Source organism: Oreochromis niloticus, linkage group LG10 (genome assembly GCF_001858045.2).
Source record: "Oreochromis niloticus isolate F11D_XX linkage group LG10, O_niloticus_UMD_NMBU, whole genome shotgun sequence".
NCBI lineage: Eukaryota > Metazoa > Chordata > Actinopteri > Cichliformes > Cichlidae > Oreochromis > Oreochromis niloticus.
Window position 1 is genome coordinate 19,725,174 of NC_031975.2, and position 130,142 is coordinate 19,855,315.

Below are 130,142 nucleotides of genomic sequence, written 5' to 3' on the forward strand. Positions count from 1 at the left end.
ATGCCATCCAGAGTAAGAATCTGCTTAGATACCATATTTCTAAGATTTTCAGGGCCGAGTACAATAACCTCAGTTTTATCTGAATTAAGAAGCAGAAAGTTAGCGGCCATCCAGGTCTTTATGTCTTTAAGACATTCCTGCAGTTTAACTAATTGGTCTGTGATACCTGGCTTCATGGATAGATAGAGCTGCGTGTCATCTGCATAGCAGTGAAAATTTATGTCTTCTAATGATGCTGCCTAAGGGAAGCATGTATAATGTAAATAGAATTGGTCCTAGCACTGAACCCTGTGGAACACCATAATTGACCTTAGTGTCTGAAGAGGACTCTCCATTTACATGTACAAATTGGAGTCTATTAGATAGATATGATACAAACCACTGCAGTGCAGTACCTGTAATACCTACAGCATGTTCTAATCGCTCTAATAGGATATTATGGTCAACAGTATCGAATGCAGCACTGAGGTCTAGCAGGACAAGCACAGAGATGAGTCCACTGTCAGAGGCCATAAGAAGATCATTTGTAACCTTCACTAAAGCTGTTTCTGTGCTGTGATGAGCTCTGAAACCTGACTGAAACTCTTCAAATAAGCCATTCCTCTGCAGATGATCTGTTAGCTGTTTGACAACTACTCTTTCAAGGATTTTTGATATGAAAGGAAGGTTGGAGATTGGCCTATAATTAGCTAAGACAGCTGGGTCTAGAGATGGCTTTTTAAGTAAAGGTTTAACTGCAGCCACCTTGAAGGCCTGTGGTACATAGCCGATTATTAGAGATAGGTTGATCATATTTAGATATAGAAATCTCTAAAGGCCTCATTCACTTCAGTGGGTTTTGACACCATAGTGCCATCCTGTGCTCTAATTGCTGCTATGATAGTCTGAGCTTCTTTTTGTTTAATATATCTTGCAAGCAGTTTGCCAGGTTTATCTCCATCTTCGAAGTATTTCTGCCTAGCCCAAAATAGGGAAAACTCCATTTTCTGAGTCAAAATTGAGTTAAACTCATATTTAAGTCTAGTTAGGTGGGTCAGATTTGCTGAGCTCATGTCTGCCTTAAAAGCGGCTTCAGCTATGGCAATCTTCCTCTCCGGATCTATCTGCTTGGTCAGAGCAGTTCTTTTCTTGTATGAGGCATGCTGGATGATGAACCCTCAGATATAAGCTTTTAAAGCTTCCCATGCGCACTGGGAACTGTAAAGAGGTTAATTTCTATATAAGAATTGATCTGCTCTCTTAAGGAGTGGAAAAAGTTGGGGTCATGCAAAAGGCTTGAGTTTAGCCTCCATATGGGAGACTTGGGGTGGCTACCAAATGAGCTCAGATGCAGGAGCACCGAGGCGTGGTCAGAAATGTGTATACTACCAATAGAGCAAGACATTGCTGAGGGCATGATAGAATTTGACACAAGAAAATAATCTATTCTTGAAAGAGCGTTGTGGGGGGCAGAATAAAAGGTGTAATCTCTTGTGGATGGGTTGAATACTCTACATACGTCTACCAAACCCATGGTCCTACACATTTTTATAGCGACCAAAGCTGATCTAGAGTGTCGCTGTGAAGGAGTGCTTTGATCCAGTATATCATCCATGACCAAACTGAAGTCCCCTGCCATCAGGATTGGGTAGTCGCCCATATCACTAATTTTGTTTCCAAAAAAGGTAGGGTCATCGATGTTTGGTGCATAGATATTGCTTAAAATCATCCTATGGCCTTGAATCTCAGCCAAGAGTAGCAATGTCCGCCCATCTTCATCCTTAACCATCCGGGTGCATTTAAACTGTAACTGCTTATGAATTAAAATTGCTACACCCCTACTCTGACTGCTGCTACACGAAAAAAAATACCTGACCCACTCAGTCACGGCAAAGTTTATCTGACTCTTGGGGAGACAGGTGAGTCTCTTGAAGAAAGACAATGTCAACTTTTTTGATTTGATAAATGTCATGATTTTATTTTTTAATTGGATGGTTAAGGCCCTTTACATTCCAGGCCATTAAGGTAAGGGCCCTTTGGTACTTATTTGCCATCATGCAGTATGTATCAGACGTATAACAGTGGGGTAACTTATTATTAGAACCAGGAGTTCAGTACCGAATGGACAATACAGGGAGTGCAGAATTATTAGGCAAGTTGTATTTTTGAGGAATAATTTTATTATTGAACAACAACCATGTTCTCAATGAACCCAAAAAACTCATTAATATCAAAGCTGAATGTTTTTGGAAGTAGTTTTTAGTTTGTTTTTAGTTTTAGCTATTTTAGGGGGATATCTGTGTGTGCAGGTGACTATTACTGTGCATAATTATTAGGCAACTTAACAAAAAACAAATATATACCCATTTCAATTATTTATTTTTACCAGTGAAACCAATATAACATCTCCACATTCACAAATATACATTTCTGACATTCAAAAACAAAACAAAAACAAATCAGCGACCAATATAGCCACCTTTCTTTGCAAGGACACTCAAAAGCCTGCCATCCATGGATTCTGTCAGTGTTTTGATCTGTTCACCATCAACATTGCGTGCAGCAGCAACCACAGCCTCCCAGACACTGTTCAGAGAGGTGTACCGTTTTCCCTCCTTGTAAATCTCACATTTGATGATGGACCACAGGTTCTCAATGGGGTTCAGATCAGGTGAACAAGGAGGCCATGTAATTAGTTTTTCTTCTTTTATACCCTTTCTTGCCAGCCACGCTGTGGAGTACTTGGACGCGTGTGATGGAGCATTGTCCTGCATGAAAATCACGTTTTTCTTGAAGGATGCAGACTTCTTCCTGTACCACTGCTTGAAGAAGGTGTCTTCCAGAAACTGGCAGTAGGACTGGGAGTTGAGCTTGACTCCATCCTCAACCCGAAAAGGCCCCACAAGCTCATCTTTGATGATACCAGCCCAAACCAGTACTCCACCTCCACCTTGCTGGCGTCTGAGTCGGACTGGAGCTCTCTGCCCTTTACCAATCCAGCCACGGGCCCATCCATCTGGCCCATCAAGACTCACTCTCATTTCATCAGTCCATAAAACCTTAGAAAAATCAGTCTTGAGATATTTCTTGGCCCAGTCTTGACGTTTCAGCTTGTGTGTCTTATTCAGTGGTGGTCGTCTTTCAGCCTTTCTTACCTTGGCCATGTCTCTGAGTATTGCACACCTTGTGCTTTTGGGCACTCCAGTGATGCTGCAGCTCTGAAATATGGCCAAACTGGTGGCAAGTGGCATCTTGGCAGCTGCACGCTTGACTTTTCTCAGTTCATGGGCAGTTATTTTGCACCTTGGTTTTTCCACATGCTTCTTGCGACCCTGTTGACTATTTTGAATGAAACACTTGATTGTTCGATGATCACGCTTCAGAAGCTTTGCAATTTTAAGACTGCTGCATCCCTCTGCAAGATATCTCACTATTTTTGACTTTTCTGAGCCTGTCAAGTCCTTCTTTTGACCCATTTTGCCAAAGGAAAGGAAGTTGCCTACTAATTATGCACACCTGATATAGGGTGTTGATGTCATTAGACCACACCCCTTCTCATTACAGAGATGCACATCACCTAATATGCTTAATTGGTAGTAGGCTTTCGAGCCTATACAGCTTGGAGTAAGACAACATGCATGAAGAGGATGATGTGGACAAAATACTCATTTGCCTAATAATTCTGCACTCCCTGTATTTGGAAGGCTGGCTGTAAGTAAAATAGGGGGGTATGGAAATAAATAAAAATAACAACTGATAAACATTTTAAAAGATACGTCTGGGGCAACCGAGAACACTAGTCACCCTCAGGTGGGCTATGAGCCCCAAAAAGTAAAACATAAACTTTATGGTCCGTGACTCTAACCAGTCGAACAGTCATAAACAGGACCCGTCACCAGCAGCAGCAGCAGCATAACAAGTCAATGTAATATGAGGAGAGCAGTCATTCCGGGACTTAGCTACCTGAACACACACCTATGCAGGTTGGTTAGAACTGTCCCTTGACAAACTGGGAAGGGCTTCATAACAACTGAATTACTAAAAGAGGAATTTAATAGTCTTAGTGAGCTTCTCTACCAAGCAGATTGTGTCGTATTCTCAAAAGTAGCACAACTGAATAAATGAAATCAAACCACGAAGCCCTATAACATTGAAACTAAACAATTAGGAGGTGCAAAGTATATCGTGTATAGCGTGTTAATTAACACTAGGGCAAAAAAAGGTAGTGTTTAAAACCAAGCCCTTGACTGTAAATAACTCCCTTAAGGTAAAGACAGAATGTAGTCCTGGGCTTTTTTGGGTCGGTAAACTCATGTCTGCCCTCCGTCATTTTCAGCACCAGCACTGCTGAGAACAGTAGGGAGAACTTGATCTTCCTTTCGTGCAGCAACCGTTTACAGGGATTAAATGGTGCTCGTTTGTCCGTGACAAGTTTGGAGTAGTCAGGGAAGATCATGATGTGGTGGCCGTTCCAGCTCAGCTGTCCCAGCCTCGGCGCAGCTTCCACGATCCGTTCCCTGTCCTGGAACTGTAGAAATCAGGCGATGATGACCCTCGGGGATGACCGTCAGCTCACTAGGCTGCAGTGTGCGCGGTCAATCTCCAGCCCGCCCAGGAAATCGACCTTCAGGAGTTGTGGGATCGTGTTGTGCACGAATGTCAGAGCGTCCGAACCCTCACAGCCCTCGGGAAAGTCAGGTTGTTTCTCCGTCCTCTGTTTTCGTAGAGCATTCACCTCGTCACTAGTAGCAGGAGGATTTTCCTTTAGCGCTCTGCTAGCATCCTCAAGGAAATCCAGGCGAGGCTCAGCGTTGTTTATTCGAGTAGCTATATCCGCTAGCTTAGCCTCCACTGCCCTCGTAGCAGTTTGGATACCATCGAGTTTGCTCTCTTGTGTCTCAGAGGTTTCCTTAAGTAGTGCGTAAATACTTGCAATGTCCTTGGCCATTTGTTCAGTTGTAGCAGTCTGGATAGTATCCGACATTGAAGGTGAGGGCGGGCGCACATCAGTAGCTTTCGCCGAGGTTTCCTTGCTAGCGCCTTCTTGCTGTCGACGCGTAAGTTTTTGTTGGTGACTCGGCATTATGAGCTTTCACAAAGAGTCTTCAAGCTTCCCACAGTCCTGAGGTGATATTTCGTAAGTGTTGTGTAGCGTAATGTTCTAAGTCTAATGCAAATTAACTGCCACTGCGACGGAGCTTCCCCATTCAAGCTGCCATCTTGACCGCCTAGGTTACCGGACTCCCCCCCTTTGGCCAGATTTAAAATCACACCGCAAATCAAAGATAAGATTGTTTGAGTCTTCCCCCATTTTTTTTCAGCAGTATACTTCCAAGAAATCACTTTGCGTGGATCACAGTCTGTAATGAAGTTTCTTTTGAAAGTACCATTTATTTTTTCCTCGTTTCTGTAATATGGAAACTAAACAGTTAGGAGGTAATGCAGTAATGCAACCAAGTCTATAGGTTATTATTCTCAGAAAAATAGTTTCTTTTCTGCTCATTGACCACAAACTAATCATGGATCTTATCGCCAAGGCGCTGCAGACTGCTTTTTGGTTTTTTGTAAATGGCGAACGTGATGAAGGCGTAGACAGAGCAGGTATAAATAATCTGCTCTCAGCCAGCACTTCACAACAACTTCAAGGACTTCTGCTTTTCAGCCAACGAACAACAAGTATGGAGATGATGATGTTTGTGCTGGTGTCTGCTGTGGCCATGCTGATCAATCCATATGCTGCAAATCCTGTTTCTAACCACAACCTAAACCGTATCGTTGAACTCGTTGAGGAATACAAGAAAGATCTGAATGAGGTAAGGGTTCATCGCATAAGCACAATTGTTTAAGTGACACTTAGTTTGAAATTTTTGTAACATTTTTTGGTGCCCTAACTTGTTAAAACCTTTAAAAAATGTTTGCAATGTTCAGTTACAAATATTTTTTCTATTAAATTCTATTACATTTTTTGGTGCCTTATCTAGACAAATGATTCAATATGTTAAAAGTGTTAGCTGACAAAAGTAATTTTTTCTTGGATCTTACAGAGGTTCTTTGTGGAGGATGTGACACACTTGGTTGAATCTGGATGTGGGGTGAGGAGACGTTTTCCATGTCTTTGAAACAGTTTGCAAGTTTTCCATTCAGGTTTCTTTTTTGAGAGACTGCAGTAAGAACAGTGATCTCTTTTTTACATTTTAATTGTGTTTATTTGTAACGCTAATGGTTTCTTGTTTATGTTTCATACAGAATAACTTCTTCTGCAAAGTGCATGACATCCTACAAAAGCATGCCAAAAATGAAAACGAGAGAGATATTGTGAGAAACCTGGGAATATTCATTAAGGAATCAGATGTAAGTTATCTTTTTTGACACATTTTCAACTTAAGAACAACAAATCTATGTAGTCTGTGAAGGTTCTCAGTCATCCAGGTCATCATAGTCTAAGGAGCTTGGAAAGAAATGCGTCAATCTGTGTTTTAAATATTTAGAGACAATGTGCTAACCTCACTTTAGGTAGACAAATACATCTGCAAAACTGTGAGAGATATACTGAACACAGATTCCTGTCTTTCAGATGAACTGCAAAGAAGTACTAAAGAAAGTACGGCCGTCAGAAAAAGAACAGCCACTACCTGGTTTGCTGGAAAACCTCACCAGATGTATCAGGTATCGACCTAAAATGGATTCCACAGACAAGTCTTTTTCAGACTTTTACTTTTGTTTCAAGAAAATACCATGTTAGAGAGAGATTTGAACTGTCTGATATGTGATAACTTGAATGTTTTTCATAATTCATAGTGTACTGATTAGCCTATTTATTTGCCAAGCAAGTTTCTGATTCAATTCTGGCCAGAAATACAACTTCCTTTTTGGAAAACAACAAAAAGAACAATGGTTGTGAAACTGGATATTTGTTTTAGCTTATAGTATAGTTTGGTAAGCTATTAGTGTTTTTCTTTTCTTTTTTATGCCATTATCATCCTTTTAGACAAGTGACCTGTCCAAGATGTACCCTGCCTCTTGCCCTATGGCAGCTGGGATAGGCTCCAGCCCCCTATGACCCTTAAGCTAAAGAGATAAATGGATCGATATATTCAATTAATTTACAAAGATTTATTTTGGCTTAACTATGTCTAAACTGGAAAAGCAGAATTATATCTTAGTTGTCTTTGATGATTACAACAGTTATGAAAGCAATTTCATATGTTATTGTACAAATACATATTTACTTAAGAAAAAAAGGTAATACGTTCTGGTTGTTTCAATATATTTGCATGATATGTTTACTGTAATGCTTTCTTGCCACATTGAAACAAGTCTTTAGAACAATAAATCACAGTTGCCCAAAAGTGGAGATAATTCTGTCCTTTCAGCATCTTAATGGGGAGATATTATGTTCATTCACAGCAGTTCTTTGCACGACTCCCCCATCCACCTACTCTCTGAAATGAGCCTTTGGCTTTGAGGCTGGTTGCATGATTTTTAAGTCAGCTTCCTTGTGATTGTCAGTCCAATCAAAACAATACCAAGCCCCACACAGAGCATGTGGGTGGAGCTGCTACACTATCACACAGCTCTGTAAATAGAAAAAACTTGAAAACTGAGCATTCATAGTGGTTTGAAGCTTTGAGTATCACATGTATATAAACCTTCCTAGTAATTTGAAAATTTGGCTAGGTTAAATATAAGAATCCACCATTATAACATTACGTATATACAATTGCCAGCTATTTCATTAGGTACACAACTGCAACAAGATGTTGAACCTTGAATCAGACGAGCTAGAGCCGCAGAAGACTACACCAGGTCATACTCATGGTAGCCAAGAATAGTAAACTGAGGCTACAATTCACACAGGGTCACTACTATTGGACAATAGAGGATATGAAAAATGCTGTTTGGTCCATCCTGTCTTGAATCAACACTCTAGACTGCTGGTGGTGGTGAAATGTGAGTGATATTTTTTTGACACACATTGGCCTCCTTTGTCCTGCCTGAGCAACATTAAACCATAGCCTTATTGAGTATTGTTGCTGATCATGTATGTTCCTCACTGTAGGACCACAGTGTATTATTTTAGATTTTTTTTAATGAGATATATACTCTAAAATTAAATTTAAAAATAATAAAATATTCCCCTCTCGCTCCTGCAGGCGGTCAATCCTTCAAGCTCGGGTCCTCTACCAGAGGCCTGGGAGCTTGAGGGTCCTGCGCAGTATCTTAGCTAATCCAAGTCCTCACCTCACTTGGGAGTCACTGCACCTAGTGCTCCGATTACCACTGGGACCACTGTTATCTTCACCATCCACATCTTCTCCAGTTCTTCTCTGAGCCCTTGGTACTTCTCCATCTTCTCGTGTTCCTTTTTCCTGATGTTGCTGTCAATCGGTATCGCTACTTCTATCACTACATCCGTCGTCTTCTGTTTGTCTACCACCACTGTGTCCGGTTGGTTAGTCATCACCATTTTGTCCGTCTGTATCTGGAAGTCCCACAGGATCTTAGCTCGGTCATTCTCGACCACCCTAGGGGTCGTCTCCCATTTTGACCTCGGGACTGCCAGGCCATACTCGGCACAGATGTTTCTGTATACTACGCCGGTGTTCTGGGAATCCATCCTACCTCACAAACCATCCTACCCGTTGTTTCTGCGCACAACACAAAACCCAAATTTACTTCATTTTTTTAACCCCAATGTGAATATTTGTTATGGTTATGGTTAGAGTTAGGGTTAGAACTCACTGTCAAATTATAATACGGGTAGGACAATTTGCCAAACTAGGATGGTTTCTCAGAACACCGGCCACTTGATTATGGCGTTCCTTGTATGCCCTGCCTGCAAGCATCTTGCACCCTGCTGTTATGTGCTGAATAGTCTCAGGGGCATCTTTACACAGCCTGCACCTTGGGTCTTGTCTAGTGTGATAGACCCCAGCCTCTATGGATCTTGTGCTCAGAGCTTGTTCCTGTGCTGCCATGATTAGTGCCTCTGTGCTGTTTTTACAGCTAAACACACACAAACACATATATATGTGTGTACAGGGTTGTGACATGTGGTGGGTAGAAAATTGGTTATTTTTGAAAAATGGGTCGCTTTGATAGCACAAACTGTCCAAAGTTGTAGAATTCCATAACTGGTGAAATTTATAGCCTATATTTGCCAGTACAACCTGGTTTACAGTTATAGAAATGCTAACCTGAGCCATATACCTCTCAAACTAACTGTAAAAATGTCTGGGAAGAATTGCCCAGAAGGTAATGCAATACAAGTTTTGAATATCATAGAGAGGTCCCAATTGTGTAAACTGACACATTGATTCAAGTAAGACATTAATAAATTAGGGCTGTCAACATTAACGCATATCAATCCATCATCACGATTAACACGATTAAAGCAATTAACCCATCTGGAGCGCAGAATGACTCAAAATCCCTGAAATGTCTCAAGTAAAGCTCAAGTAATCTCAAAGTGGTTTATTCAACATGATAATGAGGGGGGACAAATGTAATGCAAACAAACATATACGTTCATTTCAGAGAAACAGTTCCTTTTCTGCTTATTGACCGCAACTTCATCATAAGCCTTATCTCACAGTCACCTCAGATTGCATTTGGGGTGTTTTTTGTAACCGACAAACATGCCAAAGACGTAGGAAAAGCAAGTATAAGTAATCTGATCTGAAACAACATCTCACAACAACCTGCCAACTGAGCAAAACAACCACTTTAAGGGCTTCTGCTTGAAGAAATGTTCTGCATAGTATATTACTACTTTGTGGATTACGTGTCTGTTATTAACTTTCTTCTGAAAGTACCACATTTTTTTCTTCTCTACTGTCTATAGGTTGTTCTTTGGAGAAACATTGATTCTACTTATTGATCACAAATTAATTACACATTTTGTCTTACTGTCTGCATTTGGATTTTTTTGTAACTGGTGAATGTGATGAAGGCATGGGCAAAGAAATCTGCTCTCAGCCAAGACGTCGCAACAACTTACAAACTGAGCAGCACAACAGAAACAAGGTCTTCAAGGCCAGTTTCTTGAAATAGTGTTTTCCAAAGGTTTCCAACAAGCCAACGACAATTATAGAGATGATGATGTTCATGCTGGTGTCTGCTGCCGTGGCGATCCGTCCTTGTAGTGGAAATTCTGTCTGTCACGACAATCTAAAACATATCTTTGAACAATATAATGAAACTCTCACTAAAGTAAGGGCTCATCTTATGAGCACAAATGTTTTCTCAACTGTTAACTATTAACATTCATACACAGTTTTTTTTTGTTTTATATACTTTGTTCAAGCCTCCATTTTCAGCTCATATTTGTACTCCCTTTAAGCCAACATTCTTCTGATTGGCTGCCCATCCCTAAAAGAAGGTTTGAATTGCAGGTGGGTGGAAGTGCAATACTGACAGTCAGAGCTGTGTACTTGAGATAACCATGACATCACACAGCAGCAAAAGTAAGAAAAAATAAATAAATAAAAATGACAAACTGAGCATAATTTATATGTGATTTTTGCTGATAGTAAATGATGCTTAATACTTACCAGAATATAATCAAATATTTTATAAAATAAGTACATTTAAGTTTAACAAATGTAACAAATATGGAAGAAATGCAGTGACGTGATTTTGCAATTTAAGTTTAAATCCTGTATTAAATCATGTATGTGGAAAGGTCAGATGGATAGAGAGAGGATGTTGCGGTGTGGCTGGACATTGGGTGATTAGATATTAATAATGTGATTGGATGTCCCTATGTGTGAAAAGAGAGTATGTTGAGAAGATCTGGTTGCCATTTAAGCACGCTGTGACTATACTGCCTTTCAGCAGAGATTCAAGTAATGGTTAAGAGGACAGCAAGCATATCAGTGAGTTGAAGGACAGGCTGAAAGCGTGGTAGTGTCACTGTTTTGTTTTCTTTCCTCTTGTCATTTTTTTCTTCCCTGGTTGATTTTAAATTAAGGGCCGTATTTTAAACAGCATTTTTCTTTACTGGGTTTGTCTTTATGTCAACTGGGACAGGTGCAATATTATAGTCTGGCAATGTGCAGTCCTCAAGGCTTAAAGTAGGTGACAGGAAGGGAGTTCAGACAAGAAGTTCACTTAAATATAAACTAATTTATTAAACATGATCTAACCAAGACATTATCAGTGGAGGCAGTGAAGACGTCTAGACTTTGAGGTAGTTAGAGCTGGGCAAGTCCCCTCACTTATCTGGCTTCATCAGCTTTGCACTGCCTAGTGGGTAAGATCCATAGGATCAGATGTTAGAATTTTTTTTAGCAGAAGGCCAATCCAGGCTTCCTGTGTTGGGGTGCTGTTCCCTGATGATCTACACGCAGCAGACCACACCAGGTCTCACTCCTGACACCCAAGGAGAGGAAACTGAGGCTACAAGTCACACAGTTTCACCAAAGTTAGAGACTGGAAAGTTTGAAAAATGTTGTGTGGTCTGATGACTTTAGTTCTGCTACAACATTCACACAGGCAGGTTCAGAATTTGACATAAATAACATAAAAGCATGGACCCATCCTACATTGTATCAGCAGTCTAAGCTAGTGGTGGTGGTGGCACAATGATAACTGATATCTTCTTGGCACACTTTGGGTTCCTTTGTACCTACTGAGCATCATTAAACTGTAAAAGCCTTAGTACTGTTGCTGATCATGTCTATCCTTCTGATGACCACAGTGTACCCATTTTCTGATGGCTTCTGGTTGTATTTTCATAATGCTGAACTTTTGGCATGCCATCTTTTCTCATTCTGTCCTTTTAAGGGAACATATTAATTTCATTTTCAGCAGTTCTTGGTTTTGGTCTAATTCTTGTTCTTTATCAGAGTAACTTTGCAGGATTCCCTCATACCAGAACATGATACAGACCCTGAGGTCATCCACTATCTGAAATGTCTCCCTTTAAGCCAACTTTCTTCTGATTGGCTGCCCCTCCCAAAGCAGGTGGTTGAAGCTGCCGAACTCACAGTCACAGCGGTGTACTGAAACTGATTAATATCCCCTTTTCTCAATATTCCTCAATATTCTCAATATTCCCTCTATCACACAGTGCCAGAAAATGGGAAAACAGAACAAAAGCAGTTTCAAATTCAAATACTCTTAAATTTTCATATATTTGTTAATCTGTAGAGCAGTTAATTAGACAAGGTATTTGTAATGAGTTTTAAAAGTGAGAATGCAAGATGATTGAGTTAGCAGAGTAGTGGCATCAGGTGTGGTCCATCTGTTGCTATAGCCCACCTGCTTCAACATCTAATGTGTGTCTTCTGCATGCCTTTGTTGTAATATAGTTATTTGAGTTACTGTTGCCTTCTTATTAGCTTAAAGCAGTATGGGCATTCTACTCTGACCTCTGCTAAATATATATATATTTTAGCAGGTCATCTTTAAAATGTCTACACAACATAATGCATTGAGTTAAACCATGCCATGTGTTAAATCCCTGACTAAAAATTAGCTATCACATAGCAAATATGAACAGGTGTACCTAACAACAATGGTTTGCCAATCTCTATTTGATTCAGTTTCTTTTCTTGTGCTTCACACTGAATGGCTTAGAAAGTCTAGAGGTGCTAATTCAAAATAAGATCAAGAAAACTTTCAACTGCACTTTAAAATGTGAAACTACATTATTTACTTTTTTAATAGGAGGAACTATAATGAGTCTACATGTCATTTATTTGTGTGCAGTAGCCGTGATGGGTCTTGAAGAAGCGTTGCAGAAGCGTTTAGAAGTTCAAATGATTGCTCAAATATTAATAATTCTGTAAATCATTCAGCCCACAGAACTTCTAAAGAACCCTCTTTTTTAGTAGAATGCACTCAACTAATCGGGGCACCCCAGAAATACATTTGTGCAAATGCTGGTACCCTCTCTGAAAGAAACACGTTTCACCACTCTTTTCCCTCTTGCCTTACACAATGTACCCATCACTCAGTGACTTGATGCAATGTGAGAGCTATGGGGAGGCTTGCTGTTGGTGGTGGTTGGGTCTCTTTGTGGCGTTCAGCTGTGTGTATGTGCGCTACTGAACCATGGCTCCCTCATTACTTAATTATAAAGAGACTCTTCTTTTCCACAGTGCTTTTTATAGAACTGTCGAAATATTCCCAAAACTATGTGTAACCCATTTTTTCTTGAAGGACAGATCAGCTCTAATATTCATTTAACATTGTGTAAAGAGAATAAACTAGTGCAATACACTGCGTGATAACTTTCTTATAAGATATAAACTAACCCAACTAACCTTCAGTGGAATAAATACCATTTTTGATTAAGTAAAAGACGCATAAGCACAAGTCCAGCAATCGCAGTGTTACATAAATAACAAAAACATGTTTGACAAAGTGCTGTGAGAAACCAGTTAATTTACTGCTTTCCATTATAAAGCAAAAAACAAGAAAAAAAACATTATGGGTGTACTTCAGTATTTTACTAGAAACAGAATACAATCCTTTCTACACTATTTTACCATTTTAATGCGACACAGTATGTTGGGGTCAGAAGTTGACTTTTTTTTATCTCTTACTATTATATACTTAAAATTACTAAATTTTGAAAGCATTATATTATTTAAATATTATTTCATGTTTTTGCAGGTCAAGAGGAGCCCAGTTTAAGTATTTGTGTAAAGCAAGAAAAGGCTAAATTCACTCAACTACATTCTGGACAATTCTGTTGGTGATTTATTCTCTTTTATGTTAAATGTTTTTGTAAAGTAGTGGATTTTTTTTTCTATCTAGACTGCCCCTTGACCAAAAGGTAAAGTTTCAAATCCATGTGAGATGCAGAACTTGAGTAGGAAATTAGTATATTTTATGCACATTCAAGAGGTGTTGATTCGTAAGTATTAACCAGGATTTGCTTTATGAGTTATATAATTGTCTTTAAAAATCAATGCATACATTGTTTAATATTAGTGCTATTTTTTAAACATGTGTATGTACATGTAAGTATATATGTTAGAGCAAGCTTTAAAAATATTTTTGAATGTGTTTGATTTCATTTGCATTAATTCCCTTCAACATCCATTGTGTAATGTGTTCTATATTTTATGTTAGATTCGGATACTACAAACAAACTAACCAAAAAACTTAAAACATATGTAGCCACAGAGCTGAGGTTTGTATGTGGCCATTAATATATATATTGCCTTTTTTTAACCAACTCTGGTTATTAGTCTTAAGACTATTCATCTTTATTAATGGCTTATCTATTTACTTACTCTCTCTCCAGATTTATCATGTTTCTGTAGAAGCTTTACATAAATCTTTATTACAATATTTCATACTGTAAAAAATCACAATAAAAAAGGTTCAGAAATATTGGAAAATCCATATTTTAAAGCAATCTGTGATACTGCTATTATATAGTCATCAAAGGATAAAATAAGATTTCTAAGCCTATTGACTATTATTAGTTTGGGTTAAGGAAAACATTATCAGGACTACAAATTAAAAACTCCACGTGGGAATCATTGCAGGCATGCAAATAAGCTTGATTTAGCCTAAGGCAACATAACCTGTTATTCTGCTACGATACAAACCAGCTTTTTTCCTGGCAGATCTGATGGGATATAGGAGATACCGTGCTGTCATTCAAAGAATCCTCTGTTTCATAGCGAACAATAGGACTTCTTTGTTCATTGACCAGGCTCGTGTAAACATAAAACTCTTTAAGTGTGCGACAACCGTGCTGATTCTGGATCATTACTTGTCTTTAGAGGGGCTTGATGGATGTCGTGTTATGTTCTTCCCCTTCATCTGTACACACACAGACATACATGCTCAGCACTGCCTGCCTCTGCTGCTTCTTTATTGTGTTCCTGGTCGATTAGCCTCGGGGCTGTCTTCAGGGCCTGGGGCCGGTGGGAGCAGACAGGGGGAGGGCGGGTGGCTGCATCTGCTAGGGGACCTCCTTCAGGGGCCCCACAGTGGCCTGGCTCGGTTTTCATGTCTGTCTTCAAAGGCACAGCCCTGTGGTGAGAGACAGAGAGAAGACAGTATATCGGCAGTGGCACTGCCATTGTTAGTTTCCCATGTGCCCTCTGTTAATACACAATATGTGGATGATGGAGCATGTCAACTCTGAGCTGCTTTTCACTTGTCTCTGTCTATCTATGGCATGCATACTTTAATTGTGGCATGATTATTATTCATACACTGCAAATGATTCATTTCGGTTTCACAGTTATAAACCATAAAACACACTTTTGCAGCATTTAAGAGGGTGTACATCTGAGGAATATTAATTAGCTGCATCATTAATAAAAATAAATCGATAATATAGTGCATGCTTCTACTCATTTCTTCTTTTTTATAGCTCTAGGTCAGTCACATACTATAGCTTCCCCCTAGCTTTATTTTTGCATTTACAGTACTCTCCTCTGTTGGCTGGTATACGCTCCTCATGCCCCGCCTCCCGTCCTCCTGTTCATAGTGGACCCTCTTGGTGCTCCTGCTGTCACAGGTGTTTAGTGTCAAACTGTCCGTGGCCAGCAGGGACGCGCTTACCTTGACGTGATCAACCTTGAAATGAAAAGAACTAAATCCAGACAGTCAGGGTAACAGACATGTCAGCCATTAGGGATTTTTTCCTTCCTTCTCTCAGATTTTTGCTCGTTCCTGACTTTTCACTCTTGCTCTTCCTCATTTTCGCTTTACATTATTTCTCTTTACATTCCTTTTTCATTTGCACATTGCCCACTTTCCTTTACTCTCTCTGCTGATTCCATGTTTATTTTTTTTCTGCCTCATTTTCCTCTTACAGCCGTTCATTTTATCCTAATTTCATTTTCTCTGAGTATGTTCTGTCTGTTGTTCCTCCATCTTCTCTTTCCTTATTCTGTTTCTTAACTTATGCCTCCCACAAGTCCTTTTCTCCTCGTTCCTTTCCTTTGCCTTGCCACACTACAGCCACATGTGAGTGGAGTTATGGAGTTTGATTATGTTCAGAAGACCTTATTGTGATTATGCGTTCTTACACTCTAATCTGGGTTTGTGTGTAGCTCATCTCCTGACCAGCTAAGTGCTTTGTAGAGAAAAAAATCACGCCACAGTGAATTATTTCTGGCTGGGTTAGTTTTATTTCTCTGGGCACTTTGATAATGGAGAGGATTTGAATAATGAATGGGGTATATAATACTGTTCTTCAGACCCGCTGAATGAATTAAGCTAGTGCATATAAGTGAGTTTCTGTGAGTGCCTCTAATATACACCCCTACTTCATCCTTTCAATTTCACATTTCTATTTATATTTTTGGAGCTGGAACATAAATGTGCTCTTCTGTGAAAGAAATGAAATTGCTATTTGCTATTTCTTTTTTTTAATTACTTCTCATCTGTTATCAAGAAGGAAGGATCTCTCGCCTGCAGCCTCCAGTGTTGCCATTTCTACACAGACTATTCAGACATGTTTCCACAACTGAATTGTATCTGCATACGATTGGCCTCAAGCACAGGGTGTGAGAGTCTAAATGTTTTTCTGTCCTACATTTCTGATTTTCTCTGTGGAAGTAATGACAGATTACTGATGCTTCAGAATATTTGTATTTTAAAGTCAAATTACTGACTTGAGTAGATGCTTGAGAGCAAGAAACTACTATAATTACAGAAGGTGCTATAAGCAAGTTCATTTTAGTTTTGACACTTCATTGTAACAGTATCACTCCTTCTTTCAGTTGCTCCCTTCAGGGGTCACCACAGCAGATCATCTGCCTCCATCTCACCCAATCCCAAGCATCCTCCTCTGTCACGTCAACCCTCTGCACGTCCTGCTTCACTACATCCATAATCTTCTTCTGTTCTTCTTGGCAGATCCATAATTAGCATCCTTTGCCCAGTGTATACACTATTCTACCTCTTCACATGTCCAAATCAACCTTATCCATTTCAGCCTACCCTCTCTAACTTTGTCTCCATTAATATTATTATTCTGTTATATTGGAAACCTGTCAACCATTGTTACAAACTGCCTGACCAGCAGTACAAAACATTCTCAAAAAAGAGAAAACAAAGCCATCAGACAGTCACACATCACATCAGACAGTGGAATTAAAAGATTATCCCCACTATTAATGATTTATTTTCTGTTTATTTATCTATTACTTTTATATGAAGTACAGTAAACACACACATACACACACACAACATGAGTGCCACGTGTCTGTGGATTTACATCACTTCAGTGTCTTGTCTCTTTATATGATGTCAGACTGACTCCTTTATGTTGTGATAAGGTCTCTGTGGAGGACATTACATCTGTTGCAGGACTCTTATTCTTGTTGCTAAAAATACTGCAGTTCTACATGACTGTCAGTTGTGTCCCTAATGGAATGAATAAGAATCTAAATCTGAAGTGCCAAAAAACCTTTACACAGTACTGCAGGAATGTGAATACTTTAATTTGCTTTATAACAATAAAGCTGGGACTTTAGTATATTATACTGTAAAATCTGTAGATTTTTCTTACCCTGTAAATAAACAAATTACAAAAGGACTTCAGAACTGCACTAATGCAACGAGTTATTTGAAAGAATGTACCATTAACTAAACAGAAAGAATGTGGATTCACACATCCAACCATGGAAAAAGCGACAGAAACTGCAGAGAGCATCACCTGCTGTACCTTTAAAAGACATTCATCCATCATCTTGGCTTCAAGTTTCTAGAGAGTAACACAATCTCATTGTGTGCCTGTGAGCATGTGTATCCAGGTTTGTGCTGCACACAGGTGTGTGTATATTTGTGTGTGTAGCAGCAGTGTGGGTAAGTCCTGCGCCGGTTTGGCTTCTGATGATAATAGAAGGTGACTGATAGAGAGCCCAGAGGTAGCTGTCTTCCCTCGCTCTGGTCACATTCTCATTTGTTGCTACTGGCATGGGATGAATTATTGAGTTTGGGGTGTCTTGGCTTTACCCTCCCCTCACATTCCCTTAGTGTGCTCCCACGGATGACAGCCACCCTGTGAGAGTGCGTATTTTAAAGCAAACTGAGAGACAAAGAGAGAGGGGATACATATATGTGCACCTATTCTTGAGGAATTAAACAGAGCTTTCATCCTCATTCTGTCAAAAATAGTCAGACAGTTTGTACTTAAGTAGAAATACAGATACTAATGTTAAAAAATACTCCAGTAAAAGTTCAAGTTTCTACCACCTGTTTTTGTGCAAAGTTAACTGAACCTATATATATTATATTAATGTAATAATTAATTTATATTAGTAGATGGAATTACAAACTTTATTTGAGTCTAAATTTTAATTCTCGTAAATATACTCACCTTGAATAACTTAAATATAACATGAGCAAAGAAAAAGAAACAATAAAAAAAAATATATCTATTTTCTGTTCCCTACATTGTAGAGGGTGGCTTTGCCTCTAAACAGGAAGATGTGCACAGTCAGGGGTTAAATTGGGATTCAGCAGGTGGGGGAACCCTAAAAATCAGTTGTAATGGCTCAGTGTGGGAAAAAGAATCACAGCTCATAATCATTTCTATTTTCTTAGTGTACAGGCTGTGATCACCTGACCTGCTGCTCTTTGTGGATTTACACAGCTGAATTCAACCAGATGTCAGCAGATGTTTCATGAGTTGTCCTGGCTGAGTTCCATCCTCTACACTGACAGTAAACTGTACTATATGCTGTCTTTATATTAGACAGTATACAGTTGGTATGAAGGTGGAATTCAGTCAATGAATCTAATCATCAACTTCAAACTCATCTCTGAGGCACTTAAAGTAACGTTTCTCTGAACATTAAACCACAGCAGCTGTGCACCAGTCACACGCTGTTCTTTACTTTAAATCCATCACAGTACAGCAAACTAACCTGTTTATCCTGCACTAAACCTGCAGCGGATTTTCATACAATCTGTCTCAATTTGTTTTACAGCATGTTTCACAATATGAAAAAACATAATGCCGCGTGTACACACCCAACATCTGATTTAAAATCATGAGGACTTACACGAACGCTTTAAATGTGCAGTCCTTACCTTTGAATCTAACCTCTCTTCTTCCTCTCCTGTCCTGTCTTTCTTATCTTTCTCCATCTCTGAGTGAAGTTAGCTCTCTAGTTTTCCCTCCCTGTAAAATACAGCAGCTGGACCTTTAACTAGCAACACACTGTGAGACAAACTGCACACAAACAAACAGTTTGTGTGTTTACTAATGTTTGTTAAGCTGACAGAAACGTTGGATTTGAAATGACCTGCCGCTTAAAAAATGTTAATCCCTTTATGCTGGGTGCTCTTTAGTAGGGCTGAAGTGCTGAAGATGCTGAAGTATCGCGATAATGCAACTTATGTACACCTGCAGTCCTTCCGGTGCCAAAAAACAAAACGAAAACGAACTTTAACCCCTTTAACTATGGTACACGGCTTTGCACCTTTCATTCCGTGGTAACTCACACACACACGGGACTGCCTTTCATGTGTTACTGTTTAGGCCCAGATCAGTTTGATGTTTGAAGGCCCACAGTGACGTGAACTAATAACTCCACTCAAATGTGTTAAACCAAAAGTAACGAGCCTGTTTTGAACATGTAAGCAGTAGAAACGACATATATTTGTTTAGAAATGCAGTGAGTAAAAGTAAAGAGCTGTCGGAAAAATAAATACACAAGTAAAGTACAAATACCTGAAAATTTTACTTAAGTACAGCCACCTCTAGAAATAGTCATCCCAGCATGAAAACATCTTCACTATATCCTCACAGAGACCTGCTCCCTTTATCGCAGTGTTAGCCCTGTTTCTTTTTACCACTTTTATTATTATTATTATTATTATTATTATTATTATTATTATTATTATTATTATTATTATTATTATCATTATTATTATTACCAGTCTCAGCTCCTTCATCCGTCACTATTTTAGCTGTGAATCATTTGCGGTTTGGCCCCTGATCACGTCTCTATTATTGCACGAGAAAACGCAATATACCTTTCAGCTGCTGCTGAATAATTGAAGTGCCCTCAGTCGCCACATGTCGCTAACGCACAAGCCTTCAGCTCAACTTACGGCATAGGGACGACGTTATGATATCAATACTGGTATTCCAAAAATCAATTATTCACACCGCCAAGCTCTTGTTTTATCTCCATTTTTATGCCACAAACATGCCGGCCGTTAGAGAGAAATTTGGCTCTGGTCTTGAAAAGAGTTTCACGCTAATGGGCTATTTTTAATAACAATTAAAGTGAAATGTTTTCTTACACATAGGCCATTAAAATAACACTTAATTAAATGAAATTAACGTTGCAGGTCAAAAATCAACTAGGTGAGACTTTGCATTTTATTTTACCGTCCCCATCTCAAATTCTTTTTATTCCCCATAAATTACACTGTGAGTATTCACTTCTCATCAACAAACCCAAAAACGTTTCTGTGTATTTGTAAATTGATCCGAAACTATTAACAAATGTATTTTATTTTAATTTAATTGAATAATACTATTGTTAAAACTAAAATAAACTGGTGGTGCCTATTTTTAAAAGCACTGGGCTATTTTCCATATAGAAATATGACAACAACAACAACAATAATAATAATAATACTAGTAATAATAATAATAATAATGATAATAATGATAATAATAACTGGGTGCGATAGGCTATTCCGCGCTTCACCCAAATAATTAAATCAAAATATTAAAATACATTTTTTAAAAACTACACAAAATATGTAAATAGCAAAAAATAAAATTACATACTTACTTAGATAAACAGAAAAAAATTCATAAAAACCATTCCCATCTTTCCTGCGTTAACCTGTGGTGCAGCCAGTGTCTCCCTAGAGTTCCCAGAGTTCCCAGTCAGGCTTCTACTTCCAACTCTTCCACATTACTTCGTTTTATACCAATATATAATTAATATTGCATCGTCATTACTTAATAATTTCAAAGCCCATGCACGGTGACATGAGGGCATCCATAATTAAAACTGTGCTAATTAGAGAAAGGGGCCATAAGTAGCGTGTAGAGGGCACACACAGTCAGCGCTCTGCGGTGTGAAAATCGCTGTAGAAACGGAGGCCCGTCTCTTTCTTTGGTCCTTGTCGGCTATCATATACGACGATACATATTTAATTCCAGCAGAGGTCTGGGGATTTATAAATAAAACAGTCTGGCGAGATCCCATAAAAACAAACTGTTTACAATGAAGTTATGGCCCATTGGTGAGTCTCGGGATGTCGGCCTGCGATTTGTGCATCACGGTAATGGCTCTTGCGCTGTAACTTCAAGATTAAAATGAATGCAGTTTCATAAGTCACAGAAAAAAAGTCGCTCCAGTGGGATTTTAAAAAATAACCAATAATTTATTAAGTTTAAAATTCACACATGTTCTTTTCCAAGTGAAATCAAGAGTGAGGAAAAATAAATACTTGGATCAGGTGATGGAGGCCTGTATACTGGATATAGCTCACCAATATGATAAATATACAGCTCACCTGTAATGGTCCAAAACACGTTCACATCAAAATATTAAAATATAGCAGCAGCCAAAGCCACACGTCTGTGCCTCATATATATATATAAGACGGTGTCATTTTCATTTCTAAATAATTAAAGATAGCCAGACTCACAGTGTCATATACCTTGTGAAAGAGTCACTGTTGCTTGTGCGTAAATTACCTTCACACAGTTCACGAAGAGAGCTGATTAGTTCGCGAAAAAGAAAAATAACAAGAAAAAATTGTGATTTAAAAAGGTGAACACTTTAAGTTTGAGGACACATTCCACTGAAGTCTTCAAAAAGAAAAGAGGTGAAAAAGAAAGCGGTGAAAACGACATATAGTTCAATATATATGAGCCAGTGATGTGGAGTACAAACTCAGGTCTCAACCAATTATCTTACAAAATCTTATTTTTTCTTTTCTTCTCGAATTCCTGAAGACTCTGTCTGTCTCTTCAGATAACATCAGTTTAACATTTAAACAGCCCATAAATTCAGCCTCCATGAACTCCAAGTAATGGTTTATAAAAAGTGAGTTAATAATCCCTGAATGTGACAAATTGTCAGGGTGAATTTCCTAAAAATCCACATTTAGAGTGTGCAAGATACAAGACAAACAACATCAAAGTCATCCTCCTTACAGATCTATAACACATTTATCAGTCCCGTATTAATAACAAAATCGAAAAAGTGCAACAATGAAGAGTGCGTGACACGAAATGGGGAGGGGGGGGATGAAGTAAAAGTCTTTCTGGGGACAATCCAAAATGAGACACGTTGCAAAATCCCTGTTAGTTAGGTTACTTAGGCTATTATTAATCACTCGATCAAAAATGTAGTAGGCTATTTTATTCATGATCTGTGAAACTCAGTGCACCGCAGAGTATTTCATTCGTTTCTGTTTTTGCCGCTGGTTGCAAAACCACACTCGAACCACGTTCTTTTTCAGGTCCAGTTTTTCGGCGATCGCCGCAATTTTTTCCGAGGAGGGTCGGGGCTGAATGGCAAAGTACGCTTCCAAAGAGCGCTTCTCCGGCGCGGCGATGGACGTGCGCTTTCTTTTCCTCTCGTTCCCGTTGAAAAGGTCCGGCTTGCTGCTTTTCTCCCGGTAGGCAGCCTCGGCTTCCTCCAGCCAGGCCTGGAGAACCGGCTTGAGCGCGATCATGTTGTTGTGGGACAAGGTGAGGGACTCGAACCTGCAGATGGTGCTCTGGCTCAAAGACCCCACTCCTGGGATCTTGAGGTTGGCCAGAGCTGACCCGACGTCCGCCTGGGTCACCCCGAGTTTGATCCTCCTCTGTTTGAACCGCTCGGCGAAGGCTTCCAGCTCCCTGGGATCCGACTCTACGTCGTTGACGCAAGCCATACCGCCGTGCACGGACAGGGAGTGAGGGTGGGCCATAGTGGCCATCGCCTGCTGCAGCTGCCCCATAGTCTGCAGGTGGTGATGAGGGTGCTGGTGGTGGTGCGCCGGCGTGGTCATCCCTGGAGGCTCTGGGGCACCCATCCCGGTCACAGCCAGGCTGGTGGAGAGGTGGTCCAGGAGGTCTCCGGCCTCCAGGGTCTGTCCGAGGTGGTGGTGGTGGTGATGAGAGGCGATGGTGGAAGGAACGTGGGAGATGGGCACGGTAGTAGAGGAAGAAGAGGAAGCTGAGGTGCAGGGGACACTGCTCATGGTATGGTAAGTCACGTCTGGTTTGAACGGGTGACTCTTGCCGTGAGAGACAATGCTGTCAGCAGCCGCCAGAGCCTCTGCCCGTGCCAGCAGGCTCTCATCAAAGCCTCCGAATATATTGCCCTGCAGCTGCAAGCAAGAGTGCGCATACTGGAGTCAGTGGGGAATTCTGTCAGGCAGCTCTCAGGATCTAAAAAACATTTTCCAAAGGCAAGCAGCGCCGAGGAGAGAAGAGAACCCTCCTCAAAGCGCAGGTCATAAAAATTAATATGAAAGCAAGAGCATTGCTTGAATAGACATGTGGATGAGATGGGGAGGATGGGGTTGGGAGGGGGAGGGGGGTACAGACAGAAGAGAGAGGGAGAGATAGCGGATAGAACAAAGTCCTGTCAAATCAACTTTACAGACATTTCCAGTGTGATATTTTCCCCCCTTCCTCTCACCCAGTATACTCCAGCCATTCTCCCCTGACCTGAACGTACCTGTGGGGCGGGCAGACAGACTCTGCGCATGCCCTCCGAGCCTGAGTGCAGGCCGGGATACTTGGGCTCGTGCAGAGCCGGGTGCATGGAGAAGTGCTGCTTGCCGTTCATGGTCATCATCATCCTCCCTGCAAGCACCTCGCAAGTAGTGTGGCCCCTGACATGAAAGTCGGGGCGCGGACAGCTACACGGCTCCTTTGCTCTCCTTCACCAGACTGAACAGTTAACATCAGTAGCGCCTCCCGGCATTCCCCTCTCCCGCTTCCTCCCCCTCCCCTCCTCCTCTTTCAGTCTCCCTCCTCCCACCCACCCAGCCTCTTTTCTGCTCAACTTACAGGTTGCAGAATCGTGGACTTTGTGCGCAAGCGTCTAAGAATAAGCAAAACCAAAAAGCCCCACAATTCTTTAATTAAAAGGCTGTTTATTGACGACAGCCTTGATATTTGGGGTCGTGTAATTTCCTTTCCCTTGAGATATAGATGTGTATTATCACACCGACATTTACAGTCTATGTTATTTCTATAAATCCAGTGTTAAGTTCATGCAGGATACCCTCGAGCCCCCCACCATTGCCAACGATGAGGTCTTAGGTGGCAAGCAGAGTGAAAGGCTTACAGCAGGCTGCATTATCGCATTTATTATGCAGCACAAAGACCGTTTCAATCGTTTCAGCACCGAGGACAGCGCAGCATTTTGAGCAGCAGTACTGAGTGTGTATTAAACCGTGAATGGATATGTTTGGATGACTTTACGGACTGATTTGGTGCTGCGTGCTCCAAACTGTGTCTAAGGCCTGCTGGTTGACCGGTCGACCCAACGGCCTTGGCTTTGTCCCCTCTAATGTGAACGCCAGTCCTCGGGCTGTTTTACGGTCTTCTCATGTGGCTGCCTGGATAAAACTCACGAAGCCGGCCTGGACGGCCCGAAAGAGGAGCCAGGTTGGCAGAGGCTCCCGATGACACAGCCTAGTCTATCCGATCCTGCTGCCTCTCTGGTTCCCCAGACTGTTAATAATTTAGCACCACCGTGGCAGGCATCCATTACCACACTGGCAGGTTCTTATACATTACACAGATTAAAACAGCCAAGGACTTCTCGATCCGGGCAAACCTGTTGCAGTCAAACTTTGACTTTCAGACTTGGTTGCGAAGAGCATGTGGCCTTAACTCATATTTGCGAGTGTTGCGTTCAAATAACACAGACTCATAGAGATACCTTTAATGATCTTCTCCTGGCGTAATTCAAACGCAGATAAACGTCATTTGAATGATAATTTGTTGTATATTCTGGTATTACATTGCATGTATGCCTCTAAAATATTAAACTAAATATTATTTAATTTCGAAAATGTAACTATAATCTTCTGCATCATTGACAGACTATCCACACTGTATGTGAATACAGGCTTCAAGTTTCCACATAGCTCTGCAAGTCGCCTTTTCAACCTGGATTGGCCTCTGGCTGAAGCGTGACGTCACAAAGCACACCTCTCAGACTTTTTGAGAAACTTTTCACTTTCAGCAGAAGAAAACACCCTCCAAGTTTCTTCCTTTTAAATGCATTAAAGAGATTGACCCCTGATTGACTTTTTTGAGTCTGATCGCTCGTGGGATACTTTTAATTACCCAACATGTTATTTAAACTGAGTTGTGAACACGTGAGATCTCACCAGAAGATATCATTTTTCATCAGCGTGAGAACAAAAATCAGATACAAGAACCTGAATCTCCGCATTAGTCTGTAGAAAGCATGAAACCCCTGCTTGCTGTTACACTGCTGGGGCTATTCATAATTTAGTGGTCATTGTACTATGTCATCTTTGCACTCTTCATATTCTGAAGATGGCCCTGACGTGTTTTATAAAGAGCTTTGTCATATTTGCAGCACAATCTCTCCAACCTGTTCCCACACCACGCCATCAGCACCGCCCATCCATCTGGCCAGCCTACATCTGGAGCTCAGTTCCACCAGACGATCTAAATACTGTCACAGCCTTCATTACACACCGTGATGAATAATTTCAGGAAAGAAACAATAAATAAACAAGCGCGCTACCAATCAGCAGCTTACTTTTGATGATATAATTAAATACACAAGCACAGTCAATTCTCCCAGTGCGTGTTCCCTCACCTCCCAGTAACCAGGTCAGAATGGAATCTGGTAGGAATGTTGAACTGTCAAGCCCTTCAAGTCCCTTCCCCTGGGACGAGCTGGAAGTTCTTGCATTAAGCTAAACAGATTCTGAGTGTTTTCACTTGACTTCCTAAAGTAAGAAATGGTCATGCATTATTCAGTGATATTTTAATATGTCGCAGCTGCTCTGTGGTGTCTTCACTCAGATGCGTTGGGATTTGCTTGGGAACGTATCAAAGTGGACGCCCATGACCATAACGGCTTGTCTTATTGGCTAATTATTAAGCCATAAATCAGCCATAAATCAGCTTTGACCCTACTTTTGTGTAACTCGATCTCCTTTACAAATTTTCTTTTTAATATTTCAGGCTGATCAGAAATGGAAAAAAAATATTATTATCCATAATTATGTAATATTACAAAAATAATAATGCAAAAGTTGTTTTCATGTGTTCTAGAAATTCATGAAAAAATCCCATCTACTTATTCACATTATCATTATCACATAGTGACACGCTGGCCCATCTTACTTTAATTAATGGTCTTTAGGATGCTTCTCAAACTTGACTGTTCCTTAAATGAATTAGTTTACTCTGAGGTCTCACAGTTAATTGTCTGTCAGAATCAAACTACTTTTGCAATTAATAACTTGAAGTAATCATTTTCCGTATGACTTTAGTCTCTCATGTCATTTTGGAGGAATTTTAGGCCCATTCTACTTTACAGTGCTGCTTCAGTTCATTGAGGGTTCTCGTTTGTTTATGCACGACAGTACAGTTGAGCTGACGTCTGGACTTTGACTGGGCCACTGCAGAACCTCACTTCTATTTTTTTCTCAGCTGTTGGGCAGAGCGTTATCTGTTGGGCAGATGGCTTCACATTCTACTCTAGAATACTTTGGGATACAGAGAAGTGACAGCTGGTATGCTGTTAATATGCTGTGCTTAATTTTTTTGCTAAATGTGGAGCTGTGCATTATAGGCACACACTCCACTTTTGTTTCCCCTGGTCAGAGGACTTTTTTCCCCCAGAAATCTTGTGGTTTGTTCAGATCCAATTTCTTGCAAACCTAAGCCATGCTGCCATCTTCTTTTCAGAGAGAAGAGGCTTTCCCCTGGCAACCCTTCCAAACAAGCCACACTTGTTCAGTCTTATTCTTAATTGTACTGTCATGAACTTTATTATTTAACATGCTGACTGAGGCCTGTAGAGTCTGAGATGTAGCTCGTGTTTTTTGCAGCTATTTCAGTCTGACCTTGGGATAAACTTGCTGGGACCTCCACTCCCGAGATTAGCAGCTATCTTGAATGTTTTCCACTTGTGAATAATCCTGTTGATGGAATGATGGACTTCAAAATGCTTGGAAATGACCCTATAACACTTCCCAGACTAGCATGGTGGCACGCACTGTTGCCTTACAGGAAGAAGGTCGGGAGTTCGACCCCACAATCCGGCTGGGGTCTCCCTGTGTTTGTATGGGTTCTCTTCTGGCTTCCTCCCACAGTCCAAAGACATGCAGTGGGGATAGGTTAACTGATGATTCTAAATAGCCCATCGGTGTGAATTGTTGTCCATGTTTCTGTGTTAGCCCTGTGTCAGGCTGATGACCTGTCCAGGTTGCATCCTGCCTCTCACCCTATGATAGCTAGGATAGGCTCGAGCTCCCCCACTCCCAACAAAAAGAATTTTGACCTAATAACACTTGGATAACTGTGAATACACATGTAGAGGAGAATTTCAAAGTAGGTTCTACCATAAGGAAATTCATTGTTATAAAGGGTTTAAGTGTCATATGTGATGTGGTTTTCTGACACTTGTATGTCATCAGTGCCTGCACCCTCCACCCTGAACTTCAAGCATAAATTGCAAAAAATGCCAGATGTAGCAAATATGTAAATTAAAACTCATACATGCAAAATAAAATTGTCAGGTTTGATAAACATGCAATTTAAAAAAGGTTTATGCACTCTTGCATCAAAGTACTTAAAGTATAAGGAAAAATAATCAAATGGCTTTCAGTAATTCCACTGTTTAGTCATAATATCTGATGTGTTTTAAGCACAGGTTTAATACTAATCAAGTAATCTTTAATGCTATGCTTACTTGTGAGTACTAATACTGCAGTGTGAATTATTTAATTACTGAGCACATGCAAACAGAAGGAGACCACACAAGAGAATAGGTTTATATTTTCTGGAATGCTTTTGCCTAGAAATTTTTTTTCCCCCCTTGCCAATGCCGACATGTTTTCATTTTCTTTAACTTTTCTTTTTCCTCCAAGATCCAATTTATATTCATGGTATGTTTTCTGTTTTTTTCCCCTCTTCTTTTTTTATGGCCTTATAAGCACCCAATTCCTCCATCTTTATTGGCAAAAGCAAACATGCTAGTAAATTAGAAATCCATTTTTACAAACAAAATACATGAAGAAAATACATCCACATCCTGCAAATATAAACAGTAACAAATCCAAAACTATTATCCAATAAACACTTTACATTTTTTACACCATTGTGTGATAGTACAAAAAGTGGGAGACCTTCTCTGAATCCTCACTTGCACAAAGCAAGAACCTCGCCAGTATAGGTTTATCCCTTCAACCTGCCAGTGACCTCATTAAATTAAAATAATTAAAAAAAAACCCATCACATGAGAAAATCATAATGAAGTACAAAGGGAAAAGCAACAGCCTCTCATCTCTCACACACACATCATTCTGACGCTAATGCTGGAGGTAAAAACATCAGCTTTGGGACAATGAGGTCGCTGGCAGGAGGCTTCTGAGTATCAGTCAACAGTCAGATATGCAAGCCACACAAGAGCACTACCAACGTTGTAGGTGGGAGGAAGATCTGCACCCTTTTAGATGCGGTGCCAGCGTGCATTAGGGAGCAAAGAAAACCAATTGTAATCACTGACAATATATGACCATGCAGGCCAAAATGTGCATATTACTATATATATGTGCACATTTCTACACGCATGTCTTGTGTAAAGTCTGCACAGTAATAAGTTAAAGTCTTTCTTCTCCTATGCTGCTTCATTCAAACTGGATATGATCAGTTTAGCTGAGTTACGAAAAGCACAAATCAAACAAAACTTCATTAAGCTGCATGTAAACGTATCTGGTGGAAGGGAAGCAACAGGATTAATTCTTTAACCAAATACATTTGTATGTGAGTTTTAATGGTTTTGATTCCTCCCACCTTGAGGATTCTAAAATACAGTATATGGGAAAAAAAAAAAGGCAAAACAGAAAATAAAAATATTTATCATGAACTCACACACTGTGGTTTTACTCACAGAGTGGCTTCGGAGCACAGTTTGACAATATTCAGATAGAGGCAAAGCTGCACTTAAGCTAAATCAATGTTGTTACGGGCATGACTCAGTGTCTTTCAGAGTGTTTTCCACAGCTCGGAGCAGCTCTTATATTTCTTAAAGAAACAAACAAACAAAAACCTACTTAAATGACAAGTTTAGTCAAATAACAATTTGAACTGGTTGAACTGAAAATACAAAATTCGTGCGACTAAAGCAGAGATGCTAAGCTCTCTTGCTCAACATTTTCTACCTGATACAACCTCATCATTCGTTAAAACCAAAAAAAAAGTATTAAACTTAGAGAAAAAAAAGAAAAAAAAAAAAGAACAGTAATTTCTCTTTCAAGCATTTACAAAATTTACAAAAGTAAATCACATGTCCTGTAAAAACTCAGCAATCCGCTGACTGTGTAAGGCAAAGAAATTATTTATATATTCTTTTTTTTTTTTTCTTTTGAAGCATTACATTCAAACACCTGTCTATGGATCTCACATTTTTGAAATGGGTGATCTGATCTTTGTCCCGTCAGGGCCTCTCAATGACCAAGTGACAGAAGAAAACAAGTGAAAATGTTACGCACTCTTAGCAGATGAACATGACAACATGTGTTTGGGTGTGTATTTACACAGAGTGGCACTAGACAACTGAGTGAGCAACAAAATACAAGTGTGGGGGGGCGATTTCTTTTCCGAACATGACTACATGACTGTATGTGAAGTGCATGGAAGTTTGTAAACATTGATTGTGTTTTTCTATTGCACTGGTATCCTACTGTACCTGCACTGGCTGTATGGCCATGGTACAGCATCTCTATGGGTCTGTCTGTTTATTAGGAACACCAACATGCATGTGCACTGGCAAATATTCATACCAGCACACATTTAGGGAAAAAGAAAGATGCAATCCTTTAACACGTTGGGCTTTACCACATCAAAAGGAACTGAAAACTGTACTATACTTTGCCAATATCGGTACGGCACAGTGCATTTATGCAGTGGGGAAAAAGAATAAATAAATTTCTCTGTGGTAGCGGCAGAGAACGTTCTGTTGGTGATGGAATGGCTGTCCCTGAACAGAGGACAAGATTCTACAAAAACTGGTGAGAAAAAGAGCTTAAATACAGTATGTATAAAAATACCTATTCACAGTCGACACAAATGTTGTGCATTACTGATATTGTTCATCTGGTAAGCACACAGAAACTTACATAAGTTTTTCTAGCTATAAGAACAACTAAACATGTATCTTTCTCAGCAAAAGTGAGATGTTTTAAACAACTGTTTAGTTGAGGGATACAAAAAACTGTTGACCATCTACACTTCTTTTCATGTACAATAAAGTAAAGACGTTTTTTTTCTTTTACTTTGATTAGAGTCTAAAATTACTTTGAAAATACTGGAAAGGGAAAAAAAAAATGTGAGTTCCTTTACATCAGTTTTAATCTGCATGGGAGTGGGAGTGGGGGGCCACTGATTCTGCTGGAGAGCGGTTAATGATAATGACCAATGTCATTATCGCCTCCAAGATCGACTCTCGTACTCATCGTCTTCATCGTCATCTTCTTCCTCCTCCTCTTCTTCCTCTTCCTCCCCAGGTAAATAAGAGCTAGCTTCCTTCTGTGGAAATAAAGACCATGTTAGCATTTATATTTATGCTTTTCCTGGAAACTTTAAGTCAGCTTTCCTGCTGGCAACATGCATGTTTAGAACACAGTAAACAGAAAGTGATTCAAAGTGTAGCCGAGGGAAGTTATTTAGGCTGATATAAGCCATTTTTAATAATATTGTAACAAATAAAAAATGTGAGGTAACTGTTTAAAGAAAAATAAAACAATCCAAAAATGTACTGGAATATCAGATTTTAAAATCACCAAATATTGGTACTGGTCTTAAAAATCCTATAGTGGTCAGACTCGCCCTACTGCCTGCTTCTGATATTTCTTATGCTTTAGATTTAGACATCCTCCATTCTGTTGGTTAGCCGTCAGTGAATCCACCATGACGGGTGACCTGCTGATCAGTCTCAGGAAATGAATTCTAATCTCTGCCAGTCAAACTAGTCTGCAGACCTGTCCACAAATCTGTCCGTTTCAGCTCCTGTGATAAAACGTGATGAGCATGAAGTGGCTATAAGTAGATCTGCAGTCAGAGGAAATCTGACAACAAATCTAAGCACCAGAAATTTCTACCTGTGCACAGACACATTTTCAGAATGGCAACCATACCTTTAAAAAAAAATAAAAATTACATATAAGAAATGGGACAACCTCAGAGGGGGAAACTTACCCCTTAAATAAATACAGTATAAGGATTTCACCTGACAGTAATGCAGTTTTACTCATGGGGCCAAGATGCTCTTAGTACTGAGAGGCTAGCACTCATTTTCCTTTGGGAGCTGCTGTTAAAAATTAACAAGCAGCAGAAAAAAAATATCCAAGTAAAATCTTGTGAATGTAACTAAAACTTCAAAAGTTTCCCCAACTCAGATTTTCAAGTTGTGTCGTACACGACGCCCTTTCCTTACTTTGAGTTAGTTACTGGGAAAACATGAAGCTGTGTGTGTATTTGTCATACCGCATTGTCCTCATCTTTAGCCTCCTCTTCCTCTGGCTCTGTTGTAACAGAGGGTGTCTTGGGCTTATACCAGGAAATCTGCAGAACACGACCTTTGAACTTAGCTCCCTGGTTTGCTGCCTAGAACACCAAAGAGAGGTACAGCTCATTTAGATATTTTACTGGAGTATTTTAATTATTTGAATTCATTCATTTATTCTATTACTATTAGAAGAAGATTAGAGGAAAAGCAGTAAGATAATGAGAACATGTAGCCCATACACATTTGGAATCATGTGACTTACATTCTCTGCTTCACTCCGTGTCTTAAAGGTCATGACGACACTGTTGGCGTCTTGGTCACGGAGATCCTCGATTTCGCCAAATTTCTAGGTTTAAAAATATCAGTTGACCAATCAGGATATAGTTATACATATCAAAACATATATGACTTATCACAGGGAAAATTATTCACTTAACATATCTAAAAGATACAGTTAAGCCCAAAATTATTCATACCCCTGGCAAATTTTGACTTAAAGTTACTTTTATTCAACTAGCAAGTTATTTTTTGACTGGAAATGACACAGGCGTCTCACAAAAGATAATAAGATGATGTACAAGACGCATCATTGTGGAAAAAAAATATTTCTCAGCTTTTATTTACATTTGAGCAAAAAGTATCATGTCCAGAATTATTCATACCCTTTACAAACTGTCACAGTCTCTGGGAAAATCCAAAGTTCCATACCATTCCAAATAGTCAAAGCTGTTCTAAAGCATCCTAATTACCCTGATTAATTGGAAATAGCTGTTTTAATCAACTCAACAGGTGAAAAACAGCAGCTCTCTGCAGGTGGTCTGTGGACATTCATGGCTAAGACAAAGGAACTCAGTGAGGACCTGCAGCTGTGCATTGTGGCTGCTCACAAGTGAGGAATGGGCTACAAGGCCATATCCAAATGTTTTCAAGTTCCAGTGGCCACAGTGCAAAGTATTATTAAAAAATACAAGATGTTCCGCACTGTGGAAAATCTCAGAGGACGTTGTCGGAAGCCAAAAGTGACACCTGTGCTGGCCAGGAGAATAGTGAGAGAGGTGAAAAAGAATCCAAGGATCACCACCAAGGCCATTCTGGTGAATCTGGGCTCTGCTGGTGGCAATGTCTCAAGCCAGACAGTCCAATGGACACTGTTGGGTTCCACGGATGCAGACCAAGGAAAACGCCACTTCTCCAGTCACTTCTAAGGCATGCAAAAGCTCATTTGGCCTTTGCAAATGCTCATCTGGACAAAGAAGAAGGTTTCTGGTCTTCAGTGTTATGGTCAGATGAAACAAAAATTGAATTATTTGGTCACAATGATGTTGGCATCATTGTGATCATTTGGCATAAAAATGGAGAAGCCTTCAACCCAAAGAACACCATCCCCACTGTCAAACATGGTGGTGGGAACCTAATGCTTTGGGGGTGTTTTTTAGCCAATGGACCAGGGAACCTAATCACAGTAAACAGCACCATGAAAAAAGAGCAATACATGAAGATTCTCAACAACAACATCAGGCAGTCTGCAGAAAAACTTGGCCTTGGGAACCAGTGGACATTTTAGCATGACAATAACCCAAAACATACAGCAAACATGGTGAAGAAATGGTTAGCAGACAACACCAGTAACGTTTTGCAGTGGCCTAGCCAGAGTCCTGACTTGAATCCAATTGAGAATCTGTGGAGGGAGCTAAAGATCAGGGTGATGGCAAGAAGACCCTCCAACCTGAAAGATTTGGAGCTCATTGCTAAAGATGAATGGGCAAAAATGCCTGTGGAGACATGCAGAAAGCTGGTCTGCAATTATAGGAAGCGTTTGATTGCTGTAATAGCCAATAAAGGCTTTTTTCTATTGATTATTGAGAAGGGTATGAATAATTCTGGACATGATACTTTTTGCTAAAATATAAATAAAACCTGAGAAATATTTTTTTCCACAATGATGCCTCTTGTACATCGTCTTATTATCTTTGGGGAGACACCTGTGTCATTTCTGCTCAAAAAAGAACTAGCTTGTTGAACAAAAGTAACTTTAAGTCAATATTTGGCAGGGGTATGAATAATTATGGGCTTAACTGTATAAGAGGGAATAAAGTGGTATTTATTATGACAGTTTTTATTACTTGGCAATAACATCGTGGTGTATTATTTGAGGGAGAGATCCTGCCATATTCTTACCACAAAGTGCGGCATTAGCTCTTCTTTTTCCTCCTGAGTGACCCCTAAAATAGCCAGGGCTCTGGGTCTGTGATCAACCACCATACGGTTCACAGTCCCGCCGCGCGCCATCATTTCCCGGTTTCGACTCCGGCCGCGGCCCACGTGCATCGCACCAGGATCTGGGCCCAGCTTTCCTCGGCCGCGACCTCGACCTGCTGGAGGCCGGATCAAACCCAAACGTGTTGCCTAAAGGAGGACAGAATGGGCGGTTGACTGGACGCTGTTTGATTTCAGTACACAATTACACATCACTGTGTGTCTAATATATATTTTGAATAACTTTAAAAAAAAAAGTTTATGCAAAAGTACAAAACATAAAACAACAACAAAAAGGAGCAGGCCATCACAATCAATCAGAGCTGAAACATTTTCTACACACCCTTACTCTCTCTCACTTTCTGCCCTTTACCATTAGTTGTCACTCCTCCATTTTTAGAAACATCTCCTTCCTTCTCAGACACGCCACAAGCTCACAACCACTCTCCCTTTAATTGTCATCCTGCGATTTTCTTACAAGGACCAGTGTCTCAAACTTTAATGAGGCGCAGCTCCATCAGTGTAGGACGTGTGTCTGATTTGGCTTCGTTAGCGGATGTTCCTCTGGGCTTGCTTAAGTGGCTGCAGTTTAATGTGCAGAAGGCGGGTTGAGTTTAGATGGATGAGGGATGCATATCCATTTTTAAACAACTAGCCAATTTAAGACCCTGGGGTTAAAGGAAAAAAAATGCAAAGCAGGTTGTTGCTAACAAAAGCTATGTTGTTGTTAGCCTGATCTTAAGCCACAGCCGTCTGTGTGCACAGCAAATTTAGAGGATAAAGAAGAAGAAGAAAAAAAACAAACAAACTTTGTGTATGACACCAAAAAATAAAAATAAATAAATGTATGGGCTGCATGACCTAACCTGAAACCTAATTAATAACTTTTGGCAGAATCACTGGGTAGATGTGTTATTTATGTGTCATTGCTCATTTAACCAGGAAACCACACTAACTTACAAGAGACCTGATCCAGAATGAATGCAACCAAGATGAGCATGAAATATAATGTACAAATACTCCAAACAAAACTGCAATACTAGTTACCTCAAGAAAAGCCACCAATTCAGTAGATAAGTGTGTGTAAGTGTGTGTAAGTCTACCTCCTTACATGTTGATGGAGTGTAGTAATAAAATGCTGTTTAATCTGATGTGTCAAAACCCCGAGGGCACTACAAAGCAAGCATCTGGAGGAGTGCGTCTGGCAACTACTGGAGCCGACTAAGATAACAGTACAGAGGTAAACTGAAAATTTGCCATGAACCTCTTTTTTTTTTTTTTTTTTTTTTTTTTAAATTACTGAATATAATTCAAGTTTATTTATATAAGGCCAGTTCACAAAAACAGTCACCTCAAGGCATTTATGCTGCAAGGTAAAGACCTTGCGACGATAGTGTGCAAACCACAACAGTCAGTTGGTCCCCTATGAGTAGCGATTGGGGTTAGCGGGAAAGAGAAACTCCCTTTTAACAGGAAGAAAGCACAGGTCATTTACATCTTGTGTAGGTGTCTTGTGGTATCACCAAGACGTTCATTAGGACTCTTACGAAGCTTCGAGCAGAGCGAATAACACTAAACACAGCGGATCTGAAGCTTGTGCAGAAACTGCAGGTTCAGGTTCCAGTTATCACAGAGTCAAATAAAACAAACAGAACATAGACGGTTTAAAAAACTCTTTCTGCCTGACACGTCTGACAGAACACAAATAAACTAATGAATTAAATATATTGTTTGATTGATTTTATTGGTGGACAGATACCATCTCTTTCCACCCCTTGCAGAACAGGTTGCGACTATAATCTCATCTGCACACTTCCTCTAAGGCATTTCTTGGTATCACATCCTCTAATTCGGTTCTCAACGAAAGTGTTGATGATGCAAGATGCTGTCAATGATTAACTTTGTGTCGGTTTCTATCCATGTGTATTTTCTGTGCGTGTGTGTGTGTGTGTGTGTGTGTGTGTGTGTGTGTGTGTGAGTGAGAGAGTGTGAGAGAGTGTGAGAGAGAGTGAATGTGTATTACCTCCACCTGTAGCTGCCCCAGTTTTCTTTTGAGGTCTGTTGTATCCTCTCCAGAGCTCATCTTCTTGTGAAAGTCCAGCTCAGCATCTAGCAGCTCCTTCTGGGCCTGATCGCATGTCATAGAAAAGAAATTTGTTTACTTAATCCAGAGAAGCAATTAAATACACAAATATCAACTTGTGTTTACAAATAAAGGAGGGGGGCGGGGTGTGCTGTTGGTCTAACAAGGTCAATCAAGACAAAAACTGTGTGAATTGAAATTGTGATTAAAAAAACAAACAAAACAACAACAACTTTATTCCTATGCACCCAATATTCAAACAGACCCCCTACTTCTGTCCTGTACAGAACCAACATTTACCTTTTGATCTTTTTTCAGTTTTTTCAAACTTAAGATTAGCCTAAGAACCGTTTCTTTCAATATGGATTAAAAGATTTGTATAAGCATTCCTTGGAATTTCCAGGAAAAATAACAAAAAACCAAAAAGAACCACTTTTTTCATTGCATTCAGACTAAAAAGGACCCATTCCCTGATATAGGAACTCATGTAGGAACTCAACATCACACAGCTGAAATTTGAAAAGGGCCTAGGACTAGGACACAACTAAATGCAAAGAGGAGAAAACAAATGTGAAAACAGCAAAGATTTGTCGAGGCTAAGCAGTTATTCACTTGGTATATAGGACAGCCTGTATGCACATATCCTGTATATACGTAAATGTCTATACCTTGTGGTCAAGTAGTTTTAGAGCCTTTAGAGAATGTTTTTTTACATTTTGGTTTAACATCAGGGGAATCCTATGCACTCTCACCCCCCCCCCCCATTTTTAAGATATTATAAATTGAGACCTGGAGGTTCTTTCTTTCTACTGCTTAATAAAGACCCCATAAATGCCTTAATACAGCAGCATCTAAGGTTTAGAGTACACAAAATGTATATAAAAAAATTAAAACTCAAACATCTACCTACTCAATGTATGCAGTTTTATTCTTCACATAAAAATGTTTTTGTTTTTTTTTTTATTTATTTTTTTAAATTCACATACTAGAAACACCTTTTTAAAAAGGACCTGTGAAGTGTGAAAAAAGGTAAATAAACAACTCTACTAAGTGTGTGATATAATTTGTGACCTAAATTTCTCACCCCTACTCTCAGTTATGTACAAAGACAAAAAGGAAGCCAAACTTACATCAGTCTTGGTTTTGGGCTGGCTGTGGTTAGTTTTGGCGCTTGAGACCTGGAAGGCAGGGTTCATTTCATTCTGGAGCTGGGTGATCTTTCCCGTTAGTTCTTTCAGCGTTTTCATGATGTTGGCCCTCTCTTCAGGTTTCATGCCTCGGTTTTTCTCCAGCCGACTTATCAACGCCTGGAAGGGCAAGACAAATGGTATCAGAAAGAACGTTGACAGTACACTGGAGAAAAAGAGGAAGCAATACAGATAAGAATAGTTTCAATGTTAAATGACTTACTTTCTGACACTCAATCTGTGTCTCTAACATCTCCTGCTTCTTCTTTCTCATGTCTTGCTGGAGTTTTAGTGCCTCCTAAAGGAGGGAAAAAAGAAAAAGGAAATCAAAAACATCCACCGAGATGAAAAACCCCCAAACAGTTTTCTCTCAGTGGAAGCCTTCTTAGCTGTGGCTCCTGAGAGAAGGAAATGGCTTAGGTCAGCTATTCTTTTAATGGTCAAAATATGTAAGCAAATTAAGCAACATGCCTGCTTTTTCTTGAGAGCTTCCTGTGCTTCCAGTGCTTTTCCCGTTTTCCCAAGGCTCTTTGAGGAAGACTTGGTGGCTGTGGAAGTGTAGGGGCCCTTCTGGGTGTTTGTAGGAGCAGGCACCACCTAAGTGTCACACAGAGGAGAAAGGTGGGGGGGGCGAAAAAGGAAATTAATATACAATTAATTTCTTTACAAATACAATTTTAGCTAACAAACACACATAAATCACTGTGAAAGTGGTGTAACACACATGTGCCATCATAATATTATACTTTTGTATATTATATAATATCCACTTTGCCTGATATTGTCTGCAAGATAAACTTAAAACATACAGCAGCCGTGTCCGTGTTTGGATTCAGGTTGTCCGACTTGGCATTAGCCGTGGCCCCAGTTGCTGCAGACAGGTGATGCTTGGGTACAGTCTTGTTCAACACATAAGCAGCTGGATTGTGCTGCTTGATCCCCTGCAGATAAAAACAGTGAGGGGTAAATCAATGGATATTTAAAAAAAAAATATATATAAAATTGGTATCAAAGGATTCTCTATGTCTCCGCTGTTAATACCAACTTTATGCATGTTGCTGTGCTGCAGCCCCTGGTTGGGTGCTGACCCGGCCACCTGGCTCCCTGAGCTCTGCTCCTGCTGCTGAAGGCCTGTGGCATTGGCACCAAGCTCGCGGTGCCAGTACACGCGGATAAAGCGGTTGTTGAGGACCGCTTCTGTGCTGGATATGGCTCGTCTGGCTTCTTCATTCTTTGTGTACTGGATCAATGCCGCCTCTGGGTCTCCGCCAAACACAACCTGGATTGAGAGTGCACGTGCAAGTCCGTAAACGTGTTGAATCAATTCTCCTGCAGGCCTAATCTCTATGAACTTTGTGGGGAGCATTCATTAAAAAACAAAACAACAAGAAACAAAAATGGATGCATTTTACCTGTATATTGACGATGGTTCCAAACTTGCTGAAATGCTCGTTGAGTTTGGTGATGTTGTTGAGTTCGCGCGGGATCTTGCGCACCTCCAACTTTGTGTTCACATAATGATTCCTCTTGGGAAAAGCACCCTTATGCTGGTTGTTGAAGCTCGGCCTAAAAAGAACATTTCAGGGCTAACATCACTAATTTGGCAGTTTTGTTTTCATAAAAAAAAAGAATAAATGAAGGAAAAAAGCAGATAAGTTAATCAAAATTTAGGGATGATTGATGATCTGGGATTCAAGTTTCAGCCATATTATGGTTTTATTTACAGAAGACTACTACCAACCTACAACCTGCATGACAGTTTAAATGTACTCCAAGTAGAGGTGGTGCAAAGAAATCCTAATGACTGGGATGCTTGTATCTACCTGCTTACAACTGAGACAACACTTGCTGCTGACCTGACTCACCTCACCTTAAAACAAAGCTCCTTAGCAGTAATAGGAAATGGGGTGAGGCACCAACTTGATTACATTTCAGCTGGCTACTGTACTCCAATTTCTTCACAGAAAACAAAACACTGTGCAGAATACATGACATCCTAAATCAAATATGTAAATGTTTTTTTCTTTAATCTCTTACTTTTCCATCCAGGGTTTTTTAGGTGCTGGCCCTTCAGCTGTACTGGGTCCCATGGTCCTCTTCCTGCTGTCCTGCTCTGTGTTGAAACGGGACACGTTACTTCCAGGAGTGCTGGGTGCAGTAGCTGGCTCTGTCTGGATCACTATGTTGGCAGCTAGAAGATACGCAAGAAGTCAAATCAGTCTGAGAAGGTCAATTTCCCAGGATCAGGTTGAAGACAAAAAAAAAAAAAGATGGTAAAAGAGGTCGTTACCTCTGGAGCCTTGACCTTCACTGGAGGTGAGGCCGATGAGGTTGGAGCGTTGAGTCTGCACCCGAGGAATAAACTGACGATATGGGTTACGTCCTGCTACAGTCAGGCCTGGAGATTCTGGGTTGTAGCCTTCTGGATCGTAGTTGTCTAATGTGTAAAAATGAACAGACACACATGCCGTTAGAGGGGAATATGAAAAAATGTAAAAATATGAAAAAGTGAATACAAGCAAACATAAATAAAAAAGAAACTTAAGTGACTTTAAAAGTAACCACTGAATATGTAGCAACCTGTGACATGAGTTTAACATGTAGTCCAGGATAAAGACACATTTTAAAATTTAACATTTATGAACAAAACCTACAAAATATGAGAAATTAAAATTACAGTTATTGTAAGTGCACAAAATAACCCAGCAAGAAACAAACAATCAGAAAAATTAACAACCAAGATGATCCTTTTCATTCTTATCTACATTTGTGACACACAAGTGCAAAATTATCAGAAAGAGGCCCTTCATGGCAGTTGTGGTAACAGCTCACAAACCCAAAGTTTGCAATTACCAAATAGACCAATTTCTTTTTAGTTCTTTAAAATCTTTTAAAGAGTCTGTAACTGAAACCCTCATGTGCGTAATCATACTCAACTAAATGAGTCATGACAAAATTTCCCAGAGATGCTGTTTTTTTTGTTTTTTAGGTTAATACACAGCGCTACCTTCTGGTCCACAACTGTTACTGCAGGCTCAAGAAATACATCCCAATTGTGCACACAAACACGCAAGCATGCCATACAACAACTACTTTACAGTGACAGGAAACAGAAACAGAAACAAAAGTGTTTTTGTTTTAAATAACTCTTACCACCTTAGTTATTTTAGATATTTAGTAAACTAACCTTTATTCTACTGTAACTATTAAAGCACACAGAAATAAGAAGTAAAAAACAACAACTCAACAACATAAACAAACTAAAAGGAACACCCAAATAAAAAGCAACACAGCAAAATCTCTTCCAAATACACAGTCCCAATCTGAAAAGCAAAAGCAGCCCTGCTTACATTCAGACTGGACATATTGGGGACGAAGAGACACAGATGAGGTCGAGGAAGGAGGTGGAGGAGGAGGAGGAAGTGTAGGAGGTAGGCCCACACCAGGCGGTCCGACGGGAGGAGAAGAAGTGATTGCAGATTGGTGGTTGGGGGTATCAATCCCACTGGTTGCTATCAGTGGGGGTCCTGAGGGAGACACAAGCCCAAGCTGATGTCTCAGGTATACAAGGTCATTGTGGTTAACTACAACTTAAAGCTAAAACTAGATGTGAAAGAAAAAAAAAATTTGTCAATTAAATAAAAAATAAAAACTAGATTTAAAAAAAAAGAAAAAGAAAGAAAGTTAAAACCAACTAAAATTATTTTGTAAACTGGGAAAAATAAAATGAAAAAAAAATGGAGACAATATAACAACAAAAACTAAATGTAGCGATAAAAATAATAAAAACTAAACTAAGAAAACTAAATAGGAAAAATCAACTCTGGAAACTAAATGAAACTCAAAACCAAATCAAAACCAAAAAATCAAAATGAAATAAAAATTACCAAAAAAAAAAGTAAGAAAATGACAAAATGCAAAATTGCAATGACTCTGGAGTATATTACAAGTATAATATTAAATAAGTATTTCAGTGAAAATCTGGCTGCTTTAATATAAAAGCAGACGCACCGGGAAACTGCGCCGTCTTCTCGATAGATTTGCTCAAACTTTATGACATACTATTCATTTATCAAGTGGAAGATAGAAATCTCATAACTTTAACATCCTTAAAAAGTAGCTGAAACAATAAAAGCCTATCAGGTCAAATGTTTCAGTCATCAGCCTCCATGTTTTAAATATATTAAAAAAAAGGCAAAATATTTTTTATGTACTGTTTATGATCAATGGGCAGCTATCTACTGTGTAGCACGTCTGCTCTAAACGTATGTAGCTACATAAGATTTTTGAGCTTTGGATTTAAATAGAGCTTTTTAAATCATCATGATGATTTGCAAAAACAAAACACAGCCAGTGTGAAACGGATCTGGAATAGTGCAACTTAAAGGCAGGAAGATTGCACAGGTCGATTTCTTTTCCTGAGAAATTAAACAAAAAATCTTTACAACTGAGCACGCAGTCAAGTCGAGCAAGTGTTTTCACACACATATATATTGCTAAATGTAATATTGAAGACAACTGCTTTTCTACACACCAGAGTGGTGACATCATCTCATTTCAATATACCATTCATTTCAATCTTTACATATTTAAAACCTCTGGTGTCTTCAAAGTTAGAGTTAGGAGTTAGGAGTACAGTGTCACAATACGGAGCCCAGGATGTCTTACATGTGACCTGCTACACTTTCAACAGAATGGGGAAATCACATATGTAACATTTATGGACCTCTGATTAACTGGTTTGGTACAAGTTGCCCAGTTTGCGTAGGTAATGACTCGCCACTTTTTCACAACTTGGTTCATGTGACAAATCATATGATTAATAGTGAGTGGTATCGACAATTACATTAATGGTATCATGACATCCCAGTCCTGACAGCAGGTAAACATCGCCATATTAGTTAGCTGGATCTTGTTGTGAGTGGAGACAAAATTGTTCCTAAATGAAAATGATTTATGATTTAATTCTATTTCTATTATATTAAAGAGATGTTTGTCATCTCTCTAAAATTGGGGCAACTCATGCAAAAATATCTTCATAAATCAATGATACTACAGGCCAAAGGAAAGGTATGTATATTGTGACTAGACTGAAAAAGCGAAGTGGAAGAACAATGCCTCTCACACAAAACCAAATGCTTAAGAGAAGAACACCGTTCTTCTGGCTTTACTAGTTTGTAGACGCAAATTGTAAAACTTTGCAATATGATGAAGCTCAGACTGATGGATTAGAGGAGCATTAATACTCACCTGTCATAGGGAAAACCCCGGGTGGTGGTGGCTGGCCATAGGGTGGCATAGAAGGCATCCTGAGGGAGGGAGGTGGTTCAGTGATGGGGGGCATGGGCAGCCCGGCGGGTGGCAGAATAGGTGGGGGTGGGAACGGAATAATATTTGGTAGATTGACATCGTCGACTATGAGGGGGTCACTGCCGTGATCATAGAGACAATGGTCACCACGGACACAAAATCCTTTTTCTGTGTGAGGGAGAGAAGCAATTATTCATAAATATCATACACAACATGGAGTTTATATAAACTGCTGCTTTACAGTCACAAGACACACATGCACACACACGCATTAATAAAGCCAAACAAACAAAAAGACCCCACACACAATAACAAAAAATTCATGGGAATTAAACAAAATGAACAAACATCTGAGTTTAAAGCAGCTAAGTCACACAGTTCATGTATTTACACCAAAGCCTCATTAAGGAACTGGGTCCCAAGTGGCTGTGTTTGAGCACTGTGACAGAAAGCAGTGTGCTTCAGGGACAGTGGGTAAGTTTAAACTCTCCTGAGCCTCAATGTAGAGGGGAGTGAGAGGGAACCAGCTTGCTTTTCTGCCTTTCACTGGGGACAAGAGGATGAGTGCTAAACAGTGGTCATTAGTGAAGAGACCAAACAAGGCACAGAAGCCTCAGGGGAAGAAAAAGGTAGTGTTTAAACTAGAGACTTGAGCAAACTGTACAACAACCGTCATAAACTTGGAATAAGCACTTAACATTTCCTTTAAATCTCATCAAAAAGCTCCAGTGTTACTGTGATCCCCTTTGAAATGCACAGAAAACATCTCTCTAACGCTACTGCGCTGTAGCAGATAAAAGGCTCTCAGATGGAAGAAGAAAAAATAAAATAAAAGACACACAGACACACGAAATGACAGAAAGAAGGAATCAAAGGAATTGAGAACAGGATGATTAACTCTGCTCCTACCATCGTAATCCCTGCAGCGCTGTTTGAGTGAAGCAGTCTTGCTGAAAGGTTTGCAAACACCATCTTGCCTCGTTCCGTAGTAGCCAGACCAGCTGTCTGTAGTGCTGTCGGGCAAGTGAGCCAGTGTTGCTACCGGTACACCCCCAGCTCCTGAAGATGAGGAAGAAGAGGAAAAGGGATGCAGAGGTGGGTGTAAGGGCAGGAGAGGCGGCGGGTGCTGCTGCTGCTGCTGCTGCTGCTGCTGAGAGCCGGATGTGGTGGAAGAGTTGTATCCGTCAGTGTCCTTCCTTTCTGCCTCGAACTTTGACTTGAAGTCTGTTGAAAACAAGTAAAATCACATAAATCATTGTGTACTGTCTCATAGCTGACTTTTAAAAGCACTATATTAATTAAATGATATATTACAAAAAAGACAGAGTTGTAATGACAAAGATAAGCAGATTAACCTTGGTGGTAAGAAGACCAATCCCAACCCATGTTGTTGAACCCCCAGTGATAGGACTGCAAAGCTGTCCACATTCTCCCTTCCTTTCTACCAACTCCCAGCAACACTGTCCAGCAATCCGACGGGAATAAAAACGAGAGTCGGCTACATCCGTAATTTCTACAAGTCTTCTCATCTAAAGCACCTCACACCAGCACGTCTCCAACAGCAAGTCACCGTCACTAATGCACCGTTTAGCAGTGCTGACGAGAGATTCAGGAGCTTCTTCACTCCTCAATCTTTGTTCCCCTGTGCTGTTGTTGTTATTGGTTGTGGGAGGGGGGACTTTCTCACCTCTGCCTCCTCTGTGCTCCCTATCCCTGCTCTTTCCACGACTGCCACTCCTGCTCCGGCTGCGGCTCCTGCTCCGGCTGTAGCTTCTCCCGCGGGGGCTGCCCCTGCGACGCTCGTGGCGCTCACGCTCCCGGTGGGAGTCGCTGCCGCTTTTCCCGTGCCGATCAAAGTCACGGCGCTTGCGCTCGTCTCGCCTCCTATCATCGCGGTTCCTGTGTGGATGAGAAGTTAGAGGCGTTGCTGATTTTAAATGTAAAATCACACAGGAATACTTGACATGTTTTCAGACACACAAATGTGGGTCTTCTTATAACAAATGAAGACAAGGATCATTTCCTTCTGTATGTCTTTAACATAACATGAACCCTGAAATAATGACCTTTGTTTGAGAGAAGTTCGCTTTTATCTGAAACAAGTTATTAAGGAAAGCCTTAATTAGGAGGGTTGGAAACGAACTGTACAAATATAGCTTCTTGGTAAGATCGCTATACAACTACACAACATCATTATGTACTAAACAGTTCAACAAGTGCGTCCTACCTGCAAATGTTTCAGCTGCTTATAAAGACAAAGTTAAATGCAAGCCATATACCTGGACTCATTGAAGTCAGGGCGATTTCTCAGAGGACTTCTCCTTCGCCTGTTCTCTCTCTCTTCCTCGGGTGTTTCAGCCTTGAGGGGAAAACAAAATAAACAAAACAAAAAACATCAGCTATAATATAACTTTAAAACTTAGGCTATGTCCACACGTACACGGGTATTTTTGAAAACGCAGCTTTTTCTATGCGTTTGGGCCTTTCGACCACATGCGTTTCTTCCAGAAGAATGGCGAGATAATTTTCACAGGTCGAGGACTTCACTTTTGGCTCTTTGTGAGCTACTTCTGCGTTTACATGTGGACGGAGATATTTTTTCAAAACTGCATGTGTGGACGAGATATTTTTTATTTTTTTAAAAGAAAATGGAAAATCTCAGTTTACAAAACTACCCATGTACGTGTGGACGTAGCCTTAATAAACAAAAAGGCATTCAAAATAAATGATTTTATGAAAAGCTTTGATTTCAAATTGAAACGCCCATTCCAACAAAACCACTGAACCAGCTTAAAAAATAGTGTGTGTGTGTGTGTGTGTGTGTGTGTGTGTGTGTGTATGTGAGCACACTCATTTTCAAAAGGCGAGCTATTCAATTTCAGGGTGTACCTCAACAACATCAGCCTTGACTGCAGGCGGTTTAATCTCCTCTTTGGGAGTTTCCTTGGCAGCAGGATTTCCCAGGTAGTTCTTGGTCGTCAAACATTCAAAAAGTTTATCAACAAATCCCACCGTCTCTGCAAGGACAACATTAATCACGAGAACACATTAAAAACTGCATGCAGTTTTCAGTCTTCTGAAAAGGGGCCAAAAGTCTTAAAGCATAACACACACAGAATAAATAACACAAATGAACACTGCATCCATGAAACGTGGGAAAGCTGCCTGATTAAAAAAATGTAATATTAAAAAATTCTAAAGTGATCCAGGAGACGCATGTAATAACCATCAACATGTTTTCCAACTAAATTAAACCCCTAAACTAATTTTAATAGTGTAGAGCTAAAAATAACGAGACTGAATTGGACACATCACACTGGATACAGAGTCACTATCAAACAATGCAACACTCCCTCTGGTGGCCACATGTGGGGTCCACAAATGGCATCCACGAGGTGGTGATACTGCAGAGAAGATGGCATTGATAATGTTCCAATTCAAATTTAAGGTGCTATATATTTCATTGTATTCTGCCTGCCTCACTATATTTATACAGGTGATACTTCATTAACATGGCCTGTTACAGAATGCAGACTACATAAGTGCGACTATTAATGGGTAATACACATGAGTTCTGGGGGCTGAAAAGCAGTTTGTGTTGCAGAAATGTTGAGCCTGTTTATCTGACATTCTTCCAAAGCAAATCTTTCAAAAATCCTGGGTAATGGCTAACATTATCAGTTTAATTGGAAGCCAAGACGACACATCAATTGGATCAAATGCTTCTGATCGGCTTATTTCAATATTGGTCATTTTCTAGCCTCAATCAAGTTTTTTAACATTGTTAAGGCAAAGACCCTGTTTAATTTCAATATTATTTATGATAACCACATGTATTCCATGTTTGAGCTAATTAAACTATATAGTACAGTCCTGGTGGCATATGAGGGGAAAAAAAGAAAACTAAATCCTCTCTGCAGGGGTACTGCATTTTTTGTATGCAGGAAAAAGTTTCTGATCTTTCTAAACTTAGCAACTAATTTATAATAATCAGTTTAGTCATTGATCTCGACAATGCCACCAGCTCTGATTCCCAAAGGATTTGTGACCTAACTGCAAAGCCTCTATTGTCTGACATGTGCAAGGGGAGTACGAATAAATCCCTTGTTAGCTTAATGATGGAGCAAAAGCTTTTCCTCCATGTATACCTTTTTGTAGGAAGACATCAAGCTGATCAGCACAAAGTGCTTTCAGTTCCTTCTCTGGTTTGTCCTTCTTCACAAGAGCAACTACATAGTTGGCTAATGCAGAGGGGTCAGCATCACATCTGCAGATTAAAATGTATATATTAAAACATATATATATATGTACTCATTCATATGTCTAATAAGAAAAAACTGTTAAAACTGAGAGAAAATGTCTTAGTTGAACCAACTGAAATATAATACATATCAAAATCATTTACATATCTATGTATGCAAAAGCGTAAAATGCAAAGGGGGACAGATCATTGCCACAAAACTTAAACAATCCACCAAATGCATAAAGTAAAAGAAAGGTTATTATTCTTTTAGGAAGGAAAGGAGTACAGGTTTCCATGGTAGCATTTCTTAACATTGGTAATATAGCTTAACATTTAATTATGATTACAACTAAGTTTGATGACCATTCTTTGAAAACCCTGCACATGATGTGCTACAATGCATGCAATGTAGGGCTTTTTGAGCATGTGAAAGAAATGACATAGGGTAGTGACTATGTCGGAAGTGTTGTTGTGGTTTGGTTTTTACACAAGCGTTGATATTCACTGTGTTACAGCTGGTCACCCTTTCTGTGGGCATAAAGAAAATGCTCAGATGTTCCTGCAAAGTAAGCTGCAAAGTAAGCTAAATGTATGATGTCAGGACTTCAAAATGAGGGACATGTCAAGGTGTGTCTGTCTAACTTACTGCTAGCTTTTCAAATTTAAAAAAAAAATACGCTCAGTGTTATCTACACTGTTTTTAACCTTTGCTTACCCAGGAAAATGTGACTCTTGAGATTAAAAATATCTTTTACAAGAGTGTCCTGGCCAAGACAGACAGCTGTAAAATCAACTGAGTTCCATAAACTAGTAACACACAAATGAATGCAGAAAATAATACATAAATTAAGTACAGGAAAACAAAAGTGATACAAAATAAAATACAAAAACAACAAAATATATAAGCTTCAGAGCCCATAAAGCGTAAAACACAATCATTATCGTCTTATGCACACTGGTATACAGTTTTGCTGCAGTTTGCGTCATGTGCTCACAATAGTTACAGTTTAGCCATCAAACCCATTTTGTTCTTTTAAACTGAGCCAATGGTTGAGTTTGTTTGACATGTTTGAAACATTACAGTCTCATGGGGAAAAGATGTATGCATCTTAACTAGTTGGCTTCTTCTGCAGTTACCACCGGTGTCTTCTTAAGAGTAATTTGTATTTATGCAAACTGACAAGGTGAATTTGTTATACTTCACTGCAAAATGCAAGTAAAAGTCTGTGGCTGGTTTTCAGTATCAAACTTATCAGACATATAGCACTGGACCAATGCATTATGAAGCTCAATAAAGCAATTACCAGCACAGTAATCTTTGCAGTTTGAGCATGAATGCCTTTTTTTAAATTTAATATAAAGCCTGGTAAAACGATTTCAGTGTGTTTACCTGCACTTTTTCAGTTTAAATGTTCCACTTACACAACATTTGCTTTTTTAAACTTAAAAAATAGAAATCAAGCTAAAAGATCTCAAAGCCTGTCAGCTATGGGGAACCGAAAAAAACCCCCAAAAGCCTTGACAAAAACAGTCCCTAACAAGTTCAAGCAACGAGCCGCTAGTAGTTAATTAACTGCTGGCTCACTAAAGCTACAGTCAAATTTGACCCTTAACTACAGGATCATTGACCATGGAAATTCCCAATAATTAATAATTACCAACAATATAGATTTAATAACAATGTGCATGAAACTATGCCAACTTGAACTCCAGCCTTTAGTTAAAGCAGCTTAAATACGCCTCACTTTGGCTCTGTAAGGACTTTTTCTCCCCTACGCAAAAAACTCCTTGTTTTTAGAGGATGAACCTCGCTAAGGAGGACACACAACGATAATATTGTGGAGTTACTCCATTAGTTGATTAAACAGTGACTGTGTGTTGTCCCAACAGCACAAAAAAGAGAGGGAGGGGGCAACTTAAATCCTTTAATACACTCCATTACCCATTTGAGCTCGTAAACATATTTAAAACAATTTTAGCATCTCGCGTTAGCAAAACAGAGAGAAAGCGTAACGCTTACAAAGCATGTGTTACTATGGAAACTCCAAAAGCAAAGTATTTGTGTGCATTTAACTATGACAAACGTCGAGCTAATAGCTACAGTTTTAATCAGTAACTTTTCCCAGAGACAACAGCTGTTTTAGGCAAGAGGGGCTACACGTTGAAGGCTAGGAGCTTGCTACAGAACTGTGATAAAGTTACACTACCGTGCGCCAACTTAACTACCATAATGTCAGAATGCAAGAATTCTCAGTGCATCAAACGCAAGCAAACTCACTACATCATGCACAATCATTACTAATGAAAAATAAAAGTGCTTCTCTGTGCTTCGAAAAGCCAACAAGCGATGGTTAGCTACTCGTGCAAGAATCTGCCATTGATGCCAGGCTAACCCAGCGGCTAGCAGGCTAAAGCAGCTACGTAGCATGCACGCTAAATGTCATTTCATTTCAATACTCACATCGGCTCCAGGAGCTTTGCCAGCCACGATTTCAAGGCTTCAACATTTTCTATGATCATTGTGAGAAGGACTACAATACTGTCTACAAAAAGAAAGAGCGTTTTGACAACCCTACTTTCATCGTCTATAAATTTATAAGCTTTAAGGCCTTCTGTCTCTCTTCACTGGCAGGTCGTACAAAATATTTTACGGCATGGCAACATGGTCAAATTGTCGTAACGCAAGCACGACGGCGGATGTTATATTATTATGCATTTAAACAAACAAACAAACAAAACGCACATATGACGGCTTGTATTTGTTTATCAAAGTAATTAAGATGAATAAATCTTAGCTATTCTAATTAATGTGCAAATTCGACAGATAAGTTAAGATACGTCTGAAAAGTCAGATGGACTACATTTCCCAGAAAACCAAGCGAAAGGTGTCATCAGCCAGGCACCGGTGGCGTGGGTTTCTCTTGTCAAACTATACACTATTTCTTCTTTTTGAACAGTATAACTAATTACTTGCAGTTTTAGACAAAATGACGGTAGGTCCAATCTTTTAATTACTCGTAGTATGAAATGGTTAATGCTAGTTTTTTGTAAAAAAGAAAATTTCTGCCTTAGAGCATTAATTCAATGTGGCTATTAGCAAAGTTAGCTAACATGAGCTGTTGAGACAATTACAGAAATAAAAAAGTCTGACTCTGTTAAGCTGGATATTGCGGATGTTATTGTTATGACATTCAGTTTGTGATTCTTTGCTCGACGGTACATTTCAGGAGCGGAAAGGAACAGCAAAGCTGGACTTTCTGAGAAAGATTGAATTGGAAATCCAGGAGAAATGGGAGAGGGAGAGAACATTTGAGCAAGATGCACCGACAACAGTCGGGGAAAGTACAAAGTGAGTATCTTTTCAGTTTTCAAGAATAACCACGTGATCAGTTTTCTGAACAGTTTTACAGTATTTCTGTAATTGTTCCAGATAGAGAATATGCAACTGTAAGCCAATATATAAAGAAAGTTTTCCAAAGATTTGCAGCACACTGGAATGTAAAACCAGTTTCTGTAGAACTTCCTTGTAGAACTAAGTATAATACACTTATTGTTTTATATTGTAATAGATATGTAGTATGTAGTACATTTTTTTGTTGCTGAATCATGTTATCTGATGTTGTGTCATAGTTCACACTACAATCTTGGGAAAACCTATTGGGTTGCAGCTAAATTGTTTGTTTGTTTTTTTACCTTACCTTACCTTTTTTCACCTTCTAGTAAAAACAAGTACATGGTCACCTTTCCCTATCCTTACATGAATGGCCGTTTGCACCTTGGCCATACATTCAGTTTGTCAAAATGTGAGGTAAGTTTAAAGGCAGACATTGAGTTGAGTCAGCACCTGCAGCAAATAAGTTAAGATCAAAACATTTTGATATGTGGTCTCTTAGCCATTGTTGTTCATTTCTCTTCCTGCAGTTTGCTGTTGGTTACCAGTCTCTTAAGGGAAAGAAATGCCTCTTTCCATTCGGATTGCACTGTACAGGAATGCCGATCAAAGTAAGTAATGTTGGGTTTTTTTCATTATTTTTTTTTAATTCATAAATTTTTCATAAGATTTCTAGCTGTCTATAATCTGACATAATCTTATCACTTTTCACCATATAAACATGCAATTACAGTTTGTTCTTATTGTCCCTGGCCAGTTTAAGCAAGCAAAATGACATTTAACCAGTACTAATACTCTACTTTATCAGCTTTTAATGTAATTATTTTATGCTACTATCTAACTGTCATAATCCATCTCTCTTAAACAGATCTTTGTTTTTTTTCTGATATTTTTAATCAATAACTGTATCCATCAGGCCTGTGCAGACAAGCTGAAGAGAGAGATGGAGTTGTATGGAAACCCTCCACAGTTTCCAGAAGAGGAGGAAGAAGAGAAGCAACAGCAAACAACATCTGATGAAATCATTATCAAGGACAAAGCAAAGGGCAAAAAGGTTAGCATCACAGGGCAGAAATGCTATTTTCAAAATGAATTTATTACACTTATGCTATTATGATAAAAGCTTGAGCTGGGTTTTTTTTGGCCTTTATTACCCAGGACAGAATTTGCAGAGTTAAGATGAAAGCATTACCATAAAATTTGGTTTGAAGGTGTAAAAAAATTAAGTCTGTTATCTAAGTAGTGTATGGCTTCTCCATTTTTTCAGATAAAAGAAAGTTTGTTAACATTCTGCAATCTCTTTCTTGTTTCTTTGCCAGAGTAAAGCAGTGGCCAAATCTGGATCCTCCGCTTTCCAGTGGGACATCATGAGGTCTCTGGGCTTAACTGACCAGGAGATTGTCAATTTTGCTGATGCTGAACACTGGCTGGATTACTTCCCTCCTTTGGCTGTCAAAGATCTCAAACTGATGGGAGTCAAGGTGGCTTTCTCTGTTTGTTTGTTTTTTCTTTCTGTGCTTTGATTAAAATTATTTTTAAGACTAAACTGCACATACCTTTTGAACATTCATGCACTTTCATGTGGCAAAACATTGAAATCTTTAAATAATAGACACAAAAAGTACAGTGACATTGATGCATCCATGTTTTCATGGCTAAAGGAAGGCACTGAATTTATTCAGCTGTGCTGACATGCTGTTATGTCATTACCTCATAGGTGGACTGGAGGCGTTCATTCATCACCACAGACGTGAACCCCTTCTACGACTCCTTTGTCAGGTGGCAGTTTGTTACACTAAAAGAGAGGAAAAAGATTAAATTTGGTAAAAGGTGAGATGCTTTCAGGTTTTCTTGTCATGTACCACAAGGCTTTTTTAGGTTTTTTCCCAATAATATAGGGGAAAAAATCATCCTAGTTTATATATGACTGATTTTTAAAAAAAATTTTTTTAAGTGGCTTTCTTTCTCAATTCTGTTTAATTTGATGTCTTTCTTTTAGTCTTCTTTGAGTCTATTCTGAGTCTGTATATTCTGTTTATATTATTGAGTCTATATCGTGACTATTCTGAACTCCCCTGCAGGTATACCATCTACTCTCCCAAGGATGGACAACCATGCATGGACCATGACAGACAGACAGGAGAGGTAGACGTCCTCAGCTTGACAGAAAAATTTATTTATTCTGAAACTGTAGTATTGTTTAAGATTATATATCATAAATGAACCATATATACTCACTGGTTACTTTATTAGGTACACCTCACTAGTGTCGGGGTTGACCCCCCCCCCAACAAGTTTTTTGGTCCATATTGACATGAAAGCATCACACAGTTGTTGCAGATTTGTCAGAACAAGAGCTAGCAGGAGCGGGGCCCGATATGGTCTTCTGCTTCGTAGTTTCGATACAGAGATGTCCTTCTGTCTGTAACAAGGGCTTATTTCAGTTTTGTTGCCTTCCTGTCGGGTCGAAGCAGTTTTCTACTTTTTGGATCATTCTGTCTTTAGAGATGGTTGTGTCATAAAATCCAAGTAGACCAATAACAGCAGCAACAACAATGCCACATTCAAAGCGACTTAATACCTAATAAAGTGACAATGGTTAGGCGTATTTAACCACAGATTTACTGTAGGAAATGCTTAAAAAAAACTTTCTTACAATTTAAATTGTAGTGAATCGGGAACTTATATTTATCAAATTTTCTTCCTTAACATTTGTACCTCACTTATAGGGAGTTGGACCTCAGGAATACACCCTGATCAAGATGAAGGTCGTTGAACCCTACACAGCAAAATTCAAATCCAAAGTCTTTTATAGCAGGTAACAAATACTTAACACTGTACTTCCACAAAAAAAGAAAAAAAAACTTTCTTGGAGATGACAGGTTTACAAAGACTGATTTTATCCTCTTGAATATAACTGTCATCCTTTTTAAATCCTGCCACTAAGCCTTAGTTTTGGTACTTCCCCGCAGCGGCATGAAAGGCAAAAACATCTTCCTGGTGGCTGCTACACTTAGACCAGAGACCATGTTTGGTCAGACCAACTGCTGGGTGAGACCTGACATGAAGTATGTTGCTTTTGAGACAACCAATGGGGACGTCTTCATCTCCACCAGAAGGGCTGCCAGGAATATGTCTTTCCAGGGCTTCACCAAGGAAAATGGAGTGGTGCCAGTAATAATGGAAATACTGGGACAGGTACTACTTTTTTCATGTGATGCTTCCAGCTACAGCAAATAAGTTCAGATCATTTAGATGGATTTATTTAATTTCAGTGGAATAAAAAATAAAATGCTATCTAATATTAAACCAGCAGTTTGTGTATCTGATTCAGTGGCCTTTTTTCTTTTTTTTTGGTCTTTGTAGGATATCCTCGGCTGTGCCCTGAGTGCTCCTCTGACCTCCTATAAGATCATCTATGCTCTCCCTATGCTCACCATCAAGGAGGATAAAGGTATAAGCCAAAATGCTAGGATTAGATTTGTAGCTTAAATTTCAGTACATTTTTGTTTTTGAGAAATTGTGCCGTTTCTTTTGAGGCAGAAATTTCTCACATTTAAGCATCATAGTTGTAGATGGACCCTGTTGCTGATTGCACTCAAAACAGCAGGAATATTCCTGAGGAGTGGCACCCTCCTCTCTTATGTACTTGGCAATCACAAGTAGTTCTAAATAGTTCAGTTTTTCCACCTCTTGCTGTCTTCTGCACAGAATCTGACTGAAATTTGATTTATCCTCATTTTATAACACTGTCTTATTTTGCTTGAGCTATATAGAAAAATCCTTGGGGCTCAAAATAGCACGACAAGGTCAAGGTAGAATTCCGAAGCATTGTTTGCAGTGTCAAAGGATTGATGCTGTAAGTTCTTGTTTCCCTCCAGCACACAACATTTGCAATCATTTAAAATCGACCTTATTGCAGAGTGCTTCTATTCTGTTAGAAGTCAGAGTTATCTATTTTTCTTGTCTGTGTCGCTCCAGGGTAGTAGTTTGTCTCTTTGTACTCATGTGTCCTATTGATGAATCTCTGTAGAGTTAGTAATAATTGGAATTTCTCAATGACTAAATTGATATGTCACAATTTTAATAATAAATGCCCCATGTGTCATCATATTTCTGAGGGTAAGGGAAAAGAATAAAAAACTGCATTATCATTTTATAGATTTTATGCATTGTTGTGTCTTTCCTGTCTGTCTTAGGTACTGGGGTAGTTACCAGTGTACCATCTGATGCTCCTGATGACATTGCTGCTCTCAGGGACATCAAGAAAAAACAGGTGATGATATAAACCTATGAAAAGGTCTTGAGCCATCCTGTATTTCTTTATATTTTTCAGTTTTTCTTTGGATATTGACTTCTTTTGCACTCATTTTCAATCCAGTCTTTTTGTCTGATCTGATCAAAGCGTAAAAAGGCACCTAACTCGAGGGATGAATAGTTTTGTGTCTACACATGACAGTCAACATATTGAAGAACTTCGTTACTTTGTTACTTCAGGCATTTTTGTTACTAGCAGGTTGTCACAAAAATGAGTTTCTCGTGCTCTGAAAACACAAAAAATGCCAGTGATTGAACAATTTCACTTCTTCAACATATCTGGACATGGTGTGCATGTCCAGATATGAAATTTGCTTTTTGAGGAATCTGGACAAGTAGAGAACACAACAAGGAGTGACAGTCCTAAAAATTATCTACAGCAGATGAACATGATTTAAAAGTCATTTCTTTAAGAAATGTGAAAAACTACAGCAAAAACCTGACACAGGAAAGGTGGCTCTCAAGATGTAATTTTTAAAGAAAACGGGGAGAAAAGGTTGAGGTATGCCAAATTACACCACATGATGGAATCAGTGGCAGCAGGTCTTAGGAAGTGATTCATCCAAATTGGGATTTTGGTTTCAAATGTAGGGAGGTGGTCAGGAGAGAGGTACAACAGAGAGTGTGAATAACTGTAAATCTGTAAAACACGGTGGAGGCTCTGTCATGCATTCCAGCCAGTGATGTTGGTGATCTTGTAAAAACTGATGGAATGATGAACGCAAAAAAGTATCATAACATTTTAATCCACCACAAAAAAAACATAGGTTCTTTTTTCTGTGGTAATGTCGTCATGTTTTAGGATGACCATGATCCGAGACGCATTTCAGTAAATTAATCATGAATAAAACTGAGTGGAACACCATCAGTCATGGGATGGACTCCCCAGAGCCTGGAGCTCAACATTATTGAAACTGTGGGATCCTACTAACAGAGAACAAAACAAAAGGCAGGCAGCATCCAAAGAAGAGCTTTGAATGTCCTCCAAGAAGCCTGGAGAACTATTTGCGAAGGCTACTTAAAGAAACGACAAGAAAGTTTGCTTAAGAGAGTTCAAGTTGCATTGAATAGCTCATTAGAATTGTGCAGACTCTGTTTTTGCCTTATCTGCTGTATTTCCATTTATGTGTACAGATGTATCAATAAATCACTACACGTATTTACCATTTTCATAGCAGAATCAAAAGAATTATAAAGGTTCAAGACTTATGCCCAGTATTGTATAATAAAATTCTATTCTGATGCCATCCAGCAATAAGTTCAAAATTTCTGAACCTTTCACATAAGTGCGTAATATTTCAATTTGATGTTAGTTTTGTGGACAAAATGTAGTCATTTCTTCTCACATCCTCTTTGTTGATGTCACTGTTCTTTCTTGGACTTGGAATAAAAGGCACTGCGGGAGAAGTATGGAATTGAAGACAAGATGGTTCTGCCTTTTGAGCCGGTAAGCTGAACTAGTAAAGTCCATTCATTTTTACTTATGCTGCACACAATTCATGCATTCAGTGTCACCATGCAAAGTCATTGTGCTTGTATTTGTGTGCAGATCCCTATCATTGAGATCCCAGGCTATGGCAACCTGTCTGCTCCTCTGGTGTGTGATGAGCTGAAGATCCAGAGCCAGAATGACAAGGAGAAACTGGCTGAAGCCAAGGAGAAGGTTTATCTGAAGGGATTTTATGAAGGGGTGAGTGCCATTAGTCCCTAATGGGTTCAAAACATCTATGTTAGTCAACAAAATGCAGTCTGTCTGCAAAAACCCTTTTAGGTTTGAAGCTTGTATTGTTTATTTTCCAGGCACAAATCAAGTAATTTGAAGCTTAAGGCTAGCCTAAATTATTCATCAACTGTCTGTGGATTTTTAGGTACCCTCAGGTAGTTTTTTTCTGTTTACCATCGTTAAATACTGAAGCAAGAAGAAGTTCTGTAACCATTTGTGAGGCATAGCTCACTTGCTGGTAAATCTTGTAAATAGTTCAAACAGTGCATCCGTGTGTTTGACTTTCTGCTAATAATCTTCTGTCTTAGATCATGCTTGTGGAAGGCTACAAGGGCCAGAAGGTCCAGGATGTCAAGAAGCCCATCCAGAAGATGATGGTTGAAAGGGTAAAAAAAAATTATTTGCAATGTCAGAAAAAGTTGTTGTTAATTTATTTATTTCTTATTATTGACTCTATTTTCATGTATTCCAGGGAGAGGCCATGATCTACATGGAGCCAGAAAAGCAGGTCATGTCACGTTCAGCTGACGAGTGTGTGGTGGCTCTTTGTGACCAGTGGTGAGTGCTGCAGGAACTGTGGTCACATAAATCATGTAAAATAAAGTCGTAATTGTTGGTGTTTGATGCTTTGAATTACAAAGTGACAAAAAGTTAACAGCTGGTTAAGTTTAGATTCATTCCAGTCATTCTGGTCATAAAACTCTTGTAATTTTAACTTTTTAAAAACATTGTTAGTGTTTACTGTCTTCAATAAGCCTTATGCAAATATTATTTCTTCATCCCACAGGTATTTGGATTATGGGGATGCTGATTGGAAGCAGCAGGCCAATGAAGCCCTGAAGTCTTTGGAAACGTAAGATCTCTAATGCAGTTGATTTGCATTATATATCAAATTTGTCTTTTCTAGTGTTTTTGTGGCGGATCTTGTAAAGGTTCAGAACACCAATTTATTATTTGCCTATAAGCTTTATGCTGGAAATAAAACGTTTCAATCCAAAGTCTTGCCTAATTCATGTTTTGTTTTTTGTTTTTTTATGTTTCATTTTGCAACACAATACAGATTTTGTGAGGAGACCAGAAGAAACTTTGAAGCAACTTTGGACTGGCTGCAGGAGCATGCCTGCTCACGTACCTATGGCCTTGGTAGGTGGTTTCTGTGTGTGTGTGTGTGTGTGTGTGTGTGTGTGTGTGTGTGTGTGTGTTCAGTGAATATTTATAACTAACCACCACTCTTATTTATCTTTAGCTTTGCTGGCAGTTTTAAGATCATGATTGTCTAATTGGAAACAGTTTTTTTTTTATATAAAGATTTGAACTTGTATTTGAGCGATGTTCTTGGTCTATAGATGGAGACAAAGGACTAATGATTGGACACCTAGCAACACTCTATATCTGATGGTTTTTATAAGAATAGATGCAGAGTGAAGGCCAGCTGGCATTCAGCGCAGGACACTGCAGTACAGTCTAGGCTAGCTGTAAACTGTTCCTCACTGTATAAATCTCTCCGCATGTTTTAAAAATAAAAAGCACAAAGTCTCTCTAGTCATTTTACCAGACAAGCAGCCTGTAAGATGTTTAACATTGTCACCAACCTGAGTTTAGCTGATCTGAGGCTGCTTAAATAGTCGATCTTTTGTGAATTCTTGCTAAACAGGGATTCTAAATTCCTAAAAATCTAATCTGTGGAAAAAAGTGTCAAAACTATTTGTGTGAAAGCACAAGTTGCTTTGGTGTCTGGTTTGATTCGGTTTATTTGACAACAGAGTTACATTTCAGCTTGTGTACAGAAGATCACACAGTAAAGCCAAGACTTTATTCTACATTTCCTCAATATTTGGCACCAGTGTGTGTGCAGTTTGACAAGAAAACATTGTGTTAAAACAGATGAGATGTCGGTTGTCATAAAATGAATAATTTTGGTTTTCTTTCTCCTTCGTGTGTGTGCGTGTGCATGTGTGCGTGTGCGTGCATACATCCCCTGGTTACCATAGGAACGCGGCTGCCTTGGGACGAGCAGTGGCTGATTGAGTCCCTATCAGACTCCACCATCTACATGGCTTACTACACCGTAGCTCACCTTCTGCAGGGAGGTGTGCTTAACGGCCAAGGAGAGTCACCACTGGGCATCAAGTATGGATGCATCACACGCATGTGCACACAAAATATGAAGAAACCAGTAATCTGCAAATCATTGTTCATTTAAGTCGCTTCCCTTCTTTTGCACTAAAATAAATGTCAAATTAAAATGAAGCATGTACAGTCAGCTATTGAATTATATAAAACGCACACAGTCACACCAGGCATTCAATTTCTTCTTTTCTCCTCACTTGAACACAATAAGTCTCTGTTTCTAGCCTTATTTATGTCTTTTTTTTCTTCTCCTTTTTTCTCTACCACAGGCCAGAACAGATGACTAGAGAGGTGTGGGACTTCATCTTCTTTAAGACTTCTCCTTTCCCTAAGACCAACATCCCTAAAGAGCATCTGCAGAGGCTTAGGAGGGAGTTTGAGTACTGGTACCCTGTGGATGTCCGTGTATCTGGCAAAGACCTGGTGCCCAACCATTTGTCATACTACCTGTACAACCATGTGGCCATGTGGCCCAAAGACAAGTAAGTTTGCCCACTGGACTGACCAGAACAAAAAAAGAGGACAGGAATGAGGGGTGACAAACAAAAATTCGAACCTCCAGCTATCAGCTCTGAATGACACTCTATCATGCTACAAAAATGATGTTCTCTGGTCTAATTGTGACATTTTTTTTCACATCCACTTAGCTGATGTTTCATAAAAATGTGATTGACAGTTAAATGAATATTTTTGGCAAATGTGCCCAACACAACAAGCACCTCTAAAGAGCTCTAATTAACACATTATATCCCATTAGTTTAATACATGCAAAAGTAAAAGTGTAAAAACATTTCAGCAGTTCACGACTGGTACACTGGTCTAATTCTTGGCTTAGACGAGTAACTTTTTGGAGTTTCTAGTGGTTGCCATGGAAACAGTCCTTTTGAGTCTGTTTTATACCCTTATTTGATGTCACTCTTGGCTCGGACTCACTGGATTTGATCTTATTGTGTCGTAGTTTCCGCAACTCTTTCTGTATTTATGTACATAAGTTAAAAGAAGTTTTGGGGTTGTTTTTTTCATTATGTTACGGTGACACTACAGTAAGGTGAGATGACAATAATTCAGATTCAGTAATAGAATATTTATTAGGGATGCAACGATACCAATTTTTTCAAACCGATCCGATACCGATACTTGGATCTGAGTACTTGCCGATACCGAGTACAAAAACCGATACTTCTACCACACACAAGTTAAACTTAACCAGTAGTAAAGAAACGACCCCACACAACTCTTTAACACAAACGAAACGTTTACTGAACGTAAGGGCAGAGACAAATACTGTACAACACATCCCTTTTTTAAACTCAAATGATATTCCAATTCCTTAACCAAATGAAATACACTGTATAAATGACATAATTCCCTTTCAAATTATATTAAACAACCCAACTTATGTTATCACCTTTTGGTAAGTGACTCACTAATATACACTCCAAAACACGTTATATAAATCCACTAAACATACAATATTCACACCTGGGCCCCACACACACTCACATTCACACTTGTTGCAGGCCTGTTTGCTGCTCACGCTGGACGATGGAGAAAAATCCTCTTCTCCCCAGTAAGAGCACAAAAGTCTGACTTACAGTTCAGCTGATCGGTAGATCGCCGTTCACCAGTCCCACACTAAATCCACTCCCTGCGGACCCGATGCTGTCTCTGCTACAGCGCGTTAGCGAGTCACTGTCCAGCTCTCCGACAGTCCATAGCGGCTGCCTCCGAGGCGCAGCCAAGCAGTCCGGGCTAGCCTGTAGCCTCGGCAGTCGTAGCTGGAAACACAGCACGGTGGTGCGACCATTGAAACAAAAAGTCACTTCACCCACACTCTGTTGTGAAGCTCTCACACGGTCAGCTTTCTAGTCACACACTCTTTTGTGCTGGTTAACCTCAGTAAAACTAGCCGAGTCTCTCACTTTGGTTCAGCTAACCTCGTGCATCTCCCCATGCAAGGTCCCGTTTTATGCTACCTTCACAGGCCTCCAGAAAATTAGAACTCTGAAAAATATTTTAACTCCCTTCAGAGTTACATACCATAAAATAATACTTTTATGATTAACGTAACAGTTTGATTGCTCTAATTACCTGTATTTACCTTGCGACATATTACAGGGCAAATTATATTCAGGGTAGAGTTACATCACATAACATCAACTGTGAACACCTTATGTTACCGTGGCGTTTAAGTCCATGGGAATTATGAGTATCGGTTCATGGTATCGGTTAACTTTTACGAGTACGAGTACGCACACATTTTACAGTATCGGCACCGATACCCGATACCAGTATCGGTATCGGTGCATCCCTAATATTTATAATTATGTCATGTACTATATGCCTTTTTTAAGGTTTTGGTAATGTTACGTTATCAGAATGTGATAATACTGTGGTTTTTACCATTTAAGATGTAGATCAATAATCGCAATACAGTGTGATGTTATCAGTGTCATAATGATGATGATTTTTAACATAATGCCAATCTTCCTTTTGTTTTGCCGAATGGGTATGATTTTTTTTATTTTTTTTGATAAACTGAGCTCAGCTTTGCATTTGGGTAAACTTGACTATGATAATGGCAGTAATGATGAAAATAACAAGATAACACTAAAAGGAGGATTTTTTTCTCTCTCTCTTTTTTTCTTGTTTACAGCGGGAAGTGGCCACAAGCAGTGCGAGCTAACGGACATCTGCTCCTCAACTCTGAAAAGGTATGTCAAATATTAAGCTGTATGTATTACTTTAAAATCATTTAATTTGCTATTAGTTTATAACCCTGTAAGTTTGGGGCCCTGTACTGTGCCCCAAGTCTAACATACCCAGTGTATCTTTCTGTTATCGCAGTTCAGTCTGTTTAGTCAAGCAGGTCACATGAAACAGTTCATCAACTCACTAAAATAACACAGGGTTTCCCAATCTAGCTAAGTGCTTGTTGTCATGAAAGGATTGGCGTTGGGAGCCTCTGACCACTAATGCTCATCACAGAAATACAAAGATATTAGATACAATAGAAAAATTTTAGACTCTGCTACTCTCTACACACAGAGATCCAGAGATTTTCAAGGAATAGTGAACCTCTTTTCTGGAGAAGCGATCGCTTAGTAGGCATTATTTCATACCTGCTGATCTCGGCATAAGTTATCCCCCCCCCGCGTTAGAACTGCCTTCACACTCCAGGAAAGCTAGGGCTGGTCCTAAAGTTACCTGGTTAAGATGAAATCTTGCTTTGTTTCTGGTTTCATTTGATGGGATCTTTTGTGTTCCTTGACTGACCGACAGATTTTAAACATAACAGCCAGACATTTCTCAAATAAGCTTTAAGTTCTGAATGGTTTTAGGAATGCCATTTTCTGTTTTTCCTGCTGATTGTATTTTGTAGTTGGGTTTTTTTTTTTGTGGTTTTAAACACAGAAAGAGTATGTGTGGGTGGGCAGACCTGAAAGATTGCGGCTGCTAACATCTGTTTCTTTTATTGACCAGATGTCCAAATCAACTGGAAATTTCCTCACTCTCAGCCAAGCCATTGACAAGTTTTCAGCAGACGGTATAATCAGTTTCTTCTTGATTTATCTCTCCTTCTGTCTCTTTTATTTCTTTCCCTCTTCATAGTTTTCTTCTCAATGACTCTTTCATCTTACAATGAAACCTGGGAAAAACACTTCAGGTGTACATTTGGAACCGATTTCAACAGTGTTTTCCCAGTGCATGGGCTATTATGGTTGATTATATTGTTAACATCTCTTACCCCCTGGTGAAGGTGTTTAGAAAATGAACTCATTTTCATAAGATAGGTGAAGTTTTGATGTTGAGTATTATAGGCTGTTGTGTTTGTCAGGTCAGTCAGTGGACTGTAAGTAAGACATTTCTGTATAATTATGTAATATGCACACTTTAAAATAGAGAATGCATGATGTTCTCAATATCAATATGTGCTCTAAGATGAGAAGTTTGTAATTATTGTTCAACTACACATTGTTTTGTTGTTGCAAGAGAATTGCCTCTATCATTCATGTATTATGTATTCACAGATGTATTATATTCAAGGAATGCGGTTTCAAAAGATAAAAAGCAAATAAAATATTTAGAAGAGTATAAGAGGAAGATAAATTGTGTTTTTAGAAATGGCTGGAAAGTGAGAGCATTACAACTTTTATGTTTGGTATAATGTTGATTATCCACAGGGAATTCAAGACTTATGTTTTTCCTCTCTATATGTTTACTTTTTTCCTTTACGTTAGCAGTGGATAGATGGATTATTTCCACCTTCTTTTTTTGATATCTTCAGTGAGCTGAAGAGTAGATGGATAGTTCATGCTTCTATAGAAGATATCCTGCTGTGCGAGGAAACAGCTTCATGGTCTGTCAGCAGATAGACACAGAAAGTTGTTCCTGTCTTAAAGCTAGGAGGGATGTCTGCCGAATAGCTGAAGTGTTCTTAAGCTTTGGAATTTTCCACATGCCTCTGTACTTCACCTTTTGTTGAACTATTTTGCAGAATAGAAAAAAAGTGCTGTGTTCATTGTATATCTTGAATAGAGGATTCAGATAGCTGGATATTAAACTGGAGCAAATTACAAAGGCAGTTGCGTTTGTGAGAGTGACTGTATATTACTGTATATTTACATGTCTTATATTGTATCTGTACATTCTGCTGTTTTAACACGTCCTCATTTCCATTCTCAGGTATGCGTCTGGCTCTAGCGGATGCTGGAGACACAGTGGAGGATGCTAACTTTGTAGAGACCATGGCTGATGCTGGCATCCTGCGCCTCTACACCTGGGTGGAATGGGTGAAGGAGATGATCGCCAACCAGAACAACCTGAGGACGGGACCTGCAGACACCTTCAATGATCGGGTTTTTGCCAGGTAGTCTGAGGATTTAAGAGGGTGTGGAATAAAAAGGATTTACAAGTTCTGAAATTTATTGAATTTCAGCCTTGATAAAGCAAAAGAATCCACAGCTATGTCTGCATTAATAAATGTAAGGCGAAAGCCTGATTGTGGTTAAATGTTTTAAAAGTACATTTTTTTTTTCAAAATAATTTTCTTTCCTGGTTAGTGAGATGAACGCAGGCATCCTGAAGACAGAGCAGCACTATGAGAGGATGATGTACAAGGAGGCTTTGAAAAGTGGCTTTTTTGAATTTCAGGTAAATTCAGTTTATAAAATTGCATCTCTGAGAGTCCTTAATCATTTTATGAGATCATATAACAGACACTGCAGCATGATTTCAAGTACCCATAATCTACCAACAGTAGTAGAGCATTTAGATTCCGGATACTGCAGTCATCGTTAAAACGGTAGAAGAGACTGACTCAAGTTTCGCTGATGAATCTTGTGTTGTTTTATTGTGTGTATTTAGGCAGCCAAAGATAAGTATCGGGAGCTGGCCATCGAAGGCATGCACAGAGACCTTGTCTTCCAGTTCATAGAAAGGCAAACTCTGCTGCTGGCCCCCATCTGCCCGCACCTTTGTGAATACACTTGGGGTCTGCTTGGCAAGGTAAGAAACACATGGATTTAGCATCATACTCCTGTTTTCAGGCTCTGAGTTGCTCTGTGCTCTGACTTGACTCATATCTAACTTCTCCTTTTTGTCCTTAGTTCTTATCTGTCTTGTATATTTCAGAGTAAAACAGGAATACAGTCAAAAGAAACATTTTAACATCCAGTGTTTGTTTGTATTCATGAGTAGAACTGGGATCAAGGAGCTGAAAGCTACAGCTTTAGGTAGACCTGCAGTAGCTCTGGGCCCGCTGCTTATTTACCTGTGTGAAATGGTTACTGACATTCTCACTGTTGATGTACATATCCACCGGGAGCATATCTTCACACTATGGACCTTTTTCTCACTGCAGCATGAAGCAAATGCACACACAGGTGCACACTTCAAATAGCACAGGGAGACAAATATATTTTTAACACTCAAATTTATGAATATGAAGGAGTGCAGCTGTGATGGAAATGGGTTTTTTGGCTGTCGCTAAGCAACAAAAAAAGCCCCAACACCGCTATGTTCTCCAGTCACGTGTTCAGTAGCACTAACTAAAGAGCTAAGAGGCACTCGGTAGACAGAGAACTTAAACATGCCACTGTTATGATACCATTGTGACCTCTGGTTGTGTAGTTATGATAACACTAAAGTTTATTTGTGTAGCAGTTACCAAAACCAATGCTACCCAAATGCTTCACAGAAACACAGAGCAAGAGAACAAACTCGGAGAAAATTAAAAAGAAATTCCAAATCCATTTAGCATAGGCCGCGCAAGATTTAACTGCAATTTCAAAATTGGAATAAGATACAGTGTGATTCCAATTGTAAAGAATAACTTCAAATTAACATAAAAATCTAAAAGTAAAAAGAAAACGATGGAGTTAAGAATGTCAAAAGAAATCAAATCTACACTAAAATGCGTATTTAAAAAAAAAAAAAGCCTTACATATGAGCTTTTTTTTTTTCAGAAAGCTTTTTTTTTTTTTAAAGAAATGATTAATAATAAAAACACTGATGAGGCAAGCCAGATTTCCTGGGCAGGCCTAACAGCAAACACTTGATTGCCTTTTTGTCTTTAAACTTGAGGTGGGAACAGTTAACAGGTTTCTACTTGAGGATCTGAGGCTGCGTACTACTTGGTATGAGAACAGCAGTCCCAGCAGATATTCTGGAGCTGGGCCCAGCCATGAAAGGTTTTAAAAGTTTACACTGCTCACTAAGTGACCGTTTTTCTTCTCTATTTCTGCTTGACAGACTGGTTCTCTGATGAAGGCATCATGGCCTGTGGCCGGGCCCGTGGACGAGGTTCTGATTCGTTCCTCTCAGTATTTGATGGAAACTGCTCACGACCTTCGTCTTCGCCTCAAAGCCTACATGCTTCCGCCTAAAAGCAAGGTAAGATATGAAGTTGTCTGTACACATTGCCTTCATGGATATGCTGTGAGTTTTAAGTTGCAACATAAAACAGACTGACGTAACTCTACAGCAGCATCCTATATCCTTTCTGATACACTTGCGAGCTTATGTCTGTGTTCACAGCAGGAAAGCCAGTCTATTGTTTGTTAACAGTTCCGCACTTCAATAAGTGGCTGTAGGCAGCTTAGAGAAAAGCAAAACAAGTATTGACAACATCTAAGACAGGCAATATCTCAGGCTTCCAGGCCTCTGTTATTGATTTACTGGAAATGCTTTGTTGCCATTGAGGTAGGATTGGAACGATGATGGGAAAAGAGAAGAAAAAGGAGACAGGAAAGGTTTTTTTTTTTTCTTTTTTAAAAATAGTTGTTATTTTTTCATAACCTAAGTGTTCTCAGCAGTAACACCTATGTTATTAGCATGTGAGTTCTAAATCAGCCCAGAAAAGGGGATTTTTGATAATCTGTGATATGTACAAAAAATTTAAAATATAATCAAAATAAAAAAGTAATAAAACCAAAAAAAAAATTGGGAACCTGGCCAGGGTATACTCCACCTCTAGGCTCCAGGCCCCCTAAACCCCACCCCCAAGTAGAAAATATGGAATATTTTATCAAGAAACATACAGTAAAATCATTCAAACAAGAAATTCCCACAGCAGCATATATTCAGTATTTTCCCATTAAAGAATAATATCTGTGCAGCTTTTTACATACTGTGACAGTATAATATGAAGGTACATGTGTGAAAACACACATACAGTACAGTTGTCAGCTGTCATGTAATACAAGTTCACAGATCAATATGTCTGCTAAAGAACACACACACGCACACACACGCACACACACACACGCACACACACACACGCACACACACGCACACACACACGCACACACACCCAACAGTTTTTTTTATTTGGCTTTTTTCCTCGAATAATCCAAACCCAGTTGGAATCTGATTGAGGCCACCTTGTTTTGTGGACCTGATGTATGAATAAACAAGATGAATGTGAAAGGCTTCTTATAAACACAAACATTAATCCTGTTTTCCTTCCAACAGAAAGGTGACTCCAAGCCTCCAGCCAAGCCCTCCCACTGCACCATCTACGTGGCCAAGAGCTACCCTCCATGGCAGCACAGTGCCTTATCCCTGCTCGGCAAGCACTACAAGGTAGGAAACAAACACACAAAGCCCAACATTATTCACAGCATTAGGTTTGAAAATTTATTGTTTGTTAAAGAACTGCAGGTCTGCCTAGTGGTGCAATAATATGCTTATTTCTGTAAATCAATAATTTCAGAATTAAATGATTATGTAATTGAATTCTTTCAGTTTCTCTGTGTCTTCCTATCGATGCTCAGGTTTGTTTAAGTTTCGTAATTGTTTTTTTTTTTCTTTTATGTTCTTGTTTGTATGTCTAGAACAACAACGGGGTTCTTCCAGACAACAAAGTGATAGCAAGTGAACTAGGCGCTCTGCCGGAACTGAAGAAATACATGAAGAGAGTCATGCCTTTTGTAGCCATGATCAAGGTAAAAATATTGAAAGGCCAGCATTAATGTTTCACTATGAAGACATACACAGCCCACCCTCCACCAATGATCATAAACCTTTTTGTCATCTTTATACATAAATGGAATTTTCCAGAGATGTTTTTTCACTTGTGATTTCCTTTTTAATAAGCCTTTTATACAACAGACAATCCAAGAGTTGACTGTTTTTTCACACTGATCAACTTATGATTGGTGGAAAGTCTTCCCTGATAATTTGTTGGGAAGATTGGAGTTGAAAAGCTATTTTCTTTTTTTTTTTTAGTGCTTTGTGTCAAATAATAACAAAACTGTAGACAATACAATGAAAAATTTGAACGAGTGTTACACTGACATTACAGAGAAATTTCAGGAATACTTGTTCTGCACAGTTTAATGTGTTTATTGATTTAAAAGAATACAAAACACACGTTTGATGGGCTGTGTCAGCCACTTTCCATTTATTTGCAGCATCCACAAAAAATATCTTCACTGTCTTGGCCGCAGGTCTGCATGTCTTGATTTACAATTTTCATCCCCACCTTTCACGTTACAAAAACGTTTCTAAAAGCAGTAGCCACCAGATGATACAAATATCAAAAATAACATTATGCCTGCAGTTGCTGTTTCTGTTATATAAAGCTACATATTCACTCAAGATCAAGTGGTGCTAATAAATGATCAGAAGCATTGTTGCTTATTAAAATTTTAGAAGCCACATCTCTTGTGCTCTGAGCTTTGTTCAGGTGTCGCTCTTTCACTGCAGTGATCAAACAGAATGAAGCTAATAAATAGTCATGATGAGCTTTGTATTCATCCACGGTTTGTCTCTCAAGCTGGTCTTGTATCTTTCATGTTGATTTCTCTCCCTGCTTTATTTGTTTGTTTTTAACTTTTTCGGCTCATAAACATTTGTTTCTTGATAATCTTGTGGTGGTGGCATCAACATAGCAATGAACTTTGTGTGCACGCTGTATTATAAACTAAAGCACGATTGCCTCAGTAATGAGATGAATTTTTATATTTCCAAATATCTCAGCTTCTGTGTAAAATTATACCAAGGAAATCCTCTGCACCTCCTCATGGGAGTTATTATTCATTGCCTTGTTGATCATTCGTGATGATAGCTCTGATTCTTATCATGTACAATGGGATCTTTTTTTTTTCTTTAGGAGAACCTGGAGAAGAATGGACCCAGAGTTTTGGATTTGGAGCTGGAATTTGATGAGCGAGCAGTTCTCATGGAGAACCTGGTCTACTTGACTAATTCTTTGGAGGTAAGCTTTATGATCCAACCTTTACCCCACGTTGTTGGTGTCTAAAATTTGTTGGGCAACAACTGTGCAGCAAAGTGTGCAGAACTTTGGTTCAGTGTGTCTTCACATAAATGTCAAACTCGCACAGAGATGCTTTACAGCTGAGTTTTACTCCCTTTGCAGAAGTAAGTTGAGGAAATCCTGAGCTCAGTTCTCTGCAGAAAATCCCCTTAATACCACTGTCTGCACAAAAGCTTAGCCTAGGCGGGGAAAAAAGGGGGAAAAAAAGCCCAAAGTCCCCAGGATACTTCTGCGAAGCCAGCAGATTTAACCACAGAAAAGGAAAATTGCACTTAATGTACATCAAAGCAATAGCTCGGCTTAAATTCCCATGTTTCTGATAGATCATAGCTAAAGATAAGTTGATGACAAGGAAGACATAATGAAATGAAATACGCTGTATCATGTAGGACTAAAAAAGGGTGATACATTACCTTACTCACAAACCAACTCTAAGAAGTGGGTTAACTAGTGTGGCTTGAAATAGGCTTGTAGTTCATAGGACAGATGAGGAGAGAAGCGCTTTGTCTGTCGCTATTTTTGGTCTTCTTTAAAGACCCAAGTACAAACTAGTCTCTCATTACTGTAGCATGGTTAGTACGACCAGCATTTGCCGGTGTGCATACCAAACGCACCTGTAAACATACTCCCTGTGGACTACACTGCTGAGCTGATTATCTTTTTTTCCCCTCCATCGTTTCTCTTTGACAGTTGGAGCAGATTGACATCTTGTTTGCTTCTGAGGCTGATGACAAAGTGAAGGAGGACTGTTGCCCAGGGAAACCGTTCAGTGTTTTCAGATCAGAGGTAAATACTTTTCAATGCTTATTAGCTTTGGCCAGACTTTGTGCGTGTTAGAGGATCACTTTTAGCTTTTTTTCCTCACTCACGCGTTTGTCCACAGTTTTCATATATTCTTTATGGCTGTGGTCATTTTACTGACTTATTTCATTTTATGCAGCAGCCAGTGATGAACAAAGTAATTTGTTTTATACTCAAATCAAAAAGCCAGTTTTGCATTTTTCATTTCTCCTCATTTTTTAATCCCTGTAGCCTGGAGTTTCTGTGTCCTTGGTCAACCCTCAGCCGTGCAATGGCATGTTTTCTACAAAGGTTGACATCCGACAGGGGGACAGCCGAGACAGCATCGTCCGCAGGCTAGCCAAGGTCAACAGACTCATTAAAGGTTAGTAAGACAAAAATAAATAAAGCCAAAATTACTTTTAGTGACTTAATCAAAAGAGGATAAAAGTATTTGCTCAGTTTAGTTAAAGCATTTGGGAACAATTTAATCATAACACATGAACATTAATAAAACACATTAATATTGGTAATATTTGTCTTTTTTTGTGCAAAAGGTTACATCCTGGTGGTTCAGTTAACCAACATCATGTGATGCTCAACACACATTTGTCTTCTATCTTTCTGACCCATCTTTTCTACTCTTTCCCAGCCTGTTGTAATCATATAGAAGGAGTGGGGAAGGTTTGAGTGAACAACAGAAAACATCTAAAAAAAACAAAACAAAAAAAAACAGAGTGAATTGATTGGGCCAGTGTGATGGGTATGAAACCATACCTCAAGTTTTAAATGTCCCCAGGTACACAGTGGCCTTAACATTTGTGAAAAGTTTAGAATGACATGACTGAATAACTGAGCTACAAGGGCCTTTATCACAGGGGGTTAAACATACAGTGGGGAAAATAATTTCTTGGTCCCCTGCTGAATTTGTAAGTTTGCTCACTTACAAAGAAATAAACAATCTCTAATTTTATGCAAATTTCATTTTAATAAAGAGAGAGAATATCAACCCAAGTTTTACATTAATTACATAAAAGTGATAAATTGATTTGTGTGAAATAAGTATTTGATCTCCAAGCCAAACATGATTTAGTACTTAATGGACAAACCCTTGTTTGTAAGCACAGCGGTAAGATGTTTCTTGTAGTTGGTCACGAGGTTTGCACACATCTCAGGAGGGAGTTTGGCCCACTCCTCTTTACAGAAAGTCTCTAAATCATTTAGGTTACTTGGATGGTGCTTGGTAACTTGAATCTTTAGCTCACTCCATAGATTTACTATAGGACTGAGATCTGAAGTGCCTAATGTGCTTCTTCATTAGCCACTCCTTAGTTGCCTTGGTGGTATGCTTTGGGTCTCTGTCATGCTGGAAGACCCAGCGTGGGGGAAGGAGGTTTGCATCCAAGATTTTACAGTACATGACCTCATGTGCCTTCTGGAGCACGGGGACTTTGCAGGCACAGCAGGATTTCAACCCATTACGCTGTGGTGTGTTGCCAATGGTATTCTTGGTAACTGTGGTCCCAACTTCCTTCATATCATTAACAACTTTGCCCAGCAAAGTAGCATTGGGATGATCCGCCACCTCTCTCTCTCTTTCTTTCACTCTCTTTCAGCTATTTAGACAGCCTCAGTGTCTCTACACAAAGACTCTTACTGTACAGCGTTCATTTACCTTTGCTTCAGTCATCTTTAATTCCAAGCTAATTTATGTGAGCTCTCTGATGACAGCTGACAGCCATATCATGCCGTTAAAACTGTGGCAAATATCTCTGCCAGTGTGTTGCTAACACAACAACCACCAGCCATCCTTCATCAAATTTGTGCGAACCGCTTGAGAAAGCTTTCCGCTGTGATTGCACCACCAGGCACTCTGCCTTTTGAGAGGTTCTGCTTCTGCTGTTTCCATATTGTCTTTTATGTTTGGCTTTAGTTTTGTGTTATGCTTTCAGATTTGAAAAGAAAAACTGAATAATGTTGGCTTAGAACAGTTCAATATATGACCCAATTTCCTTTGTAGCCTGTTTTCTTTCACTTCTCTGTTCTCTGCCTGTAATGTCTCATCTCAAGTTTTTTTTTCTGTATATCTCAGTGAATTCTCTTTCTTTTCATTTTTCCATCCTGCTTCTTCTTTTATATTCTCCAATTTCCCCAATCTCAAGCATAGCTTTCTGTTTCTTACTTGTTTATCTATCCCACCTCCAGTACTTCTGCATTTTCTCAGTTGTTTTATTTCCAATGTTTCTTGTCTGTCTTGCCTCACCTCTATCTCTGTCTACCTTCACTCCACCAGATCTGTCCAGAGTCAAGTTGATGAGGTATGAGGACCCTTTGCTCGGCCCTCGCCGGCTGCCTGTCCTGGGACAGGAGGAACAAGGCAAACTGCTCATCTCCAACAAATCTGTGTTCAACATCAATCTGGAGGAGAAAAGGGTCACTCTGGCTGACAACAGCCTCACTGTAGACATTGGCGACACTCTGGTTTATCTGGTTCATTAGAATAACATTGATCACACACACACACTGAGGTGAGGGGGCATGTTCAGTAGTGAATGCTTTGTTGAAGATTCAAACGCATCAAGAAATGTTACAGCAAAACGACTCATTTTGATTTAAAGCATCAGGACAGCAACTCAAAGCTGTATCTGTTTTATAATTGATATTTCTGTTTGTAAACTGATTAGTGTGACATCAGGAAATACTGAAACTAGCTGGTCCTGAAATGATGGCTTCTGTCTTCTTTTCTTTAAAACAAATTCTATATTTGTAGTACATCCACATCTGCCTCTGGGCTATCCCTCTGGTACAGTTTTCTCCTTAAGAAGTCAGTATTGCAAAACAGTTATCACAAAATACTGCAAACCTATCCTAAAGGTTTTGACCTTTTTTTTTTTTTTTTTTTTTCTTCATGATTGCAATCAAGGACAGCACTAGAATTTGTCATCTGTTTTGCAGGACTCAGGAACTCAGTCAGCGGTGTCCATATTAAAATCGTCTGTACAGTTTATTCTTGTCACAGAAAACCTCTGATTTGATGTATGTTTATGTTGTGAGACTGCTCCTGCATCCTCCAGAATGCCTGATGGTTTCATACAGAGGGTAACGTGCCTTGTGTTGTTTTATACATCCAAGGTGAGGCGTGTCGTTCCCTTATGTTTGCCAGCCTGTCAGACAGCTTTCCTGTTTTCTAGCTGTGGATGGTGCTTGTCTGGCTTTTCCAGATAAATAATAAAACCTATGAAACATTAAACCTCTGTGGTGTTTGTCTCCCTCTAACCTCTATGCTGGCAGTGGCGCAATAAAACGAAATACATTTACTTAAGATTTATACTTATGGGCATGTTTGAGATCTCTGTGCTTTTCACACCTCTGTTAACTTCTACTCCATCACATCTCACAGGGAACTAAAGTGTTAGTGTTAGTCAAGTGTTAAAATTAAGATTCATGAGTTAAATCTAGATGTCTATAGTGAAAGGTTAGAGGTACTTGAGGAGTAAAGCAGCCTGGATCCATCTACTGTATAGCCAATATCTCTTTTGTTGATACACCAAATCTGTGTTCTAAAACAAAATATAAAAACACTCTGTGCATGAGGTTACTCTACCTCTTTGTCAGAATCAACCAGCAATCTTGCAGCTGAAAAATGGAGTCTGAAAAACAGCAGGCACTTCAGTGGCTACATGACAGAGTCTCATGTTAAAATGTCAAACTTGCAATATTTGGGGGAAAAAAAATGTTTACAGCCTGATGGAAATATTGATTTGATTGACAGGTCTCCCAGCACACCATCCAAGGTGTTTGTCAGGCCTGAGAACTTCTCTTACTGCATTTGTGCTATTGGTCCCTTTTGCAACATTTTTAATGGAATTAACCTCCACAGGCTGCTCATATTTAATGCCTTCACAATACAGTCCAGATCAATTTTAAAGTGAAAATGGTGAGAAAATGCTCAGATTGTTGGAATTCAATATTTATCACCATTATAATCTCTATGCTCGCTGATATTTGCAACTACCTCACAACTACCAATAATGAACAAAAATTGCTTATTGCGAAAAATCTGTGTACTCAACGCAGTAACAGGACATCTTGCATGTGTGGGATTTGTAAATACATTTCCCACTCTAATCTTATGACCTCCCTCGACCGCTCTTTTGAGTTCTGCTCTCAGTAAGCTCAGAAGAAATTGACTGCAAATTGTTTCCTTTTAGATTATTCTGTTATGCTTCTGGTGTTTGTAGGTGCAAAGGTAATATAATCACATTTATCTTCATTTATTTTCTAGTCTTCCAGACCACTCAAAGAGCTTTTAACTACAAGTCACGCTTTAACTATGCAGTACTTTATTCTTTACACTTAAAAAAAAAATGTGTCCACCCTACATCCATGGCCTTTTTAGAATCACCAGTTACCCTGGCCATGTTTTTGAACTGTGGGAGAAACCAACACAGGCACAGAGAGAACATGTAAACTCCACAGAGAAACAAGTTCTGCGCCCCATCTAAGAAGTGGAATCAATTTTTTTGTTTGTTTTGTTTTTGTGTTAATCTGTGATGCAGAACTAATTGGCAGATTGTGCATGGTGCTAGCCAAGCCTGCCAGTCTTACCTTCTTGCCCAAAGATGGTACCTTCTTGTTCCAAAAAACTAAGCTGGCGTTATAGACTGACATGAAATTTGATTAAAAAAAAAGATCCAAGCTGAGATCACTGTACAGGTAAACTTAAAACCTTCCAGTGTGGACAGAAAAGCATAAGCTTCAGGCCTGTATCACTTAGAAAGGCTTTTACAGAATGACTTAATCAGGAATAACAGTGAAAATAATCATGAGAAAATGATGCATTGCTTTAATCCTGGGGACTTCAAATTAAACAGTACAATGTTTTAGGTAATTTACTATGTTCCCCTTCACTTTTCTCTTTGGGTGTACTTGTGTGTGAACCGTCTTGGCCTCCAAACCATCGTTAGTTTCACTACATGTCTTTCCACCACGTACAAAGTGCTGCTTGCTTCCCTCTTTCTCTTTTTGTTACCCGCTGTCAGACGTGAAATATGTCAGTCTAAATATAAAGGTCAATAAGAGAATACAGGAAATGAACACATTGCCTCTAAACATAAACCACAAGTAATTCATTGTATCTCTCACTTCCCAGCGCTCCACTCTATAGACTTGTATTTCTACCTTAAGGGTAAGCGTAACATTTACAGTAAGTGGTTTTAAATTCATCAGTCACAGGTCAAACAAACGAATAGGTTTGCTCTCTTGTTCGAGCTTATTCTTAACTTCCACCATTTATCAAACAATAAAATAATTCGTGCTTACTGCATTTCCCTCATTTTCTCAGTTTGTTTTTGGTAGGTTTCAGTTCTTTCTGCAAGATTTAAGGTCTTCTGGCCTGCTGGCGTGTTCGTATTAAGTGCGTGCTTGCATCCACATTATTTTATTCCAGACATTCATGTTCATGCACCCTGATGTGTATCTGCCGATTCTGCATTTGCTGTATTAGCAGGGTGCACGGCAAAGTCTCAGACAGAAGAAAACTACAAGACTTATCTCTGTCACACAGCTTCTGGCCGAGCCATCTGACTGCTGGTTTATCTGCTCTGATGCACACCCTCTCACTGGGAAAGTGTCACTCCGCCCCCTCCTCCACCTCCTCATTCCTGCTGACTCCCTGCTCGCTGTCCTCTCTCGCCTCGTCGTCTTACCCCTGTCTGGATGCCAGTAGCTGCTAGTCATGGAGGATGCAACAGTCACACACGAGTAAGTGTTTTTTTTTTTGTCCCCACCACTACACATTGTTGTCAGCGCTGAACACAATAGAATTACAGCCAACAGCTCTTTTATCTTACCCAACTTAATAATGCTGCTGTGTTTATTCTCTTCTGCCTCTATGATAAATCATAATAAAAAAGAAACAGAAGCTTTTGAATCTGTTGTTACTGCAGCTCCTGCATTTGCACTTCTTGGTTTAAAATGCCAACATCTATGTGATGTTTGCTTTTAATGCAGAATTACGAATAACATGAGGCCAGGTTGCTGATTTGAAATTGTTTCTCTTGCACTTGAGTAACAGTTGACGTTTAGATGATGGTGAACCCATCTAACGATATATTTATTCAAAATTTAATTTCAGTGCAGAACCGTTAGTAACCATACCTTTAACATCAGCATCAGAGGAAGAAGGGGAAAAAGTGGGGGTGTTCACCGCACCTTCAACATCTGTATTACAAGAGCAAGAAGGGGAAAAACTGGGGGTTTCCAGCGTACCTTCAGCATCAGCATCAGAAGAGGAAGAAGGGGAAGAAGTGGGGGTGCTCACCACAGACTCAGCAATAGCATTTCAAGCGAAGGAAGTGGGGCGGGTCACCACAGGAAATGAAGATAATTGGGGGTCAAACAAAGCCCCTGCTGCGTTGGAACCAGTAGTGACGCAGCCCGGCCTTGGCATCACCAAAACCACCATCACCACCATCACGCAGACTGGAGGGGACTGGAGCACTGGCCTGCTTGATGTCTGCAGAGACAAGACGACATGTAATGTAGACACACAGCCAGATACTGTATTCCTATGTAAGCCCATTGCTGTCATCCACAAAACAGTAAGCAAATGTGACATTTCCTTTTAACCCTAAATAATTTCGATTATTTTATAAACATAATAATATAAAAAAAAAACATAAATATTGATTGTTCTAAATAATAATGCAGAAGGAAGGCCATAACAAGTTCAACACATATTAGACTTTTGTCTAGTTTTTGGTACAAAAACTGATACACAAAAACAGCAACTCGGCTCATAAAAATATGGCACGATCTAAAAATAGTGGCCATGCTGTCCAAGGAGACCATTAAAAGGGAGACGCTATAAGGTCACAGAACTTGATGGTCACACCTCATATAAGAGCTCTTCTTTAACAGCAGCTCCTCCACCTTTTGAACTTTAACTTCTTGAACTGTAAGACCATCCTTGGTCGCTATGGTAATAAAAGCTGAAAATAAAGGCCTGATCGACACAATTCCCGGCCCTCTGCCCCACTGCAATACACTTACACTCTCTGCATTAATTCATTTAAGGAGGCTTTCTAGAGCTATACTGTTGCCCTTCTACATAGACCTCCCTTAATAACATGCTTTCAGTTGGACAGAAGGTTGGGAATTATGGTGACCAAGCCTTTATTTTCTGTTTTTATTCCCATAGCAACAGGAGTTTTATGCAGCATAGGGTGGTGCATTGCCCTGCATGAAAATATATATATTTTTAATACCATGGCTGAAAATGGTCTGTAATACATAAAATATTTCACAGAGGTCACTTTGACACCCTCAGAGATCCTAAGGGGCTTTACCATTTCACGTTGCATTATTCCAGCTCAGCTCATCACTCAGCCTCTGCTGCTGACGGTGCAGTCTCGTTGGAACTGGGTGACCATTCACCAGCTATCCAGAACTCCATTCAGCTAAACCATCAGATGTACCATAGCATACAATTCATATATGATAAAAAAGGTTTGAAACTCAAGTGCAAATAATTTCAAATAGCAGCAGTTTCAGATATCCATGTACTACCTTTTTCTTCTCCCAGTGGTTCTTTGCATACTGTCAATATATTGAGATATAATTAATACTATAATTATAATATTAATATTAATGAATATTACCCATTTATTTTATAGTTCAGTGGCATCATTTCAGTTTTAACAAACTTTTAATAACTCATCTCTTGCGAAACAATTTAGGATTTAAGCATTTTTTATCTTAAGATTATTTATTTTCAGCACAACTGCTTTAAGTAGCTTTTCTTTTAATTAAGATTACGCAGATTTTTCTAAACTGAAAATGACTGGGAACACCGTGCATTTTGCTTTTCACTTAACTTGTTTCTACAAAATGAAGAGCCAATACATCATCATTGTCTCTTTCTAAATGTACTTTTGGATCTGACAGAGACATGTAAGAAGGATTTTGTCTGGCGTAAACAAACACTCACGTACCCACATGATGTGCTGCGTTGTGCTCGCAGGTATTCTCGGGGCTCTCGTGCCGTGCTGTTTAGACCTGAGTTTAGCTCACCAATACGGGGAGTGTCTGTGCATGCCTCTACTACCAGGATCCACTTTTGCCATACGAGTTGGGATCAGAGAGCGCTACAAGATACGGGTGAGTGTGTGTCTATGTGTGTGCAGGTATACAGTATGCTGTACTGTTGTGAGAGTGTCCTCGAACACACAGGAAGGCAAATTTGTCAAAATGGACCCTGTTCATAGCACCATAATGTTTACAATGAAATAGAAATTGCACCACCGCACTCAGTTTTTAGTGCTGTGACATTTCAGCCATTTTTAAAACTCCAACTCTAGTAAATGGAAAACAGACCCTTGTACTGGTTCTTTCTAAATGGGTTTCGGTTAAATATTCATGTTATTTGTGTAAATGAAGTTCTGTGTTCGCATTTTTCATCTTATCATGTACCCATCCTGCTCCCACTGCAATTGTTGTTGTGTGTGTGCTTCTGTATGTGTTTGCATGTAGACATGCACTCATCTGTCCTGCATGCTTATCCACAGGGAAGTGTGTGTGAGGACTGGACTACAGTGTATTGCTGTTACCCTCTGGCTGTATGTCAGATGATAAGAGAAATGAAGCGGAGGATGAAGACTCAGACATATCATGTGTCTACTACACTCGAATGCTCCTAAAGAAACAGCGAATGAGATCTTTTTTTTTCTTTTTTTCAATTTATCATAAATGTGTGAAGACCAGCAGAGATTACTGGTATGAACAATAGGATGAATCATTACTCTGAGGTTTGAACTTGCCTCTGAGGGCTTCTTGAATAATAAAAAACAAGCCTGTGATACAAATACTTAAAAGTGATAGAAAAGGGAAAACTTAAAGTAATGGCATAAACTGTGTTAAAGGTACAGCTGTAAGACGTGAACCAACAGAGATGAGTTTCTTGCCTTTGTTCAATTGCAGATATTTTTAAATGTAGTTAGTTCAAAGATCATTAAAAGCTATTAAATCTGGATTAATGCATATAGAATATTGCAGAGCAGTTTTTTTATGAAGGTATTGGTCTGATTAATTATATTTGAAAGATCAGCTTAACCAACTTTTTACTGCAGCATTAAATTCCAGCACTTATAACTCTTAACTTATCTATAATTTTGGTTTTAGAAACAGCCTGGGTTAACTTATGTGACTGAGGTAACTGCGTGCCATTTTACATAATGAAAAATTAGAAAGACTCAAGTAAGTTTAGCTTATTACAATGCCTGTAACCGACACCACTGAAGCCGCTATTCTTCCTGGGGTGCAGAATAAAATGTTATATTGTGACAATACATCATGACACCTTGCATCACACAGACACATTTAAAAAAATCAATAACTAAAACACACACAGACACAAGATGAGCTCCTTACAGTTAAAAAAAAGGTTGTGTGATCGCATAAGGAATTTGTACTTAATATTGGGGAAACTTTAATAATGGAGAACAACACAACACATCAAAACAAACTAAAACACATTCATTTAAAAAAACTAAATATATTCCTTCTCTTTTCGAGTTTTACTTTTTAATTTTATATGTATATATATATATATATATATATCTAAGGGAATTTTACTGTTTACTGGTGTTGGCACTAAGTACCAGCCCTGCACAGGTTGGCACATAACAGACTGAATTTGTTTTTGACAATGTAGCGTTTCCTCATGTGGCCGGTCTGTTAGTGCATAATCATGTCTGTCTAAACTGAAAGATGATTTTATACAAGATTAATATAATGTTTGTAATCAATACATTCATTGACTATAGTAATATATTCTTACATGTAACCAGTCTAGACTTGTTCCAGTGGTTGTTCTACTCACAACAAAGCTTAACACGGTCTGCTATGTTTTGTACCTTTTGCAATTTCTTGATGTAGTTTTAAACCTTATTGCTGGGCAATAATGAAGATGAAAGCACAGACTCCATATAAAAGATGGGTTTGAACATGAAGTCACCCTCTGGTGAGTGCAGTAAAATTGTGAAGCTTCAAACTGAGTGTTTTTGTTGTTTTTTTGCTTTTACTGTCTTCGTGTTTTGAAACCAGATATGACTGGTGGTTGATGTAAGTATGTAAAATGCAATTTTACTGCATTTTAAAAAAAGAAAAGTCACAGTATAACTTAAAAAAGATGAAACGGTGTTATATATAGATCAATAGAATGAAAAAAACAGGCTTGCTGGTTATCAGCAGTGTCCACTGATCCAGTGGGAGTGAGTGGTACTACCAGGATGTAAAAGCTCACTTATCTGAACATAAGGAGTTGTGAAAGTAGTCACCAAAGTCTCGCAGGAACACTCGACCATTTGTAGGTAATCAAGAGAAGATTTGCTTGGACGAAGAAATAATTAATTTCAATAACAGAGGTATGATGGAATAAAAGCATGATCATTTCCATATCAGATGAAACACAATGTAATAAAGCTGGCAATGCTCTGCAGATGATAAAAACAGTATCATACAAGACAACCATCATGATTTATCAAACCTGAACACCTAATCAAATGTAACACCCAGGCCTCTGAGGGAGGGGAAACCTCAGGATCAGGGTCAAGGATTGTCATTCACTATGGGAACCTAATTGTTTGTTTGTTTGTTTGCATATTTAGTGGCGTAGAGTTAGGTGGCTCTGACTAAGAACCTTAAGAATACTGAAAGCTTACTGACCAGCAACTTGCTTTGTCCTCCTTTTTGAAATTTTTATTTGCATTTCAGAGCAAAACCCCCATCAGCAACCCATCAGGAGTTGCCCCTTGCTGGCCATTCATAGTTTTCACATGACATCAGAGCTACTGAGACATGACGACATTAATGTGACAAATTAATACTACTGGAATTTTCTGGCCCTACAGTGTAAGTGTCAAAGTCAACAAAACATTAGATCTTGTTTTTTACCTCCCACATGGAGCCATTATTTACCCATCCAGATTGAAAAAAACATGTAGCTGTCTGTACCTTGAAAGCTTTCTTCGTCGCAGCAGTGTAAGGTGAGAGATTCTTTTCAAGATACACGTAGATGTCGCTGAACTGGAGCTCTGAGAGAGACATCCCACTTTCACTGAGTTAAATAAAGCTGCCGGGGCAAAATATGGATCACAAGCGCCAAAATTCCTAGTTTCTCTTGATATCTTAATATTTCCTCCATGGATAGATGGTACAAGTATTCTCGGCTTGATACAGGCAAAAAAAGCCCCCCAAAACACTTTTGTCCTGCAGTACTACTGACTGTCCACTACTGGCCGTCATGATGGAGTAATTTTTGCTCTCCAAGGTAGCGAGTTGGTCAACGTGGCTGTAACACTATGAATTACAATGAATGTAAATTTAAGGCACTACATTGGCTTTAATTTTTTACCATATCCATTTTTTATATAGAGTCTATGTAGGAGAGCAGTCTAATTAATTATTTTTTGTGTACGTGCGTTTAAAATATATAGCAATTGTTTTATTGACATGTTTTGTCTAACGTAATTTACTAGGATAACAAGACGTTTGGTCTCACGGGCTTACTCAATACATTTATACACATATATTTAATATATGAATATATTTAAAGCTGAATTCTTTGTACTATAGTGCTTTGAAGTCATGTGTTTCAAGCTTCTTGTTTTAAATACATTCAGAACCAATTTATTATTCTGTATTACTTCAACTGCTTGATCGCACCTCTAAATTTAAAGCCAAATTCAAATCACTGACACTGAGCCACATAGATATTAAATACTGGCTTCAGTGGGGTGGTCATTTATAAAAATAGGATACAACAGGAGGCACGATGTCTTTCCAAAAGCAATGTCCCTCGTGTTTTGGATATTAGATGTAGCTCACTGATAACAGTTCATTATTTTTTAGCTTGAAGGTTGTTATAAATTAAGTAACTGTGAAATCTCGTATGTGATATGTGTGACTCACCCGGTTAATTGTGTCTAGAATGCCAAAGGTCACCAGACCCATTAATGTGATCAGTCCCCCTGAGATATGAAGGAAAGATGAAGTGAGGAAACATAATGCTTCCCAGACCTTGAGGCACAAACTGTGCAATGAGCACACAACTCATCATGAAGGAACCTATCTGCAAATCTCATTTTAATGTCCCATTTAAAACTAAATCCAAGTAAAGCCAGGGAAGAACAGAAAGCTGTAAGCCAATTAAGCCTGACCCAAGCAGTCATTTGGTTACTTAAGTAAACATAATTGCTTTGAAGAGTTTGAAAAATATATTTTCGTGTACAGGATGAAACAAGTGTGTGAGTCCATTTGATAAACACAGCCAACTGCCTCATTAACTGACATACTGACTACTGACTGAATAATTCCACTGAGTAGTTCTGCTTACAGTCAGTTGTTGAAGTATATGAATATCTTGGTCCTCATGTGTAACACAATGTAAAGCAAAACCAAAGACACGAGCTCAAGCAGGCATTTCAAAAAACACATTTCACTTTATAGAACAAGTCTAGACTAAACTTCTCTTTTGTGATCATTTGTGTTTGGACTATCCTGTTTGACAGTTTAAAATAATCTCCTGCTTCTAAACTGCTTTATGCAGCGTCCTTGAGTGAACTTTAAAAGAAAAAGAGTTTTCAGAAGTCGTAATTCTTTGAAACTTGCTTCCGCAGTATGAACATATACCAAGAATTACATCACAGTATTAATAAATGTCGTTTGTTGAAATATTCCTTTATGATTCTAGTATTTCATATCATTTCAGATTTTATTTTAAATCTTCATAAGGACACCACTGAGAGTGATATACAATAGAAACATTGACTTTTCATTCAGGGACTTGGGTTGCATTTTAAAAGTTCTTTTTGCTCAGCCAGGTTTCAAACTGAGTAAAATCACCTGGAAGTATCTAAGGTTATTGAAAACTGGTCAAATTATTTAAAAGAACGGATTCAAATGCTTTGTTTCTTAACCTCCCTGAGCTTGGGTTTCTTCCTGTTAAAAAGGAGTTTTTCCATCCCACTGTTGCAAAGTGCTTGCTCATAGGGGGTTGTCTGATTTTTAGAGTTTTCTCTGTAGTATTGTACGGTCTTTACCTTGCAATATAAAGTACCCTGAGGTGACTGTTATTGTGATTTGGCGCTATAAAAATGAAACCGAACTGAACTGAATTAAATTGTCGAAAAAAATAATGCCATTCCTACGCTCTCTGGCAGCAACACTCAAAATGACACTTCATCCTTCTGTTCATCAGTTTTCACAGTTACATAGTAACTTTATGTAGCCCACTCAGAGTCCATAATGGACTACATACAGTCCACGGAGTCTCTGAGCAGGTTTTTGGACCTTTTGACGTGTAATATTGGTTTCATTCAGAAAAAAAGCACACAAAAAACCCCAAGAAACCAGAGGACATAATGTTCTCTTAATTCTCAACATCAACTTCAGGTTCTGTCCAGTCTCAAAGAGGAAAAGTGCAATGTTGTTGCTTTTGTGGTTTTGTTGTATCCTTTTCCTTATAGTCGAGCTCTGTCTGGGGATGTTGTGTTTTCTGTTCTGTGGTTGTGAAATGTTGATATTTTTCGCACCTCTGGGCCGCTAATGGAATGTGATTTCCATATTGTTGTTATTCTTTTATCCATGTATTCCTGGATTCCTCCTCTGGCATTCAATCATATTATTAATCTAGTCTGATTGCAGTGGCTCCCTGAACCTGAAATGCCAACCAGAAAGAAGGGATATGAAAATTTATTTATCCGCCACACAGATGGGTCCTCAAAGGGCAAATTTGTTAAGGCTTTCCGATGTGGTCTCCCACCTGGCAGCTGCCTCGAATGAAATAGGAGAATAGAGAAACTGATTTGCTTTCTAAAGGGAGCGATGTGAATATTAAAATGTAATCATATATTACACAGAGTCCAATTCCCATTTCAATAAGTTAATTTGCTGAATGTAAATACATTTTCTTATATCACTGCTATTCTTAATCAGCCACGTCTTTCTTTTTGGATTGTATTTTGTGCATTTTTAATGTTTTTCCAATCCTTCTCCTTAACCAACACTTAATTAATCACTATTAGACTAAGAGCGGAATAGTGCCTGTTACATAGAAGAATTGCACATTCATTTTAAGGCAGGAACAAATAGATTAAACACAGTGATGTGCAAGCGTTTTCTGCCAATAATTGCTGCATATAAAACAAAATAAAACATTGCTTTGCATTTTGCTGGGGTTACCTGCCAGTGTGCATCCTACTGTGGACACTGTGATTTCACATTCTACACAGACGACCATAAAAACAGCTTGAACCTTGCTTCTGTGTACCCAAGCACATCAAAGAAACAAAAGAAAACAGATGAACGCTGGCAACAAAGCTTACAAAGTCCCATTTGAAAATAATAAAATAAATAAAACCATTTCAGCCTAAAATATATCATTCTGGTGCAGACGCAGACTCTGGTGCCATCCCTGTTTCTAAACAATACCAAGTCTGTACTATAATTGATAACACCCCACATTGTTAGTAGCTCTGTTGTTTTGTTTTTATTACAGCTGCACCATAAAATCGTTGCCACCTTAGTACAATCTTACTTGTTTTATGTCTGGATTACACGCAGAGATTGATAAATCCTCCCACGGATTCGCTGCTCAGTACCTATTGGTGAGCTGGAACTGCCTCGAGCCATCTTGCAATGAAGCACTATTGTAATATCCTTACATACTTGTGTAGTAGCCGTGCTACTGATATTTCTTCTGTTGTGCCAGATTTACTCAGTTGAGCTAATGCATTTTCTTAGAGTCCTTTAAATTTAATAAACTTTTGATAAACTTTATTATTTTGTCAGCCCCATTTGTATCAGTGAGAGGATAAATGGGCCTCACTATACTTTCATTTGAAATAACCATAAAGGACAATCAGCACCCGAGTAAAACAATTTCAAGAGAAACTGAACAAAATGACCTTCACAAAATGAAAGGTTTACTGCCGGACTGTATGATCTGACTGCATTCTTTTCACTTAGGTGCACGTAATAAAATGGCAACTCACCATATAATGAATTACTTAGTGTTGTTTTATGGAGCAGGCCACAAAATGTCAAGTGGTATCAATTAAACGTTACAGGCTTACAGTTAAACCTCAAATACATCTTTAACCCATGACTAGATCAACGAGCACAGCCTTGCCTTACGTCATCTCTACCAGATACACCTCCAGGTCTGAGCCATTAGGGGACAGTGTTGCCCCAGATCACGGTACCTCTGTCTGCTTGTGATTCCTGCAGCTTCTCAGTGGGGTGAAATCAGTCTTAAGTGCTGATTTGGGGTCACAGTTGGGATTTCCAGAGCAGTAGTAGAGGTCAAGATTTGGAACAGTGGAGCTCTATCTAAGTCAGCAGTCAGACAGGAACCATAAAATATATCTCTGCTGATGCTCTTTCCTGCTGTTTCAGCATGAAGACGACTATCCCTACAGATGCATCAGGTGCAGAGCACAGGCTGTTATTGACAACAGCCCCTCAGGGAGGTGTGTTTGTGTGCGTGTGTGGGCGGATGTGGAAATGTCTGTGTGATATATGCAGATGTATCATGAATGTGCTCTTAATGAACTGTTACAGAAACGCCACCATTATACTGACACATAAAATACAAAATGTGCTCCCAAAAACAAGAAGCTAAGGGTGGCGTGTTTGGGCTTTCATAAACCACAAATCTTACATACATTACCATACACTTCACCTCTCCCTTTGCTTCTTCTTCTCTCAAATGATCAAGCTCCTCATCTTGTACATTTTTACGTTAACATTTTCACACCAGCTAAATCCAGTGCCCCTTTCTGTCAGTAAGCTCAGTCTTCTTCCCTTCATCCCTTCATTTCTCCCTTATTGTTAATGTTTTTTCTGTTTCTTACTCCTACTGGTGTGTATCCGGGAAAAAAAGAGAAAGAAAGAGGTGTGGTGAGACCTGCTTAGTAGGAGCAGCCATCCCCCTGGTGATGCTTCTATCCAGGACAACAAGTACCACCTGGGGTTTACATAACACACACATACAAGCACTTCCTCATACCCTGTCTTTATATCACTTTCTCTGTGATACCCTTTCGCTCATCTTTGTCCTTCATCTGTCTCCCCGTGTTTTTCATTCTTTCTCTCACACGTTACCATTGTGGAAATGGGAGGCACGGGGAGGTGGAGGGCATTCAGCTGCCGTTCAGCCTAAAGCTAGAAGCTTTGGCAGTTTGAACAGCAGTCTGTGTGCTATGCTAGTCTGTGAGCATCAGTTGTCATGTTTTGGGTTGTATATTTTTTATGTATTGACTCGGAATTTCATTGGCATTTTTAAACCTAAGAGGATATGCATTTTTTATTTTCAATTTTATCAAATTTGTTTGATTTGACTTAATAAAACAACAACAAAACATTGCAATACTGAAGATTTTCTTGCTTTTTCAATATTTGTCCCTCAGCAGGAAATTGTGACAAAAAGCCAAAAGTTTCTGGACAAAGATAATCTGTTCCTCAGGTCATAATGTTAGATAAATACAATTTCAGATGAATTACAAATCATAACCATTGATAAGATTATGAAATAACTAGGTACACTATTTCTTTTTATAGGAATGAAAAGGGTAAGTATTGGCCAGGTACTGCTAATCAATGCACTCGATCCAATGATCATCAACAAGTGTGAGCATCTCTATAAAGGCAGATGTTTTGTCTGAGCATTCGGGTATGTGTTAACACAATACAAAGGATGAAAGAGATTAAAGAAGCAATTGTTGCTGGCCATCGGTTGGGGAAGGATTATACAGTAGGTCAATTTGAAGTCATACTAACTGTGAAGCACGGTTGTTGATGGGTTATGATTTGGCCTTGTTTTGGAGCCACAGGACCTGGGCACCTCACAGTCACTGAGTTGACTATGAAGTCCTATACCTAAGTCAGGGGTGCCCAATCCTAGTCCTCGAGAGCTACTGTCCTGCAGCTTTTAGATGCATCCCTACTCCAACACAGCTGAATCAAATGGTTTGATGACCTCTTCAGCATGTCATCAAGTTTGGCAAAGGCCTGATAACAAGACATTCATTTGATTCAGGTGTGTTGGAACAAGGATGAATCTAAAAGCTGCAGGAAAGTAGCTCTCGAGGACTAGGATTGGGCACCCCTGGTCTAACAGGTAAACTGGATTATGCAACAAGGCAATGATCCCAAGCACAGCAGCAAATTTACAACAGAATGGCTGAAAAAGAAAACAATCAAGGTTTTGCAATGACCCAGGAAATGCCATGGTTCTTGGTCTATGACCCAGTGTTTTGTGTTTTTTGGACTTTTTGAACGTTATATGGTCATTGTTTTGTTTTGATCTCAAGGAGTGATTTATGTTTCCTAGCCTCTGCTGGTACATGTCTTGATGCATGCTAAACCATCCAGGTAAGGAAATCACCAAAACATTGATTCTTTACGTAGTGTTTTCAGTGGGAGAAATGTTATGTCACTCATCCAAGCGACTCCTTCAGTCTGAAGAATCAACTTTTTTGGCACTCTGTTGGTATAATTCAGTCTCCTTATGCTTACGAGTTTTCTGTTATATTATGTATCTCTAGGGTAATGTAAATTAATTTAGGTAGGAAAGACTACAGTACTCCCTCACTGTAAAAAATGTATGTAAAAATTACAGTAAATAACTGTGAAATGGCAATGGTAAATGACCATTAAATCAAAAAGAGTAAATTATTGTATGTATGTTAAATTTCTGTTAATAGACAAATTGTTAATTGCTTTTATTTTTACACTGCTAATATACTGAAAAAACCATAAATTGTCAGTGATACTGCACGTTGGTATTACATGTTTCAGGGACATTCTGGCTACAACAGCTGCCAGCAATTGAATGCAAATAAGAACTTTTGAATGAAAAAAAATCGTGTATCATATTATACAGCTCTTCTTTGCTTTTTTAATAGGAGATGATAATCAAGCTTATTAAAAAATGTATTTTGACAACAGGCTTACATTATAGTAGTTTTTTATTTCAGTGTTTCTGTATTATTACTATATTTTCCACAGTAAAATTCTGGCAACCACAGCTGCCAGTAATTGACAGTAATACTGAACTTTTTAATAAAATACTGTATTATTTTATATAGTTTCACTGTATAAAATGCGAATCCGTAATCAGGTTAATGGAGTGTGTTGTTTTCATTAATTCATTAATTTTGTGTTTTGAGTCTGGGTCTATGTTTCTGTGTTTATTATGTTTCCTGTTTTATTTTGATAGTCCTTGTATTATGTCTTTTTGTTCACTTTTGCTTCCCCTGTCTCATTATATTGATTTGTTCCAGTTGTATTCCCCTGCTGTCTCCACTCACTCACCAATCACTTGTCTGTGTATTTAATGTTTTAGTTTCATCAGCTCATTTGTTCAGTGTTTCCCAGCTCCTTGAGTCTCCTAATGTTTACTTAATTCCGGTGATTTGACATTTTTAGTTTCCTTTGTATGTCATGATCTGTTTGTGTACCTGGACATTCAGCCAAATAAATATCTCACCTTTTGCTAAGACCCTGTCTCCATGCATCTGTATTTGAGTCCTCTTTTGCTAAACACAAACCAGCAGATCCAGATAGGAAAAGTCCAGATTTCATGCAAATACTGTGATAGGAGAGCATTGCAAAATCCAGTAACTTGCAAAGCACAATGAGCCAAAAAAAAAAAAGCCAGAATTCCTCCATAATGATATGAGAGACTGATAAAGTCAGAAAAGGATTACTTCAAGTTATTGCTTCTACTTTTATTAGGTCCTGATATATAAAACCTCAGAACTCAAAGAGGATATATTTTCTTCTATGACTGAATATGTACTGCTGATGCATTTATCCATTTATCATTCGCTTGGCAAGAAAGGGGAGGATCTTTTTTTTTTTCATGAAATAAGCTGTGCATCATTCGAGGTCATTTAACAGTGATGGTTGCCAGAACTTCATCCAGCATTAATTAAAATAAACAAATATGGCTATGTTTACAGTTTTGCCATGGATCATACTGAATTACATGGCTGAATTTGTTTAAAAAAATAAGGCTTTGAAAGCATTAAAACATGTGATAATGAATCTAGCAACAACAAAATATGTTGTGTACTGTGGTGAATGTATTGGTCATATGGCACGTCACCTAGAAGCTAGAAGAAATGTGGACATAAATCATTTTTATATAACTAAGCTAGGGCAGAAAAATCTAACTTCAAAGTTAAATTTCAATTAGATGTACAGTATGTGTCAACTTCAAACACGGTCTGATGTGACCAGTTTTGTGTGTGAGCTGAAGCAACATGAGGCAAGGGATTGAACTCAAAGGAGTTCAAAAAGATTGTGAGGTTTCTTGCAGGGGAAAAAAAGTTTTCTAACTATGGAATAAGTTCCTATTTCCAAAAAATAAACAGAAAAGAAATAAGGAAATAAAACATGATATTAAACAGGATCATGGCAAAAAATAGTCAAAAATAGTATAAAAAGCCATCACCGGGATCGTACACCAATCAAAACTGCAACTGTCACGTTTAAAGATTTGAATGTATAAAAATAGCAGAGTGGCAAATGGCAGGAATATCTATGTCCTCCTAGCACAACTGTGGGAACTGAATGCCTGTGTTTTTAGTCAGAAAGGCATCTCTGATGAATGTCAAGAATGTCATCTATTCTCATTTGAGCATCCCGGAGAAGGGGCTCTTGCATGAATCTATCTATTGTGTCAGGGCAGTGATTTACATACAGCACTTATGTCTCTCTCTCTCTCTCTCTCTCTCTCTCTCTCTCTCTCTTTTCGTCAAAGTGTTTCCAGTGTTTTTATATCCACTGTGGAGCTACAATATATAAACTGAAGTGCTCACAATGCACCGCTCCCCCCACAGTCCTTTGGTAAAAGCATATTTTTTATGTGAACATCGATTATAAAGTGCTTTCTTTTACTGCTACTGGTCACCTTCTGAATTCCTCCCTGCTGATTTAGAAGGTCCATACTGTGTTGGGAGCACTATTTTTTTTCTTTTTTAACAGCTAACAGAAAACCGTAGGGGATAACCCGTCCATTTGAAAGTGTCATGATGGCTCTTTTCTTGTGCCAACTTCAAAGTAAATGTTTAGGTCATTCCTTCAGTTTGCCAGAAGGATATTTTGCCATTTCACTTGACAGCTACAAGTTACAGACTTTCAACAGAGGTCCTTGTACGCTGGTGTCACTTCACCCTTGGTTGACCTGTAACCTGTGAGTTAAACTTGCTTCCAGTCTTTATGCTAACCTAAGGCAATTCGGGGCACCAGTTTAAATACGCTATGCACAGATGTTAGATTCATATGAAAGTCAGAGTTAAGAAAATTTACTTTTTTAAACTAGCCTTTTAAACAAACCAAGATTTTGTGTATTATAGTAAGACATGTAGTTAATTACTTTTTAATTCCATCATAGCAGTGTGTCAACATAATTCACCAGCCTCTTCATATATCAGTAATACTACATAGAAATAATTTTATCTTATAAAATAAAAATGGCAAATAAAGAATTTAAGGAAAGCGATTTAGCAAGTTCAGCAAACATTTTTGGTGCCTAAAAATATAGTGGGAGAGAGTATAAGTAATGAAGAATGAAGAACTGGGAAATTTGAAATTTATGGGGCAACTTCAACCTTATTATTTACATTTGTTTTGTAGCTGTTAGTCTTAAAAAGAAAAAAACCCATTGCATTAATACTGCATTATATAGTGATATATAGCATAAATTCCTAACACTGTGTAAGTATTGTGAAGTTTAACTATGTATATGGAACAGTACTTCTTATTGATACATAAATGTATGTACAGTGAGATGAGGAAGAAAAATGCTTTTAAAAACAAATTTTAAAAGAAAAGAGGAAGACATAAAATCTGGATACCCATGAGGTATTTCAGAGAAAGGAAAAGAAATGAATGAATACTGCATCTGTAACCAAGAACAGCTTAAAATGACATCCCGCGGTAGCACTTTAACAATAATTGATGTATTAATTTTTTATGTAGTGCACTAAGTGCAAAAATTCCTTTTGACCAGATAGCTGTCACAGTTTGTTTTTACAGATGTACGAAGTAAGCTTTTTTTATTCACTATATACTTGCCTGCTGTACACTAAATGCTGGTTAATGTGACACAGGAGGGTTGAAAGCAAGCAGCTCTGACAGACTGATGCTTCAAATAAGCTCTTGGACCTGTGTCCATAGTAACTATTGTCAGTGTACAATGGTAGAAGACCATTTGTTGGAAAAGGTCAAGTGTGCTGCATTCAATTTGATAAATGAAGGTGTTACAATAGCAATGCCATTGTGTACGTATGCCACGGCCTACACTATGTAAGGGGGCATCTTACTTACTAAGTGAGCAAGCCAGCATGGTGCTTATGGGGAAAGCTTATGGGAAACTTCTACGCTGTGTGTTTTATTTGAAAAGCCCATGAATCCCTGAAATTCTTGTGAGTTTTTTTCTATCATTGATTTCTCTGATAAAACACTAATGATTCATACTGTGAATATGTGTGGGTTTTATGCTTAACTCTGTTTCACTCTGGGCTATGCTATGTATTTATGTACCCTAGGCCTGGGTAATATTTAATCCATTAACCACCTCATGATGTAGTCTTTTGAAGTTTCCTGATGTTTTTCTCTTGTCTATAATTCACTTGCATGAAACACATAGATGAGTCTCCGCTATGCCGTTAGTGCATTATCACCGTTCTCTACTGCACGTCTTTTGTCTTGCCATACAAATGGACCTTATACTATGTGATCTATAAATGCTCATTCGATAATATATGTAGCTGTGCCTAATAGCTGACATAACAGGCTTGTGGCTTGTGTTGCATAATGTTTTTATCTCTATTACACACACACTTCCACAGTCCTGCCATTGATGTGGGTGTTCTTTCATCTACTGGCACCTCAGAAGTGTGTGTGTGTGTGTGTGTGTGTGTGTGTGTGTGTGTGTGTGTGTGTGTGTGTGTGTGTGTGTGTGTGTGTGTGTGATTACTACATGTCAAAAGGCTGCAGTGCAGAAAATGTGTAGGTGTGTGCTGTGAAGCCAGTTGCAGTGGTCCAGAGAGGAAAAAAGAGTGAGTGTGAATGAAGTTTTGGGGATTCTTCTCTATCCTGCAACCTTTCTGCACTTCTTTCCTGCATCTTCCCTCCCTTATTCCTGATATGCTTGTGATCACAGGGGATCTTGACCCATTTCTCATCGTAACTTCCCCAGCTGCAGATCATTAATGATTTAACTATAAACCCTCTGATTCATATTTGCAACTTTTGACATAATAATTATCAGGAAAATAAGGAATTTATATACAGCCAACAACACATGTTGCGTTTTAGCTAATATGCACATAAGCACTGGGTTTATCACTTCTATTGTTACGGACCAGGGCTTACACTAGTAATTTAACATTGAGTGCGTCTGTGTTGCGTTCTGACTGTAATGTTTCACCACGTGTTTGAAGCCATGCAATAACTGAACAAAATGCAGTTGGACATGCAATGTCAAAGACTCACACCCAGTATATTCCCAGAGTTAGAGTTTTGGTCTACCATTGGTGGTAATTTGCCTGCGTTGGCATAAGAAACAATGAGTAACAAACAGACTGGATAAGAAGCCTACTCACACTTTTATAATTCACTCATTAAAGTATCAGAGGACATAAGATATTTTTTTAAATTTAAACTGAGCCCGACTAATTATTTTACTTTGTTTTTATTATGGTGAGACTCTGGTTAGGTGCCATTTAACTTTCTATCAGAAATCAGTCGGAGGGTTGAATATGTGAACCAGAAAAATTCCATACCAGATCATCAGGTCCTGGATGGAAGCTGATAATACACTGTGGTGACCTATTCTAATGAAGAAAAGTAGCTGTGGTAGTTTCTGTTTATGGCTCACTTAATTTGAAGCCAATTTTCTATTAGTCACTTAAAGAACTGTAAAATTAATGAGGTGAAGTCAAACTTGACAAAGGCTGTGTTTATATGCACATGATAATAGGATTATTAGAGCAAGGTACAACTCCAATTAGGTTGTTTATCCGGACTGACTGATTAATATTCCCTTTTCCATGCTACAGCCTGCACTTAATGTTTGAATGTGGTTTCTTCCTGCAACACTAAAATGTCAGTGTCATTCCTTTATTTAACCCAACAACCTAATGTTTCACTCACTGTGCCACACTCTCCCCTCGTCACAACATTCATGAACGATGGTGTATTTAGCTGTAGTTTATGTACTGTGGAATATAAACAGAGATGTCTTTCAGACAAGACTTGCCCATAGCAACTCTTACAGAACGTTGGTTTGTAGCCCTGAGAGTATTAATAAAAGATGAAACATAGTAAAGGACAGAGTGAATGCTGCAGGCCCTGATAGTATCATCCCCAAAGTTCTGAGGACCTGTGCTTGCCAGCTGTCTGTGATCCTGAGTCACAATTACAGCCTGAAGTAATCTGAAGCAGTGAAGGCACTGGCACTGTAGAAATATCCGTCTTAGTTTTCATAGCGAAGAAGCTGACAACATTAGAGCTTAATCAGTATCGACCGGTTGCTCTCATATTGGATGTGATGAAGGTACCGAAGTGACGGCATGTAGAAACATCTCTAGACACCTTCTATATTGCATATAGACAAAATCGGGGAGTGGATGATGCAATCATCTACATGGTACAGAGAGTGTAGTCCCAGCTAGATGCTAATGGCTACAGAGTGTGAATCACCTTCTTCGAGGGCATTTAATACATTCGAGATGTTGCTATGGGAAATGTCAGGGAACACAACCATCTTGTGGATTACTGACTATCTGATAGAGAGGCTGCAAGATACGAGACTGCAGCTAATGCCACCTGCAGGAATACTCTGATAATCCTGCAATGGATGTATGTAGGAGTGATGGGCAAGTGAGGAGCACTAGTGGTCTGCTGGGGGAGCAGCATTGGAACTGGCGACACCAACAGACTGAATAAACTGATCAGAAAAACTGGCTCTGGGATTGGCTACACTCTTAGCTACACACTTTTAAAGCTGTGGTGAAGAGGAGGTGACTGAATAAACTGTTGTCCATCCTTGATAATCCTGACCACCCACTGCACCACTTACTGGACAGGCAGCGAAGAACCTTCTCTAAGAGACTAATTTAGCATCATTGCAACATGGACAAGAGATATTATTGATGTTATGTGCAAAAACTCTTTATAATACAAGACGTGTGGTGAGTCATCCACAGAAGAAGGACCTGGAAGCTGAAGGCCTTACTTCCCATTTTACTAACAGCCTACTAAAGACATACTGAAGCCTACTAGTCTGCTAAAGACCCTACAATGACACTACTTGTATTTGTGTAGGGTCTTTAACTTCATATACTTCATATAACTTCAAGCACCCTGAGGCAGCTGTTCAATTTAACACAGAAAATTCTGTTTTGCTTTGCTAATTTAGAACTATTTTGTATTATTATTGTTATTATTATTATTATTAATCCTATTATTATTATTATAACAGCATGTAACAAGAGAATTGATGAAATATGGGATAAAAAGTATTTCTTGGTTTTCTTGGCTTGATATATATTTTTATATTATAATCATCAGTAATAAAATAAAAATGACATATTTTATAAAGTGTAGTTAAAAAGTCAAATCAAAGCCACAAAGCCAACACTGACGGATATCGTAATTGTCAATAGTCAGCATTTACCTAGCCCATTTATCCACTTTTTATCCATACTTACTTTGTATTTTTTTCTAATGCGGATTTTGTGGATATTCAGGGAGGATATTCATACAGTGTTCAGATTCACTGCATCTTTAAGGATTTTGTAAAGAATTGCTGTGAGAAAAAAAAAACTGCACCCAGCTTATGTAATGTTTTTTGGAATAAGGTGCTTGTTTGTTTATTTGAATTCCCTCAGAGACCAAGTGTAACATTAGTCAATCAGCTTCACTGTCCAAACATAAAAATGATTAATTAGCAGCAAATAAAATGCATATGCGTGTTTATCTATACACAAAGTAGAAAAAACAAAAAAGAAAGAAATGAGCGTGGTGCCAAATGCGCTAGATTTCAGTAACATTGGAAGTTTAAAAAGACATCAAAACAAGATGTAGCTCTGCGGAGCTCATTAACACACACACACACACACACACACACACACACTCACACACACACACACTTTTCCTAATATCAGAAGTTCTTCTGTGACAGGTGTGTGTGCAAACAGCATACATACTTTTGGGGGTGTGTGTGTATTTGTGTATCAGACTGCAGTACCCTAATTGATTTTCTTCTTCTTTCCTTTCAAAGCTGTTCTTTTTCCAAACACCAGAGGTAGAGACTGTTTTACTGCACAAGCATTAATCTGCACCACTTTGAAATGTCCTTCAGTAACATTAAACCTCTGTCTAATATTTGAACAGGAGAGAAGTCTGACGTGTCGATAGAATCACAATGTACAAAACTTTGTCAAGGAAAGGATCTCTCAAACACAAACCGAATACAGAATATGTGAATGAATTGCACCTGCCTAGTGGCTCAAGTAAAAACATCCTGATCTGTGTAGGGTTACGTTTTTCTCCTCACCACCTACACATACCCCTAAGCTGATTAATCCTTGGAAAGATAAGGTATGTGTCTCGGTTTGAGTGAGCTACAGCAAGGAAGAGAGGGAAAGAGCTGAATGATGAAAGCATGGTTTTCATCATTCAGCATTATAGCAGGATAGTAGCCCATACCAGTAAATGGATTACCTTATCACAGACCTTCGGATGAGTATGTGTTTGCTTGTCGCAGTTGTCACTTAGAGATATGACCTTAAAACTTCCTTTCCAGGTTGTTGGGTTTGTATAAGCTTCTCTTATTTACCTGTCCACATCTCCCACTCGTCTCCCTCCCTCAACCAAAATACCTTAAAATATATTGAAAATATATACGGTGTTCTGTAATAGTATTATTTAACAAAATCAAAGTGATTTTGTTAAATAATACTTATTGGGATTTGGGTGTTCCCATAGACACAAGAGGGTAGTTCCAGTGGAAGCTGTTCACGATGAGGCCTGTCTTTTTATCCAGAGACTCTGGTTTGATGTTATGCTTTAAAGTACTACGCCATCAATTTGAACAAAATGCCCAACATCACTGAAAGAAATTCTGCCATGGTTTGTAGGTCTAGGACCCAGAGTTTTGAATTTTGGAGATGTTTAGGGTTTTTCTAGTTTTATATATTTTTTGTTTTCTTTCTCTTTTATGGGTCTTAGAGTCCTTTGGCTCTGGTTTTGTACTTGGAGCTGCATACCTGTTTTTTTCCCACATCTAGCTTGTCTTGTCTCTGTGATTGTATCCCTGTCTGTCTCCTCAGTTGTGTCCCTGTGTGTCTGGTCTCACTGTTGTCATGGCTGTGTGCAGGCAGGCACGGAGAAAGGACCCAAAATGCAGGACTCGGGGGCAGACGTGGACTCAAAAACACACAGCTTTATTGCTGGATAGCAACAGAACAGAACTAACCTAAACTGAGAAAATAGAAAATAAACTAAGCAGGCTGGCAGACAGAACACACAGTTAACATGAGGGTTGAAGCGACGTTAACGACGTGACAGAGAACAAAGGAAACACAGGGCTTATATACACATGGCAGTAATCAAGGGATGAGAGACAGGAGGGGAACACACCTGGGAGAAATCAGAGCTGACGGGACAGGGGAAACGTAAACTGAACACACTCACATGAGACGGGGACCTTCAGAATAAAACAGGAAGCACACGACAGACAGAGACAGACTCATAAGCAAGCACAATAACATCACGGACAAACAGAAGACCAAACACAGGCCACCTAAACTAAACATGAGGGCAAGCTAACAAAACCCAAACCAGAAATACTCATCATCGGCAAAGGAACAGAACACAATTACAATCAAAACAGCATCACCAGAGGATAAGAAATGATCCATAAAGGAAAAACAAACCAAAGCATAAGAAACCCAAAATGCTGGGTCGAACCGACCCAGGACTGTGACAGTACCCCCCCTCAAGGGCTGGCTCCAGACAGCCCAACAGAAACACAAAAACTGGCCAAAAAACAGAAAACAACCCAACCAGGGCGGGCGGCGGGGGTCCAGGACGGAGGGACAGAGTCCAAACACAAACCAAAAACCCAGACGGTCAAGAAACACAGACCTAACAAACAGTTCGGGGGGCCGACCTGGAGGCCGACAGTGCAGCAGGCCAAAACAGTTCAGTTCCAGAGGCCGACCGTGCGAAAGGTAGCGGCAGCGGGGCAGGTCCGGAGGCCGGCCGCATGGACAGCAACGGCGGCGACGGACAAACAGTTCTGGGGGCGGCCGTGCGGACGGCAACGGCGGCGGTGTAGAAATAGTTCCGGGGGTCGACTGCGCGCATGGCAGCGACGGCGGCAGAGCAAGTCCGGAGGCCGGCCACGCGGAAGGCAGTGGCGGCGTTCAGGTGGTCGTCCACGCGGAAGGTGGGGGCGGCCACGGAAGTCCGGAGGCCGGCCACGGTGGTGATGATGCCCAACAAGCAGCCTGACAAATGACCGATGATGTCGAGGCGGCAGTTTGGGACCTGAAGGTGGCGTGATCCCTGCAGCACCAGACGAGGCCGAGGCAGAGGCTGGACCAGACGAGGCAGAGGCTGGACCAGACGAGGCTGAAGACGAAGCGGACGAGGCTGCTGCAGGCGACGCTGATGAAGCTGAGGCAGAGGCTGGACCAGGCGACGCTGATGAAGCTGAGGCAGAGGCTGCGGCTACTGCAGGCGTGGATGAAGCAGCGGCTGCTGCCGGCGGCGCGGGTGAAGCTGAGGCTGGACCAGGCGACGGCGGCGCTGAAGCAGCTGATGAGGAGGCCGCTGCAGGCGGCGCTGAAGCAGCTGATGAGGAGGCCGCTGCAGGCGGCGCTGAAGCAGCTGATGAGGAGGCCGCTGCAGGCGGCGCTGAAGCAGCTGATGAGGAGGCCGCTGCAGGCGGCGTGAATGAAGCTGCTGCTGCTGCAAGCGGCGTGGATGTAGCTGATGAGGAGGCTGCTGCAGGCGGCGCTGAAGCTGATGAGGAGGCCGCTGCAGGCGGCGTGGATGTAGCTGATGAGGAGGCTGTTGCAGCTGGCGAGGATGATGAAGCAGGAAGCTGGCTAGGTTCTCCAGAACCTCCAGCTGACGAGGCAGAAGGCTGGACGGGCTCCTCGGGCCCTCCAGCTGACGAGGCAGAAGGCTGGACGGGCTCCTCGGGCCCTCCAGCTGACGAGGCAGAAGGCTGGACGGGCTCCTCGGGCCCTCCAGCTGACGAGGCAGAAGGCTGGACGGGCTCCTCGGGCCCTCCAGCTGACGAGGCAGAAGGCTGGACGGGCTCCTCGGGCCCCCCAGCGAAAACAGTCTCAGAACCAGTGGGCACCGAGGCCCCTGGCACACACAGGGCTGAACCAGCAGGCACGTGGGCCTCTGGCAGGAACGGATCAGGACCAGCAGGCACGTGGGCCTCTGGCAGGAACGGATCAGGACCAGCAGGCACACTGGCCTCTGGCAGGGACGGAACAGAACCAGCAGGCACACTGGCCTCTGGCAGGGACGGAACAGAACCAGCAGGCACACTGGCCTCTGGCAAACACATAGCAGACTGCAGCTGCACAGAGCATTGACTCAGCTCAGGCAGCGACAGCCGGGTGCAGTCCTCAGCTGACTTCTTTATATCCAGGGGGCCAGAGTTAACTGAATGCTGATATTTAACCTCTGGGGAGGCCCCGGAAAGAGTAAAAGTCTCAGAGTTAGCCAGGTCTGGAGGAGCAACAACAGTCGGTGTGGGGCTATTCTCCTCCTGAAAACGAGTAGGTGGAGATGGTGGCTGAGGAGCTGGCAATACAAGAGAGTGCACTGAACTGACTGGAGAACAGGAGGAGACTGAACTGACTGGAGAACAGGAGGAGACTGAACTGACTGGAGAACAGGAGGAGACTGAACTGACTGGAGAACAGGAGGAGACTGAACTGACTGGAGAACAGGTTGTAGTGGTGGTTGTGGTAAAGGTGGAACTAGTGATTGAGTGACTGACTGAGCAGCAGGGGACTGAACTGGGGACCGCTGGGCAGCTAAGCGAGCTTCTGGCTGGGCAGCTAAGCGAGCTTCTGGCTGGGCAGCTAAGCGAGCTTCTGGCTGGGCAGCTAAGCGAGCTTCTGGCTGGGCAGCTAAGCGAGCTTCTGGCTGGGCAGCTAAGCGGCCTGGCTGGGCAGCTAAGCGAGCTTCTGGCTGGGCAGCTAAGCGAGCTTCTGGCTGGGCAGCTAAGCGAGCTTCTGGCTGGGCAGCTAAGCGAGCTTCTGGCTGTGAAATGGAGAGTTGGTTGCAATGAAAGAGAAGTGGGTGGTGGCATAGGTTCTCCTGAGCCTCCACAGCACAGTTTACCCTGCTGGATGAGCTCAGAGGAAACAGTTTTCCTTAGATTCTTCTGCTCTAAGTGAACGGGTGAAAAACAGTCTGGACTCAAGGAAGAAACAGGAGGCAGAGATGGCTCAGCTGAGCTGTCAGTGGAGGGAAGAGGAGGCTGCACTAGCTCAAAAGTCTCAGGAAATGCGAGTTTAGCAGCAACAAGCACTTTCCTGGAATTTTCAGTCTCACAGTTGGCCTTCAGTTTATTTGTTATGGTTCTGGGCTCCAAAGGAGCATGAACAAAGTCCTTTAAATTTCCTGAGATGGAACAGCCTCCCTCAGACGGAACAGGGAAAGTGTTTTTCTCACTCACCCCAGCTGGCCGCTCAGGAGTTCCAGAATCCAGCTGAGTTAAGGGGGACTGGCGGCGTGAGCGGCGTTTCCTCCCAGATAAGGGAACAGAAGCGACGGAGGAAACTGGTGATGGTGGAGGGAGGAAAACTTGCTCCTCATCCTCGGACCACATCGCCGCCAAGAAAGAGGCCGGTGAATTGGGCTTGGATCAGCACGCGGAGGGATCCCGCGGCAGAGGTGTGGAAACGCCTCTCCCCCGTGACGGTCGCTGCTGCCTAGCGGGAAGCTCCGTGCCCCGCGGCTGCTGCTGCGGTGGCTTCGGGTTAGCAAACTGGGAGCGGGCAAAAGCTGCGAGCTCCCGAGCTTGTAGCACCTCCTGGGCTTCGTGCAGCTGGTCCATATAGCCCATAAATCCTCTTAGCTGGCGCAGGTGAGGATTTCCCTCCAGGATCGCTTTGATAGCGTTAATCCCAACCGCCATAGCCTTGGTGTCTTTAGTGAGGGAAATCCGCTTCTTCAAACCTTGGATGCGGGTGAGATCATACTCCCGGGACGAGTCCGCTGGGTCCTGGTTGTGGTCGCGTCGTTCTGTCATGGCTGTATGCAGGCAGGCACGGAGAAAGGACCCAAAATGCAGGGCTCGGGGGCAGACGTGGACTCAAAAACACACAGCTTTATTGCTGGATAGCAACAGAACAGAACTAACCTAAACTGAGAAAATAGAAAATAAACTAAGCAGGCTGGCAGACAGAACACACAGTTAACATGAGGGTTGAAGAGACGTTAACGACGCGACAGAGAACAAAGGAAACACAGGGCTTATATACACATGGCAGTAATCAAGGGATGAGAGACAGGAGGGGAACACACCTGGGAGAAATCAGAGCTGACGGGACAGGGGAAACGTAAACTGAACACACTCACATGAGACGGGGACCTTCAGAATAAAACAGGAAGCACACGACAGACAGAGACACAGACGCAGACTCATAAGCAAGCACAATAACATCACGGACAAACAGAAGACCAAACACAGGCCACCTAAACTAAACATGAGGGCAAGCTAACAAAACCCAAACCAGAAATACTCATCATCGGCAAAGGAACAGAACACAATTACAATCAAAACAGCATCACCAGAGGATAAGAAATGATCCATAAAGGAAAAACAAACCAAAGCATAAGAAACCCAAAATGCTGGGTCGAACCGACCCAGGACTGTGACAACTGTGCTGTGTCTCTGTGGTCCCCTTTTCATTCAAAACCCAACTATTTTGTGACTGTTAAACCATGTTGACTTTGGCAATATTCATAGATTCAACTAAAGAAATTAACTATAACAGGGTGCTAGTAATTAAGAGGCAAAAGATGCAATTTAAAATTGGTTCCTTTCTAGTTGTCTGTCTTTGTGCAGACACAACACTGGTTCATCCCTTGAGTTTGGTGTCCTTTAAAAAAAAATGTTTGAACGATTCAAAAACGAAAATAAAACAAAACAAAAATCCTTCCTCTAAAAGTGGTCAAGTACATGGACTGGTACAAAGTGAGTGAAAAAGCAGCCAATGTCCAAAGAAAAACTTTGAAAGACTGTCAGAAGGCCTGTTCAAGGTCAAATTACAAGAAAGTCTGGCCCCTTGGAAGCAAAATATAAAGAAATGTAGATTATGTTTAAGTTCAGTCAGAAAGTTCTGTGATCGCTCATCTGGCTGCTTCCCTGGGTGTTCGGTTGCCAGTGTGTTCTTTACATTTCTTTCATTTTCCCACATTCTCAAACTCAATTCTGACATCATTGTTTTAATCTAATCATCATCTCCAATCATCACCTTCTTCAAGCCAATCAGCCTCCATTCTGCTTACTTTAAATATCAATTCTCTTCTCCCAGTCTCCATTTTAGACTCTCATTCATACAACCATCCTCTGCCCATCTCTGCCTCAACCTGGTCTCTCAGAGCTCCACCCAAGCCTCCATTTTTATCTTCACCACCTCCAGCTGTGAAATGGAGATATGTGAGCTAATTATTATGGACCCAAACACAGGAAGTAGCAGTAAACCCAAAATGAGAATTTAATGATGATTAGTCTAAAAATCATCAGCTGGATAGTGTAGTGTAAGACAACACACCTTCGGAGCGGGACAACACACCTTCGGAGCGGGAGTCACAAGTTCGATTCCCACCCAGTATCCAGTAAGGGTCCTGGCTAGACCCCTCATGCTAAAAACAAAGCCCTGGAATGGCGCGGCTATGTCTGCAGCCTGTCCGCAGCTCGGACACAAGAGTTTCACTACATGTTGTACTCTGTATAATTGTGTATGTGACAAATAAAGGTTGTTTGTTGTTGTTTGTTTAAATGCAGAAACAAATGGGAACCTGAATAACAGTATTGAAATACCAGGAAATACTGAAACACAGGGGAACTCAGAACAGGGGTACACAGAACCAGGACTCCAAGTCATGAGGGACGAGACAGCCAGAGACATTATGTACACTCAGGGTAACAAGAGGAGAGACGCAGGGGCGGCATAATACTATAGGCATAATGAAGTCAGGGAAATAAAATGTAACACAAGACAGAGAACAACAGTTACCAGAATAAAACAGGATGATACAAGCGATCGGGGAACAAGGGTTAACTTGACAAAGGGGAGGACAGAATTACTAGACAGAGGAAAATAGAAAGGCAAAGGACAAACACAGTTGAGACTGAAACAAAAAAGAACACAAAAGGGAACCAACTAAAGCAAATATCAATAGTAATTAAAACTAACAAGAATCGAAGCCTCAACAAACAATGTAAAAAAGAAAGATCAGAGCAAACAGTATAGATCCACCCGTCCATCGTGTGGCACTGCAACTTAAACATGTACGTCCATTTCACACCTGGAGAGGCAATGCGTGTGTTATGACAAATGCAGGTGGACCCAGGAAGCAGAACGTACGGAGGCAGAGTTACAGTGAAGACAGTTTATTTACAGTGAGGGGGGGAGGTATTTACAAGGACAACATATGTACAATGGTGTATGAATGGGGACGCGGAGCCAGGACGTGCTGGTGACGAAAACACACATAGGTAGTGCACTCGATCTAAAAAAAAGGAGAGGGGCGAGAATTAGGAAGGTCTTGCCTGTTAACCGAGAAAAGCTTAAAACTTTACAGAGAGTTGGAGAGCTTACTTGGCACTGTTTAAAGCCCAGAACCTCCAGGCGAGGCAAAATCCTAGGGAGGAAACAAAACTCCTTACAGTCACCAAAAAGTAATCCAAGGGCTCCAACAGGCAGGGGCAGAATTTCAGCTCTCCAAAAATACCAATACTCCGACACTAGTCCTCTGTCAGGTAGCTCCTAAAGAACACTTCTGAAGAAAGCATCTGATGAGTAACAGGTGTGCCAGGTTCAGTGACTCACTGCCCTGCCTACCTATACAAAAAGGGAGGCACCAAAAACACATACAGACAAAAACACCACATAACCAAAACCCAACTCCTAACAGTACCCCCCCTTCAAGGGACGCCTCCCGGCGGCCCACCAGGCTTGTCAGGATGTCTCCTATAAAAGTCTGCTATAAGACCAGGGTCCAAAACAAGAGAGCCAGGGATCCAGGCCCGTTCTTCCGGGCCGTACCCCTCCCAGTCAACTAAGAACTGGTAGCCGCGACCCCGACGACGCACGTCCAACAGTTGGTGAACCGAATAAGCAGGAGCATCATCCACCACCCTGGCGGGCGGAGGGGGTCCGGCAGGTGGGCACAGTGGGCTACTGGACACCGGTTTAAGCTGGGAGACGTGGAACGTGGGATGAACCTTCATCGATGCAGGCAGCTGCAGCCGCACTGACACAGGATTGATGATGCGCTGAACGGCGAAGGGACCCAAAAAGCGAGGGGCCAATTTCCTGGACATGGACTGGAGCGGAATGTTCGCAGAGGACAACCACACCCGCTGTCCTACAGCATATTGGGGTGCCAGTGTCCTCCTCCGATCGGCGGTGCGGCAAGTCCGTGTTGTAGTTCGGAGAAGCGCCCCCCTGGCCTCACGCCAAATCCTCCTACTGCGCTGCAAGTGATCCCGCACCGCAGGAACGGCAATCTCCCCCTCTTGAGATGGAAACAGCGGCGGTTGATATCCAAGACAAATCTCAAAAGGCGAAAATCCGGTGGCCGCCGAGGTGAGCGAGTTGTAGGCGTATTCAATCCAGGAGAGGTGGGAACTCCAAGAAGCAGGATCAGATGAGACGGCACAGCGAAGGGAAGCTTCCAGCTGTTGGTTAGCCCTTTCAGTCTGACCATTAGATTGAGGATGATAGCCAGAAGAAAGGCTCGCCCCCACCCCCAGAGCAGAACAAAACGCCTTCCACACACGGGAAACAAACTGGGGCCCCCGATCCGACACAATGTCCTGGGGGATCCCGTGCAACCGAAAAACATGATCAACAAGCAAACCCAGGGCCGAGGGGAGCTTAGGCAAGGGCACAAAATGCGCAGCTTTGGAGAACCTATCCACAATAGTCAAAACAACTGAGTGAGAGGCGGAACGCGGCAGACCGGTAACAAAATCCACGGCAATGTGCGACCAGGGCCGCCCCGGGACGGGCAGGGGATGCAACTGCCCGGGAGAGGCCTGGTGGCGGCTCTTATTGCGCGCACAGGCCTCACAAGCGAGCACATAATCACGGGCATCAGTCTGTAGAGAGGGCCACCAAAAGGAGCGCCGCAAAAGAGAAACCATACGCCGAACGCCAGGGTGACAGGCAAAACGGGCCGTGTGGAGCCAGTGCAGGACGCGCGCACGCACAGAGGATGGAACATACAACTTGCCGGGCGGGCCCAAACCCGGGTCAGGGTCGCGACGTTGGGCACGACGAATCTGGGACTCAATCTCCCACGTGACAGCCCCCAACACACAGGAACCAGGCAAAATGGTAGGAGCGTCAGCGGCCACAGAGCCAGACGAAAACAAGCGAGACAAAGCGTCAGCCTTGGTGTTACGAGAGCCGGGTCGGAAAGAGATGGTAAAATTGAACCGGCCAAAAAACAACTGCCACCTGGCCTGTCTGGGAGTAAGCCGCTTAGCGCACCGAATGTAGGAGAGGTTCTTATGGTCCGTCAAAACCAAAAACGGATGTTCAGCCCCCTCCAACCAGTGGCGCCACTCCTCCAGAGCCAACTTAATCGCCAACAGCTCACGATTACCAACATCATAATTCCTCTCCGCAGGGCTAAACTTACGCGAAAAAAACGCGCATGGATGAAGGCGCCCATCTTCAGGCGAGCGCTGAGACAACACCGCCCCAGCCCCCGCGTCAGACGCATCGACCTCCACCACAAACTGTCGGGAGACATCAGGGTGAACAAGGACAGGCGCGGAGCAGAACAGTTCCTTCAGTGCAGAAAACGAACGTTCAGCCTCGGGCGACCACACAAAAGCCCGTGCCGCGGAGGTAAGGCTAGTGAGAGGGAGCACTACACGACTATAGTTCTTGACGAACCGCCGATAAAAATTAGCAAAGCCAAGGAACTTCTGCAAATCCTTGCGCGACGCAGGGGTCGGCCACTCAGCAATAACTTGAATCTTGCGGGGATCCGGCCTGATCTGCCCCTTCTCCAACACATAGCCCAGAAAAGAAATTGAGTCCGCATGAAAGTCGCACTTTTCAGCTTTAACAAAAAGTCTATTTTCCAGCAGCCGCTGCAACACTGCACGGACATGACCGACATGCTCCTCCACCGATCGGGAAAAAATAAGAATGTCATCGAGATAGACAAACACAAAACCATTCAAAAAGTCCCGCAACACATCATTAATAAGACTCTGAAACACTGCAGGCGCATTAGTCAGACCAAAAGGCATTACCAAGTACTCATAATGTCCTCGTGGAGTGTTGAAAGCAGTCTTCCATTCATCGCCCCGCCGAATGCGCACCAAATGATAAGCACTCCGTAGGTCCAGCTTCGTAAACACGGTGGCCTCCTGAAGGGTTTCAAAAGCAGAGGAAATCAAAGGCAGGGGATACTTGTTTCTCACAGTAATGTCATTGAGACCCTGATAGTCAATGCAGGGCCTGAGCGACCCGTCTTTTTCCCAACGAAAAAAAAACCGGCCGCCAGAGGCGAAGAGGAAGGACGAATTAAACCTGCCTCCAGCGACTCCGAGATGTACTTCTCCAAGGCCGCCCTTTCCGAAGGGTTGATGTTATACAGCCGACGGGAAGGTAACGGAGCCCCTGGTAGCAGTTCAATAGCACAGTCATAAGGGCGATGAGGAGGCAGGGAGCCAGCACGTTGTTTACTAAAAACGAGCTTCAGGTCGTGATACTCCTTAGGAACAGCAGAGAGATCAATAACCTCCGCCGCCGGCTCAGTAGCAGTGGCTGGCAGAGACGGCAAAGCTGAGCGCAAACAGTGCAACAAGCAGTGGCTACTCCAACTCTCCACGCGGCGGGCTGCCCAGTTAATGTGCGGGTTATGGCGCTCAAACCAAGGGAAACCGAGAACAACAGGCGACTCGGGAGAGGAAAAAACAAAAAACCGGAGACGCTCGTGGTGATTTCCAGAAAGGATCAATGACAGGGGCTCAGTCTGGTGAGTGACAGAAGGAAGCGATTGCCCATTAAGGGCAGTGACAGACACGGGAACGTCTAGTGGACACAAACGAATGCCGAGAAGGCGCACAAGGTCACGATCAATCAGATTTTGTTCTGCACCGGAATCTAAAAGCGCATGAGTGGAGTGAGACATGGCGGGCACGTGAATGACAGCAGGGAGTAGCATGCGAGGGGCCTGGGAAGGAGAGGAAACGTCACCCATCAGTACCCCCAGAGTTACTGATGGGCACTGCCTTTTGACAAAGCCGGACAAGAGGCGACAAAATGGCCCGAACGGCCACAATACAGGCATAGCCATCCCTCAAACCTCCTACGACGCTCGACCGGGGTGAGTTTAGCGTGACCCAACTGCATGGGCTCCTCTAGTTTGTCAGCGGGAGGCAAGTCAGCACGAGCCGGACAGTGAAAAGGATGTGAAGCTGGAAACTCAGTGCGCACGGGCACATTCCCTCCCTGATTACCACTGGTTCGGCCCCCCTGTCTTTCTCCCTTTCTCTTTCGCGCAGCCGATTATCGATGCGAATAGCCAGGTCCACCAGAGCTTCAAAATCGTCAGGTTCATCGCGAGTAGCAAGCTCATCCTTCATGCATTCAGTTAAGCGATTAACAAATGCCCCGCGCAGCGCATTATCAGCCCAACCTGTCTCAGCGGCTTTAACGCGGAAATTGATGGAGAATTCGGCCACCGACTGACTGCCCTGCCGCAGCCCAGACAGCTGCCGCGCGGCTTCGTCGGCGCGCAGGGGATGGTGAAAAACGGCCTTAAGATCACGAATAAATTGGGCATAGGAAATTGTCTCGAGTGGATGGAGAGCGAGGTACGATTCGGCCCAACTCAGAGCACGATCCCGGAGAGAGCCTATAACAAAAGATATTTTAGAGGCATCATCCGAATATGCCTGAGGGAAACGTCGAAACAAAAGGGAGACCTGGATCAAAAACCCTCCACACCGACCCAGCTCTCCTGAGAACGGAGTCAAAGCTGGGGGAGCAGGATCGCGAACCGCACCCACAGGTGGCTGACTAGGTGGAATGGGAGGAGAGGATGGCTCGCTGGAGGCAGCCGGGGGAGCTAATCGAGCGAGTGTCGCCTGAATGGCGGTCAAGGTGTCGTTAACCCGACCCGCCCACTGTTCAGATTGCTGAAACTGTTTAGCCAACCTGGACAGTGACTCCTCGTGTTTTGAAAGAAAATCGCCGGTAGCGGCGTCCGTATGTTCTGCTGGGTCCATAAATGTGTTGGTCGGAGTATTCTGTTATGACAAATGCAGGTGGACCCAGGAAGCAGAACGTACGGAGGCAGAGTTGCAGTGAAGACAGTTTATTTACAGTGAGGAGGGGGGAGGTATTTACAAGGACAACATATGTACAACGGTGTATGAATGGGGACGCGGAGCCAGGACGTGCTGGTGACGAAAACACACATAGGTAGTGCACTCGATCTAAAAAAAGGAGAGGGGCGAGAATTAGGAAGGTCTTGCCTGTTAACCAAGAAAAGCTTAAAACTTTACAGAGAGTTGGAGAGCTTACTTGGCACTGTTTAAAGCCCAGAACCTCCAGGCGAGGCAAAATCCTAGGGAGGAAACAAAACTCCTTACAGTCACCAAAAAGTAATCCAAGGGCTCCAACAGGCAGGGGCAGAATTTCAGCTCTCCAAAAATGCCAATACTCCGACACTAGTCCTCTGTCAGGTAGCTCCTAAAGAACACTTCTGAAGAAAGCATCTGATGAGTAACAGGTGTGCCAGGTTCAGTGACTCACTGCCCCACCTACCTATACAAAAAGGGAGGCACCAAAAACACATACAGACAAAAACACCACATAACCAAAACCCAACTCCTAACAGCGTGACATCCGCGTGTTGGACCAGTGGGTCTATAACACGCTTTGAGTTGATATCAGGTTGGACCCAAATAACTAGGCTATTAAATAAAACAGAAGAAACTATACAAAATGTGAAATAAACAAAACTTGAAAATGAAAGACATAACAATCGAAATAATTAAATAATAACTAAATACAGGCTAACCAAGGAATACAGAAACTCAAGCCCAAGGATAACTTAAAATGCAGGACTTCAATAAACAGGCAAAATACAAACAGGCTACAGGAACGGTAACAATAAATAATAAAGAAGCTGACAACCCCATTCACCAGAGAGACAAGGAATAAAAGTTAAACATAAAACATTCTCACAATCTAAAAAGAAACATCAACTCACAGCATCTCAAAACCCAGAAACTATGAAACCAGCATCCAGACCCCAGAAATTCCTATAATTTCTGCTCTACTATGATGGGTCATCAGAGTCTAATCACCAAATAGCACAGTTGAATTCTGTATCATAATAAATCAGTCTCAATTCTTCCAAATGATCTCTCCTTTTTGAAATGTGGGTCACACAAAACTTTTTGATAGAGTACTTTTGTACCTCTATCAGATAATCTATTGGAAAGTTCAGAGCTACAGTACATGCATGAAAATGACTCTAGTTTATAAAAACATTTGGTAGCTGGCACAGTTTACCATAGCAAAGTAAAAAAAAGTGGAATTTTGACTTGATGGTAATCATAAAGTGATGATGGTCCATATTGTGGAGATGTCCCTGGGAAACATTTCATCGTAATCTATCAAAATTATTAGTTTTTCCTTCTTGACCAGAGGGGTGGACTTACTAACCAATCACCATCCACAGCAAAATGCTGCAGGGGTGATCTACAAAAGAAAAAATGACTACAAACCTGACAGTAATTTCCTGGGAGTTCAGTTAAATTTCAGCAAACATTCTTTAATGAGGCTCAGCACTATCTTTCAGCATCTTGGGACTGACCTGGATTAATCTCCCTTGACACTTCATATTCTGAAAATAAGTGAATGAGGATGTTGAAAATTCAGGCCCCGTCTATATGTCCGTGGCCTACTTGCAATGTTTTTTTAATTTATTTATTCTTTTTAAAGCTCTATATAGTTGCTAACTGCAATTACATATTTCATTTTGCATGGTTTGTCCCATTGCAATATGGCGTGCACTGGAGTTATGTTTGTGCTATAGTGCTTTTTGTCAATAAGGAAAAACTTCTGAAGAAATTATATGACTTGTCCCGATTTGCTACAGCTCAGCAATCTTGGAACACTGCAACAAATATTACAGATAATGTGAGACAACTGAGGCCCTGATCTCCCCATGTGAGGCGTCTAATCAAAACATAGTCTGCAGAGTGTGAACAAGTATGGGAGACTATAAATAAACCAGAACCAAACTGCCTGTCTTTCTTCAAACGCAGCTCCGGCTGGGATCGCGCAAGCGTGTCCAATCTAGAGTGCCTAGACGATGCGAACATCTTTTGAGGATGACATGTCAGTCAAACGTACAGGAAAACAATGAAAAGCGATGAGGCATGGAGGAGATCGACTGGTTGAGGTGTCAGTCAGTGCACAAAGGATGCACAGGGAGAGGATACAAGCATGCAAACAAACATATGACAGTTTGTATATTTGTATATTATACTCAGAAATTGCATAATATAAAGGATCACAATGATTTAAATACAGTTACCCAACCGAGACGCTGAACTCCTCTGTGTTCTATGTCATTTATACGTGCACACCGTTTTGGAATCAATGAAAGGCATGCGCAGGAACAGCGCCGTAGCTCCGCAAACGCACATAACGCACACTGCGTAGGGCACCAACTGGCCGGTAGGGCACCAAAAAAATCAGGGTCGTAAAAAAAAAAAAAAGTAAACCATATTAATACTATAAATATCATATGCATTAATATGGTTAAACAATACAAAAGCAACATAAAACAATTTTCCCGAGAAAAGGGGTGAATCTGCTTTGTGCCCTGTCTCCAGTCTCCTCCTGGTGCCCCCCCCCCCCACTCCCAGTGGTCTGTTCTATAATGCCTCAATTCGGTATTGGTAAACACCTGTTTGAACATGGCCTCGAAACGGCAACAGGAGTCGGGAGCGGAGAAAAGAAAGAAGAAGAGGAAGCGTGATGAAACTCAGGCGTCGCTTGCCGGTAAGGCAATGTTTAAATAATAACAATAAGAAAAAGTTCATTATTGTAGCCCTTGCTTGCACGCTCATGTCCGTCAACTCTGTGATAGCTCCTGTTAGCAGTGTTCATACTGTGTTAACAAATGTTGCAAATGATTGATGTTGGGTAGTTTGTTTACGTTGTGGATATGAATATAGAATGGACTACTAAAAGCAACTCATCATGGTCACTCAATTGACGGTTTTCAGATAACGTTAGCAATCGTGAGACTAGCATTTCCCTCCTCAGGTTGCTAGCTGGCTAACGTCATGCATGCTACTGATTAACCTTAACTTTGGGATAGGTCAGTGATGCAGTCAAGTATTATTATCAGATTAGACAAGATTACTTTGTATGTTGCTGCATTTCAGGATATCTATAAAGACGCATATCTTATTTATGCGGCATAAATAAGATATAGGTTTCATATTACAGTGTAATATGAAACCTATATCTTCCAGTAATATAGATTTCCTACTTGCGCATTTATATCAAATTATGTACAGCATGTTTATATTGCCATTTGCCATTATGAAAATCTATACATGTAAAATATAGTTAGTAATTTTTAAATGTACCAGTGACTTACTTAATTTATTAGTCTTATAATGCAATTTTTCGTAGGCCTACTGTAGATTCAAAATTGTATTTCTGTAAAATCCCTGAATATTTTCTCTTGTATGCAGGGTCAATGCTTAAATATGTTCAAGGAGGATCTCAAGGACAGGATGAACCATCCAGTAGTAGTGCCATCCCTGGACATCAACCACCAGCCATTGTAGACCCTGCAACAATCCCTAGCCAAGAAGAACAAGAACCATCAACCACCAGTTCAGGTACAGTTCCATACACAAGTACCACTGAGAGTCCTGTCACTGAGAGACTATCAGAAAGTGACACTGTGGAGACATGTGTGCCCCCTTCAACCGATCCTGCTCTTTGGCCAGCTCACATTGTAGATGCTGATCGTGTTGAAATTGTGCGGAGAGGTCCTTTTAATGTCAGCTCTGATTTTAATTTTCCAAAGGGGCCTGAGTATTTATTTGTAACAGTATTTTTAACCTCCTTTAACCTTATTTATTGGTTTAACTGTCATGTTTGTTGTTATTTAATTAAACAAATTCCACTGAGAAATTCAAAAGTATTAATGTTTTTTTTTTTTTTTTTTTTTAAGTGGCGGGGGGGGGGGCACCATAAAGCATTTGTGCTTAGGGCACCCAAATGGCTAGCAACGGCCCTGCGCAGGAAGAGCACTACATTTTAAGGAAAAGGCGACGAGTGGGTTGGAAAAGAGACAGGTAGAGAGGAGTATGTAAAAAGGTGATTTAGACAGAAAATCAAAGACATGCAAGAAGCAAACACTCTTCAAGAGAGATTGACTGTATGTAAGAGATTGTTGCCACAATGAGGAAGAGGGAGTAAGGTACACAGTGGCAACAGGGATTCAATTACAGAGTATTGTTCTGACTCCCACTCCCTGAGACACCGGCAAACATCAGTCTGTCAGTGTCAACAGCAGGATGGGAGGAGTGTGCGCATGTGTGTGTGTGTGTGTAGTCAGTATGTGCATATGTATGAATACATTGTACCTTAGTTACATCTATGTGCCATCTCAGCATGAACGAAACGCTCTGGCGGTAACAGTCTTTGTGGTCGAGGTGAGCCTAGCCCGAGGCAAGCCCTCCAGATAACTGGCAAAGATATGACAGGCTCCATCTCCAAGCTAACACCCACATCACTCATTCTTTCATTAGTACAACTGAGAGCTCTGCAAGGATTGAGAGAAACAAAGAAAAGGACAGAAAATTGACAAGGGAGACCAATAAAAAAGACTGAAATTTTAAAAAAAAGCTACGATTAAAATAGCAAGGAAGGAAGCAGGCAGAGGCAAAACCAGACAAATACTTATATAAAGAAAGAATGAAACTGCTGCTGCACCAAACTGTCAGGGTTACTCTGACTGTCTGAAGAGGAGACTAATTTGACCCTGTCATTCAGTGGAACAATTTGCAAAAAATAAAAGTGCGGGTGAAGAACAGAAAGTCAAAGGAAACTTTATTGTCAATGCTGCAAGATGTACATTACATACGCTAGATCAAAATGCCACTTCCCCCTGACCCACGATGTAGAACAAGAATGAATCAAAAATAAAACTAAGCAAAATAGACAGCTTTAAGATTATGTGATACCAATATGGAAATAAGAGTACAGCACACAAGCTCAAAAGATTTATTTAACTTTTATATACAATTATTGTTATCTATATATACAGCCAATTTTATAGATTATTAAATCCCTAAAAGCTAATTGCAGTGTCCGTACAACCGATGCAGTAATGTTCTTTATGTAAAGTGAAGTGGCTGTTGCTGGATGTAAGGTGTGTGTACGCCTGTGTGCGTGTGTGTGTGTGTGTGTGTGATACAGTCTTCTTGAGAATGGGGAGCTGGTAGAGAGGAAAGGGAGTTCAATATCCTGACAGCCTTTTGGATAAAGCTGTTTCTCAGTCTGCTGGAGGAGTCATGGAGGCTCCAGGACCTTCTCCCTGAAGGCAGGGGACTGGAAAAGTTGTGTGAAGGGTGGGTGGACTGGCACACAATACTGATAGCTTGGCGGGCTTGGTGCGTGTTATAAAGGTCCAGGAGGGAGGAGAGCGAGGCACCAGTGATTTTTCTTGCTGTATTTACTATGCGCTGCAGGGTTCTGTGGTTGGCAGCAAAGGAGTTTCCAAATCACCCAGTGAGGCAGCTGGTCAGGATGCTTTCAGCGGTGCCTCGGTTGAAGGAGCACATGATGGGTAACTGGGGCTCTCGCTCTCCTCAGTTTGCAGGAGTAGTAGAAGCATGCTTTGCATTCTTGGCCAGTGATGCAGTGCTGTGTATCCAGGAGAGGTCCTCTGTGATGTGCACACCCCAAAATTTGGTGCTCTCCACAGCAGAACCACCGATCGTGAGCGAGGGAATGCTGGGTGTGCACTCTGAAATCACTGATAATCTCCACATTTAAGGAGAAATTGTTGTCACTGCACCTAATGGCCAGTTGATTCACCTTGCTTCTATATGTGTCTCACTGTTGCTCATGAGACCCACTAAAGTTGTCTAATCTGCAAATTTATCGAAGATGTTATTGTTGTAGTGTGGAGTGCAATCATGGGTCAGCAGAGTGAAGACCAGGGGACTAAGCACACATACTTGAGGAGCACCAGTACTCAGCATAATGGTGCTTGATGTTGTTGCTGACCAGAACTTCTTGTGTGTCTCACTGAGGAAGTCCAGCAGCCAGTTAAAGAGAGAGGTGTACAGGTCCAGCTGGTCCAGTTTGTGTATAAGCTTCAGCGGCATCGGTGCATTAAATGCTGAGCTAAAATCTATGAACAGCAGTCCAACATAGGAGGTTTTCATGTCTAGGGCAAGGGATGAGGAGGGCAGAAGAAGACTATTGACCAGTTAGCCTGATATGCAAATTAATATGGTCCAGGGACAGAGGAAGGAGGGCTCATATATGTGGCATGACCAGGACTTCATGATGATGAGGGTCAGTGTTTACCTAAGCAGTCTTTAAGATGTGATCAGGTATTGTTGGCGGACCAGCTTTTCTGTACATGTCTATATACTGTATATTTATAGCCAGTCCTCATGTATAAACTGTATATATAATAACAAGTAATCGATCTCTTATTTATTCCATGATTTATTCCAATGTCTTTGCACTCTGCACCTTATATATAAACATGCTATACAAGCTGTTCTTGTCTGTGCCATTATGCTATTGTCAGTATAGCCTGTTGTCTATTTTGTTACATACACTGAGAACAAATAAAGAGCCTGAACCCAGTTGCTTAATAAGCTCGTCAATAAAGCTGATTCTGAGATTGTACTCTCCAGTTTCCTCTGTTTCCCACGCACCATCACAACTTGAAGTTATCTCATAATTAAGATAAAAACATGAGTCTTGACTTGTGAGAATCCACTTCTTTAATTCCACTGCTGTTAGGTAGCCAAAGTTCAACTCACACCAGTAGTTCTTATATGGCAATAGTAGATCTTTGATGTGATGTATGGTTATGATGCAGTGTTGCATGGGTCAAGACTGACACACTGATAATAAACCAGATAAAATGTAATTACCCACATTTTGTGATTAGCCACATGGTGACTGCATGAAACGATTCCGCAATATTGTCGTTGTCAGCTGCTCAAACATGCTGCACCAAGTACAGAGCACCGTGAAATTCAATTAGATATACGATTAAGGTAAAGAAATCTGTTGGGAGACAGCTGGCATGGAATAGGTTTGTTCTCTTTTCTATGTTGTACCGCTTTCTCCAGGTGTTGCATAAAATATCTAATCAGCCCTTTCCACCCATACTTGTGCTAAAATCAGCCACATTTGACTCCAGATGTACAGCTGCAAACACACTCACTGATGTGGCTGGCCTTGCAAGACTGCACTACCTGCTGCACTTTCCATGACAAATGTAGCTGAACTGAGAGAATGTGGCACCAAAGGGTTTCAGGTCTATTTTCCATTGGAGACAACCATGTCAGAAATATGGATTTTGCTCTGCTACTGCAAGATATGTTAGACTAATGCTTCTCTGACTTGCCCTATTCTGTTATATATTACAATGAAATCACCTTTCCTCTCAATGTGGCAAAGTAATGGTGAACTGAGAGAGATATACACAAAAGGTGGGCAAAGAATAAGAAATTTATTTGATGAGAGGTCAGTTAAATAAACAAAGTGGAGAAGGATGTTTATATTAAAGTGTTAGAGGGTGTGCTGGCTGACCAAAACATTTGCTGAGATGAATCATTTAATTAAATTTGTTATACTTAACATACATGAGAATCTGCATCCTGTGATGAGCGCTTCCTTCTTGGATGTGATGGCACAACAAGGTCATTCAAACAGCCAGTTAAAATCAATAACTTCAAATAGTACCTTTCAAACAGTCTGTCCTTGAGCACTCTTATCTTCTCTCCTCCTCCTTGAACATGATCTTTCATCCCTGTAGCTGTTACCCTGATTACCCCTTTAGAAAGAACTCTAGATTATTATAACTGCAGAAATTAGGCATCTTTCCATAAGGGTAAAGTATGTTTATATCGTAGTCTTTGTTTTCTTGAGTGTTTGATAAATAAAGTATTATACTCACTTGTGCTTGTTCACTTATTGACTGTTATTTTTTTATAAATGTTGATAGAAAATACAGACATGAAATTGCAAATCTCAGCTCATAAAGCTGCCAAAACATCGTACAGAGTAAATAAAAACAATATATAAAGTGAGTTTAAAAAAATAAAGTGGAACAACTGCCTCTAAAACATAAAAAAACCAACTCCTGACTTAATCTCTGACTGACATTTCAGCATTTAGCTCCATCATTCTCTTTTAAAAAGAAATGTTTTTCTATCTCTCACTTCCAACATTTCTTTGAGCGCTCATTACACCAGGGACTTGTCCAACACTATGTGTTGAGAAGAGAGAGATATGAGCTTTGTGTACACATGCATGTGCGTCTCTGGGGTGCGATGGAGTCGAGCCTGATCGGTGCGTTCTGAGGCGCCTGTCTACTCTTTCCTGCTTTTATATTATCTCTGCTTAAGTGCTCGGCAGGCCAAAATGACCCTCAGGCCCCTGGGCAATGTCCCTGTGCTCCTGATGTCCTATCACCTGCACTGAAAACAAGTTTTCACGCTATCTTTGATTAAAGCCCACCCTCATTGCCACATTTGGCACTGGCCTCTTTGCCAAAAAGTCCAGTTTCAAAGTCACTTAAGGAGTTTTAGTGTTCATTACACGAGTGTAAGTGGTCAGGGTAATGGATTTTTCTGAGTTATCCCTGTATTTGTTGAGATTTTAATATCCCGTGAGAAACTGATTGGAGTCAGATATGATGGAACCTTTCGGAGCTCGTCTTTGGGTGTGGCAATATTTTTTTGTCTACTTTTAGGGTCTCAACGAGAGTCGAGCTGCTTTTTGAAAATTGACATGCGCATTGTGTTTTGTTATCTGGAGAGTAGACTTCAGATGGGGTGTAGGAAATTGTGTGAGATTATGACTTCTCAATGGGGATGTTGATATCTGGTGTAACACAAATAATAGTCTAAGTCCCTTGATATGAAGTAATTTCCATAATGTATGTATTTGTATGAATTTATATGCTGTTCACCTTTGTGAAGAAAACCTGCTCTAATTTTTATGTTGCCATGTCCTTGTTCAGAGGGGGTTTTGTTATATTGTGTCTGCCTTGCAAAATAAACCATGTTCAGGTGACTGCTGTTGTGATTTGGCACATAAATATGATGGAATTGACAATTGAATTGAATTGAAAATCTAAATATAAGCTATGAGTACATATTAAATTTCAGTAGGAACTGCTTTTGTGAAGACATAAAAACATTTAATGCCTTTGGGTTTCGTTCTGCATGCACTATTCTGCATGCAGTGCTTTAAATGCAGTTGTTTCATTGAAGGGATTATCATTCTGAGGGTTTGTATCAGAGCAGTAGATATTGGAGCAAAAAAAATCTGGTGGCATGGCAAGGTGATACAAGGGTACTATTTGTTTCAGCAAGTAAAGTCATGAACATGACAAATATAGTGCAGGAAGCTCTTTGTGAATAATGACATCCATCACCTTTGGTCTCACTCTCATATATGGAAACATATCTTTGAAAAGATCAGAATAGTTTGGCTGAAATAAACATTCAGAAAGATCAGAATGTAAAGCACTTGCTACAGAGTTTTCCCCCAATGCAGATGACAAATTTGCCTAACACATGATCCCTGGTGTGATTCTGGGAGAAGAAACAAATCCCTTTGGTGTTCTGTCTTGAAGGGCATCTGGTGTGGTCAGGTGACCTCTTGTAAACAAGGGAGCAACTGAAACTAGCAAACAAACTTAATAAAACTGATCAGTGATATATCTATATGTGTGTGAATCTGCATTACTGGCTACAATATGCTAATGAAATGATTGATAATTACATAGATGTATCAGATTATTGACTGATAAATTATTATCCAAAGTTGTGTAAGCATCATGATAGTGCATTTTGTGCCAAACCTTTCAGTCAGTGAAGATCAGTAAAATGAAACATGACACATAACTTGGTGAGCTAGCTACTGACAAACAGAAAAGAGAAAAGTGTGTGGAGCACATGTTGTTGTCTTCTGCTTCACATATAATTATAAAATTAAGGTGCTGTTTACTTACTACAATCAGGTAGATGCATCTTGGGAAACAAAAGGAAAAAAAAATCACAAATCACAGTGGAAAACTTCACAAATAACCGGAAAGTAGCGTTCCTGAAAAAGCGCATTTGGTGTTCAGCAATCAAAGCAGCAGTGTTAGCAAGGCCATCTGACATCAGACATTTGGCTGTCTGTCCCCTGCCATCACCACAAATTAGTGCAATGTTTCACAGACAGTAAAGAACTAAAGAAATTTAAAAATAAAGAGAAAAAAGACTGCTCATCACTTGAAATCATGTGTAAAATCATCTAATAACTATAGTTATTAGATAATTATTCTCTGTGCCAAGTGCCATCAATTAAAAGATACTAGAAGCAAAAAGAAGAGAAAGCTTTATTTGTCATGCAGGATGTTGACTGTTTTTTGCCTCCCTGACTGGAGGTCTTTACCTCCTGGGCTTGTTTTGGCAGGAATAACAAAGTATGTCCATTAGAACTGCGCTGATGCAAATATCTCTTGCTGTGTGTGTCATGTGAGAAACAACAGCTTTGACCAAGGTCCTGACCAGATTTTTACCCATTTTTCTTTAGAAATGTATGTGAGAAGAGCCTGAAGAACTTATCTTTTAGCTGAGTCAGATACTTAAAGAAAGACTGGAGAAAAACAGCAGTGACAGCACAGGAACAAGATTTTACACAAGATATTTCTTTGTCAAGGGCAGACTTGGGAAAAACCCAGGAAAAACCATCGGAAGATGGGTACGCTGTGGTCATGTAGGTGTGGACATGTCACCAACAAGGTTGCAACAATGTTGCCGACATGTCCATGACATGGGGTTTAAACAATGCTCAGTTGGTACTGTGCCATGGGATTCCCCATGTTATTACCCAACAACCAGCAGCCTGAACCACTGATACAAGGCAGGCTTAATACTGCAAAGATCATGCTTTCATATTGTTTATGCCAAATTTGGATCCTACTATCTTAATGTAGTAGCAGATTCAAACTATTTAGACCAGGCAACATTTTTCTAGTCTTCCACTGTCTAATTTTGTTGAGGCTGTGTGGACTGTAGCTTCAGTGTCCTCTTAGCTGACAGCAGTGGTACCAGTGTGGTCTTCTGCTGTTGTAGGCTGCATTTGATTCAAGCTCACTGGATAGTTTCTCTTTTTTCCGATCATTCTTTGTAACCCTAGAGATGGTCGTGTCGGCAAATCCCAGTAGATCAACAACTTTTCGCTAACCCATCTGGCACCAATAATCATGCCATGTTCAGAGTCATTAAAATCACCTTTCTTCCAAATTCTGATGCTCACTTTGAACCCCAGCAGGCCATTTTGATCATGTTTACATACCTAAATGCATTGAGTCACTTGGATGTGATTGGCTAATTAGATATTTGCAGTTGGACAGGTGTGCTCAATAAAGTGTACAGTGAGTGCACATAGGTGTGTGGTGTATAGGAACCCCATTTCAAATGTTGTCAACTCACTAAATGGGTGTTGTTAGTTATCAGTCTCATGAATATTGTCTTTAAGTCGCTTTCACTGCCTTCTAGGACATAGTTGTCACTTTACTGGTGCTGCCAGTATGTAATAGTAGCTTCACATGTCTTTCATGTCTCATCTGTTTCAGCTACTTTTTTTAAGCACTGCTTACTTTTTCTTTAATGAGCTGTTTAATTAGTTTTAGCCACCATAATTACTTGGTCAGGTTAGGCGCTTGTTTAAGGGTGCGAGGTCAGAGTTAACTGCTAACATCTAAGTTCGGCGGCACAGACTCTTACAAACTGTACCTTGCTGATTCTGCAGGGTAACATCATCCACGAAGGTGTACAAATATGGAAAGGAGAAGGACTAGAGGTATCGACACAAGCCAAGATGATTTGTTCAGCATTATGCTGCAGAGGATTGGCACAGCTACACAGCAGAGAACCTGGAACCTGGACAGACTGTTTATGTACAGCTACTATATTATTTATTACTTTTAGGTTTAGATACTCATCTTTTTTTCTTTAGCAGTGTATCACAGAATTCTGTTGAGCTCCATAAATATGAATACTGCCTTTCCAGTCCTGCTCCTGAGGGACAGGATGTTGGCAGAGATGCTAAAGGCACACTAATGGTGTGATCTGTCAATGTAAAAGAAAACAAGAGACTAAGAGCCAAAGTGAAGGATGTGAGGACGAATAAATCAAAATGTGCACAAAAACGGATCAAAACCCGGGAAGAAGTTTTAAGAACAACAGCAATTTGTTGTCATGCAGGGATGTTTTGTGGACTTGCCGGAAAAAATAGTTTACACGTGTAAATATGCACATGTATTCAGGATAATGTCAAGAGAATCAGGACGGGACATTATAAAATCATTTTTCTTTCACATGTAGCACACAGCAAGCGGTAGTGGAATTCAGACATGCTCTCGCTGCTGGAATTGAACACGTGGGAGGCAGGATTCTCACAGTGACACAAACTAACATCATTCAACAACATTGTTTGTACTAGGCAGCTGGCAGGCTAAATACAATTTAATGTTAAATCTGCCTGATGTGGACATTAGACATCTCTTCTGCACTTCCATTAGATGATATCTAGAGAAGTTCTGGACAGCACTGTGCAATGGCTTAATGTTGCAAAGATCATGAAGCCATTGTCACAATCCTTACTGTCACACACAGAAAGTAAAACACAAACACACTGAAAATGATGTTTAATATGAATATTTCCATAAAAGTATGTCTTCTGCTACTTTTTACTGCCAAAAGAAAAGCAGAGCAAAGCAAAACAACAAAGTAAATGCAGCTGTTTCCTGCTACAATAGACAAATGCTGTGTTTTCCTTTTTATTTCCAGACACCAGTCTACCTGCTCCGCCATGATGTGCTAAAAGTTGAATGCCAGTAATTGACAGAATCAATATATTCTCATTAATGCAAATAACTTTATCTGGTTAGGGTGATATTAATGTCTGCGATGATTAGGGCATTGTCTCAGTCTGCTGAGAGTGGCTGTCAATGCAGTTTTAGAGACATAAATATCCTCAACTGCTGAGCAGGTGTGCCAAACCCTGTATATCATTTGTTTTATGAAAATTGAAGTGATATCCATTTTCAGCTTTATAGGGATCCAAGATTACCCGATATTTCCATGTTGTTCCATCAGCCATCCTTTACTGCTTCTTTATTAGGCTGTTCCCTTCCTCATTTCTCCCTCACTCTTCCCTCCTCCCGTCCTTATATATTCTGTCACTGTGGCTTTGTGTCATGCTCTATATGCACTCGGTCGTCGTGCAGACAGCCGTGTGTAATTAAAGCTGCTTGTGCGGGAGAGTTGTATGTGTAATGCTTAGCCTTGGTTCAGGAAGACTCTGCTTTGTAAAAGAATACTCATGGTATCAAATAAATCTGTTAGCTAAGTCAGAGGAAGGCAGAGTGGCTGTGTGTTACCGAGAATGAAAAAGAGGTGGAATACATTGGGGGAGGAAGGGAGGAAAGAGAGAGACCGGGGGGACGTGACAGTGTGACAGACAAATCAGGCTTAGAGGGAGGAGAAGAGAGGAAGATCAGGGACTGAAGGGAGAGGGGGAGCAGAGATGGAGGTCAACGCGGGGGAGGAAGTGTGGAGCGGAAAAGAGTTAGGAGACAATGTCATCCGCCAGGGTGCTACATGAGTGTGTTCAGCTCAGTGCCGTCAAAATTCATCAGTGGCCTGGGAAGATGATAAACAGCAGCATTTTGTAATCAGCTTCAAGAAATGTAAGCAGGCAGGTGTCAATTTTAACATATATTCTTAGTAGTATAAGCATTTGTTTTTAAAATCTTAATAAATTTGGACTTTTTGGGCTCTTGGTAGGCTTGTCATTACTTACTATCCAATATTGGCTATTTAACTTAGCGGTGTGGAGGGGGTGGAGCCTATTATAGCTGATATGAGGTAAATGAAGGGGTATACTCCCTGGGTCAAAGCTCCACGTGGTCAAGGAGAATTATGTATAATAATTACAATTACAATTACTTATAACGGAGCTTGAAGGATTTTAGAATGCATACTCTGTTTTATGTTTTTTCATATATTATTAACTGGAAATAACATTATAATACAATAAATCTAAAAAAGAAGTTAATAACTGAACGCCAGCCCACCCTTTCATTGACAGAGTTTAAGATGCTTGGAGTTTTGTTGGGAGGGAATAGGATTGACATGATGAGGAGAGGAACAGGCCGACTGCTTTGGAAAAAAAAAGTTCGAATGGTAAGTTGGAGATGTTTTGGTTATGTGCCCAGAAGGGATAGTGGATATAGGGGACAAAGGATGTTGAATATGAAGAGAGGGAGACCCCAGAGAAGATTCATGGATGCAGTGAGAGAGGTTATGCAGCAAGTAAATATACGAGGGTCAGATAATATGCTATGATGACCCCTAAGGAGATGAAGAAGAAATAGAAGGAGACGAAGGAGATTCACAAAGTTTTCCAGAAGGAAAGAAGCCAGTATTTTGATTTTAGAAGCAGGGTCCAATCAAGACTTGCTGAATTACTGAATGTCTGTTAAAACTGAGTTGGAGCTTTATATAAGTTATTTGTCAGAATTCATTTTTTTCAGTGGAAGTGACATTAATATGCAAGTGAAATAAATACAGTACATAGATTTTGTGAATTCGAGACTGTTAAAGACTGCTTTGATGATAAAGTCACTGACAAAATTGCAATATGATGCCTGAAGCATAAACATTTGCTCAAAGGCCATCACTGACTAAATCAATTCATTTGCCATGGAAAAATGACCAAATGCACACAAGCATGTGCAAATTGTTATGCACGAGGTAAAAACTGCATCATGGCTGTGTTCTCAAACTCCCCTGTTATCATGTCTTAGCATGTTTTGTCAGTTTTCTACAAAACGAAGATCATCATTCCTCTGATATGTTTTTATTTCTTTCACATTCATATTGACTTTTTTCAAATTTACAATGCACCATGTTCAGGTTTCACTGCTTAGTGTTCTAGTCTCTGAGGTCCTTGTACATTTTCTTGTTACTAATAGAAGCAGACCTACTACATGTATGTCAGCAGCAGCATTGTTTGCTCTGTTAAGCAGTAGCTTTTGATTGCCGATGCACCAATTTGTTTTTGGCATGTCAAAATTGTTATTTTCCAGTGGTTGTATTGTTGCGGGTCTCTGAATTATTTCATTCAAATGTTCTTTTGTGCATGTGTATTTGCGTTTGTTTGGCAATGTTTCTCTTGTTTTGTGCTTATCATACAGGATTCAGGAGGAGATGGACAGGCTAAGTAGACCAGACTGTGCAGGCAGACAACAGAGCCAGCCATGATGTTAAGCTGCTTTTTGTTATGCAGAAAAAAAAAGATAGATAGCAGAACACACATACAGGAACACACACACACACACACACACACACAGAGAGATTGAGAGAGAGAGCACAAGTGAGAGAGACACAGAGTACAAAAAGCAGCAAACTGCTTGCCTCACTGCACGCTCTGCAAACCAGTCAAGCATCCTAGTTCAGGGCTTCAGCAGCGCTTCTCTATTGCTGCTTCTCTGCTGTACCGATGATTGAGGACTCAAACTCATGCCTCAAGCATACAATTTTATGCTATATATTATACATAATATAACATTAGACATTGCGTGGTCGTCTATCCTGCTCCATTAAATGACTGAGTTTACTGTGGTGTACTTTTTCATTGTTGGCTATTTTGCAGTGGGGATTAGAAAAGTTTGTGTGGAGGTTTAAATTTCTAACATCTGTAGCTTTAATAATCAACAGTGACAGCTATAATAAATTTGAGGAGAGGATTATTTTGTCATTTCTCTGGCCTTATCCTATGTGCCTATTTTATAAATGTACAGTGATATCCCTCTAAAGGTCATTGCTAGATTTGCTGCGTCATACAGGAGCCACCAGAATCTAGATGCTCGTGTGGCATAGAAGAGTATTCAGATTAAATTTTCTTCTCAGTCGCTGTGAGCTCCATGATCATATTTTGCCTTTTTTTTCCTCAGAAGAAAACTAATCCAAAATTTTACCACTCACCAACATTTTCAAGGAGTAGAAGAAGAGAGTGAATTTCATGAGTTTTATGCCAGTGAACTCACACAGAGAGAAGTAATATCTGAACAAAGAGGCATGCACAGGGAGCACTATGAGTTCTCCCTATAGGAATATGGAAATCTATGACAGGTTGAAGCACCGAGTTAGACTGAATACACCGAGTGCAGAGTCACAGCCACAGGCTGTCTACGCCATTATTAGTCCAATTATCATGCTGGATGGGAAAGGGGGAAGAGAGATTGGGAAAGACAGCAAAGATGAAAAACAAATGTGACACCTCGGGGAATTCATTTGCAAAAATTGCATAATCATAACTACATTTCCAGAACTTTGCAGACTTGTTATGGTACATTATGCACAACAATAGGAAGAGAAATGTAAAAAGGTATGAGGAGTTCATGACTAAGTTAATTATTTTCTGACATTTAATTTCCCATTCAATGTGCAACGCTTCCTCGTACATGGATCTCTTCATCAGGAGCCAGTTGCACCATCTGCTCACTTAACTTAACCTACTGCACCTACTCTGGTGGAGGCATGGTAACAAGTTTTGTAATGAAAACACGGTACATTTGCTGGGTTCTTATTTCATTTAACTAACACAGAAAACATCAAATTCATATAAGCATTAATTAAAAACTGAACAGCATTTTCTTTTTAAAGATGTGAGGAGTTGCAGTTGTTTTTATGTCTATATATGAGCATGTGAGACTTAAAAAATGTAAGCCTGAAAAAAGGGTCTCTTTCAGTCATGAATCTGATTTCAGAAATCATTTTACACACAGCTTTAGTGATGGGTTAATAAACAGTGGATGCAGCCAATCCGTGTGTGTCACTTGTCTAAAAATATCTCAAAAATACACTTCAACACATGGGTGTGAGCTTATTCACCACCTGCCATGCCTGCCGTGATGGAAACTGGAAACTGATGAGACATACTAAAAAAAAAAAGTTATTTTAGAATTTGCACAATGCATTTTTTTTTAAAGTTTCCTGATAATGTATAGCACGGTTCTGGTTTTTCAAACCCTCCATTTGGTGGTGCACAGCCTCATTTTAATTCTTAGCTTTTTGTGAAGCCATTGTGTTTATATTGGATTAATAATTGTCTGTTTACTTGATTTCACTCCAAAGTAAATTCCCTCTACTCAAGTGACATCTGCCATGGCCATCTCTCTCTTTGCTGTACAGCCAGATCCTCCTGAAATGAAGGGCTGCTCCAAAGTAGTGACAAGTATTAGATGGAGCCTGATGCAGTCACATGCTGCCTCAATTTCCTTTGCTCCTTTAGTTATTTTTGGAACCAAGGGAATAAACAACAAAACTCTTTATCTCCGCACAGCTTCCAATAAGGCATTCAACTGAAAACATCCTATCTATCTATCTATCTATCTATCTATCTATCTATCTATCTATCTATCTATCTATCTATCTATCTATCTATCTATCTATCTATCTATCTATCTATCTGTCTGTCTGTCTGTCTGTCTGTCTGTCTGTCTGTCTGTCTGTCTGTCTGTCTCTCTCTCTCTCGGGACAGAGATCTTCTCTAATATAAAAGGTTTGCATGATGCATTGAACATTGGTAATTAGGTAATTGTAATACAAATATAAAAGTATAAAATATGAATTGTTAGTTCTTTGTTAGTAGTAAATAAAGTGTATTATTTACTATGTAGATGGTTTAGAATCAAGTGACCTCAGTCAGTGTCCTTGTCATATTCTGCAGATCATATACAATGTCTGCCTTTCTATGGGATATACCAGCAACATTATGTCCAGGTTTCTTGTGGGCTTTGGTATGAGGTCATTCTATGTGACTTTACCAGATAAGTTTGTCAAACTATTCTGTCTCATCATGATTTGGAAAAAGTCACCTATGCCTCTATTACAGTTTCTTAGACCTTGATCTCCCCCATCCCCCATGTTTGGTGTATTTGCAAATGGTGCAGAATACAAGCAAAAGACTACTCATTGGTACTGGAAAATAGAAGCACATCACTCGTATCCTGGCTTCTCTGCACTCAACTCAATATTCTCAATATTTTACTAATTGTTTTTAAGGCTCTTAACAGGCAGCCTCTAACATATACCACCACCCCATTTGTTTACATTCTGCCCCCAGTCTCTCAGCTCCACTGGGAAAGTTACATGCCCCAAGGTCACGCATCAAATAAAAAGTTCCCTCCGTGTTCCCTCAGTGCTGCCTTCTCTCTCCATCTCTGCTTTTAAGTCTAGGCTCAAAACCCACCGTTATTCCCTGTCCTTTCCAGCCCACTAATCTCCCATTTGTTGTTATGTCTGTAACTCTGCTTCTCCTTTGCTGTTCTCTGGTTGTTGCTGTCAGTATGTGTCTGACTGCTGGTGAAGGTCTCTTAATCTGTGTCTCATGTATTTATCTATAATATTTTCATATTTTTATGGATATCTATCTATCTATCTATCTATCTATCTATCTATCTATCTATCTATCTATCTATCTATCTATCTATCTATCTATCTATCTATCTATCTATCTATCTATCTATCTATCTATCTATCTATCAAATGTATTAGGCCACAGCTGCACTAAATCAACAGTGTTGCTAATAACCAAAATAATTTTCTTCATGTTTCTGTAATGTTAACTACATTAGTATGTGCAGTCACTTTAATCGAAATGATATTTTTAATGCTGACATGTAATTATTGTCATCCATTAATTTTCAAATTTACTGCTTTACAAGCTGAAAAAAAGGAGTAAAGGACATTAACATTTTTGATCAAGATGCCAAATTACAGTTATTTATTTGTATTCCTGAACAGAATAATTAGTTGGTTTTTTGTGGTTGAGTGTTATGCTTGAATAATTTCTGATTTCTCAGAGAAGTCCAGTTTGCCAGAACTTCAGTTTAAGTATTAAGTTTTTGACAGATTTGTAAAATATTTGTGTTTTCTGTAAATTAGTTATTCCTAAGCACCGTAGTTCATACTACTATGTACCACATTTTGTTCAGTAAAAGGTGTCTTGAATTGTGCTTTACGATAAATTTTACTTACATACTTAACTTAGTTATTTAGGACTTTAGCTAGACAACCTGAAAAGGTCCCACTGGGCTGGTTCTCTCAGCCAAGGCTGATTTATCAGTGACACATTATTCTATTGGTGGTTATTTTTTTATGTAAGTTGATTCTTAGCCTTCACATCAATTGGTTTGTTTAAAAAAAACAACTTGTAACGATTACTCAAAATACTTCTGTATTTTTAGCCATGCTAGCGACAGTGTTCTGTCAGATGGATTGCTTGCTGTTACGTTGTTGCATCATTTGAGTGAGTTCATGTAGATTAAGTAAAAAAGCCAGTATTTTATATTAATATTTAAAATAAAATAAAATAAAAAGTGCAAAATTAATCACAGCCCCATCTGTGCTTTTAACATTAACACACTAAACTGAGATGGTGACAAATAAATAGTGATGATTTATAATAAATCTTTGTTCGCAGCACTTCTCTCTATAAGTATAGTCTCAAAGGTGTCTAAATATATTTGAACTTTTGTACTTTAATTCTTTTCCTCTTCCACTTGAACTAACTTGTCTTGAATTCTGCTTGTGGGCACCACCTCAAGCCACCTTCAGTTATTTTCTGGACAATGTAATCAAATAGGCCTTGCAGCAAAATACAAAGCATAGTACGAGTGGAATGCTTATTCTTGGCCATGATTTCCCTGCCGCTGTCCTGAATCTCATTGTGGCAGGGATTGCAGTTGGCAGAGACAGCCATGCATCATTTCTGAGACTTTTTTCTCTTCCTGAAGATGAAATTAGAGTGGGGTGGAGAGGTCACAGGAGGAGGCCTTTGAAACATCCCAGACATGCGTTTCTGCATGAGCATAAGCTTTTATGAGAGCTGCACACACCATCATCACCAGCGAACAGCTAATTAAAACGAGATAGAAAATCAGTCCCAGTGAAATATTAAATATTAATTTGAGTGTGACTTGCAACATTTATCATTTGATAGACACTGTAATTAAGATAATGAAGTTTAAATGCATAAGTAGTTCTATTTAAAGCATTGCTGCTGTGGAAGAGATTTTTTTTTTAAATGGCAGCTTAATTAAATTAAGTGTTAAAGGTTTATGCGTTGTCATCAAGTCCTTTTGTAAACTTGGACTGCTAGCTCGCATGAGTTTTTAAAAAATGTGATTCTTACAATATGCACTTGCATTTATTACTGTTAGGCTAAAAATTGTGGTGTGAAGGTATCAACCAGGGGTTTTTCCTGATCTACTCAATGACATTCATCAAAAAAAAGAAGTAGACAAGAAGTTGTTCACACAGTAATTTTAGTTGTACTATTTCATGTGTCTAGACAACATGTTATATCAGCTGCAAATCGTAAATGTGATCTCTTTCGAGAGTGAACATATGATAATTGTATTACATTCAGTTAACACAGAAGAAACTGTCCCAGTCTATTGTCTGGGGTCCATTTTTTCTTTCTTTTTGTCTGTAACCCTCAGAAAAGATGTGACATTAGTGTGTTGGGAAATGTCTGAAGATAAATACAGTCTTTCAAATTCATCTGTAGCTTCATCACTCCTCCTTTATCTCTTCTTGGTTCCCCCCTCATAGTCCCATCCATCTCTAATTTCAGCCTTTCAATTCTTTTAATTTCTGTCTTTTTCTCTTCCTCCTGCTCGCTCCTGCCTGTTACTCTGCTAAGGGCAGAACAGTAGAGTTAAAATGTGAGGTTGGTACTGAAACGGGTAGATAAAGAGAGCGAGGCTGTAGAATATAAGTGGTTTCATTAAAAATGGCAAAGCGCCTGTCCTTTTTTTTCATCGTTATATACTCCTTAAATGTCACTAATTCCACCTTGCCCAAACCATTTGCCTTCACGATAATGACCAGGGTGGAGAAATTTCAGCGAGCGTTTGTTACTGATCTCTCTTCTATTGTTGCTTGAAAATAGGTGCAGCTCGTGTGAGAGTCAGTCAATACCATCCCCCTCGGGAGGGTGTCGGAAAAAGAAAAAATAATGAGTATGTCTCCTGTGAATGAGTTTTTCACCTCTCTCTCTCTTTTTTTCATTTTATTGTTGCACTTACATCCGGAGAGACAAAGATGAGGAAACTTTGAGGGTATACAAAAACGGGTTGCAAGGACTTATGCTGCCCTCAGGCCCTGAAAGTGAGACTTGTCTAGTAAAACACACCAACTTCCTTTGGATGCTCTTGGATTCTTTGAGGTTGGGGGTGTGGATAATCAAACTTAGCCCACACATGATAACTTAAATACAGTTAGTGTCTATGATTGATGTAGAGTAAGGTAGGATGTGGTACAATAGCTGCGCAGGGTTTGAGGCATAAACAACTGAGACGAGGCCATTAAATGTACACAGGGTGTGACAAACCAGAATTAAATTAAAAGATCTGGAGAGGAACAACATGCATTCATCTTAATAATAACTGATTTGTTGGTGCAATACAAGTTATAGTTGTAGTTCTAATTTACAAATCCAAATTTAGTACATAGATGTTGCATCAGGCCATCTGGGTGGCTGGATCTCCATTTGGATTTAAATTTGTGCTTCATTAAAGCTTCTTTTATTCACTTGAGTCCAAGTGCATTATCACCAGTACAGTAAAAACAAAACTGTTATTTCCCAGTTTTGATCACTGTCTTTAGAGCACTAAAAATAAATTAGGTGATTTATAGATAGAGACCACGCATTGTACCTGAGTGATGAAGCTCATTCTGAATATTGTATTGGGGGAGCTTTAATGGGGATAATAGAATATACATGAACTGTTAATGTGGAGACACAGAGATACGCATTTACAGTGGCAATCATTTAAACTGAAAGCAGCAAGAATCCTGGCACATTAAATGATTCCTTCATTGCGATGCACCCAAAACAATTTCTCGCCTGAGTAGGCATACTTGCTTGTTCTGCAGTCTGATTAAGCTGACTCTCGGTCACGGAAGAGACAAGGGAGGGTCTCTGTGTGATCTGAATGCTCTCACCCCCTACTTTTAGACCATCCATTCCCTCTCGATTTAATAACAGTCATCTGTAAGGATAATTGTGAGATTGATCTCGACATGCATGGGGTAAATGAGATCCATTTGTTAGATTAGTGTTTGTTCTGTAAAATCGCTTCTTGAAGATGCAGGAAAAAAGTTGCCACTGCCGTCAGCAGTTTCAAACTTTGAATAAGAAAACTGTGTAAACAGAGCAATTCAAATAGCTATCGGTATATTCCAGATCCATTGTTTACATAGGATTTACACAGGTTTTTGGAAAATAGATGCACATACTCACTGACACACACACAAGGTCCCGCACATGAGACCTAAGCAGAGGGAATGCAGAATTTCATTTTAGTACCTCCACTCAAAATTGTGGTTGAAATCTTAAATTACTCTTTATATTTGTGGATGAAGCTTAAATGAATGCAGATCATACTCAGTTAGTCCTAATGATAGTCTGATGGGCCAATCCTGGAAAAGACGAAGAACACAATTAGAGATGTGAGTGACCCCTTTATATGATGAGATCATTTGAAAAACATTGTTTATCAAAGGCATTAGAGAGGCATCAAATATCAGTGTTGTACATAGTGTAAAATTCAGTATCTCCTAGAAAGCAATGTATTCCTTTGCTCATATTAAAGACCCTCTTAGAAAGGCTTAAACTTGAAAAACTGTGTGGCTCCATTTGGTGGACGGTTTAACATAATGTACTGTTTTGGATTTGATATAATGTCTATTAAAAGGAAAACTTCCACAGCACTGCTTAATTGGCAAGTTCTGAACATTTTTTAGGGCTCTGTGCTGTCCTGTGAAAAAGTAACTCTACCCATGGTTCAGTAGCTTGTAGAACAATCTTTAGCGGCAATAACCTGAAGCGATCTTTTTCTGTATGACCTCATCACTCTGCCACACCGTTGTAGAGGAATTCTGGCCCTCTATTCTTTACAATGTTGTTTAAATTCACTGAAATTTGCAGACATTTGTTTATTCACAACTCTAAGGTCTCACTATTGCTTATCAGTCTTGTTGATTAAATGCAGTTTAATTGGGTTGAGGTCTGCACCTTCCCTGGGCCTTTTTCAGCCATTCTGTTATAGATGTTTTGTTATATTTGGGGTCATCGTACTGTCACATGACTTTTTCTATTGGACAGATGCCATCACATATGACTCTGGAACACTTTGGTAAACAGAAGAGTTTATGGTTAACTCGATGACCCCAAGGTGCCCAGGTCCTGTGGCAGTACTTGACAGTTGGTATAAGGTATTTGTGCTGATATACTGTGGTCTTTTTTGCACTGTGCAGTGGATTATGGCCAAACATTCCCACTTTGCTTTGGTTTGCAAAAGGACATTATACCAGAAGTCTTGTGGTTTGTTCAGATGCAACTTTGCAAACCTAATTTGTGTTGCCATGTTCTTTTTAGAGAAAAGAGACTGTAGAGTTTGTGATGTAGTTCATTGATTGTGACATTGTTTTATCATACACTCAAAAAAGGTGTATGTTCAATCAAGTTCATTTGTTTAGCAGCACCTAGCTGCCACGTATCCTCTTAATTTCTATGGAAGCA

The 130,142-nt window shown here is 40.2% G+C and overlaps 4 protein-coding genes and 2 long non-coding RNA genes across 9 annotated transcripts; 4 read left to right on the plus strand and 2 right to left on the minus strand.

Annotated features, from left to right (window-relative positions):
- Positions 1-6,043: 6,043 nt before the first annotated feature.
- Positions 6,044-6,631, plus strand: LOC102081532 (uncharacterized). The gene is made up of 3 exons (XR_266276.4): positions 6,044-6,071; positions 6,226-6,330; positions 6,554-6,631. It is a non-coding gene; the product is annotated as an uncharacterized LOC102081532 (long non-coding RNA).
- Positions 6,632-21,295: 14,664 nt separating this feature from the next.
- On the minus strand, positions 21,296-24,039 carry pou4f3 (POU class 4 homeobox 3). Its single transcript, XM_003446943.5, has 2 exons — positions 23,616-24,039; positions 21,296-23,262 (listed from the first exon to the last, which is right to left on the minus strand). Exons 1-2 carry the CDS (start codon positions 23,736-23,738, stop codon positions 22,327-22,329), a joined length of 1,059 nt encoding a protein of 352 aa, XP_003446991.1. The 5' UTR covers positions 23,739-24,039; the 3' UTR covers positions 21,296-22,326.
- A 3,888-nt stretch (positions 24,040-27,927) lies between these two features.
- rbm27 (RNA binding motif protein 27) lies at positions 27,928-49,411 on the minus strand. 3 transcript variants are annotated; one of them, XM_003446997.5, is made up of 21 exons: positions 49,208-49,411; positions 46,652-46,770; positions 45,393-45,520; positions 44,783-44,862; positions 44,191-44,402; positions 43,413-43,727; positions 42,444-42,671; positions 40,544-40,720; positions 39,484-39,630; positions 39,231-39,384; positions 38,606-38,759; positions 38,239-38,472; positions 38,003-38,134; positions 37,665-37,790; positions 37,417-37,491; positions 37,137-37,313; positions 35,947-36,051; positions 33,846-34,073; positions 31,930-32,013; positions 31,646-31,765; positions 27,928-30,688 (listed from the first exon to the last, which is right to left on the minus strand). In XM_003446997.5, the coding sequence occupies exons 1-21, from the start codon at positions 49,264-49,266 to the stop codon at positions 30,584-30,586; spliced, it is 3,159 nt and encodes a 1,052-aa protein (XP_003447045.2). In that variant the 5' UTR covers positions 49,267-49,411; the 3' UTR covers positions 27,928-30,583. The 3 variants fall into 3 exon arrangements, with proteins under 3 accessions (XP_003447045.2, XP_005452642.1, XP_019219382.1); XM_005452585.4 differs by lacking the exon at positions 40,544-40,720; XM_019363837.2 differs by lacking the exons at positions 44,191-44,402; positions 44,783-44,862; positions 45,393-45,520; positions 46,652-46,770; positions 49,208-49,411 and adding an exon at positions 43,859-43,978.
- Positions 49,412-49,587: 176 nt separating this feature from the next.
- On the plus strand, positions 49,588-72,118 carry lars1b (leucyl-tRNA synthetase 1b). The gene is made up of 32 exons (XM_003446942.5): positions 49,588-49,739; positions 49,974-50,095; positions 50,467-50,554; positions 50,668-50,748; positions 51,054-51,191; positions 51,457-51,618; positions 51,855-51,967; positions 52,219-52,282; positions 52,867-52,955; positions 53,110-53,335; positions 53,504-53,591; positions 54,337-54,413; positions 55,848-55,901; positions 56,004-56,144; positions 56,486-56,563; positions 56,650-56,735; positions 56,965-57,030; positions 57,238-57,320; positions 58,169-58,307; positions 58,577-58,789; positions 60,964-61,021; positions 61,791-61,854; positions 62,994-63,177; positions 63,371-63,461; positions 63,675-63,815; positions 65,061-65,201; positions 66,282-66,392; positions 66,644-66,754; positions 67,924-68,028; positions 68,779-68,874; positions 69,121-69,253; positions 71,162-72,118. The coding sequence occupies exons 1-32, from the start codon at positions 49,734-49,736 to the stop codon at positions 71,365-71,367; spliced, it is 3,555 nt and encodes a 1,184-aa protein (XP_003446990.1). The 5' UTR covers positions 49,588-49,733; the 3' UTR covers positions 71,368-72,118.
- Positions 72,119-74,237: 2,119 nt separating this feature from the next.
- Positions 74,238-78,369, plus strand: plac8l1 (PLAC8 like 1). Of its 2 annotated transcripts, none has more exons than XM_025910996.1 (4): positions 74,238-74,631; positions 75,005-75,441; positions 76,892-77,028; positions 77,436-78,369. In XM_025910996.1, the coding sequence occupies exons 1-4, from the start codon at positions 74,606-74,608 to the stop codon at positions 77,565-77,567; spliced, it is 732 nt and encodes a 243-aa protein (XP_025766781.1). In that variant the 5' UTR covers positions 74,238-74,605; the 3' UTR covers positions 77,568-78,369. The 2 variants fall into 2 exon arrangements, with proteins under 2 accessions (XP_025766781.1, XP_003447044.1); XM_003446996.5 differs by having other exon boundaries at positions 74,267-74,631; positions 75,005-75,405.
- A 30,521-nt stretch (positions 78,370-108,890) lies between these two features.
- LOC112848090 (uncharacterized) lies at positions 108,891-110,122 on the plus strand. Its single transcript, XR_003222040.1, has 2 exons — positions 108,891-109,265; positions 109,970-110,122. It is a non-coding gene; the product is annotated as an uncharacterized LOC112848090 (long non-coding RNA).
- The last annotated feature ends 20,020 nt before the right edge of the window (positions 110,123-130,142 follow it).

What these genes read in the sequence shown, in the direction of transcription:
- pou4f3 (XM_003446943.5), bottom strand. Translation starts at nt 23,738, where the DNA reads ATGATGATGACCATGAACGGCAAGCAGCACTTCTCCATGCACCCGGCT. An exon ending in TCTGTCTGCCCGCCCCACAG is followed by an intron (nt 23,263 to 23,615) that starts GTACGTTCAGGT and finishes TCTTGCTTGCAG; the next exon opens with CTGCAGGGCAATATATTCGG.
- rbm27 (XM_003446997.5), bottom strand. Translation starts at nt 49,266, where the DNA reads ATGATCATAGAAAATGTTGAAGCCTTGAAATCGTGGCTGGCAAAGCTC. An exon ending in CCAATATGTCCAGTCTGAAT is followed by an intron (nt 39,631 to 40,543) that starts GTAAGCAGGGCT and finishes TTTACACATTAG; the next exon opens with ACAACTACGATCCAGAAGGC. An exon ending in CTAAAGATGAGGACAATGCG is followed by an intron (nt 30,689 to 31,645) that starts GTATGACAAATA and finishes TTATTTCCACAG; the next exon opens with AAGGAAGCTAGCTCTTATTT.
- lars1b (XM_003446942.5), top strand. An exon ending in TCAGTTTGTCAAAATGTGAG is followed by an intron (nt 50,555 to 50,667) that starts GTAAGTTTAAAG and finishes CTCTTCCTGCAG; the next exon opens with TTTGCTGTTGGTTACCAGTC. An exon ending in TGCTTCCGCCTAAAAGCAAG is followed by an intron (nt 65,202 to 66,281) that starts GTAAGATATGAA and finishes TCCTTCCAACAG; the next exon opens with AAAGGTGACTCCAAGCCTCC.
- plac8l1 (XM_025910996.1), top strand. Translation starts at nt 74,606, where the DNA reads ATGGAGGATGCAACAGTCACACACGA. An exon ending in GATGCAACAGTCACACACGA is followed by an intron (nt 74,632 to 75,004) that starts GTAAGTGTTTTT and finishes ATTTAATTTCAG; the next exon opens with TGCAGAACCGTTAGTAACCA. An exon ending in GCCAGATACTGTATTCCTAT is followed by an intron (nt 75,442 to 76,891) that starts GTAAGCCCATTG and finishes TTGTGCTCGCAG; the next exon opens with GTATTCTCGGGGCTCTCGTG.